At 45.8% G+C, this 144179-nt stretch overlaps 4 protein-coding genes and 2 pseudogenes across 4 annotated transcripts; 5 read left to right on the top strand and 1 right to left on the bottom strand.

Moving 5' to 3' along the window:
• Positions 1 to 22438: 22438 nt before the first annotated feature.
• Positions 22439 to 34753, top strand: LOC123485252 (E3 ubiquitin-protein ligase TRIM47-like). Its single transcript, XM_045216184.1, has 4 exons — positions 22439 to 23035; positions 23446 to 23541; positions 33732 to 33965; positions 34679 to 34753. The coding sequence occupies exons 1-4, from the start codon at positions 22439 to 22441 to the stop codon at positions 34751 to 34753; spliced, it is 1002 nt and encodes a 333-aa protein (XP_045072119.1).
• Positions 34754 to 43730: 8977 nt separating this feature from the next.
• Positions 43731 to 54208, top strand: LOC123485254 (tripartite motif-containing protein 16-like). The gene is made up of 6 exons (XM_045216185.1): positions 43731 to 44327; positions 44749 to 44844; positions 52766 to 52999; positions 53116 to 53275; positions 53401 to 53460; positions 53697 to 54208. The coding sequence occupies exons 1-6, from the start codon at positions 43731 to 43733 to the stop codon at positions 54206 to 54208; spliced, it is 1659 nt and encodes a 552-aa protein (XP_045072120.1).
• A 10401-nt stretch (positions 54209 to 64609) lies between these two features.
• Positions 64610 to 78449, top strand: LOC121547112 (tripartite motif-containing protein 16-like). Its single transcript, XM_041858225.1, has 6 exons — positions 64610 to 65206; positions 65612 to 65707; positions 77008 to 77241; positions 77354 to 77513; positions 77639 to 77698; positions 77935 to 78449. Exons 1-6 carry the CDS (start codon positions 64610 to 64612, stop codon positions 78447 to 78449), a joined length of 1662 nt encoding a protein of 553 aa, XP_041714159.1.
• A 10924-nt stretch (positions 78450 to 89373) lies between these two features.
• On the bottom strand, positions 89374 to 91339 carry LOC121548094 (annotated as a pseudogene).
• Positions 91340 to 92392: 1053 nt separating this feature from the next.
• On the top strand, positions 92393 to 114974 carry LOC121547127 (tripartite motif-containing protein 16-like). Its single transcript, XM_045216189.1, has 6 exons — positions 92393 to 93114; positions 93528 to 93623; positions 113564 to 113797; positions 113882 to 114041; positions 114167 to 114226; positions 114463 to 114974. Exons 1-6 carry the CDS (start codon positions 92533 to 92535, stop codon positions 114972 to 114974), a joined length of 1644 nt encoding a protein of 547 aa, XP_045072124.1. The 5' UTR covers positions 92393 to 92532.
• Positions 114975 to 133943: 18969 nt separating this feature from the next.
• LOC121547118 lies at positions 133944 to 135515 on the top strand (annotated as a pseudogene).
• The last annotated feature ends 8664 nt before the right edge of the window (positions 135516 to 144179 follow it).

Below are 144179 nucleotides of genomic sequence, written 5' to 3' on the forward strand. Positions count from 1 at the left end.
TTTGTTCAGCACTTTTGAAATGTACAGCGACAGAATTCAGAACATGGGCCGTTCTTACAGTGTTCTCCCTGTACACCAAGTCAGAACCGTAGGATAAATAAAGGGGGCATATAAGCAGACAATGAAAGCTCTTACAATATTCGATGATGACATTTCTCTAAAACAGGTTATAGGCTATATGTGCACCACCAAGTCAGAACAGTAGGCGAAATTAAGAGGTGAAAATATACCAAATTATTAGGGTGAGGCACATGGGCTACTAACAGCTTACTACACAACATACATCTCCCTGGCATATTAAATCATTTATGCAGCAGCATACAAGACATTTCTGGACTCCCCTTGTTGTGCTGTGTTCACTTGAACAGGAAGGTGGCGTGGCGGTCCTTCGTGGGCAAATGTTGTCATCAAACTTTGTCATCAAAGTCTGGCATTCTCTGGATTTATGGTGCTTTCAAGACAACTGGGAACTCAAAGAAAAAAAAGGTTGAATCATGATGACGTCAGTTATCTTCAGGTCGTAGCTCTAGAAAGATGCCAGAGTTCCCGATTTACAATTCCGAGTTTGATGAAAGTTCAAAACGTACAGTGGGGAAATAAAGTATTTAGTCAGCCACCAATTGTGCAAGTTCTCCCACTTAAAAATATGAGAGAGGCCTGTAATTTTCATCATAGGTACACGTCAACTATGACAGACAAAATGAGATTTTTTTTTTCAGAAAATCACATTGTAGGATTTGTAATGAATTTATTTGCAAATTATGGTGGAAAATAAGTATTTGGTCAATAACAAAAGTTTCTCAATACTTTGTTATATACCCTTTGTTGGCAATGACACAGGTCAAACGTTTTCTGTAAGTCTTCACAAGGTTTTCACACACTGTTGCTGGTATTTTGGCCCATTCCTCCATGCAGATCTCCTCTAGAGCAGGGATGTTTTGGGGCTGTCGCTGGGCAACACAGACTTTCAACTCCCTCCAAAGATTTTCTATGGGGTTGAGATCTGGAGACTGGCTAGGCCACACCAGGACCTTGAAATGCTTCTTACGAAGCCACTCCTTCATTGCCCGGGCAGTGTGTTTGGGATCATTGTCATGTTGAAAGACCCAGCCACGTTTCATATTCAATGCCCTTGCTGATGGAAGGAGGTTTTCACTCAAAATCTCACAAAACATGGCCCCATTCATTCTTTCCTTTATCCGGATCAGTCGTCCTGGTCCCTTTGCAGAAAAACAGCCCCAAAGCATGATGTTTCCGCCCCCAAGCTTCACAGTAGGTATGGTGTTCTTTGGATGCAACTCAGCATTCTTTGTCCTCCAAACACGACGAGTTGAGTTTTTACCAAAAAGTTATATTTTGGTTTCATCTGACCATATGACATTCTCCCAATCCTCTTCTGGATCATCCAAATGCACTCTAGCAAACTTCAGACGGGCCTGGACATGTACTGGCTTAAGCAGGGGGACACGTCTGGCACTGCAGGATTTGAGTCCCTGGCGGCGTAGTGTGTTACTGATGGTAGGCTTTGTTACTTTGGTCCCAGCTCTCTGCAGGTCATTCACTAGGTCCCCCGTGTGGTTCTGGGATTTTTGCTCACCGTTCTTGTGATCATTTTGACCCCACGGGGTGAGATCTTGCATGGAGCCCCCAGATCGAGGGAGATTATCAGTGGTCTTGTATGTCTTCCATTTCCTAATAATTGCTCCCACAGTTGATTTCTTCAAACCAAGCTGCTTACCTATTGCAGATTCAGTCTTCCCAGCCTGGTGCAGGTCTACAATTTTGTTTCTGGTGTCCTTTGACAGCTCTTTGGTCTTGGCCATAGTGGAGTTTGGAGTGTGACTGTTTGAGGTTGTGGACAGGTGTCTTTTATACTGATAACAAGTTCAAACAGGTGCCATTAATACAGGTAACGAGTGGAGGACAGAGGAGCCTCTTAAAGAAGAAGTTACCTGTGAGAGCCAGAAATCTTGCTTGTTTGTAGGTGACCAAATACAAATTTTCCACCATAATTTGCAAATAAATTCATAAAAAATCCTACAATGTGATTTTCTGGATTTTTTTTCTCAATTTGTCTGTCATAGTTGACGTGTACCTATGATGAAAATTACAGGCCTCTCTCATCTTTTTAAGTGGGAGAACTTGCACAATTGGTGGCTGACTAAATACTTTTTTTCCCCACTGTATATATAGATGGTTGTCATTATCACCCCCTTAACATAAACACAGACAATGGATACAGACACTGAAAATTAGCTTTCTATATAAAACTGGTAGCTCTCAAAAGAGCCTTTGCTTTGCTGAGCAGTTCGTTTTCAGGAGTGTGCTGCCTGCCTGCCTTCAGAGGAGTCAGTCTGTTAATAATGAAAAGTTAATAAGTTATTGCCACGCTTTCACAGAGGCCTAGTTTACATGTGAGTCATTTAGCTGATGCTCGTATCCAGAGAGACTAGGGTTAAGTGCCAAAATATGTCGATGTACGATGGTACATCCATAGATTTTTCACCTAGTCGGCTCGGGGATTCGAACCAGCCACCTTTCGGTTACTGCCCAACGCTCTTAACCGCTAGATTACAAATCACAAAATGTTAAACACAAAAAGGCAAATGGTCGTAGATAAATGGTAAGCTGGTTAAATAAAAGACTGATCTTAGAACTTTCAGACTGCCATTGTTTTGGGGAAATAGGGACATGTCTGTTTATTTCACCAATTATGTCAAATATATGTATTTATTTTAATGGTTTAAAGTTCTACACCATTTGAATCAGGATAATCTCCTTTTTGTAATGATGTAAGGCTGGGCAGCGTACTCCGTTGTCATCAAACGCTAGCCCCCAAATACTTTTTGCCCTTGGAACTCTGAGCTCCCCCCATTGTTTTCCTATGGAGAGGCATGCTGGTATATTTCGGAAAATATCTCACAATGTGTATATTTAGTTTTTTTCATGTCGGACACCATTTTAATCAGTATAATCTCCTCTTTCTAATGACATCAGGTTGGGCAGCGTACTCTGCTGTCATCGATCGCTAGACCAGAAATAGTCAGAAGTTAACATTTTTTCCCTACTTCCTGGTAATGCAGACATAAGCACACTTGGCACCATCGAGGTGTGGATGTTTACTTTCTACACCAGTTGTTATTTATTAATGATTTTTGAAATAACATTTTTTTGTGCCATTTAGGGAAAATTGAATTCTAAGGATCATTCCAGTCAGAAGAGGCTCAGTGATGGTTCGCTTCAATTCATTTGCTATGGCTTCGTGAGCAGAGGCAGGTTGCTGAAGACTCCGGTCGACAAAGGCTTGGTGGGCTCATCCCAGGAAATATTGCCTGTCATTGTGGAAGAGGCTCTGATCAGGGGGGAAGTGCAGGGGGGCAGACTGGGGAGGAGGAGGACGATGGTACCGTGCCAATATAGGAGGAAGAGGGGGGAGGTGAGTCTGCGGGAGCGGAGGACAAGGCGTCTCGTTTTCAGACGGCTCATTGGATCCAGAGCTGACAGCCAGTCAGGCTGAGGGCCCAGTATATACGGTGAGAGAACTTTCTAGGTTCCTGATGGAGACTAAAGGGGAAAAAGAAGGTTCTGCTGGAGTCTTATTTTATTGATCCTGGAAGTGTGTAAGGTCAGTACAACACGTGATGAAGAATGAGGGGTTTAGTGTCCTCTCACCCAGGAAGTGGTATAGGCTGAGAAAATGGGTCATGGGTTCTTAAGGGCATGTCTTCAGAATCTGCTTAAATGGATGGTTTTTTCTGGCATGGCGGCATTATGGGCTTCTCTACTGGTTTCTGATTGTGGTGATTTCCCTCCCACCTCTTATGGAGATTTCACGGTTAGACGTCCTTAACATGAACCGCGGCAGAGACTGGGGGAATATGTCAAACCAAAACATTTAAATGTGATTATTGTAGCAAGAGACACACAGTGATGTGATTAATGAAGTGTATTGGGGGTCTGGTGGAAGGGGGCGCAGGTGCTGAGCCATGGCACAAATCTTAGTGCTGGGGTAGCAAAAGAGGTGTGTAAGGGTAGGTTGTTAGTGGTTAGAGCCAAAATCAATGACCTTGTCTTTGCTTTCATAAATGTGTCTGCACCTAGTACAGGGCTCAGTTCTCTGTTTCACCAGGGCCCAGGCAGGTGTCCTATTGGAAATTACATGTAAAGCTCTTCCAAGATGTCACTTTTTGCTCAAACTTCCAAGGCTTTTGGGAGAGGTGGGGACAGCAGAAGGGGGAGTTTGAGTCTCTCAGTCAGTGGTGGGATGTAGGGAAAGCCCAGATTCAGGTTTTCTGTCAGCAGTATACATATTTTTCCTCTTCAGAGGCCAGGAGAGTACTGGGGGAGCTTGAGCGGTTCATTAGTGAGGTGGAGGCTGAGCTGGTGGGGCAAGGTAGGGTGGGGCTACAAGATAATCTATCTGAACTACTCAGGGACCTAGGGGCTTTCTTTTCAGAGAAAGCAAAAGGATCACTTGTAAGAGCTAGTTTTTCCATGTTGAGGGAGATGGATGCTCCCAGCTCTTTTGGGTTGGAGAAACAGAGTGGGGAAACCAAGAAAATCCATTGTTTACGTTGGTCTGATGGGTGGGTAACTTCTGTTGTGGGGAGATGAGGGAACCTGCTGGGCGGGTAAGGAGGGACAGTCCCACACAAGGGGGGTTGCAGTGGGGCTGTGAGTGGCTCAAGATGCTTGGGGTGTATCTGGGCTCGGAGGGGTGGGTTAGGAAGAACTGGGAAGGAGTGTCACAAGCTGTGGTGTCGAGGCTGACAAAGTGGAGGTGGCTCATCTTCCAGGTGTCATACAGAGGGAGGGTGCTGATCATCAACAACTTGGTGGCATCCTCTCTATGGCTTAAATTGGCCATTCTCAACGCCCCCGGTGGTCTGATTGTGGACCTGCAGCGCAAGTTAGTAAACATTTTCTGGTCAGGGTGGCAGCGTTCTGACTCAGCAGCACAGAGGCTACTGTACCGTACGGAGGTGGGCTGGAGGGAACCAGCATGTGCTCTGTTGTGGAGGGCTGGCGGTTTGGGGCTGGATCAGCGGCTCCTCATCATGCGGCAGGAGAGACTCAATACAGCAGTAGTCTCTGATTTCTATGCTGCAGTACTGAGGGCCTGGCAGCTGCTGAGGCCCACATGAGAGAGGGGGGTGTGGTGCCTGGGCCATGGGTATGGGAGGAGCCCATCTTCCACAACCCACTGATCCTGTAGAGGTCCACTCATTCAGCCATCCTGTAGGGACCTTTAATGGCAGCAGGCATCAGGAGACTAGCAGACCTGCGGCTGCCGGGGGGTGGAAAACCCCCCAAGAGTCGGCACAGCAGGCGGGACTAACGTCTCTTAGGCTGCTGGAGAGAGTCTTGGGGGAGGTCCAGGAGGCTCTGCCTGACCCAGTGAGGAGGGGGCTGGAGCAGCCTGAGGAGGGGCCACCACCGTTTCCACCACTGCAAGTGACAGCAGAGACTGGGGACTGGCAGGAGAGTCCGGAGGACTTACTGACTTTTAACACTCTGAGCCTGGGGGAGTTTGAGGAGGTGGGGGTAAGGTGCTGTACACCCTCAGTGTCAAGGTTAGACACATCAGGAGCTTAGCATGAGTGAAGGGGCATCAGTGGCAGGGGGTTGTGGGGGCTGAGAGCATGGCAGGGTATAGGTGGAGGGTGCTATATAAGCTCCCAGTGCTGGAAAGGTCAGGGGTCCTCCAGTGGAGGGTATTACATGGAGCCCTGGACACCAATAGCTGGTTGGCTCGGGTTGACCTGGGAGTTGGGGAGGGGTGTTCGTTTTCTGCAATGACAGACTGTTCATCGTGTTTTTTTCTGTGTTGCCAGGGTAATGCCATTACTGTTGATGCCTTAGGGTTGAGTTTGAGTTGTACAAAATGATCAACAGTGTGGAGATGTTTCAGGAGGTATGGGGGCTCAGGGGGGCTGTCTGTACGGCTGGAGAGGAGGGGTTGGATGGACGGTTGGAATGTGGTGCTGGATGGTATATTGTACTGTGGTGTTTGGTACTGTATAATGTGATTGTGTGGAGGTTGTGGTGGCACGCAATGTGTTTTTAGGAGGGGGGGTGTTAGTGTAATGAGGATGGCTCATTAAAGTAAGACAAGTCAGTCTCTCTCTCTCTCTCTCTCTCTCTCTCTCTCTCTTAACAGCGCTCTGCACAGGCAGCAGTGGTGGACAGTGATAAGATCTTTACTGAGCTGATCCGCTCCATTGAGAGAAGGCGCTCTGAGGTGAAGGAGCTGATCAGAGCCCAAGAGAAGGCTCAAGTGAGTCAAGCTGAAGGACTCCTGGAGCAACTGGAGAAGGAGATAGCTGAGCTGAGGAAGAGAAGCTCTGAGCTGGAGCAGCTCTCACACACAGAGGATCACATGCATTTCCTCCAGGTAACTAAACTGCCTTGATACATGTGATATGAAACTGAAACTCAATGTGAAACTCTCAATCATTTGGTTCTGTTCTCTCTCTCTCTCCAGAGTTATCAGTCTCTCTCCGGTACCAGTGTATCTTCAGACTTATCCAGCATCGTTGTCCGTCCTCTTCAGTACTTTGGAGATGTGAGTAAGACTGTGTCTGAACTGAGAGAGAAACTAGAAGACGTCCTTAAAGGAGAATGGACCAAGATCTCCACTACAGGTGTGTTGAAAATAATAAGAACATCAACTTTAGACCATTGAAAGTTCCCTACTAGTCATATACATGTGGAATATGGTGTGATGATAACATTCCCTCTCTCTGTGAATGTGTTTGTGTGTCTGTAGTGAATATAGTGGATGTTGTACTGCCTCCAGAGCCCAAGACCAGAGAACAGTTCTTACAATGTGAGTCTCTTTATTCTGAAGTAACTAACAGTCTCTTTTTACTGACACTCCTAACAATCCCTCTAGAAATATATAGCAATAGTAGATCTAATCAAAGACTGGGTATCTATCTGACTCCTCATATTTCTCTGATTTGATCTCTGCTGTGCTCTAATCAAAGACAGGGTAGATACAGTATCTGACTTAACTTATTGTTCTAACTCCCCTCATTGGTCACTGCTCTGCTCTTCTCCCAGATTCCTGTCAGCTCACACTGTACCCAAACACAGCAGGCACACTCCTCTCTCTGTCTGAAGGAAACAGAAAGGTGACCTATACAGGCCAAGAACAATCATATCCTGATCATCCAGACAGATTCACAAACGCCTTGATGGTTCTGTGTAGAGAGGGTCTGTCTGGACGCTGTTACTGGGAGGTGGAGTGGAGTGGGGACTGGGTTTTTACAGCAGTCTCATATAAAGACATCAGCAGAACAGAGACAGATGGTGGATTTGGAGAGAATGACAAGTCCTGGTGTTTAGTGTGCTCTAGTGGTGGTTATTGTTTCATACACAATAATGTTAAGACTAAAGTATCAGGCCCTCAGTCCTCCAGAGTAGGAGTGTACCTGGATCACAAGGCAGGTACTCTGTCCTTCTACAGCGTCTCTGATACAATGACCCTCCTCCACAGAGTCCAGACCACATTCACTCAGCCCCTCTATCCTGGGGTTTGGCTCTCTGGTACTGCTGAGCTGATTAAACTGTAGTAGGGTCCACATAGATACTAGTCATGCTGGTGTAGTCTATAGCTGAGCTGGTTAAACTGTAGTAGGGTCCACATAGATACTAGTCATGCTGGTGGTGATGGTCCCCAGATGTGATGATTCATTCTGCTCTGTTTTTATGTACAATGATTTGATTGATTTGATCTTCAGAAGATGTTATGAATTACATTTCAATGCATTCATATTTTTTTAAAGTGCAATGTTTTAATCTTATATATTCACATTAATCATGATGTTTGCTGTTAATGTATGTTGGTTGTCATTCAGAACCATTGATATGTTTTCTCAATTGGTTCTCTGTCTCGATGTCATTTTCCTCAGTATCATGGAACAGGTAGTGTTACTTACTTGCTAATTGAACTATATGGGCCGGTTTCCCAGACACAGATGAAGCCTAGTCCTAGACTAAAAAGCATGTTCAAGTGAGATGTCCGGGAAACCGGCCCTAAATTTGGCATCTTTTATTCTCCCATACTGCTCAGTCAAGCAACATTAAACCTGTCCAGCTGGTGGTGCTATTAACCAAACAATAAAAACAGCAGATATCTTGACTTGCCACTCAGTATATCAGTAATGTTCAGAATTGTACATTAATATCATTGGATATTTATGGTCTTTTTAGTCCACTACCCAGAGTCAGGAACAGATGAAGTTAGGTCTGCTACTGTTCAGTTATTAAATATGATTCATGGTGATGGGAAATAAAAAATACATCTAGTAGTAGTTTTCCTTTGCTATTTATTCCAAGGTGTGTCTTTAACTTGTAAATGGATTGTGTTGAAGCTGGCATGTGGTGTGGATGATAGAATAGAGTGAATAGAGGAGAGAAGAGAGGAGGAGAGGAGAACATAATATAGAAGACAGATAAGATAGAGAGAGAATTCATACCCAGGGGAGTTACTGACTCTGGCCCAAATGACACCCTGTTCCCTACGTAGTGCACTAGGCTACTTTTGACCAGATCTAAAGTAGTGCACTACATAGGGAATAGGGTGCCGATTGGAGATTTGCTCACTGTCATTAGAATGAAGATTTCCATCCAGGAGTTACTGTCTCTGTCCCAAATCTCACCCTGTTCCCTGCATAGTGCACTAGGCTTCTTTTGACCAGATCTAAAGTAGTCTTCTAGATTTTACATGTTTTCTCCCTGGCATTAGAAAATGACAATATGGTAATGACTTTAGTGGTTTCCTCCTCCTTTGTTTTTATTGGTTGTGTGTTATTGTGTGGTGTTGTGTTAGGTTTTTCCCCTGTGTTCCTAATTGAAAATCCATGAACAATGAATCACAGATAAATTATGTTCCAGTTGTGTTTAGACAACTTCATGGCTGACATCCCCTAGTTCTGTTAAGACCCTTTGAACTGGGTCACATTCTAAATGGTCACTTGTATTGATAGTCCATACTGGGCCTAACTGTGGTTAACCATACTGGAGGGTTTCTTTCTGCACACATATTCCCTCATCTCCAGAACTTTACCTGATGTCCCGTCTCTCTCTCTCTCTCTCTCTCTCTCTCTCTCTCTCTCTCTCTCTCTCTCTCTCTCTCTCTCTCTCTCTCTCTCCACACCTTTCAGTGCCTGTATTGATAGTCCATACTGGGCTTTACTATGGTTCTACATACAGTACCTGTATTGATAGTCCATACTGGGCTTTACTATAGTTCTACATACAGTACCTGTATTGATAGTCCATACTGGGCTTTACTATGGTTCTACATACAGTACCTGTATTGATAGTCCATACTGGGCTTTACTATGGTTCTACATACAGTACCTGTATTGATAGTCCATACTGGGCTTTACTATGGTTCTACATACAGTACCTGTATTGATAGTCCATACTGGGCTTTACTATGGCTCTACATACAGTACCTGTATTGATAGTCCATACTGGGCTTTACTATGGTTCTACATACAGTACCTGTATTGATAGTCCATACTGGGCTTTACTATGGTTCTACATACAGTACCTGTATTGATAGTCCATACTGGGCTTTACTATGGTTCTACATACAGTACCTGTATTGATAGTCCATTCTGGGCTTTACTATGGTTCTACATACAGTACCTGTATTGATAGTCCATACTGGGCTTTACTATGGTTCTACATACAGTACCTGTATTGATAGTCCATACTTGGCTTTACTATGGCCCTACATTTTTGTTAGTTTTTCTTTCTCTATAAACTCCAACGCGAAAGGTACTGTTTACTTTAATTTTCATAATGTCAGTACGATGTACAGTATCTCTATTTTTGTAAATATTTGAGTACATCTTTTCATGTGACAACACTGAAGAAATGACACTTTGCTACAATGTAAAGTATTGAGTGTACAGCTTGTACAACAGTGTAAATTTGCTGCTCCTTCAAAATAACACAAACACACAGCCATTAATGTCTAAACCGCTGGCAACAAAAGTGAGTACACCGCTAAGTGAAAATGTCCAAATTGGGCCCAAAGTGTCAATATTTTGTGTGGCCACCATCATTTCCCAGCACTGCCTTAACCCTCTTGGGCATGGAGTTCACCAGAGCTTCACAAGTTGCCACTGGAGTCCTCTTCCACTCCTCCATGACGACATCACGGAGCTGGTGGATGTTAGAGAACTTGCACTCCTCCACCTTCCGTTTGAGGATGCCCCACAGATGCTCAATAGGGTTTAGGTCTGGAGACATGCTTGGCCAGTCCATCACCTTTACCCTCAGCTTCTTTAGCAAGGCAGTGGTCGTCTTGGAGGTGTGTTTGGGGTAGTTCTCATGTTGGAATACTGCCCTGCAGCCCAGTCTCCGAAGGGAGGGGATCATGCTCTGCTTCAGTATGTCACAGTACATGTTGGCATTCATGGTTCCCTCAATGAACTGTAGCTGCCCAGTGCCGGCAGCACTCATGCAGCCCCAGACCATGACACTCCCACCACCATGCTTGACTGTAGGCAAGACACACTTGTCTTTGTACTCCTCACCTGGTTGCCGCCACACATGCTTGACACCATCTGAACCAAATAAGTTTATCTTGGTCTCATCAGACCACAGGACATGGTTCCAGTAATCCATGTCCTTAGTCTGCTTGTCAGCAAACTGTTTGCGAGCTTTCTTGTGCATCATCTTTAGAAGAGGCTTCCTTCTGGGACGACAGCCATGCAGAACAATTTGATGCAGTGTGCGGCGTATGGTCTGAGCATTGACAGGCTGACCCCCCACCCCTTCAACCTCTGCAGCAATGCTGGCAGCACTCATATGTCTATTTCCCAAAGACAACCTCTGGATATGACGCTGAGCACGTGCACTCAACTTCTTTGGTCGACCATGGCGAGGCCTGTTCTGAGTGGAACCTGTCCTGTTAAACCGCTGTATGGTCTTGGCCACCGTGCTGCAGCTCAGTTTCAGGGTCTTGGCAATCTTCTTATAGCCCAGGCCAGCTTCATGTAGAGCAACAATTCTTTTTTTCAGATCCTCAGAGAGTTCTTTGCCATGAGGTGCCATGTTGAACTTCCAGTGACCAGTATGAGGGAGTGTGAGAGCGATGACACCAAATGTAACACACCTGCTCCCCATTCACACCTGAGACCTTGTAACACTAACGAGTCACATGACACCGGGGAGGGAAAATGGCTAATTGGGCCCAATTTGGACATTTTCACATAGGGGTGTACTCACTTTTGTTGCCAGCGGTTTAGACATTAATGGCTGTGTGTTGTGTTATTTTGAGGGGACAGCAAATGTACACTGTTATACAAGCTGTACACTCACTACTTTACATTGTAGCAAAGTGTCGTTTCTTCAGTGTTGTCATATGAAAAGATATACTCAAAAATTTACAAAAATGTGATGGGTGTACTCACTTTTGTGAGATACTGTAACAGCATTTGTTGTTAGTTTTTCATCCTCTCCCCCCAGTCCACTTTAACTTTTCTTATTTTATTCCCCGTGTGCTGCCACCTAGTGTCTGGAATACAACTGTATTAAGCCCCTTACAGATGCGCTCATAAATGTACTGCTATTCACAACATATTTCAGAGATATCAAGATATTATAATGCGTGCATTTAATCAAATGCGCACAGTCAAACAACCAATAATACTGTATGCTTGGATCTTTTCCTGTGTTTGGTCCGGACTGCGTTGACACCTGCAGCAAATCGCACCACGGTACTACAGCACCAAGGGGTATGAATGGAAACGGAACGAGACCACTCCTTTTGAGCCAACCTAGGTGCATTGTTTGGTGTGCTCCCGAGTGCGTATAGTGTTCACACCAGTCCAAACAAGTTCGAAAAACCCCAGCTCCAAACCAATTTAGTGTGAAAGCCCCCTTAGTGAGTCATTATTTAAGATGCAAGGGGATTTGTAGATGAGTGAGTCTGTGCAGTTGACTGCAATGGATTTGATCTAAAACATGCACAATGTCATGAAGACCACTGCTACTCCATAGAATGAAACCATCCCCTATGAGGACTAATGACCAACTCTGAAACTCACCACACTATGCTGTACTGACAGCATCATCATCACACTAGCATTAATGTTCACACTCTGGGGCTCATTTGTCCACATTTAAACTGGTCTAGGTCTCCTTACAGGTGAGACACATTTAAACTGGTCTAGGTCTCCTTACAGGTTGGACACATAGGTCTAGAGGTCTCTAGTGGTTGAGTCTTAGTCTGGGTCTCACTAGTTCTGTTCCAATCAGTCTTGTCTCCATCTATGGTATATTCAGTAAGAGAGACACACAGGGCAGTCACCAGGGAAGTGATGGTGTTATTACTGCATACAGGGCAGTCACCAGGGAAGTGATGGTGTTATTACTGCATACAGGGCAGTCACCAGGGAAGTGAGGGTGTTATTACTGCATACAGGGCAGTCACCAGGGAAGTGAGGGTGTTATTACTGCATACAGGGCAGTCACCAGGGAAGTGAGGGTGTTATTACTGCATACAGGGCAGTCACCAGGGAAGTGAGGGTGTTATTACTGCACACAGGGCAGTCACCAGGGAAGTGAGGGTGTTATTACTGCACACAGGGCAGTCACCAGGGAAGTGAGGGTGTTATTACTGCATACAGGGCAGTCACCAGGGAAGTGAGGGTGTTATTACTGCACACAGGGCAGTCACCAGGGAAGTGAGGGTGTTATTACTGCACACAGGGCAGTCACCAGGGAAGTGAGGGTGTTATTACTGCACACGGGGCAGTCAACAGGGAAGTGAGGGTGTTCAGTGCCATGGCCGAGCAGCCAGGCCGACACACAATTCAGCCAGAGAGCGATTCAGGAGAACTCTTTCCAAGGAGTCAAACTGAATGGTGGAAGACCCAGCGACAGAGTCCTTAATCAGAGGGAGTTTTTCTAGAGCTTGGCGAGGAACATGGAGGCTAGAAGGTTCTCTCAAGGAGGACGGGCGGTGGACAATAGAGGATACAGCCAGTTCATAGAGGATCTGAAGGTGCTTTATGCTCAATACTGGCCAGAGGATGCAGGAGCACTGTATGGAGAAACAGTGATAGAATCTCTCTGCCAGAGGTTTGGCATTGACAGTCCACGTACGGTCATACGGGCCTACAGGCAGTACAGGGACACTGATGGTAATGATAAAGGAGACTTTCCAGATGGACTTAAAGAGATGTTGATGGAGGTCAGCACCATCCCCATCTCCAGATGGACTTAAAGATATGTTGATGGTGGTCAGCACCATCCCCATCTCCAGATGGACTTAAAGAGATGTTGATGGAGGTCAGCACCATCCCCATCTCCAGATGGACTTAAAGAGATGTTGATGGTGGTCAGCACCATCCTCATCTCCAGTGCAGAAGGCCAGCTGGGATTTTCTCAAATTAATCTGATTTGCACCTCAACCCGCGCCTCTCTGCATACCTCCACCATATCAGGGCTACTCTTTCTGAACCTTGTTGGCCCACCCCTGACCAAATTCAACCCAGTCCCCTATGTGAGGTCATGGATTGCTAAAGGACCCAGATGTGTCACAGACACCAGGAGCAAAACAAGAGATAGGGAGGAGAAGACGCACCAGGAAATGGCCGTGTTGTGGGAGGTTCTGGAAAACTTTACAAACTTGTTCTGTACTGTGAAGTTAATCTGAATATGCGCTTCATATTATCAGATAGGCAGGAGGCCTATATACTATAATATGTGTTCTGCTGTAGCATACATTGATTTATTTTATTTGAAGTATATTCTGATATCAAATCAAATATTTGTCCTACAGTGATGTCTTGAAAGGTATATGAAATGTGAATATTGTAAGCCCCACCTCTGAGTATATGAAATGTGAGTCTTGTAAGCCCCACCGCTGAGTATATGAAATGTGAGTCTTGTAAGCCCCACCTCTGAGTATATGAAATGTGAGTCTTGTAATCCCCACCTCTGATTATGTGTTCATATGCATATGGAGGGTGTTCTGCAGTGACACCTAAAAATGTTGCTGTACATTGATGTCTTGAAAATTAGGCTGTAAGAAATTCAGACTTGTAAGCCCCACAGCTACACTAGAGTATGTGGGCATAGTATATGTTGGAGACAAACACGTGGCCGACGCGTGACGGTGGCTGTGTGAGAAGCACGCCTGTATCTCTCACATAACTAGAATGACTGTGATGAGTGTGGTGGAAGGAGTCAGGCGCAGGAGGGTAATCACAGAATACAGAGTTTATTCCTTTGTTGACACACAAATGCGCTCCAATAGCGATCAACGAAACAGGCACAGGGCAAACTAACATCCCTGGCAAATACACTGTAATGGAATCCAATAATACATAGGCACAGGGGGGAAATCTACCCTGGCAACACAATGTTATGAGTAGCTCCACCGAGCTACACTACTCTCACAATTAACAATCCCCCACAAGGACAAGGGGGTAGAGGGAACACTATTACACTGACTAATTAGGGGATAGGAACCAGGTGTGTGTGATTGACAAGACAAGACAATTGTGATGATGATTGGGGCAGCAGTGGTTAGTAAGCCGGTGACGACGAACGCCGAAGCCTGCCCGAACAAGGAGGAGAGGCAGCATCGGCCGAAGTCGTGACAATGACATTCACTTTCTACGATCTCTCTCCCTCTCTGCTCTGATAAACTGAGTTTAAATGTATATGGCTAAGGTGTATGTAAACTTCCGACTTCAAATGTAACTAGAATGAGATTCACTTTCTGTGATCTCTCTCCCTCTCTGCTCTGATAAACTGAGTTTAAATGTATTTGGCTAAGGTGTATGTAAACTTCCGACTTCAAATGTAACTAGAATGAGATTCACTTTCTATGATCTCTCTCCCTCTCTGCTCTGATAGACAGGAGCCTGAACTCTCATCTCTCAAGCGTTGCACTTCATCATTTATTTAGACTCTATGCTGGAGGCCACCAAAATATTTCATCAACTTCCAAATATTGTTTTACAAAAGAGAGAGAGAGAGGTAGGCTTTTGGCACGAGTGCATCGGCCATCAACAGTGAGGGAGCTGTGCATCATTGGGTGAGTCAGTGAAACTGGAAAGCATTTTTAGGACTATAATTTCCTCCTCATATTGTAGCCTACAATATGTGTCTCCACACACCCAGGCCTAGGCTATTGATGGATTCAAGACAAGGTCGTTTTTATTGATCTCGGATTCTCAGTTTGTCAGTGTAGCCTGCCATTTCGATCATTTGTGTGGTATTAACCAATACTCTACCAAAGTCTCGTCATGTAAAATGACATAGAATTGCATGAAATGCGTTTATAAAAGGCCAACATTTTCTCGGCCATTATGCTACTAAAAATGTCCCCCATGTGTACAACTTCTGGAAGTGCCTCTACTCTACTGCTCTATGCCACTACGCAAATGTGATGATATGAATGCAATGCTTTATTATAAAGGATATATATATTTTATGCATTCCAGTACCTCAGATCCCCCAGGTCACCACCCTCTCGTGCTCACTGTTTGTAAAATAAGGTGCAGGACGGCAGATTAATTCCCTTCAGTGATATTACTTGCTGACACGTTTTGGAGAAAGCTTCTTCGTCAAAGCACTATTGTAAACAGGGTTAGAATGTTACAAATACACATTGACATTGAAAGGGAAGCATGATTATAGATTAATATTTTAAAGACATAGACATATCATTACATACAGTATAGAACACCATCTAGAAGACATATACATATCATTACATAGAGTATAGAACACCATATAGAAGACATAGACATATCAATACATACAGTATAGAACACCATATAGAAGACATAGACATATCATTACATACAGTATAGAACACCATCTAGAAGACATAGACATATCATTACATACAGTATAGAACACCATCTAGAAGACATAGACATATCATTACATACAGTATAGAACACCATATAGATGACATATACATATCATTACATATCATTACATACAGTATAGAACACCATCTAGAAGACATAGACATATCATTACATAGATTATAGAACACCATATAGAAGACATAGACATATCATTACATAGAGTATAGAACACCATATAGAAGACATAGACATATCATTACATACAGTATAGAACACCATATAGAAGACATAGACATATCATTACATACAGTATAGATGTAACGATCCCGGCTGTCTGAGTCGGGTCCTGTCTGGTGACTAGTTTTTCCTGTTCGTAATCTCCAGTTTCCCGAGGGTTCGGGAACGCTCCGGGGAGCGCTCTGGTTTTCCGCACCTGCATCCCATCAGCAATCTGCACACCTGGTCCTGATCATCACCCTTCTTAGGCTCTGGCCGAACATCCAGTTCCTGCCGGATCGTTAGCTATGAACAGTATGTTTGTCAGCGTGTCAGCCTCTGAGCCCTTAGTTAGTTTTGTTGTTTTGCACCTTGTTACTTGCTGTGTACTGACCTCCGTTTTTGTTCTGTCTGCAGTCTCTCACCCGGAACCTTCACCCAACCTCTGCCTGATGGTCGGCGGCTGCCGAGCCAGTACCGGACCAACCACTGCACCCTCAACAACCCATCCACGCCACCCGCTCTGTTCCCTGGATTATTCAGCCTCACTCGGAATCTACTAAATAAACACTCACCTTTCTCTCAACGTACCTTGTCCTTGTCTGCTTCTGGGTTCTGGCATAGTAAACCGTGACAGAACGATCCGGCCAGTAATGAACCCAGCGGACCTGGACTCCGTTCGCCATGCTATTACCCAGCAGGAGAAGATGTTGGGCCATCATAGCACGGTACTACAGGAGATCGCGTTGTCAGTTCGGAACCTTTCTACCGGTCTGGCGGAGGTCCAGAACCAACGTAAGTGTCCGGTGGAGGATCCACTACCGGTTTCACCCATCTCGCCTGCCGCTTCTGAAGCTGTGTCCATCCGTGAGCCCAAGGTTCCGGCGCCGGATAAATATGAGGGGGAGCTGGGAAGATGCCGTTCCTTCCTTATGCAGTGTGGATTAGTGTTCGATCTACAGCCCTACTCTTATGCCACAGACAAGGCTAGGATAGCCTTTGTGATTGAGTTGCTGCGTGGTCGAGCGCTGGAGTGGGCTTCAGCCGTTTGGGAACGACAGGATCCCTGCATGGCTTCATACCAGGGGTTCACGGCCGAGATGAGGAAGCTCTTCGACCATTCCGTCCGAGGGAGGGACGCAGCTAGGCGCCTGTTTTCGCTTCGCCAAGGAACTCGCAGCGTGGCCGACTTCGTGATCGAGTTCAAGACGTTGGCTGTGGAGAGTGGGTGGAACGAGGAGTCGCTGCAAGCGGCCTTTTACCAGGGTCTGTCGGAGCAGCTCAAGGATGAGTTGATCTCCTATCCGGAGCCTAGTGACCTGGACAGCTTGGTAGCCTTGTCTATTCGGGTGGATAATCGAGTCCGAGAGCGAAGGAGGGAGAAGCAATGGGGTCCGTCCAATCGATCAGCTTCTCAGTTCCCAGTCGGGTCGGGTGGTGGACCAGAACACGTCGATCATTCTCCACCACAATGGATTAGTGGAGAGGTCCTCTCTCCCGATTCTGAACCCATGCAAGTGGGGCGGCACGGGTTAACCAAGGAGGAGCGTCAACATAGACGTAAGACCAACTGCTGCCTCTACTGTGGTAGCTCGGGACATTACATCTCCACTTGTTCCCGGCGGTCGTCAAACTGCCCGGCTCGCTAAAGTTGGGAGGACTTTTAGCGAGCCAGTTTCAACCTCTCAGTACCTCTGTCAGACCCCGTTTCCCGGCTACCCTTGTGAACAGGAATCAGAGCTTAGCGCTTAACGCTTTTATCGATTCAGGTGCCGATGGAAGCTTTCTTGATGCCGAGTTGGTGGAACAGCTGGGGCTTTCCAAGGAGCAATTGCCGGAAGCCATTGAAGCGACCACTCTGAACGGCAGTAGTCTGGCACGTATCACGATGAGGACTGAACCGGTTAAGATGCGGTTGTCGGGGAATCATTCTGAGATGATTTCATTCTTCATTCTGCCGTCTTCCCATGTTCCTCTGGTCCTTGGATACCCCTGGCTGAAGGAACACAATCCCACGTTCGATTGGGTGACGGGCAAGGTAACGAGTTGGAGCCTTGATTGTCATGCTAACTGTCTCAAGACTGCCTGCCCCCATTCGGTTCCCAGTCAGGTGATTGAGGCTAAACCCCCAGATTTGTCCCTGGTTCCCGAGACATATCACGATTTGGGGGAAGTTTTCAGTAAGCAGAAGGCTCTGTCACTCCCTCCCCCACCGACCATATGATTGTGCCATCAACCTGGTCCCTGGAGCTGTCTACCCCAAGGGAAGGTTATACAGTATCTCCCGACCTGAACGTGAGGCGTTGGAGACCTACATCAAGGAGTCCCTAGCTGCTGGTCTCGTTCGTCCCTCGTCATCACCCCCTGGGGGCAGGATTCTTCTTTGTGGGTAAGAAGGATGGCTCTCTTCGACCGTGTATTGATTATCGGGGGTTGAATGACATCACGGTCAAGAACAAGTATCCCCTGCCCTTGATGAGTTCTGCCTTCGACTCCTTACAGGGTGCTACGGTGTTCACCAAGCTAGACCTACGCAATGCGTATCACCTGGTCCGGATCAGAGAGGGGGACGAGTGGTTGACGGGTTTCAATACACCGATGGGTCACTTCGAGTATCAGGTGATGCCGTTTGGACTGACCAATGCTCCAGCGGTATTCCAGAGTATGGTGAACGACGTCCTGAGAGATATGATCGGTCTCTTTGTGTTTGTTTACCTGGATGACATTCTGATCTTCTCGAAGGAACCTTCCGACCACGTCCAGCATGTCCGGCAGGTTCTGCAGCGATTGTTGGAGAATCGCCTGTTCGTGAAGGCCGAGAAGTGCGAGTTTCACGCCCACACGACATCCTTTCTCGGGTACATCATCTCCAGGGGAGAGATTAGGATGGACCAGGAGAAGGTTAGAGCGGTTCTGGAGTGGGCCCAGCCCGGTACGAGATTGCAGCTCCAGAGATTTTTGGGGTTTGCGAATTTCTACCGCAGATTCATCCGGGATTACAGCCGTGTGGCCGCTCCGTTAACTGCCTTGACTTCCAGTATCAGGACCTTCAAGTGGAATCCGGAGGCGGATCGAGCGTTTCTGGATTTGAAGAGGCGATTCACCAACGCACCGATTCTCTCTCAACCGGACACGGCCCGTCAGTTCGTCGTTGAAGTGGACGCGTCTGATGTGGGAGTTGGCGCCATCCTGTCGCAGCGATGCTCCACGGACAGTAAACTCCATCCCTGCGCCTACTACTCTCGTCGCCTTTCGCCTGCGGAGAGGAATTACGATGTGGGTAACCGGGAGCTTCTCGCGGTGAAACTTGCCTTGGAGGAGTGGCGCCACTGGTTGGAGGGGGCGGAGCAACCGTTTATTGTCTGGACTGACCACAAGAATCTTGCTTACGTGCAATCGGCTAAACGTCTCAACTCCCGTCAGGCCAGGTGGGCGTTGTTTTTCGGACGATTCAAGTTTGCCCTGACGTTCCGACCTGGATCTAAGAACGGCAAGGCGGACGCCTTGTCCCGGATGTTCTCCAAGACGGAGGAGAGTGGGTCCAAGACCGAGACAATTCTCCCCGGAACTGCGTCGTGGGAGCAGTTATGTGGAAGATTGAGGAGGAGGTGCTGGCGGCCCTTCGGACTCAGCCCGGTCCCGGTAACGGTCCACCCGGTCGGTTGTTTGTGCCTGAGTCGGTTCGTCCGGCTGTCCTCAAATGGTCCCACGCCAGCAAGATGGCTTGTCACCCTGGCGTGGCTCGGACAATGGCGTTTCTTCGCAGACGTTTTTGGTGGCCTGCCATGGCCGAGGATACTCGGGGGTTTGTTGCTGCCTGTCCAGTGTGTGCGCAGAATAAGAGTACCAATCGGCCCAGCTCTGGACTACTTCACCCCCTTCCTATTCCCCGGCGACCATGGTCGCATCTGGCCCTGGACTTCGTCACTGGGTTGCCCGCTTCTGAGGGGAACACGGTCGTTCTGACTATCGTGGACAGATTCAGCAAGTTCGCCCACTTTGTGCCAATTGCCAAGCTTCCCTCTGCCTCGGAGACGTCCGAGATCCTGGTTAGGGGAGGTTTTCAGGGTCCACGGTTTGCCCAGTGATATCGTTTCCGACCGTGGCCCTCAGTTTACCTCTGCTGTCTGGAAGTCCTTCTGTTTGGCCATTGGAGCTACAGTCAGTCTCACATCTGGTTTTCACCCCCAATCCAATGGTCAGGCGGAGAGAGCCAACCAGAAGATGGAATCCACGCTACGCTGTCTGGTCTCTTCCAACCCCACCTCCTGGGTCTCTCAGTTGCCTTGGGTTGAGTATGCCCACAATACTCTTCCTACATCTGCCACTGGGATGTCTCCCTTCCAGTGCCTGTATGGCTACCAACCTCCCCTGTTTCCTTCTCAGGAGAAGGAGCTCTCAGTGCCTTCTGTTCAGGCCCATATTCGTCGTTGCCACCGGACCTGGCATCGGGCCAGAAGGGCACTCCTTAGAGTTTCGGACCGGTATCAGCTCCAGGCGAATCGTCGCCGGATCCCCGCTCCCACCTATACCATCGGAGATAGGGTTTGGTTGGCCACACGGGATCTTCCGTTACGGACTGAGTCTAGGAAGTTGTTACCGAAGTTCATTGGTCCGTTTGTGGTGGAGAAGGTGATCAATCCAGTGGCAGTTCGACTCAAACTACCGAGGACGCTCAGAGTCCATCCCACCTTTCATGTCTCCTGCCTCAAGCCTGTCTTCCTCAGTCCTCTGTTGCCTCCTCCGCCTCCTCCTCCTCCTCCTCGGATGATCGGAGGTGGTCCTGCCTACACGGTGCGTCGCATCATGGATTCCAGACGGCGGGGCCGGGGTTTCCAGTATCTCGTGGACTGGGAGGGGTATGGCCCTGAGGAGAGGAGTTGGATTCCGCGGCGACAGGTCCTTGATGCGGACCTCATCAGTGACTTCTACCGCCTCCATCCTGGCGCTCCGGGGAGTCCGCCCGGTGGCGTTCGTCGGAGGGGGGGTACTGTAACGATCCCGGCTGTCTGAGTCGGGTCCTGTCTGGTGACTAGTTTTTCCTGTTCGTAATCTCCAGTTTCCCGAGGGTTCGGGAACGCTCCGGGGAGCGCTCTGGTTTTCCGCACCTGCATCCCATCAGCAATCTGCACACCTGGTCCTGATCATCACCCTTCTTAGGCTCTGGCCGAACATCCAGTTCCTGCCGGATCGGTAGCTATGAACAGTATGTTTGTCAGCGTGTCAGCCTCTGAGCCCTTAGTTAGTTTTGTTGTTTTGCACCTTGTTACTTGCTGTGTACTGACCTCCGTTTTGTTCTGTCTGCAGTCTCTCACCCGGAACCTTCACCCAACCTCTGCCTGATGGTCGGCGGCTGCCGAGCCAGTACCGGACCAACCACTGCACCCTCAACAACCCATCCACGCCACCCGCTCTGTTCCCTGGATTATTCAGCCTCACTCGGAATCTACTAAATAAACACTCACCTTTCTCTCAACGTACCTTGTCCTTGTCTGCTTCTGGGTTCTGGCATAGTAAACCGTGACAATAGAACACCATCTAGAAGACATAGACATATCATTACATACAGTATAGAACACCATATAGAAGACATAGACATATCATTACATACAGTATATCATAGATGACATGTATAAATCCTTCCTTTATATTTCCTGTAACACTTTCCATTACAGTAGCCTTATTACTGGCTAGGGTTACTGCTGCTAGTACAGTGTAAGAATGAGGCATCACAGTACTTTTACACCACTGTACTAACAGGAATAATTACACACCAATAAACACACTGTAATGTAAAGTGTTACATCATTCTCAATGATCAGTCAATACATACGGTATTCATTTCAGCTACAGTACATTGTAACCATTTCAAGTCCCCCCTCCCCCATTGTAGCTAATTATCTATAACACATTGTACAGTTTTACAGCCACGTATTAGTTATTATGGATGGTTATAGTTAGTGTCATAGCACATAAGTTTAAGGCATTACACAATTCATTAAAAGCATTATACATATGTACTTCATAGAAACTGTTACCCTTTATATATTCTAACCACTCTATTTAATGTATTCCATATTAAGGGCCATTGTATTAAGGGACATTGTGTACAGTTCTCTCTCTCTCTCTCTCTCTCTCTCTCTCTCTCTCTCTCTCTCTCTCTCTCTCTCTCTCTCTCTCTCTCTCTCTCTCTCTCTCTCTCTCTCTCTCTCTCTCTCTCCCTCTAACCCCTCCCTACCTCTAACCCCACCCCTCTGGCAGAACCAGGAAGTCCCTCCCTCTCCCACAACTTCTCTTCTGTGGAAACGAAACTGATCTGAGTCTCTGTGGTGTCTGTCTGTGTGAGAGTGAAAACCGTCCAAATGGCTCAGCAGGGAGTTCTGCTGGACCAGGACCAGTTCTGTTGTTCTGTCTGTCTGGATCTACTGAAGGAGCCGGTCACTACTGCCTGTGGACACAGTTACTGTAGGAGCTGTATTGAGGACTGCTGGGATCAGGATGTTCTGAAAGGGGTCTATAGCTGTCCTCAGTGCAGAGAGACCTTCACTCCAAGGCCTACTCTGAGGAAAAATAACATGTTGGCTGAAGTGGTGGAGAAACTGAAGAAGACAGGACTCCAGGCTGCTCCCCCTCCTGCTCTGTGCTATGCTGGACCTGGAGATGTGGCGTGTGATGTCTGCACTGGGACCAGAAAGCAGAAAGCCCTCATGTCCTGTCTGGCATGTCTGGCCTCTTACTGTGAGATTCACCTCCAATCTCACTATGAATCTCCTGCTTTGAAGAAGCACAAGCTGGTCAAAGCCACCGCACAACTACAGGAGAAGATCTGCTCTGATCATGACAAACTGCTGGAGGTTTACTGTCGTACCGATCAGCAGTGTATCTGTCTGCTGTGTGTGATGGATGAACATAAAGGCCATGATACAGTGTCAGCTGCAGCAGAGAGGACTGAGAAACAGGTAAGACCAGAACTACTTGTTGGTGACTGTCTGATAAACAAATAATAATTACAGTAGGAACTAAGGCTGTTTGAATATGAGATCATTCAAATGAATTCAATCCTCAGCAGAACAAATATGAACACAAACCTTGATTATATAGATGTGTTAACCCAGAGTCTCCAAATGTATCACCATTTTCTAAAGTCAAACACCATTGTAATTTGTTATCAAACACCCAATCAGCTCCCCTGTTTTGTGCACTGTTAAAACTATAATCATTCACATAACAATATAATAATATAATTTCACACAAACACTTCCTCAACATTTTAATCCCTATCTTCTATGGGCCCTATGTCCCATTACTATACTATTGATCTACTGGACAAATAAAGCTTGATAGCTCATTGAAGAGTGATTCTCCACAGAAGCAGCTGGGGATGAGTCAGCCGAAGGTCCAGCAGAGATTCCAGGAGAGAGAGAAGGAGCTGAAGGAGCTCAAACAGGCTGTAAAGTCTCTCAAGGTGAGTATTGTTGACCAGAAGAGAGGCATCATTTCACATCTCTCCTCCAGTCAGAGAGAGAGAGAGAGGGAGAGAGGCCCCTATCCAATCCCACTGACCCCACTGTTGGGAACAGGCTGTCTGGACCCCTTTCAGAGAATAGACTGCTTTATGTAACCGGCGGGATATGAACCCGGGTCTACTGAGGGAGAAAACAACATCTTGACCGTTAAACCAAGAGGACATTCACTATTGGGCTGAGGGCCGACACTGATTTTGAAGTCGAAGGCGGGGCTACCTCATCACATAACCATGAGTAACCATGACCGACTCATGTCCCCTATACATTAACATGGAGCTCTCTCTCTCTCTCTCAATTCAATTGAATTCTAAGGGCTTTATTGGCATGGGAAACATATGTTTACATTGCCACAGCAAGTGAAATAGATAATAAACAAAAGTGAAATAAACCACCAGAAATTAACAGTAGACATTACACTCACAAAATGTTCAAAGGAATAGAGACTTTCAAATGTTATACAGTGGGGAAAAAAAGTATTTAGTCAGCCACCAATTGTGAAAGTTCTCCCACTTAAAAAGATGAGAGAGGCCTGTAATTTTCATCATAGGTACACATCAACTATGACAGACAAAATGAGATTTTTTTTCTCCAGAAAATCACATTGTAGGATTTTTAATGAATTTATTTTCAAATTATGGTGGAAAATATGTATTTGGTCAATAACAAAAGTTTCTCAATACTTTGTTATATACCCTTTGTTGGCAATGACACAGGTCAAACGTTTTCTGTAAGTCTTCACAAGGTTTTCACACACTGTTGCTGGTATTTTGGCCCATTCCTCCATGCAGATCTCCTCTAGAGCAGTGATGTTTTGGGGCTGTCGCTGGGCATCACGGACTTTCAACTCCCTCCAAAGATTTTCTATGGGGTTGAGATCTGGAGACTGGCTAGGCCACTCCAGGACCTTGAAATGCTTCTTACGAAGCCACTCCTTCGTTGCCCGGGCGGTGTGTTTGGGATCATTGTCATGCTGAAAGACCCAGCCACGTTTCATCTTCAATGCCTTTGCTGATGGAAGGAGGTTTTCACTCAAAATCTCATGATACATGGCCCCATTCATTCTTTCCTTTACACGGATCAGTCGTCCTGGTCCCTTTGCAGAAAAACAGCCCCAAAACATGATGTTTCCACCCCCATGCTTCACAGTAGGTATGGTGTTCTTTGGATGCAACTCAGCATTCTTTGTCCTCCAAACACGACGAGTTGAGTTTTTACCAAAAAGTTCTATTTTGGTTTCATCTGACCATATGACATTCTCCCAATCCTCTTCTGGATCATCCAAATGCACTCTAGCAAACTTCAGACGGGCCTGGACATGTACTGGCTTAAGCAGGGGGACACGTCTGTCACTGCAGGATTTGAGTCCCTGGCGGCGTAGTGTTTTAATGATGGTAGGCTTTGTTACTTTGGTCCCAGCTCTCTGCAGGTCATTCACTAGGTCCCCCCGTGTGGTTCTGGGATTTTTGCTCACCGTTCTTGTGATCATTTTGACCCCACGAGGTGAGATCTTGCGTGGAGTCCCAGATCGAGGGAGATTATCAGTGGTCTTGTATGTCTTCCATTTCCTAATAATTGCTCCCACAGTTGATTTCTTCAAACCAAGCTGCTTACCTATTGCAGATTCAGTCTTCCCAGCCTGGTGCAGGTCTAGAATTTTGTTTCTGGTGTCCTTTGACAGCTCTTTGGTCTTGGCCATAGTGGAGTTTGGAGTGTGACTGTTTGAGGTTGTGGAGAGGTGTCTTTTATACTGATAACAAGTTCAAACAGGTGTCTTTTATACTGATAACGAGTGGAGGACAAAGGAGCCTCTTAAAGAACAAGTTACAGGTCTGTGAGAGACAGAAATCTTGCTTGTTTGTAGGTGACCAAATACTTATTTTCCACCATAATTTGCAAATAAATAAATTAAAAATCCTACAATGTGATTTTCTGGATTTTTTCCCCTCAATTTCTCTGTCATAGTTGACGTGTACCTATGATGAAAATTACAGGCCTCTCTCATCTTTTTAAGTGGGAGAACTTGCACAATTGGTGGCTGACTAAATACCTTTTTCCCCCACTGTAACTCAAGTGCAAACAGAGTGAGCCGTGCGCCAGACCGAGTTCTGGAGGTGAAATGGAAATGAATGAGGGAGAGTTAAGTGAGGTAGAAGGTGTGGTGATGAGCTCAGAACCAGAGCCTGGCATCAATGGACATGATAAAGAAGAATCTGGTGCAGTAGGATATACATTGTTGGAGAAAGTGGATCCATACCTTTTGGCAGATCCATTTGTGGTTTCAGTGTGGGTGGGAAAGGAGTTGGGTGCAGTTGAATCAGTGAAGGTAACCTGTAGTGGACTTGTGATATTTGTTTGTGTTTCTTCTGACCAGAGGGAGTGGGCGCTCCGTGTCACGCAACTTGGGTCAAGATCTGTTTCTTGCTTTGCTCTTAGGAACAGGGCACCATTGAAAGGAGTGATTTCTGGGGTAGCGTTAAGTGTGGAGGTGGAGTAATTAAGGTTGAAGATTCCTGGTGTTTGTGATTCCCACCGTTTGGTGCAACGCAGACCCGGTGGTGAGCGTGGTGAAACAGAGGAGTCACTGTCAGTCCTTTTGAGTTTTGAGTCTTTACCCGATAAAGTCATGTTAGGATATATCAGTTATTCTGTTAGAGCTTTTGTGGCGAATCCACTGTGCTGATTCAGGTGCAACATTTATGGTCATGTTGCAGCAGTTTGTAGGAGGGAGATCCAAGATGTGGGAAGTGTGCAGGAGGGCATGGGATAGAGGATTGTGTAGTTTCGGTGGATAAAGTTGTGTGTGTCAACTGTTGGGATGCCCATGTTGCTGGGGATCGGAAGTGTCCGGTGCGAGAGAGGCAGGTTGAGGTGGCTAGAGTCAGAGTAGTGCAGAAGGTGTCGTATGCTGAGACAGTGAAGAAAGTAGAGGAGGATGGGTCAAGGGTGAGAGATCCTGAGAGGATCCCTGTGAGTAGTAGATCTGTGCCAGCACAGAGGGATAGGCCAACGAGTGATATATGCTTTAGTAAAGATAGCTTCTTAGCGTTCATAGCAATGGTTATCAATTGTACAGTAGAAATGGAACGTAAATCACAGAAAATAGATGTTGTGGTGGCAGCTGCAGAGAAGTATTTGGGCATACAAGATTAGACTTCAGAAGATTTGTTGTTTTGTTGTTTTTATTTTTTTATTTTTCCATGCCAACCGCCGTTAAACTCCAAAGAAGAAGAAGAAATGCTAAATTATGGCTATGTACAGTGTTGTAACGATGTCTCTGGCTCTCTCATTCCATCACTTTTACGGTAGTTGGTTGTGTGGGTCTCTGATTATGAATGGGTTGCTGATATACAGTCGTTGATGGATATTTATAGAGCTCTGATCAGGACGCCAATTGATTACGGGTGTACAGTTTATTGAACAGAGGTAAAGACTTGGCTTCAGAAGCTGGACAGAATCCAGTATATAGCTTTAAGGATATGTATTGGTGCATTTAAATCAACGTCTGTATGTGCCTTACTGGTGGAGGCAGGTGAGATGCCTTTGGATATACAGCGTAAAAAATGGTCATTATCTTATTGGGTTAGGTTGAAAGGCTGTGAGGTTGAGCATCCCACTGCTACTGTTCTAGATGACTGTTGGGAATATACTAGTAGACAAGGCAGTGGTTTTGGTTGGACAGTTGGAAAGCTTGCTGATGAGAGTGGTTTGAGGGAGTTGGAGGTTGGCCCTTCTGTGGTGATAGGGGATGTTCCTCCATGGTTACTCCCAGACCCTGTTGTTGATCTAACCTTGGTAGAGAAAAGGAAAGATTGGTCAGAAGTCAGTGATATTGAGAAACTGGTTGACAATTACATTGGTAGAAGTTTTTATGCTTTTTTAATGCTTTTCACAGATGGATCCAAGGACCCAGATAGTGGGCTCACAGGAGCAGGCGTTTACGTTCCTGAATTTGATGTGCAGATATGTAGAAGACTAACAGATGAACTGTCAGTATACTCAGTTGAACTGTTGGTGATAATAGTTTATCATCTGGTAAATCTAATAGGAGTGACCTGCTATTGGAGGTATTAATGTTATTATGGAGAATTGAGAGAATGGGTTTAGTAGTGAGATTCTGCTGGGTCCCAGCACATTCGGGTGTGGAAGGGAATGAAATTGTAGACCAGTTAGCTAAAAGAGCTTTGAAACTAGATATAATTGATATTAATGTTCCACTGGGTAGAGGTGAGGCCAAATGTAAGGTCAGAGCCATTTTGATAGATGTGTGGCAGAAGAGATGGTAATCTGAGCACAAGGGCCGGCATTTATATGAATAGTTTACAGTTTTACAGAAAGGTCGATAGACCAAGATTCAAAGGTCAGATTAGGAAGGAAGAGGTGGTGTTTACTCGATTGCGCTTAGGACATTGTACATTGATCTTTTCATTACATTTGGTTGGCAAGCATGTGAATGGTTTGTGTCTGGAGGGTGCGGTCCATGAAACGGTGGAGCATGTGTTGTTATATTGTTGTTAGTATGTTGAAGAGAGGTAAAGATTGAAGTGTAGGGTCATTGAGGTTGGGGGGGTTTGGAAGGGATTTTGGGGATGAGGGAGGGTCTATTAGAAGTTAGTAGGGCTCTTCTTTATTTTCTCAGAAGTACTGAGTTAGGTAGGAGGATTTAGAAATGTTGGAAACCGTGATTGACCACACACTCCAGCACAGTAGGTGGTGGCATGCACCTTTAACGTTGGTTTGTGGACCGCCATTATATCATAGAAGAAGAAGTTGGTTGTGTGAGAGATTTGTGGTTCGTGAGGAGGGCTACTATTATTTTTTCTTTTGGTTCTTGCGTATTTTCTGAATGTATTTTCTGATGGTGGAGGGTTTGTTTATTGGTTTCCACTGTTTATCGTTTAGAGTTGAGGGGGGAGTAGGGGTAGTTTGTTAGGGCGGCGTGATGGCCTCAACCGAGTGGAGAAGAAACGCTGTCGCTTCGGGTACGTTCCGGAGAAAGGTGTGGAGGAAGTTTTGCTCATGGTCGGCGAACAGGTTGGAGCAGAACATCTGCACTCTGCATCCAGAATGAACAAGGCGGTGGTTGTGTTAATGAAAAAGGTTTGTCTTGTTGTGAGTGGGATTTTTGTGAGGGGTGTGTTGGTGCAGATGTCGCCTCTTTCGATAAGAGTTGTGGTGGCTAATCTGCCTCCGTTTATTGCTTACGAACAGACCGCAAGTAGTTGGTTAGTTTTGGTAAATTTGCAAGTGGTTTTCGTGTGCTCTCGGCTGGGTGCCAAGCGGAATCCGTTAAACATGTCTGTTTTCATAGACAAGTGTTTGTTTCTTAACAAACTTCAAGGTTACACAGGGGAGGGGTGGAACACAGGTTTTGCTAGCACAGATAGTTTTCGGTGTTTCTAGTGTGGGGATCATCAGTTATAGGCTACAAGCAGCAATATGATTGATAGGTAGGACAGGTATTGAACCCAAATAATCCCTACTCAGATGCGCTAACCTCAACCCTAGTAAACATGCATTATAAAAACCTTCTATATAAAATTATCTCATATTGGGAGTAAATAGCCTCTGAATAGAAAAAGAAAAAAACACTGCATCTTCCAGCCCACCAATAAATTACATAATGCAACCGTCGCGGTTAGCATATTTACCTCAACATGCCCCTCGCTTGCGTGAGAAGGCAGAGTGCTCGATGCTGGTTGATGAATTTGACAATTAATGTACTAGGAAAATACGTTTTTGTCGACCAGAGGTGACTGAATTAATGTTCAGGCGTATTGATAATCATTATAGTAATGAAGTATAATTTCAAAACATGACCATAAAAACAGGCAATAATAAACATGAATCATCATTATATTACTTCACAGTAATGTGTTAAATGCTTTTTCAGTCCTTCCTCTTGCGTTAGCAGTGTGGAAAGGGACAGTAAAAAGCTCAGGCAGGAGGAGTTTTCCTGTGAGGTGGAGTGGTGGTGTATCCAGGGAGAGAACTAAACTAATCTTCTGAAATGTCATTCATGGTCTTATGCTGCCATCTATTGGAATTATTAAGCAACTGCAGTAGTACTGAATAAAGTGTTTTTCCTTACTAATCCCTACTAAAATAGTGATTACTCAGAATTGCAAAATAAATGGCAGGGGTACCAGGAGGGAGGAGAGTAAATTTTTTACATTTTAGTCATTTAGCAGATGCTCTTATCCAGAGCGACTTACAGTTAGTGAGTGCATACATTTTCATACTGTCCCCCCATGGGAAACGAACCCACAACCCTGGTGTTGCAAGAGCCATGCTCTACCAACTGAGCTACACGGTAGTAGTGCATGGCCAAGTGGTGGTGCGCAGGCCGTGGAGAAAGCGGTGGTGGGGAGGGTTGCAGCTGGGCTACATGAGCTGAGGCAGGTTTCTGTAGTAACAGAGACTCCGGTGGGCGAATGCTTGGTGGGCTCATCCCAGGAAATATTGCCTGTCATTGGGGAAGAGGCTCTGATCAGGGGGGAAGTGCAGGGGGGCAGAGACTGGGGAGGAGGAGGACGGTACCGTGCCAATGGAGGAGGAGGAAGAGGGGGAGGTGAGTCTGCAGGAGCGGAGGACAAGGCGTCTCGTTTTCAGACGGCTCATTGGATCCAGAGCTGACAGCCAGTCAGGCTGAGGGCCCAGTATATACGGTGAGAGAACTTTCTAGGTTCCTGATGGAGACTAAAGGGGAAAAAGAAGGTTCTGCTGGAGTCTTATTTGATTGATCCTGGAAGGTTTGTAAGGTCAGTACAACACGTGATGAAGAATGAGGGGTTTAGTGTCCTCTCACCCAGGAAGCGGTATATACTGAGAAAATGGGTCATGGGTTCTTAAGGGCATGTCTTCAGAATCTGCTTAAATTGATGTTTTTTTTTGGCATGGCGGCTTTATGGGCTTCTCTACTGGTTTCTGATTGTGGTGATTTCCCTCCCACCTCTTATGGAGATTTCACGGTTAGACTTCCTTAACATGAACGGCGGCAAAGACTGGGGGAATATGTAAACCAAAAACATTTAAATGCCATGGCAGAAATCTTAGTGGAGGGGTAGCAAAAGAGGTGTGTAAGGGTAGGTTGTTAGTGTTTGGAGCCCAAATAATGACCTTGTCTTTGCTTTCATAAATGTGTCTGCACCTGGTCCTCTGTAGCTCAGCTGGTAGAGCACGGCGCTTGTAACGCCAGGGTAGTGGGTTCGATCCCCGGGACCACCCATACACAAAAAATATATATATATATATGCACGCATGACTGTAAGTCGCTTTGGATAAAAGCGTCTGCAAAATGGCACTTTATATTATATTATAGTACAGGGCTCAGTTCTCTGTTTCACCAGAGGGGTTGGAAAAACAGAGTGGGGAAACCAAGAAAATCCCTTGTTTTACGTTTGTCTGATGGGCGGGTAACTTCTGTTGTGGGGAGATGAGGGAGCCTGATGGGTGGGTAACTTCTGTTGTGGGGGAGATGAGGGAGTCTGATGGGTGGGTAACTTCTGTTGTGGGGGAGATGAGGGAGCCTGATGGGTGGGTAACTTCTGTTGTGGGGGAGATGAGGGAGTCTGATGGGTGCGTAACTTCTGTTGTGGGGGGAGATGAGGGAGCCTGATGGGTGGGTAACTTCTGTTGTGGGGGGAGATGAGGGGAGCCTGATGGGTGGGTAACTTCTGTTGTGGGGGAGATGAGGGAGCCTGATGGGTGTGTAACTTCTGTTGTGGGGGAGATGAGGGAGCCTGATGGGTGGGTAACTTCTGTTGTGGGGGAGATGAGGGAGCCTGATGGGTGGGTAACTTCTGTTGTGGGGGAGATGAGGGAGCCTGATGGGTGGGTAACTTCTGTTGTGAGGAGATGAGGCTGTGGAGTTGTACTCTGATTTATAGAGGGCAGAACTCTGTGGTCCTCTGTAGCTCAATTGGTAGAGCATGGCGCTTGTAATGCCAGGGTAGTGTGTTCGATCCCCGGGACCACCCATATGTAAAAATGTATGCACATGACTGTAAGTCGCTTTGGATAAAAGTGTCTGCTAAATGGCATATTATTATTATTATTATTATCCTGGGTTTTCTCAGGTTCTGCTCACAGACCTTTCCAAACTCTCTCTGTCAAAGATAAATCAAATAGACATTTCCCTGGCCTTTCACAAACTCTCAGCTGCTGTCTCTCAGACAGTCTGCCTGTGGATTTTTATAAAAAGTTCTGGGGAATTATTTTACAGGACGTGTGTTGTGTGAGTGCGTCGGGGTGGGGGAGCTGTCGCTAAGCTATAGACGGGAGGCTTTGACTCTCCTGCCCAAACAAGTAGATGTGAGCGACTTAAAGAACTGGAGGCCTGTGGCATTGCTCTGTTTGGACTATAAGGTCTTTACCAAGGTCCTCGTTAAAAGACTGAAGTCCCACCTGGACTCTATTGTACACAAGGACCAAACGTACTGTGTACCAGGACGCTCAAACACAGACAATCTGTTCATAATCAGGAGAAAGCCTTTGATAGGGTGGACCATGAATATCTGTTCAATGTGTTGTTTTGGTTGTGGGGAGAATTTTGTGGCCTGTGTTCAAATGCTGTACGCTGGGGCTTCATGTATGGTCAAGGTGTGGGGAGGGCTCAGTAGGCCAGTCTGGGTAGGGAGGGGCATTCACCAGGGATGCCCTCTGTCAGGGCAGCTATACACTCTTGTTATTGAGCCCTTTCTGGGCCTGCTACGCAGGAGGCTACAGGGAGTGTGGGAGCCAGGCATAGGGTTGGGGACAGGCATAGCAGTGTCAGCATACGCTGATGACGTCTGTGTTGGTAAGGGATGAGCAGAACCTACAGGCCCTGGAGAATAGTTTGAGGGTGTACGAGGGGGCGTCTTCTGCTTAGGTAAACTGGGGCAAGAGTGAGGCTCTGTTATGTGGGGCATGGAGGGACAGGGCACCTCCGCAGCTTCCAGGGGGTTGCAGTGGGGCTGTGAGTGGCTCAAGATGCTTGGGGTGTATCTGGGCTCGGAGGGTTGGGATAGGAAGAACTGGGAAGGAGTGTCACAAGCGGTGGTGTCGAGGCTGACGAAGTGGAGGTGGCTCATCTCCCAAGTGGCATACAGAGGGACGGTGCTGATCATCAACAACTTGGTGGCATCCTCTCTATGGCTTAAATTGGCCATTCTCAACGCCCCCGGTGGTCTGCTTGTGGACCTGCAGCGCAAGTTAGTGAATTTTTTCTGGTCAGGGTGGCAGCGTTCTGACTCAGCAGCACAGAGGCTACTGTACCGTACGGAGGTGGGCTGGAGGGAACCAGCATGTGCTCTGTTGAGGAGGGCTGGTGGTTTGGGGCTGGATCAGCAGCTCTTCATCATGCGGCAGGAGAGACTCAATACAGCAGGGGTCTCTGATTTCTATGCTGCAGTACTTAGGGCTGGAGCAGCCTGAGGAGGGGCCACCACCGTTTCCACCACTGCAAGTGACAGCAGAGACTGGGGACTGGCAGGAGAGTCCGGAGGACTTATTGACTTCTAACACTCTGAGCCTGGGGGAGTTTGAGGAGGTGGGGGGTAAGGTGCTGTACACCCTCAGTGTCAAGGTTAGACACATCAGGAGCTTAGCGGGAGTGAAGGGGCATCAGTGGCAGGGGGTTGTGGGGGCTGAGAGCATGGCAGGGTATAGGTGGAGGGTGCTCTATAAGCTCCCAGTGCTGGAAAGGTCAGGGGTCCTCCAGTGGAGGGTATTACATGGAGCCCTGGACACCAATAGCTGGTTGGCTCGGGTTGACCTGGGAGTTGGGGAGGGGTTTCCGTTTTCTGCAATGACAGACTGTTCATCATGTTTTTTCTGTGTTGCCAGGGTAATGCCATTACTGTTGACGCCTTAGGGTTGAGTTTGAGTTGTACAAAATGATCAACAGTGTGGAGATGTTTCAGGAGGTATGGGGGCTCATGGGGGCTGTCTGTACGGCTGGAGAGGAGGGGTTGGATGGACGGCTGGAATGTGGTGCTGGATGGTGTATTGTACTGTGGTGTTGGGTACTGGATAATGTGATTGTGTGGAGTTTGTGGTGGCACGCTATGTGTTTTTAGGAGGGGGGGTGTTAGTGTAATGAGGATGGCTCATTAAAGTAAGACAAGTCTCTCTCTCTCTCTCTTAACAGAGCTCTGCACAGGCAGCAGTGGTGGACAGTGATAAGATCTTTACTGAGCTGATCCGCTCCATTGAGAGAAGGCGCTCTGAGGTGAAGGAGCTGATCAGAGCCCAAGAGAAGGCTCAAGTGAGTCAAGCTGAAGGACTCCTGGAGCAACTGGAGCAGGAGATAGCTGAGCTGAGGAAGAGAAGCACTGAGCTGGAGCAGCTCTCACACACAGAGGATCACATCCATTTCCTCCAGGTAACTCAACTGCCTTGTTACATGTGATATGAAATTAAAACTCTCAATCATTTGGTTCTGCTCCCTCTCACTCTCTCTCTCTCTCTCTCTCTCCCTCTCTCTCTCTCTCTCTCTCTCTCTCTCTCTCTCCAGAGTTATCAGTCTCTCTCCAGTACCAGTGTATCTTCAGGCTTACCCAGTATCGTTGTCCGTCCTCTTCAGTACTTTGGAGATGTGAGTAAGACTGTGTCTGAACTGAGAGAGAAACTAGAAGACGTCCTTAAAGGAGAATGGACCAAGATCTCCACTACAGGTGTGTTGAAAATAATAAGAACATCAACTTTAGACCATTGAAAGTTCCCTACTAGTCATATACATGTGGAATATGGTGTGATGATAACATTCCCTCTCTCTGTGAATGTGTTTATGTGTCTGTAGTGAATATAGTGGATGTTGTACTGCCTCCAGAGCCCAAGACCAGAGAACAGTTCTTACAATGTGAGTCTCTTCATTCTGAAGTAACTAACAGTCTCTTTTTACTGACACTCCTAACAATCCCTCTAGAAATATATAGCAATAGTAGATCTAATCAAAGACTGGGTATCTATCTGACTCCTCATATTTCTCTGATTTGATCTCTGCTGTGCTCTAATCAAAGACAGGGTAGATACAGTATCTGACTTAACTTATTGTTCTAACTCCCCTCATTGGTCTCTGCTCTGCTCTTCTCCCAGATTCCTGTCAGCTCACACTGGACCCAAACACAGCACACACACTCCTCTCTCTGTCTGAAGGGAACAGAAAGGTGACCTATACAGGCCAGGTCCAACGATATCCTGTTCATCCAGACAGATTCACAAACTACCAGGTTCTGTGTAGAGAGGGTCTGTCTGGACGCTGTTACTGGGAGGTGGAGTGGAGTGGGGGGGGGTTTGTTTATACAGCAGTCTCATATAAAGACATCAGCAGAACAGAGACAGATGGTGCATTTGGAGAGAATGACAAGTCCTGGAGTTTACACTACTATAGTGGTGGTTATTTGTTCAGACACAATAATGTTGAGACTAAAGTATCAGGCCCTCAGTCCTCCAGAGTAGGAGTGGACCTGGATCACAAGGCAGGTACTCTGTCCTTCTACAGTGTCTCTGACACAATGACCCTCCTCCACAGAGTCCAGACCACATTCACTCAGCCCCTCTATCCTGGGTTTCGTTTAGATCGTTTTTTCTCTGGTGCTGCTGGGTTATGGCTCTCTGGGACTGCTGAGCTGGTTAAACTGTAGTAGGGTCCACATAGATACTAGTCATGCTGGTGTAGTCTATAGCTGAGCTGGTTAAACTGTAGTAGGGTCCACCTAGATACTAGTCATGCTGGTGTAGTCTATAGCTGAGCTGGTTAAACTGTAGTAGGGTCCACATAGATACTAGTCATGCTGGTGTAGTCTATAGCTGAGCTGGTTAAACTGTAGTAGGGTCCACATAGATACTAGTCATGCTGGTGGTGATGGTCACCAGATATAATACTCTGTTTTTCTGTACAATTATTTTTGTCTGACTGATTTAATCTTCAGAGTTTAATTAAAACTTAATGTATTTTTATCAAATGCAATGTTTTAATTGGCTACATTTACATTAATCATGATGTTTGCTGTTAATGTATGTTGGTTGGCATTCAGAACCATTGATATGTTTTCTCAATTGGTTCTCTGTCTCAATGTCATTTTCCTCAGTATCATGGAACAGGTAGTGTTACTTACTCGCTAATTGAACTATATGGGCCAGTTTCCCGGACACAGATTAAGCCTAGTCCTAGACTAAAAAGCATGTTCAATGGAGATGTCCAGGAAACCGACCCTAAGTTTGGCATCTTTCATTCTCCCATACTGCTCAGTCAAGCAACATTAAACCTGTCCAGCAGGTGGTGCTATTAACCAAACAATAAAAACAGCAGATATCTTGATTTGATGCTCAGTATATCAGTAATGTTCAGAATTGTACTTTAATATCATTGGAGATTGATGGTCTTTTTAATCCACTACCCAGAATTCAGGAACAGATGAAGTTAGGTCTGCTACTGTTCAGTTATTAAATATGATTCATGGTGATGGGAAATAAAAAATACATCTAGTAGTAGTTTTCCTTTGCTATTTATTCCAAGGTGTGTCTTTAACTTGTAAATGGATTGTGTTGAAGCTGGCATGTGGTGTGGATGATAGAATAGAGTGAATAGAGGAGAGAAGAGAGGAGGAGAGGAGAACATAATATAGAAGACAGATAAGATAGAGAGAGAATTCATACCCAGGGGAGTTACTGACTCTGGCCCAAATGACACCCTGTTCCCTACGTAGTGCACTAGGCTACTTCTGACCAGATCTAAAGTAGTGCACTACATAGGGAATAGGGTGGAGATTGGAGATGTGTGTGTCTTTAACTTGTAAATGTGTGGAAGCTGGCTAGTGGTGTGTCTTTAACTTGTAAATGTGTGGAAGCTGGCTAGTGGTGTGTCTTTTAACTTGTAAATGTGTGGAAGCTGGCTAGTGGTGTGTCTTTAACTTGTAAATGTGTGGAAGCTGGCTAGTGGTGTGTCTTTAACTTGTAAATGTGTGGAAGCTGGCTAGTGGTGTGGGTGATAGAATAGAATGAATAGGGAGGATGGGAGGGGAAATGGGCAGATATATAAGACAGATGAGGGAGAGAGAGATTTCCATCCAGGAGTTACTGTCTCTGTCCCAAATCTCTCCCTGTTCCCTACGTAGTGCACTAGGCTTCTTTTGACCAGATCTAAAGTAGTCTTCTAGATTTTACATGTTTTCTCCCTGTCATTAGAAAATGACAATATGGTAATGACTTTAGTGGTTTCCTCCCCCTTTGTTTTTATTGGTTGTGTGTTATGTGTGTTGTTTTGTTAGGTTTTCCCCCTGTGTTCCTAATTGAAAATCCATTAACAATGAATCAGAAACAAATTATGTTCCAGTTGTGTTTAGACAACTTCATGGCTGACATCCCCCAGAACTTTACCTGATGTTTTCTCTCTCTCTCAAACCATACACATTTACGTCATTTAGCAGACACTCTTATCCAGAGCAACTTACCGTTAGTGCATATATATATATATATATACATGACTGTATGTCGCTTTGGATAAAAGCATCCGCTAAATGGCATATTATTATTATATATATTTTTCATACTGGCCCCCATGGGAATCGAAACCACAACCCTGGCATTGCAAACACCATGCTCTACCAACTGAGCTACATCCCTGCCGGCCATTCCCTCCCCTACCCTGGACCAATTGTGCGCCGCCCGGTCGCTGACGGCTACGACAGAGCCTGGATTTGAACCAAGATCTCTAGTGGCACAGCTATCACTGTGATGCAGTGCCTTAGACAACTGCGCCACTCGGGAGACTATAGAAGCAGACAACCTCAATATGGTTTCATTCCTGTAGTTATCAGGACACATGGGGTGTGGAACTATTATCTCCTTTCTAAGTGTGAACTTGTCCACTTCCCTTCATGGATTTAAAAGGAAATGACTGGTATATGTAAACTCCCTCTACCCCATGCCAACACCAATCCAATGCTGTACAATTAATTCCATAGCTTAACATGGGAAATGCTCATTGCCTCCCATAAGAGTCATTGAAGCGTTGGATGAGATAGGCCCCTGCCTTCACCAGGGGATATTTGTTGGACCCGTCACAACAGGTGAGGAGGGCCTCATCCTCCAGCTGCACAAAGAAAGCCAGGGACTGCCTTGTGCTCCAGTCTCCAGCAGGGGGCAGCAAAACCCTATGGACCTGAAAGGGAAAGTGAGGAGTAAAAATCTAAGGTGAATTTACATTGATGTTTCCATAAAGACCTGAGTCGTATTCACTAGGCACCAAACTGAAGATAATTAGCTGAAACAGGGAGGGACTAACTGAACAAGAAAAGTTTTGATGTTTGTACTTTTAGGGCTTTTCTATTGGTTCCATTACAACAGGCAAACTCAATCAAGCACTGCTTATTAAGTATTCAAAATTATTTTAAATAGTAATTGAATGCAGGTCTGTTTCCACATGCAATAAGCCTGTAACATCTTGTATGATCTTATGAGTTAACAGTGTATCAAATGGAAGGGCAAGTCTCACCACTGAGAGGAAAACATCACTGGTCCACCTCTGCATCTGGTCAGCTATGTTGATCAGTACTGTCCCAGGGATGGCCTTAAAGAGATGTTGATGGTGGTCAGCACCATCCCCATCTCCAGATGGACTTAAAGAGATGTTGATGGAGGTCAGCACCATCCCCATCTCCAGATGGACTTAAAGAGATGTTGATGGTGGTCAGCACCATCCTCATCTCCAGTGCAGAAGGCCAGCAGGGATTTTCTCAAATGAATCTGATTTGCACCTCAACCCGCGCCTCTCTGCATACCTCCACCATATCAGGGCTACTCTTTCTGAACCTTGTTGGCCCACCCCTGACCAAATTCAACCCAGTCCCCTATGTGAGGTCATGGATTGCTAAAGGACACAGATGTGTCACAGACACCAGGAGCAAAACAAGAAATAGGGAGGAGAAGACTCACCAGGAAATGGCAGTGTTGTGGGAGGCTCTGGAAAACTTTACAAACTTGTTCTGTACTGTGAAGTTAATCTGAATATGCTCTTCATATTATCAGATAGGCAGGAGGCCTATATACTATAATATGTGTTCTGCTGTAGCATACATTGATTTATTTTATTTGAAGTATATTCTGATATCAAATCAAATGATTGTGATATGTTTGTCCTACAGTGATGTCTTAAAGTATATGAAATTTGAGTCTTGTAAGCCCCACCTCTGAGTATATGAAATGTGAGTGTTAATTGTGGTGTCGTGTGACTCCCAATCGGAGGTAACGAGTGTCAGCTGTCGGCTCGTTATCTCTGATTGGGAGCCATATTTATTCTGTCTGTGTTCTCATGTGGGTTGTGGGTTTTTGTTCCAGTTAGTCATTGTTACGTTGGACTTTACGATTCGTCTTTTGTTTTGGTACTTTATGTGAATAAAGTCAAGCATGTTCGCTCAACGCGCTGCGTATTGGTCTGCTCATTTTCAAGACGATCGTGACAGAAAAACCCACCCCAAGAGGACCAAGCAGCGTAACAAGCGACAACAGGACCTGCCTACACAGGATTTATGGACGCCTCCAAAGGATTCATGGACATGGGAGGAGATACGGGCTGGAAAGGGTCCTTGGGCACAACCGGAGGAATATCACCGCCCTCGTGAAGAGCTGGAGGCAGCTAAAGCAGAGAGGAGGTGGTATGAGGAGGCAGCACGGAGGCGAGGCTGGAAGCCCGAGAGTACTACCCAAAAATTTCTTGGGGGGCTAAAAGGGAGTGTGGCGAAGTCAGGTAGGAGACCTGCGCCTACTCCCTGGACTGACCGTGGAGAGCGAGAGTACGGGCAGACACCGTGTTACGCAGTAGAGCGCATGGTGTCTCCTGTACGCAGGCATAGCCCGGTAAGGTACATTCCAGCTCCACGTATCGGCCGGGCTAGGTTGAGCATTGAGCCGGAGGTCATGAAGCCGGTCCTACGCATCAAGCCACCAGTGCGTCTCCTCGGGCCGGCTTACATGGCACCTGCCTTACGCATGGTGTCCCCGGTTCGCCCACATAGCCCGGTGCGGGTTATTCCTCCTTCCCGTACTGGTCGGGCGACGGGGAGTATACAACCAGGTAAGGTTGGGCAGGCTCAGTGCTCAAGGGAGCCAGTACGCCTGCACGGTCCGGTATTTCCGGCGCCACCTCCCCGCTCCAGCCCAGTACCACCAGTGCCTACACCACGCACCAAGCCTCCTGTGTGTCCCCAGAGTCCTGTGCGTCCTGTTGCTGCTTCCCGCACTAGCCCTGCGATGCGTGTCCTCAGGCCGGTACCTCCAGTTCCGGCACCACGCATCAGGCCTACGGTGCGTCCCCAGGGCCAAGCATGCCCTGTTGCTGCTTCCCGCACTAGCCCTGAGATGCGTGTCCTCAGCCCGGTACCTCCTGTTCCGGCACCACGCACCAGGCCTACGATGCGCCTCAGACGGCCAGAGTCTGCCGTCTGCCCAACGGGGCCTGAACTGTCCGTCTGCCCAACGCCGTCTGAACTGCCCGTCTGCCCAACGGCGCCTGAACTGCCCGTCTGCCCAACGCCGTCTGAACTGTCCGTCTGCCAAGCGCCGCAGGAACTGCCCGTCTGTACCGAGCCTGCAAAGCCGCCCGTCTGCCATGAGCCTTCAGAGCCGTCCGCCAGACCCGGAGCCGCTAGAGCTCTCCGCCAGACAGGAGCAGCCAGAGCCTTCCGCCAGACAGGATCAGCCAGAGCCTTCCGCCAGACAGGAGCAGCCAGAGCCTTCCGCCAGACAGGATCAGCCAGAGCCTTCCGCCAGACAGGATCAGCCAGAGCCTTCCGCCAGACAGGATCAGCCAGAGCCTTCCGCCAGACAGGATCAGCCAGAGCCTTCCGCCAGACAGGATCAGCCAGAGCCTTCTGCCAGACAGGATCAGCCAGAGCCTTCCGCCAGCCAGGATCAGCCAGAGCCTTCCGCCAGCCAGGATCCGCCAGAGCCGTCCAGCCAGGATCCGCCTGAGCCAGCCAGCCAGGATCTGCCCCTCAGTCCGGTGCTGCCCCTTAGTCAGGTACTGTCCCTTAGCCCGGTGCTGCCCCTTAGTCCGGTGCTGCCCCTTAGTCAGGTGCTGCCCCGTAGCCCGGTGCTGCCCCTTAGTCCGGTGCTGCCACTTAGTCCGGTGCTGCCCCTTAGTCAGGTGCTGTCCCTTAGTCCGGTGCTGCCTATTAAGCAGTTTGTGACTGTGGTGGGGTGGGGATCACGACCGGGGCCAGAGCCGCCACCGTGGACAGACGCCCACCCAGACCCTCCCTAGTCTTTATGTTGGTGCGTCCGGGGTTCGCACCTTTAGGGGGGTACTGTCACGCTCTGGTTCCGGGGACGTTGTGAATGAACCAGGGTGTGTTTGTTTTGTTGGGTATTTGTTGTGGGGTTGGTTGTAAGGGTGTATTCGGTTGGTTGTGTTTTGGGTGTGTTAATTGTGGTGTCGTGTGACTCCCAATCGGAGGTAACGAGTGTCAGCTGTCGGCTCGTTATCTCTGATTGGGAGACATATTTATTCTGTCTGTGTTCTCATGTGGGTTGTGGGTTTTTGTTCCAGTTAGTCATTGTTACGTTGGACTTTACGATTCGTCTTTTGTTTTGGTACTTTATGTGAATAAAGTCAAGCATGTTCGCTCAACGCGCTGCGTATTGGTCTGCTCATTTTCAAGACGATCGTGACAGTGAGTCTTGTAAGCCCCACCTCTGAGTATATGAAATGTGAGTCTTGTAAGCCCCACCTCTGAGTATATGAAATGTGAGTCTTGTAAGCCCCACCTCTGAGTATGTGTTCATATGCATATGGAGGGTGTTCTGCAGTGACACCTAAAAATGTTGCTGTACATTGATGTCTTGAAAATTAGGCTGTAAGAAATTCAGACTTGTAAGCCCCACAGCTACACTAGAGTATGTGGGCATAGTATATGTTGGAGACAAACGCGTGACGGTGGCTGTGTGAGAAGCACGCCTGTATCTCTCACATAACTAAAATGACTGTGATGAGTGTGGTGGAAGGAGTCAGGCGCAGGAGGGTAATCACCGAATACAGAGTTTATTCCTTTGTTGACACACAAATGCGCTCCAACAGCGATCAACGAAACAGGCACAGGGCAAACAAACATCCCTGGCAAATACACTGTAACGGAATCCAATAATACATAGGCACAGGGGGGAAATCTACCCTGGCAACACAATGTTATGAGTAGCTCCACCGAGCTACACTACTCTCACAATTAACAATCCCCCACAAGGACAAGGGGGTAGAGGGAACACTTATACACTGACTAATTAGGGGATAGGAACCAGGTGTGTGTGATTGACAAGACAAGACAATTGTGATGATGATTGGGGCAGCAGTGGTTAGTAAGCCGGTGACGACGAACGCCGAAGCCTGCCCGCACAAGGAGGAGAGGCAGCATCGGCCGAAGTCGTGACAATGAGATTCACTCTCTATGATCTCTCTCCCTCTCTGCTCTGATAGACAGGAGCCTGAACTCTCATCTCTCAAGCGTTGCACTTCATCATTTAATTAGACTCTATGCTGTAGGCCACCAAAATATTTGATCAACTTCCAAATATTGTTTTACAAAAGAGAGAGAGAGAGGTAGGCTTTTGGCACGAGTGCATCGGCCATCACCAGTGAGGGAGCTGTGCATCATTGGGTGAGTCAGTGAAACTGGAAAGCATTTTTAGGACTATAATTTCCTCCTCATATTGTAGCCTACAATATGTGTCTCCACACACCTAGGCCTCGGCTATTGATGGATTCAAGACAAGGTCGTTTTTATTGATCTGTGATTCTCAGTTTGTCAGTGTAGCCTGCCATTTCCATCATTTGTGTGGTATTAACAAATACTCTACCAAAGTCTCGTCATGTAAAATGACATAGAATTGCATGAAATGCGTTTATAAAAGGCAAACATTTTCTCGGCCATTATGCTACTAAAAATGTCCCCCATGTGTACAACTTCTGTAAGTGCCTGTACTCTACTGCTCTATGCCACTACGCAAATGTGATGATATGAATGCAATGCTTTATTATATAGGATATATATATTTTTATGCATTCCAGTACCACAGATCCCCCAGGTCACCACCCTCTCGTGCTCACTGTTTGTAAAATAAGGTGCAGAACGGCAGATTAATTCCCTTCAGTGATATTACTTGCTGACACGTTTTGGAGAAAGCTTCTTCGTCAAAGCACTATTGTAAACAGGGTTAGAATGTTACAAATACACATTGACATTGAAAGGGAAGCATGATTATAGATTCATATTTTAAATCCTCAGAATTCATACAGTATAGAACACCATATAGAAGACATAGACATATCATTACATACAGTATAGAACACCATCTAGAAGACATAGACATATCATTACATACAGTATATCATAGATGACATGTATAAATCCTTCCTTTATATTTCCTGTAACACTTTCCATTACAGTAGCCTTATTACTGGCTAGGGTTACTGCTGCTAGTACAGTGTAAGAATGAGGCATCACAGTACTTTTACACCACTGTACTAACAGGAATAATTACACACCAATAAACACACTGTAATGTAAAGTGTTACATCATTCTCAATGATCAGTCAATACATACGGTATTCATTTCAGCTACAGTACATTGTATCCATTTCAAGTCCCCCTCCCCCATTGTAGCTAATTATCTATAACACATTGTACAGTTTTACAACCACGTATTAGTTATTATGGATGGTTATAGTTAGTGTCATAGCACATTAGTTTAAGGCATTACACAATTCATTAAAAGCATTATACATATGTACTTCATAGAAACTGTTACCCTTTACATATTCTAACCACTCTATTTAATTAATTCCATATTAAGGGCCCAAACCTAGGAACACAAATCTTAGTCTCTATTAACATTGTGGACAGTTCTCTCTCTCTCTCTCTCTCTCTCTCTCTCTCTCTCTCTCTCTCTCTCTCTCTCTCTCTCTCTCTCTCTCTCTCTCTCTCTCTCTCTCTCTCTCTCTCTCTCTCTCTCTCCCTCTAAACCCTCCCTCCCTCCAAATCCAACCCTCTGGCAGAACCAGGAAGTCCCTCCCCCTCCCACAAACTCTCTTCTGTGGAAACGAAACTGATCTGAGTCTCTGTGTCATCTGTCTGTGTAAGAGTGAACAACCGTCCAAATGGCTCAGCAGGGAGTTCTGCTGGACCAGGACCAGTTCTGTTGTTCTGTCTGTCTGGATCTACTGAAGGAGCCAGTGGCTATTCCCTGTGGACACAGTTACTGTAGGAGCTGTATTGAGGGCTGCTGGGATCAGGATGTTCTGAAAGGGGTCTATAGCTGTCCTCAGTGCAGAGAGACCTTCACTCCAAGGCCTAATCTGAGGAAAAATAACATGTTGGCTGAGTTGGTGGAGAAACTGAAGAAGACAGGACTCCAGGCTGCTCCCCCTCCTGCTCTGTGCTATGCTGGACCTGGATATGTGGTGTGTGATTTCTGCACTGGGACCAGAAAGCAGAAAGCCCTCATGTCCTGTCTGGTGTGTCTGGCCTCTTACTGTGAGACTCACCTCCAACCTCACTATGAATCTCCTGCTTTCAAGAAGCACAAGCTGGTCAAAGCCACTGCACAACTACAGGAGAAGTTCTGCTCTGATCATGACAAACTACTGGATGTTTACTGTCGTACCGATCAGCAGTGTATCTGTTATCTGTGTACAATGGATGAACATAAAGGCCATGATACAGTGTCAGCTGCAGCAGAGAGGACTGAGAAACAGGTAAGACCAGAACTACTTGTTGGTGACTGTCTGATAAACAAATAATAATTACAGTAGGAACTAAGGCTGTTTGAATATGAGATCATTAAAATTAAATCAATCCTCAGCAGAACAAATATGAACACAAATCTGGAGTATATTGGGTTTGCTCCCAATGTATCACCATTTTCTGAACTCAAACACTATTATCATTCCGAATGTCCTTTCAGGAGTTCAAAGTTCAGTCTCAACCCCTTGATATATGTACGTCTACCATAAAAACTATAATTATTAACATAGCAACATATAAAATATCTTATGGTAAAGGGACTTCCTCAAGATGTTAGACCTTCCTCTCTATGGACCCTATGTCACATTACTATACTATTGATCTACTGGACAAATAAAGCTTGATAGCTCATTGAAGAGTGATCATCCACAGAGGCAGCTGGGGATGATTCAGCAGAAGGTCCAGCAGAGATTCCAGGAGAGAGAGAAGGAGCTGAAGGAGCTCAAACAGGCTGTGGAGTCTCTCAAGGTGAGTATTATTGACCAGAGGAGACACACCATTTATCTTCTCTCCTCCAGTCAGAGAGAGAGAGAGAGAGAGAGAGAGAGGGGACTCTCTCCAATCCCTCTGACCCCACTGTTGGGAACATGCTGTCTGGACTCTGTTCAGAGAATAGACTGCTTAATGTAACCGACGGGATATGAACCAGGTCTACGGCGGGAGAAAGCAACAGCTTGACCGTTACACCAAGAGGACATTCCCTATTGGGCTGAGGGCCGACACTGATTTTGAAATCGCAGGCGGGGCTACTTCATCACATAACCATGAGTAACCATGACTGACTCATGTCCCCAATACATTAACATGGAGCTCTCTCTCTCTCTCTCTCTCTCTCTCTCTGTCTCTCTCTCTCTCTCTCTCTCTCTCTCTCTCTCTCTCTCTCTCTCTCTCTCTCTCTCTCTCTCTCTCTCTCTCTCTCTCTCTCTCTCTCTCTCTCTTTCTCTCTCTCTCTCTCAATTCAAATCAATTCAAAGGGCTTCGTCGGCATGGGAAACATATGTTTACGTTGCCAAAGCATGTGAAATAGATAATAAACAAAAGTGAAATAAACATTCAGAAATGAACAGTAAACATTACACTCACATAAGTTTCAAAGGAATAGAGACATTTCAAATGTTATAATTCAAGAGAAAACCGAGTGAGCCGTGCGCCAGACCGAGTTCAGGAGGTGAAATGGAAATGAATGAGGGAGAGTTAAGTGAGGTAGAAGGTGTGGTGAAGAGCTCGGAACCAGAGCCTGGCATCAATGGACATGATAAAGCAGAATCTGGTGCAGTAGGAGTTACATTGTAGGACAAAGTGGATCCATACCTTTTGGCAGATCCATTTGTAGTTTCAGGGTGGGTGGGAAAGGAGTTGGGTGCAGTTGAATCAGTGAAGGTAACCTGTAGTGGACTTGTTTGTGTTTCTTCTGACCAGAGGGAGTGGCCGCTCCGTGTCACGCAACTTGGTTCAAGATCTGTTTCTTGCTTTGCTCTTAGGAACAGGGCACCATTGAAAGGAGTGATTTCTGGGGTAGCGTTAAGTGTAGAAGTGGAGCAATTAAGGTTGAAGACTGCTGGTGTTTGTGATTCCCGCCGTTTGGTGGAACGCAGACCCGGTGGTGAGCGTGGTGAAACAGAGGAGTCACTGTCAGTCCTTTTGAGTTTTGAGTCTTTACCCGACAAAGTCATGTTAGGATATATCAGTTATCCTGTTAGAGCTTTTGTGGTGAATCCACTGCTCTGTTTCAGGTGCAACGTTTATGGTCATGTTGCAGCAGTTTGTAGGAGGGAGATTCCAAGATGTGGGAAGTGTGCAGGAGGGCATGGGATAGAGGATTGTGTAGTTTCGGTGGATAAAGTTGTGTATGTCAACTGTTGGGATGCCCATGTTGCTGGGGATTGGAAGTGTCCGGTGCGAGAGAGGCAGGATGAGGTGGCTAGAGTCAGAGTAGTGCAGAAGGTGTCGTATGCTGAGGCAGTGAAGGAAGTAGAGGAGGATGGGTCAAGGGTGAGAGATCCTGAGAGGATCCCTGTGAGTAGTAGATCTGTTCCAGCACAGAGGGATAGGCCAACGAGTGATATATGCTTCAGTAAAGTTAGCTTCTTAGCGTTCATAGCAATGGTTATCAACTGTACCGCAGAAATGGAACGTAAATCACAGAAAATAGATGTTGTGGTGGCAGCTGCAGAGAAGTATTTGGGCATACAAGATTAGACTTCAGAAGAGTTCCAGGGTGTGTTGAGTGGTGGTGTCCCGTCCTCCCAGGCCGTTGGCATGGTGCAGGAGCAGATAGGGTCAAAGTAGTGGAATGGGGTAGTGGGTATTTAATGAGTGTAGGGTTAGTTGGAAGGGTGTTTTTTGTATTATTATAATTTCCCCTTTTCCCATTTTGTGTCACAAAGTATAATGGATTTATATTATAGTCCAGTTGGAGGCGGTAATGCAACATATTGGATGCCAACCGCCGTTAAACTCCAAAGAAGAAGAACCGTTACATTATGTCTATGTACAGTATTGTAACGATGTTCATGTCTCTCTCATTCATTAACTTTCACGGTAGTTGGTTGTGTGGGTCTCTGATTATGAATGGGTTGCTGATATACAGTCGTTGATGGATCTTTATAGAGCTCTGATCAGGACGCCAATTGATAACGGGTGTACAGTTTATGGAACAGAGGTAAAGACTTGGCTTCAGAAGCTGGACAGAATCCAGTATATAGCTTTAAGGATATGTATTGGTGCATTTAAATCAACATCTGTATGTGCCTTACTGGTGGAGGCAGGAGAGATGCCTTGGATATACAGTGTAAAAATTGTCATTATCTTATTGGGTTGAAAGGCTGTGAGGTTGAGCATCCCACTGCTACTGTTCTAGATGACTGTTGGGAATATACTAGTAGACAAGGCAGTGGTTTTGGTTGGACAGTTGGAAAGCTTGCTGATGAGAGTGGTTTGAGGGAGTTGGAGGTTGGCCCTTCTGTGGTGATAGGGGATGTTCCTCCATGGTTACTCCCAGACCCTGTTGTTGATCTAACCTTGGTAGAGAAAAGGAAAGATTGGTCAGAAGTCAGTGATATAGTGAAACTGGTTGACAATTACATTGGTAGAAGTTTTTATGCTTTTCTACCACTTTTCACAGATGGATCCAAGGACCCAGATAGTGGGCGCACAGGAGCAGGCGTTTACGTTCCTGAATTTTATGTGCAGATATGTAGAAGACAAACAAATGAACTGTCAGTATACTCAGTTGAACTGTTGGCAATAATAGTTGCCCTCCAGTGGGTGGAGGACGTACAACCATACACCTGTACATTTATATGAATAGTTTACAGTTTTACAGAAATTCGATGGACCAAGATTTAAAGGTCAGATTAGGAAGGAAGAGGTGGTGTTTACTCAATTGCGCTTAGGACATTGTACATTGATCTCGTCATTACATCTGGTTGGCAAGCATGTGAATGGTTTGTGTCTGGAAGGTATGGTCGATGAAACGGTGGAGCATGTGTTGTTATATTGTTGTAAGTATATTGAAGAGAGGGAAAGATTGAAGTGTAGGGTCATTGAGGTTGGGGGGGGTTGGGGGGGGTTGGAAGGGATTTGGGGGATGGGGGAGGGTCTATTAGAAGATAGTAGGGCTCTTCTTTATTTTCTCAGAAATACTGAGTTAGGTAGGAGGATTTAGAAATGTTGAAAACCGTGATTGACCACACACTCCAGCACAGTAGGTGGCGGCATGCACCTTTAACGTTGGTTTGTGGACCGCCATTATATCATAGAAGAAGAAGTTGGTTGTGTGAGAGATTTGTGGTTCGTGAGGAGGGCTACTATTCTTTTTTCTTTTGGTTCTTGCGTATTTTCTGATTTTAATTTCTCATGGTGGAGGGTTTGTTTATTGGTTTCCACTGTGTATCGTTTAGAGTTGAGAGGGGAGTAGGGGTAGTTTGTTAGGGCGGCGTGATGGCCTCAACCGAGTGGAGAAGAAACGCTGTCGCTTCGGGTGCGTTCCGGAGAAAGGTGTGGAGGAAGTTTTGCTCATGGTCGGCGAACAGGTTGGAGCGGAACATCTGCACTCTGCATCCAGAATTAACAAGGCGGTGGTTGTGTTAATGAAAAAGGTTTGTCTTGTTGCGAGTGGGATTTTTGTGAGGGGTGTGTTGGTGCAGATGTCGCCTCTTTCGATAAGAGTTGTGGTGGCTAATCTGCCTCCGTTTATTACTTACGAACAGACCGCAAGTAGTTGGTTAGTTTTGGTAAATTTGCAAGTGGTTTTCGTGTGCTCTCGGCTTGGGTGCCAAGCGGAATCCGTTAAACATGTCTATTTTCATAGACAAGTGTTTGTTTCTTAACAAACTTCAAGGTTACACAGGGGAGGGGTGGAACACAGGTTTTGCTAGCACAGATAGTTTTCGGTGTTTCTAGTGTGGGGATCATCAGTTATAGGCTATAAGCAGCAATATGATTGATAGGTAGGACAGGTATTGAACCCCGGCTAAATAATCCCTACTCAGATGCGCTAACCTCAACCCTCGTAAACATGCATTATAAAAACCTTCTATATAAAATTATCTCATATTGGGAGTAAATAGCCTCTGAATAGAAAAGAAAAAACACTGCATCTTCCAGCCCACCAATAAATTACATAATGCAACCGTCGCGGTTAGCATATTTACCTCAACATGCCCCTCGCTTGCGTGAGAAGGCAGAGTGCTCGATGCTGGTTGATGAATTTGACAATTAATGTACTAGGAAAATACGTTTTTGTCGACCAGAGGTGACTGAATTAATGTTCAGGCTTATTGATAATCATTATAGTAATGAAGTATAACTTCAATACATGACCATAAAAACAGGTAATAATAAACATGAATCATCATTATATTACTTCAGAGTAATGTGTTTTCAGTCCTTCCTCTTGCGTTAGCAGTGTGGAAAGGGACAGTAAAAAGCTCAGGCAGGAGTTTTCCTGTGAGGTGGAGTGGTGGTTTATCCAGGGAGAGAACTAAACTAATCTTCTGAAATGTCATTCATGGTCTTATGCTGCAATCTATTGGAATTATAAAGCAACTGCAGTAGTACTGAATAAAGTGTTTTTCCTTACTAATCCTTACTAAAATAGTGATTACTCAGAATTGCAAAATAAATGGCAGGGGTACCAGGAGGGAAGAGAGTACATTTTTTACATTTTAGTCATTTAGCAGATGCTCTTATCCAGAGCGACTTACAGTTAGTGAGTGCATACATTTTCATACTGTCCCCCCATGGGAAACGAACCCACAACCCTGGCGTTGCAAGCGCCATGCTCTACCAACTGAGCTACACGGTAGTAGTGCATGGCCAAGTGGTGGTGCGCAGGCCGTGGAGAAAGCGGTGGTGGGGAGGGTTGCAGCTGGGCTACATGAGCTGAGGCAGGTTTCTGTAGTAACGGAGACTCCGGTAGGCAAAGGCTTGGTGGGCTCATCCCAGGAAATATTGCCTGTCATTGGGGAAGAGGCACTGATCAGGGGGGAAGTGCAGGGGGGCAGAGACTGGGGAGGAGGAGGACAGTACCTTGCCAATGGATGAGGAGGAAGAGGGGGGAGGTGAGTCTGCGGGAGCAGAGGACAAGGCGGTCACGTTTTCATACTGCTCATTGGATCCAGAGCTGACAGCCAGTCAGGCTGAGGGCCCAGTATATACGGTGAGAGAACTTTCTAGGTTCCTGATGGAGACTAAAGGGGAAAAATAAGGTTCTGCTGGAGTCTTATTTGATTGATCCTGGAAGGTTTGTAAGGTCAGTACAACACGTGATGAAGAATGAGGGGTTTAGTGTCCTCTCACCCAGGAAGCGGTATAGGCTGAGAAAATGGGTCATGGGTTCTTAAGGGCATGTCTTCAGAATCTGCTTAAATGGATGTTTTTTTCTGGCATGGTGGCTTTTATGGGCTTCTCTACTGGTTTCTGATTGTGGTGATTTCCCTCCCACCTCTTATGGAGATTTCACGGTTAGACTTCCTTAACATGAACGGCGGCAGAGACTGGGGGAATATGTAAAACAAAAACATTAAAATGTCAAAAGAGGTGTGTAAGGGTAGGTTGTTAGTGGTTAGCGCCAAAATCAATGACCTTGTCTTTGCTTTCCAAAATGTGTCTGCACCTAGTACAGGGCTCAGTTCTCTGTTTCACCAGTGCCCAGGCAGGTGTCATATTGGAAATTCCATGTAAAGCTCTTCCAAGATGTCACTTTTTGCTCAAGCTTCCAAGGCTTTTGGGAGAGGTGGGGACAGCAGAAGGGGGAGTTTGAGTCTCTCAGTCAGTGGTGGGATGTAGGGAAAGCCCAGAGATTTAAGATGTTGAGAGAGATGGATGCTCCCAGCTCTTTCTTTTTGGGGTTGGAAAAACAGAGTGGGGAAACCAAGAAAATCCCTTGTTTTACGTTTGTCTGATGGGCGTGTAACTTCTGTTGTGGGGAGATGAGGGAGCCTGATGGGTGGGTAACTTCTGTTGTGAGGAGATGAGGAAGCCTGATGGGTGGGTAACTTCTGTTGTGGGGAGATGAGGGAGCCTGGTGGGTGGGTAACTTCTGTTGTGGGGAGATGAGGGAGCCTGATGGGTGGGTAACTTAAGTTGTGGGGGGAGATGAGGGAGCCTGATGGGTGGGTAACTTCTGTTGTGGGGGAGATGAGGGAGCCTGATGGATGGGTAACTTCTGTTGTGGGGAGATGTGGGAGCCTGATGGGTGGGTAACTTATGTTGTGGGGGAGATGAGGGAGCCTGATGGGTGGGTAACTTCTGTTGTGGGGAGATGAGGGAGCCTGATGGGTGGGTAACTTCTGTTGTGGGGGAGATGAGGGAGCCTGATGGGTGGGTAACTTCTGTTGTGGGGGGAGATGGGGGAGCCTGATGGGTGGGTAACTTCTGTTGTGGGGAGATGAGGGAGCCTGATGGGTGGGTAACTTCTGTTGTGGGGAGATGAGGGAGCCTGATGGGTGGGTAACTTCTGTTGTGGGGAGATGAGGGAGCCTGATGGGTGGGTAACTTCTGTTGTGGTGGAGATGAGGGAGCCTGCTGGGCGGGTAACTTCTGTTGTGGGGGAGATGAGGGAACCTGATGGGTGGGTAACTTTTGTTGTGGGGGAGATGAGGGAGCCTGATGGGTGGGTAACTTCTGTTGTGGGGGAGATGAGGGAGCCTGCTGGGCGGGTAACTTCTGTTGTGGGGGAGATGAGGGAACCTGATGGGTGGGTAACTTTTGTTATGAGGGAGCCTGATGGGTGGGTAACTTCTGTTGTGAGGAGATGAGGGAGCCTGATGGGTGGGTAACTTCTTTTGTGGGGAGATGAGGGAGCCTGATGGGTGGGTAACTTCTGTTGTGGGGAGATGAGGGAGCCTGATGGGTGGGTAACTTCTGTTGTGAGGAGATGAGGGAGCCTGGTGGGTGGGTAACTTCTGTTGTGGGGAGATGAGGGAGCCTGATGGGTGGGTAACTTCTGTTGTGGGGGAGATGAGGGAGCCTGATGGGTGGGTAACTTCTGTTGTGGGGGAGATGAGGGAGCCTGATGGGTGGGTAACTTCTGTTGTGGGGAGATGAGGGAGCCTGATGGGTGGGTAAGGAGGGTTGGGATAGGAAGAACTGGGAAGGAGTGTCACAAGCGGTGGTGTCGAGGCTGACGAAGTGGAGGTGGCTCATCTCCCAAGTGGCATACAGAGGGACGGTGCTGATCATCAACAACTTGGTGGCATCCTCTCTATGGCTTAAATTGGCCATTCTCAACGCCCCCGGTGGTCTGCTTGTGGACCTGCAGTGCAAGTTAGTAAACATTTTCTGGTCAGGGTGGCAGTGTTCTGACTCCCTCAGTGTCAAGGTTAGACACATCAGGAGCTTAGCGGGAGTGAAGGGGCATCAGTGGCAGGGGGTTGTGAGGGCTGCGAGCATGGCAGGGTATAGGTGGAGGGTGCTCTATAAGCTCCCAGTGCTGTAAAGGTCAGGGGTCCTCCAGTGGAGGGTATTACATGGAGCCCTGGACACCAATAGCTGGTTGGCTCGGGTTGACCTGGGAGTTGGGGAGGGGTGTCCGTTTTCTGCAATGACAGACTGTTCATCATGTTTTTTCTGTGTTGCCAGGGTAATGCCATTACTGTTGACGCCTTAGGGTTGAGTTTGAGTTGTACAAAATGATCAACAGTGTGGAGATGTTTCAGGAGGTATGGGGACTCACGGGGGCTGTCTGTACGGCTGGAGAGGAGGGGTTGGATGGACGGTTGGAATGTGGTGCTGGATGGTGTATTGTACTGTGGTGTTGGGTACTGTATAATGTGATTGTGTGGAGGTTGTGGTGTCACGCAATGTGTTTTTAGGAGGGGGGGTGTTAGTGTAATGAGGATGGCTCATTAAAGTAAGACAAGTCTCTCTCTCTCTCTCTTAACAGAGCTCTGCACAGGCAGCAGTGGTTGACAGTGATAAGATCTTTACTGAGCTGATCCGCTCCATTGAGAGAAGGCGCTCTGAGGTGAAGGAGCTGATCAGAGCCCAAGAGAAGGCTCAAGTGAGTCAAGCTGAAGGACTCCTGGAGCAACTGGAGCAGGAGATAGCTGAGCTGAGGAAGAGAAGCACTGAGCTGGAGCAGCTCTCACACACAGAGGATCACATCCATTTCCTCCAGGTAACTCAACTGCCTTGATACATGTGATATGAAATTAAAACTCTCAATCATTTGGTTCTGCTCCCTCTCACCCTCTCTCTCTCTCTCTCTCTCCCTCTCTCTCTCTCTCTCTCCAGAGTTATCAGTCTCTCTCCAGTACCAGTGTATCTTCAGACTTACCCAGCATCGTTGTCCGTCCTCTTCAGTACTTTGGAGATGTGAGTAAGACTGTGTCTGAACTGAGAGAGAAACTAGAAGACGTCCTTAAAGGAGAATGGACCAAGATCTCCACTACAGGTGTGTTGAAAATAATAAGAACATCAACTTTAGACCATTGAAAGTTCCCTACTAGTCATATACATGTGGAATATGGTATGATGATAACATTCCCTCTCTCTGTGAATGTGTTTGTGTGTCTGTAGTGAATATAGTGGATGTTGTACTGCCTCCAGAGCCCAAGACCAGAGAACAGTTGTTACAATGTGAGTCTCTTTATTCTGAAGTAACTAACAGTCTCTTTTTACTGACACTCCTAACAATCCCTCTAGAAATATATAGCAATAGTAGATCTAATCAAAGACTGGGTATCTATCTGACTCCTCATATTTCTCTGATTTGATCTCTGCTGTGCTCTAATCAAAGACAGGGTAGATACAGTATCTGACTTCACTTATTGTTCTAACTCCCCTCATTGGTCTCTGCTCTGCTCTTCTCCCAGATTCCTGTCAGCTCACACTGGACCCAAACACTGCACACAAACGCCTTTCTCTGTCTGAAGGGAACAGAAAGGTGACCTATACAGACCAATTCCAACCATATCCTGACCATCCAGACAGATTCACAAACATGTACCAGGTTCTGTGTAGAGAGGGTCTGTCTGGACGCTGTTACTGGGAGGTGGAGTGGAGTGGGGAGTTGGTTTATACAGCAGTCTCATATAAAGACATCAGCAGAACAGGGGCAGGTAGTGCATTTGGATACAATAACAAGTCCTGGAGGTTAGAGTGTTATAGAGGTGGTTATTTGTTCAGACACAATAATGTTGTGACGACAGTATCAGGCCCTCAGTCCTCCAGAGTAGGAGTGTACCTGGATCACAAGGCAGGTACTCTGTCCTTCTACAGTGTCTCTGATACAATGACCCTCCTCCACAGAGTCCAGACCACATTCACTCAGCCCCTCTATCCTGGGTTTTGGCTCTCTGGTACTGCTGAGCTGGTTAAACTGTAGTAGGGTCCACATAGATACTAGTCATGCTGGTGAAGTCTATAGCTGAGCTGGTTAAACTGTAGTAGGGTCCACATAGATACTAGTCATGCTGGTGTAGTCTATAGCTGAGCTGGTTAAACTGTAGTAGGGTCCACATAGATACTAGTCATGCTCGTGTAGTCTATAGCTGAGCTGGTTAAACTGTAGTAGGGTGCACATACAGTCATGGCCAAAATTGTTGGCACCCCTGAAATTTTTCCAGAAAATGAAGTATTTCTCACAGAAAAGTATTGAAATTACACATGTTTTGCTATGCACATGTTTATTTCCTTTGTGTGTATTGGAATAACACAAAAAAAACAGGAAAAAAGCAAATTTGACATAATTTCACACAAAACTCAAAAAATGGGCCGGACAAAATGATTGGCACCCTTAACTTAATATTTAGTTGCACACCCTTTGGAAAAAATAACTGAAATCAGTCGCTTCCTATAACCATCAATAAGCTTCTTACACCTCTCACCCGGAATTTTGGACCACTCTTCTTTTGCAAACTGCTCCAGGTCTCTCATATTGGATGGGTGCCTTTTCCCAACAGCAATTTTAAGATCTCTCCACAGGTGTTCAATGGGATTAAGATCTGGACTCATTGCTGGCCACTTCAGAACTCTCCAGCGCTTTGTTGCCATCCATTTCTGGGTGCTTTTTGAAGTATGTTTGGGGTCATTGTCCTGCTGGAAGACCCATGATCTCGGACGCAAACCCAGCTTTCTGACACTGGGCCCTACATTGCGACCCAAAATCCTTTGGTAATCCTCAGATTTCATGATGCCTTGCACACAGTCAAGGCACCCAGTGCCAGAGGCAGCAAAACAACCCCAAAACATCTTTGAACCTCCACCATATTTGACTGTAGGTACTGTGTTCTTTTCTTTGAAGGCTTCATTACATTTTCGGGTAAACAGTAGAACGATGTGCTTTACCAAAAAGCTCTATCTTGGTCTCATCTGTCCATAAGACGTTCTCCCAGAAGGAATTTGGCTTACTCATGTACATTTTGGCAAACTGTAGTCTTGCTTTTTTATGTCTCTGTGTCAGCAGTGGGGTCCTCCTGGGTCTCCTGCCATAGCGTTTCATTTCATTCAAATTTCGACGTATAGTTCGCGCTGACACTGATGCACCCTGAGCCTGCAGGACAGCTTGAATGTCTTTGGAACTTGTTTGGGGCTGCTTATCCACCATCCGGACTATCCTGCGTTGCAACCTTTCATCAATTTTTCTCTTCCGTCCACGTCCAGGGAGATTAGCTACAGTGCCATGGGTTGCAAACTTCTTGATCATGTTGCGCACTGTGGACAAAGGAACATCTAGATCTCTGGAGATGGACTTGTAACCTTGAGATTGTTGATATTTTTCCACAATTTTGGTTCTCAAGTCCTCAGACAGTTCTCTTTTCCTCTTTCTGTTCTCCATGCTTAGTGTGGCACACACAGAAACACAATGCAAAGACTGAGTCAACTTCTCTCCTTTTTATCTGCTTTCAGGTGTGATTTTTAGATTGCCCACACCTGTTACTTGCCCCAGGTGAGTTTAAAGGAGCATCACATGCTTGGAACAAACTTATTTATCCACAATTTTGAAAGGGTGCCAATAACTTTGTCCGGCCCATTTTTTTAGTTTTGTGTGAAATTATGTCAAATTTGCTTTTTTCCTGTTTTTTTTTGTGTTATTCCAATACACACAAAGGAAATAAACATGTGCATAGCAAAACATGTGTAATTTCAATACTTTTCTGTGAGAAATACTTCATTTTCTGGAAAAATTTCAGGGGTGCCAACAATTTTGGCCATGACTGTAGATACTAGTCATGCTGGTGGTGATGGTCCCCAGATGTGATGATTCATTCTGCTCTGTTTTTATGTACAATGATTTGATTGATTCGATCTTCAGAAGATGTTATGAATTACAATTCAATGCATTCATATTATTTGTAAGTGCAACGTTTTAATCTTATATATTCACATTAATCATGATGTATGCTGTTAATGTATGTTGGTTTGACAATATGGTAATGACTTTAGTGGTTTCCTCCCCCTTTGTTTTTATTGGTTGTGTGTTGTTGTGTTAGGTTTTCCCCCTGTGTTCCTAATTGAAAATCCATTAACAATGAATCACAAACAAATAATATTCCAGTTGTGTTTAGACAACTTCATGGCTGACATCCCCCAGTTTTGTTAAGACCCATTGAACTGGGTCACATTCTAAATGGTCACTTGTATTGATAGTCCATACTGGGCCTAACTGGGGTTAACCATACTGGAGGGTTTCTTTCTGCACACATATTCCCTCATCTCCAGAACTTTACCTGATGTCCTCTCTCTCTCTCTCTCTCTCTCTCTCTCTCTCTCTCTCTCTCTCTCTCTCTCTCTCTCTCTCTCTCTCTCTCTCTCTCTCTCTCTCTCTCTCTCTCTCTCTCTCTCTCTCTCTCTCTCTCTCTCTCTCGTATCTCGATAGTCCATACTGGGCTTTACTATGGTTCTACATACAGTACCTGTATTGATAGTCCATACTGGGCTTTACTATGGTTCTACATACAGTACCTGTATTGATAGTCCATATTGGGCTTTACTATGGTTCTACATACAGTACCTGTATTGATAGTCCATACTGGGCTTTACTATGGTTCTACATACAGTACCTGTATTGATAGTCCATACTGGGCTTTACTATGGTTCTACATACAGTACCTGTATTGATAGTCCATACTGGGCTTTACTATGGCTCTACATTTTTGTTAGTTTTTCTTCCTCTATAAACTCCAATGCGAAAGGTACTGTTTACTTTAATTTTCATAATGTCATTACGATTTACAGTATCTCACAAAAGTGAGTACACCCCTCATATTTTTGTAAATATTTGAGTACATCTTTTCATGTGACAACACTGAAGAAATGACACTTTGCTACAATGTAAAGTAGTGACTGTACAGCTTGTATAACAGTGTAAATTTGCTGTTCCTTCAAAATAACACAACACACAGCCATTCATGTCTAAACCGCTGGCAACAAAAGTGAGTACACCCCTAAGTGAAAATGTCCAAATTGGGCCCAAAGTTTCAATATTTTGTGTGGCCACCATCATTTTCCAGCACTGCCTTAACCCTCTTGGGCATGGAGTTCACCAGAACTTTGCAGATTGCCACTGGAGTCCTCTTCCACTCCTCCATGACGACATCACGGAGCTGGTGGATGTTAGAGAACTTGCAATCCTCCACCTTCCGTTTGAGGATGCCCCACAGATGCTAAATAGGGTTTAGGTCTGGAGACATGCTTGGCCAGTCCATCACGTTTACCCTCAGCTTTTTTAGCAAGGCAGTGGTCCTCTTAGAGGTGTGTTTGGGGTAGTTATCATGTTGGAATACTGCCCTGCAGCCCAGTCGCCGAAGGGAGGGGATCATGCTCTGCTTCAGTATGTCATAGTACATGTTGGCATTCATGGTTCCCTCAATGAACTGTAGCTGCCCAGTGCCGGCAGCACTCATGCAGCCCCAGACCATGACACTCCCACCACCATGCTTGACTGTAGGCAAGACACACTTGTCTTTGTACTCCTCACCTGGTTGCCGCCACACATGCTTGACACCATCTGAACCAAATAAGTTTATCTTGGTCTCATCAGACCACAGGACATGGTTCCAGTAATCCATGTCCTTAGTCTGCTTGTCTTCAGCAAACTGTTTGCGGGCTTTCTTGTGCATCATCTTTAGAAGAGGCTTCCTTCTTGGACGACAGCCATGCAGACCAATTTGATGCAGTGTGCGGCGTATGGTCTGAGCATTGACAGGCTGACCCCCCACCCCTTCAACCTCTGCAGCAATGCTGGCAGCACTCATACGTCTATTTCCCAAAGACAACCTCTGGATATGACGCTGAGCACGTGCACTCAACTTCTTTGGTCGACCATGGCGAGGCCTGTTCTGAGTGGAACCTGTCCTGTTAAACCGCTGTATGGTCTTGGCCACCGTGCTGCAGCTCAGTTTCAGGGTCTTGGCAATCTTCTTATAGCCCAGGCCATCTTTATGTAGAGCAACAATTCTTTTTTTCAGATCCTCAGAGAGTTCTTTGCCATGAGGTGCCATGTTGAACTTCCAGTGACCAGTATGAGGGAGTGTGAGAGTGATGACACCAAATGTAACACACCTGCTCCCCATTCACACCTGAGACCTTGTAACACTAACGAGTCACATGACACTGGGGAGGGAAAATGGCTAATTGGGCCCAATTTGGACATTTTCACTTAGGGGTGTACTCACTTTTGTTGCCAGCGGTTTAGACATTAATGGCTGTGTGTTTTGTTATTTTGAGGGGACAGGAAATGTACATTGTTATACAAGCTGTACACTCACTACTTTACATTGTAGCAAAGTGTCGTTTCTTCAGTGTTGTCACATGAAAAGATATACTCAAATATTTACAAAAATGTGAGGGGTGTACTCACTTTTGTGAGATACTGTAACAGCATTTGTTGTTAGTTTTTCTTCCTCTCCCCCAGTCCACTTTAACTTTTCTTCTTTATTCCCCGTGGGCTGCCACCTAGTGTCTGGAATACAACTGTATTAAGCCCCTTACAGATGCGCTCATAAATGTACTGCTATTCACAACATGTTTCAGAGATATCAAGATATTATAATGCGTGCATTTGATCAAATGCTCACAGTCAAACAATCAATAATACTGTATGCTTGGATCTTTTCCTGTGTTTGGTCCGGACTGCGTTGACACCTGCAGCAAATCACACCACGGTACTACAGCACCAAGGGGTATGAATGGAAACGGAACGAGACCACTCCTTTTGAGCCAACCTAGGTGCATTGTTTGGTGTGCTCCCGAGTGCGTAGTGTTCACACCAGTCCAAACAAGTTCGAAAACCCCCCCAGCTCCAAACCAATTTAGTGTGAAAGCCCCCTTAGTGAGTCATTATTTAAGATGCAAGGGGATTTGTAGATGAGTGAGTCTGTGCAGTTTGACTGCAATGGATTTGATCTAAAACATGCACAATGTCATGAAGACCACTGCTACTCCATAGAATGAAACCATCCCCTATGAGGACTAATGACCAACTCTGAAACTCACCACACTATGCTGTACTGACAGCATCATCATCACACTAGCATTAATGTTCACGCTCATTTGTCCACATTTAAACTGGTCTAGGTCTCCTTACAGGTTGGACACATGGGTCTAGAGGTCTCTAGTGGTTGAGTCTTGGTCTGGGTCTCACTGGTTCTGTTCCAATCAGTCTTGTCTCCATCTCTGGTATATTCAGAACCAATACACCAACGTCATACACTCCAGACCTGGGTTCCAGTGCTTAAATTGAGCCGGATCTGGCACCTCTCAGATTTGACCTCATTTGTTCCAGCACCTATTTGCCCGGCTCCAGTACCTCACGCGGCATTATTTATACAATTTGTTCACTGTTTGCACTGTAAACATTTAAAAAAGCAATCAGAGTTAAATCAAGTTGCCTCCTGGTTATTTCTCCCACCTCCTAGAAAAACCATAATGTAAAAGTGCGGGGATCCTTCTGTGCAATCATCCTAATGTCACGATCGTCGGGAACAGAGGAGGACCAAGGCGCAGCGTTGAAGACGAACATACTCTTTATTTAGTGATTACACGACCAAAACAACAAAACGATAACGTGACAGTCCACGGTCTAACACAAACCAACTAGAACAAGATCCCACTACTGTGGGAAAACAGCCTGTTTAAATGTGGTTCCCAATCAGAGACAACCAGCCACAGCTGACACTCGTTGCCTCTGATTGAGAACCACACTGGCCAACATAGAAATTAAACAACTAGAACTACAACACAGAAATCTACACACCCTGGCTCAACATAACAGTGTCCCCAGAGCTGACAGTACCCCCCCCTAAAGGCGCGGACTCCGACCGCGCCAACCAAATACCACAGGGGAGGGACCGGGTGGGCAATCCGCCTAGGCGGCGGATCCGGCTCCGGGCCTGATCCCCGCTCCCTCTCCAACCCCCCAAAGTACCCCTGGTCCGGTCTGGCCCCGCTGGCCGGAGCTGGACTGCACACTGGTGGAGCGGATTGCTCTAGCTCCGGCGTGAAGCATCTGACCGGTGCCGGACCAGGCACCTGTGGAACAGGCACGGGACGTGCCGGACTGACGACGCACACCACTGGCTTGGTGTGGGGAACAGGCACGGGCCGTGCCGGACTGACGACGCACACCACTGGCTTGGTGTGGGGAGCAGGAGCGGGCCGGACCGGGCTGGCGACGCGCACCATTGGCTTGGTGCGGGGAGCAGGAACAGGCCGGGCCGAGCTGGCGACGCGCACCATTGGCTTGGTGCGGGGAGCAGGAACAGAATGGGCCGGGCTGGCGACGCGCACCATTGGCCTGGTGCGGGGAGCAGGAACAGGACGGGCCGGGCTGGCGACGCGCACCATTGGCTTGGTGCGGGGTGCAGGAGCAGGCCGGGCCGGGCTGGCGATGCGCACCATAGGCTTGGTGCGGGGAGCAGGAGCGGGCCGGACCGGGCTGGAGACTCGCACCATTGGCCTGGTGCGGGGAGCAGGAACAGGCCGGACCGTACTGGGGACACACACCACTGGCCCTACGCAGGGATCTGGAACGGGCCGGACCGGACTGGTAACACACCCCAGTACCTCTCGCCGTGCCTCTACACCTTCCTTCCCCTCTTCGACCAGTGGCCCCCGTAACCTGGCGGCCTCCTCTGCCAACCCGCTGGGCCGCTCTGTCGCGGTCTCCTGCTGCCCCGTCGTCCACGGCGTTAGCCCCCCCCCTAAAAATGTTATGGGCTTCACTCCTACCCGTGGACCAGGTCTCCATACTTCTCGCCATCCTTTCGCCCTTCTGCTTCCACGTCAAGCCCCTCTCTTCCTCACCCGGCTTGACCCAGTCGAGGAGGCGCTGGATATCCGCTAGGGATTTCACTGGCGATGGCTCCTGGACCCGCTGCTTGGTCCAGTTCTGGTGGGATCTTCTGTCACGATCGTTAGAGTGAGTGGACCAAGGCGCAGCGTTGAAGACGAACATACTCTTTATTTAGTGATTACACGACCAAAACAACAAAACGATAACGTGACAGTCCACGGTCTAACACAAACCAACTAGAACAAGATCCCACTACTGTGGGAAAATAGCCTGTTTAAATGTGGTTCCCAATCAGAGACAACCAGCCACAGCTGACACTCATTGCCTCTGATTGAGAACCACACTGGCCAACATAGAAATGAAACAACTAGAACTACAACACAGAAATCTACACACCCTGGCTCAACATAACAGTGTCCCCAGAGCCAGGGCGTGACACCTAATCCTTCCCCACTGATTTCAGACCTCCTCTCTTATTTCTACATATGTCCATCCACCGACGAAGTGCACGGGGGGGCAGTGCCCGGAGCAGGTGCAATTTGGACGGAGGCTCAGTTCAAGACCAAGCAAACTTATGCAAAATTCAAAGCTGGGCTGTACAACATGCAAAAAGGTAGGGAGCTTGGGCCCGGAAAAGACTGGAGGGTTGAAACTAGCAAAGGAGTGGGTGGAATGTACAGTAACATGTTCTGCCTCCGACGTAAAAAAGCAACAAAGAGCCCTCAGAATAAAGGGTTTTGAACATGCCCAAACAATGGCCCAAAAAATGAGAAATTACCCGGCTCTTCACAAGCACTTCACCACAGCAGCTGAGGATGCCTCCCACGACGGCGTGACCATCACAGCTGTAGTGGCCTTGCCATGGGGATATCCTCGCATGCGTTTGTTAACAATCTAGGTCTTATGTGTCATGAACTTCAACAACTATCTGAATTGTCACTCGAGCTCCAAAAGAGAGACTACACAATTATTAATGCACACATGGCAGTCACCAGGGAAGTGATGGTGTTATTACTGCACACAGGGCAGTCACCAGGGAAGTGAGGGTGTTATTACTGCACACAGGGCAGTCACCAGGGAAGTGATGGTGTTATTACTGCACACAGGGCAGTCACCAGGGAAGTGAGGGTGTTATTACTGCACACAGGGCAGTCACCAGGGAAGTGAGGGTGTTATTACTGCACAAAGGGCAGTCACCAGGGAAGTGAGGGTGTAATTACTGCACACAGGGCAGTCACCAGGGAAGTGAGGGTGTTATTACTGCACACAGGGCAGTAACCAGTGGACAATACAGGATACAGCCAGTTCATAGAGGAGCTGAAGGTGCTTTATGCTCAATACTGGCCAGAGGATGCAGGAGCACTGTATGGAGAAACAGTGATAGAATCTCTCTGCCAGAGGTTTGGCATTGACAGTCCACGTACGGTCATACGGGCCTACAGGCAGTACAGGGACACTGATGGTAATGATAAAGGAGACTTTCCAGATGGACTTAAAGAGATGTTGATGGAGGTCAGCACCATCCCCATCTGCAGATGGACTTAAAGAGATGTTGATGGTGGTCAGCACCATCCCCATCTCCAGATGGACTTAAAGAGATGTTGATGCTGGTCAGCATCATCCCCATCTCCAGATGGACTTAAAGAGATGTTGATGGAGGTCAGCACCATCCTCATCTCCAGTGCAGAAGGCCAGCAGGGATTTTCTCAAATGAATCTGATTTGCACCTTAACCCGCGCCTCTCTGCATACCTCCACCATATCAGGACTACTCTTTCTGAACCTTGTTGGCCCACCCCTGACCAAATTCAACCCAGTCCCCTATGTGAGGTCATGGATTGCTAAAGGACACTGATGTGTCACAGACACCAGGAGCAAAACAAGAAATAGGGAGGAGAAGACGCACCAGGAAATGGCCGTGTTGTGGAAGGTTCTGGAAAACTTTACAAACTTGTTCTGTACTGTGAAGTTAATCTGAATATGCGCTTCATATTATCAGATAGGCAGGAGGCCTATATACTATAATATGTATTCTGCTGTAGCATACATTGATTTATTTTATTTGAAGTATATTCTGATATCAAATCAAATGATTGTGATATGTTTGTCCTACAGTGATGTCTTAAAGTATATGAAATGTGAGTCTTGTAAGCCCCACCGCTGAGTATATGAAATGTGAGTCTTGTAAGCCCCACCTCTGAGTATGTGTTCATATGCATATGGATGGTGTTCTGCAGTGACACCTAAAAATGTTGCTGTACATTGATGTCTTGAAAATTAGGCTGTAAGAAATTCAGACTTGTAAGCCCCACAGCTACACTAGAGTATGTGGGTATAGTATATGTTGGTGACGGTGGCTGTGTGAGAAGCACGCCTGTATCTCTCACATAACTAGAATGAGATTAACTTTCTATGATCTCTCTCCCTCTCTGCTCTGATAGACAGGAGCCTGAACTCTCATCTCTCAAGCGTTGCACTTCATCATTTATTTAGACTCTATGCTGTAGGCCACCAAAATATTTGATCATCTTCCAAATATTGTTTTACAAAGGAGAGAGAGAGAGGTAGGCTTTTGGTACGAGTGCATCGGCCATCACCAGTGAGGGAGCTGTGCATCATTGGGTGAGTCAGTGAAACTGGAAAGCATTTTTAGGACTATAATTTCCTCCTCATATTGTAGCCTACAATATGTGTCTCCACACACCTAGGCCTCGGCTATTGATGGATTCAAGACAAGGTCGTTTTTATTGATCTCTGATTCTCAGTTTGTCAGTGTCAAAGTAGCATTTCGATCCCAGGGTTAGAGTTAGTTAGGGTTAGAGTTAGGGTTAGGGTTACTGCTGCTAGTTTAGTGTAAGAATGAGGCATCACAGTACTTTTACACCACTGTACTAACAGGAATAATTACACACCAATAAACACACTGTAATGTAAAGTGTTACATCATTCTCAATGATCAGTCAATACATACGGTATTCATTTCAGCTACAGTACATTGTATCCATTTCCAAGTCCCCCTCCCCCATTGTAGCTAATTATCTATAACACATTGTACAGTTTTACAACCACGTATTAGTTATTATGGATGGTTATAGTTAGTGTCATAGCACATAAGTTTAAGGCATTACAAAATTCATTAAAAGCATTATACATATGTACTTCATAGAAACTGTTACCCTTTATATATTCTAACCACTCTATTTAATGTATTCCATATTGAGGGCCCTAACCTAAGAACACAAATCTTTGTCTCTATTAACATTGCGTACAGTTCTCTCTCTCTCTCTCTCTCTCTCTCTCTCTCTCTCTCTCTCTCTCTCTCTCTCTCTCTCTCTCTCTCTCTCTCTCTCCCTCTAACCCCTCCCTACCTCTAACCCCACCCCTCTGGCAGAACCAGGAAGTCCCTCCCCCTCCCACAAACTCTCTTCTGTGGAAACGAAACTGATCTGAGTCTCTGTGTCGTCTGTCTGTGTGAGAGTGAACAACCGTCCAAATGGCTCAGCAGGGAGTTCTGCTGGACCAGGACCTGTTCTGTTGTTCTGTCTGTCTGGATCTACTGAAGGAGCCGGTCACTACTGCCTGTGGACACAGTTACTGTAGGAGCTGTATTGAGGGCTGCTGGGATCAGGATGTTCTGAAAGGGGTCTATAGCTGTCCTCAATGCAGAGAGACTTTCACTCCAAGGCCTAATCTGAGGAAAAATAACATGTTGGCTGATTTGGTGGAGAAACTGAAGAAGACAGGACTCCAGGCTGCTCCCCCTCCTGCTCTGTGCTATGCTGGACCTGGAGATGTGGCGTGTGATGTCTGCACTGGGACCAGAAAGCAGAAAGCCCTCATGTCCTGTCTGGTGTGTCTGGCCTCTTACTGTGAGACTCACCTCCAATCTCACTATGAATCTTCTGCTTTGAAGAAGCACAAGCTGGTCAAAGCCACTGCACAACTACAGGAGAAGATCTGCTCTCATCATGACAAACTGCTGGAGGTTTTCTGTCGTACCGATCAACAGTGTATCTGTCTGCTGTGTGTGATGGATGAACATAAAGGCCATGATACAGTGTCAGCTGCAGCAGGGAGGACTGAGAAACAGGTAAGACCAGAACTACTTGTTGGTGACTGTCTGATAAACAAATAATTAAAGATACAGTAGGAACTAAGGCTGTTTGAATATGAGATCATTCAAATGAAATCGATCCACGGCAGAACAAATATGAACACAAACCTTGATTATATAGATATGTTAACCCAGATTCTCCAAATGAATCACAATTTTCTAAAGTCAAACACCATTATCATTCTTTATCAAACACCCAATCAGCTCCCCTGTTTTGTGCACTGTTAAAACTATAATCATTCACATAATAATATAATTTCACACAGACTCTTCCTCAACATTTTAATCCCTATCTTCTATGGGCCCTATGTCACATTACTATACTATTGATCTACTGGACAAATAAAGCTTGATAGCTCATTGAAGAGTGATTCTCCACAGAGGCAGCTGGGGATGAGTCAGCAGAAGGTCCAGCAGAGATTCCAGGAGAGAGAGAAGGAGCTGAAGGAGCTCCAACAGGCTGTGGAGTCTCTCAAGGTGAGTATTGTTGACCAGAGGAGACACACCATTTCACATCTCTCCTCCAGTCAGAGAGAGAGAGGGGGGCCCCTATCCAATCCCACTGACCCCACTGTTGGGAACAGGCTGTCTGGACCCCTTTCAGAGAATATACTGCTTAATGTAACTGACTGGTTATGAACCCGGGTCTACTGAGGGAGAAAACAACATCTTGACCGTTACACCAAGAGGACATTCCCTATTGGGCTGAGGGCCGACACTGATTTTGAAGTCGAAGACTGACTCATGTCCCCTATACATTAACATGGAGCTCTCTCTCTCTCAATTCAAATCATTTCAAATGGCTTTATTGGAATGGGAAACATGTTTACATTGCCACAGCAAGTGAAATAGATAATAAACAAAAGTGAAATAAACCTCCAGAAATTAACAGTAAACATTACACTCACAAAAGTTTCAAAGGAATAGAGACTTTCAAATGTTATAATTCAAGTGCAAACAGAGTGAGCCATTCGCCAGACTGAGTTCTGGAGGTGAAATGGAAATGAATGAGGGAGAGTTAAGTGAGGTAGAAGGTGTGGTGAAGAGCTCAGAACCAGAGCCTGGCATCAATGGACATGATAAAGAAGAATATGGTGCAGTAGGAGTTACATTTTTGGAGAAAGTGGATCCATACCTATTGGCAGATCCATTTGTGGTTTCAGGGTGGGTGGGAAAGGAGTTGGGTGCAGTTGAATTAGTGAAGGTAACCTGTAGTGGACTTGTGATATTTGTTTGTGTTTCTTCTGACCAGAGGGAGTGGGCGCTCCGTGTCACGCAACTTTGGTCAAGATCTGTTTCTTGCTTTGCTCTTAGGAACAGGGCACCATTGAAAGGAGTGATTTCTGGGGTAGCGTTAAGTGTAGAAGTGGAGCAATTAAGGTTGAAGACTGCTGGTGTTTGTGATTCCCGCCGTTTGGTGCAACGCAGACCCGGTGGTGAGCGTGGTCAGTCCTTTTGAGTTTTGAGTCTTTACCCAACAAAGTCATGTTAGGATATATCAGTTATCCTGTTAGAGCTTTTGTGGCGAATCCACTGCGCTGATTCAGGTGCAACGTTTATGATCATGTTGCAGCAGTTTGTAGGAGGGAGATTCCAAGATGTGGGAAGTGTGCAGGAGGGCATGGGATAGAGGATTGTGTAGTTTCGGTGGATAAAGTTGTGTGTGTCAACTGTTGGGATGCCCATGTTGCTGGGGATCGGAAGTGTCCGGTGCGAGAGAGGCAGGTTGAGGTGGCTAGAGTCAGAGTAGTGCAGAAGGTGTCGTATGCTGAGGCAGTGAAGAAAGTAGAGGAGGATGGGTCAAGGGTGAGAGATCCTGAGAGGATCCCTGTGAGTAGTAGATCTGTGCCAGCACAGAGGGATAGGCCAACGAGTGATATATGCTTCAGTAAAGTTAGCTTCTTAGCGTTCATAGCAATGGTTATCAACTGTACCGCAGAAATTGAACGTAAATCACTGAAAATAGATGTTGTGGTGGCAGCTGCAGAGAAGTATTTGGGCATACAAGATTAGACTTCAGAAGAGTTACAGGGTGTGTTGAGTGGTGGTGTTCCGTCCTCCCAGGCCGTTGGCATGGTGCAGGAGCAGATAGGGTCAAAGTAGTGGAATGGGGTAGTGGGTATTTAATGAGTGTAGGGTTAGTTGGAAGAGTGTTTTTTTGTATTATTATAATTTCCCCTTTTCCCATTTTGTATCACAAAGTATAATGGATTTATATTATAGTCCAGTTGGGGGCGGTAATGCAACATATTGGATGCCAACCACCGTTAAACTACAAAGAAGAAGAACCGTTATATTAAGGCTATGTACAGTGTTGTAACGATGTCTCTGTCTCTCTCATTCATTAACTTTCATGGTAGTTGGTTGTGTGGGTCTCTGGTTATGAATAGGGTGCTGACAGACAATTGTTGATGGATATTTATAGAGCTCTGATCAGGACGCCAACTGATTACTGGTGTACAGTTTATGGAACAGAGGTAAAGACTTGGCTTCAGAAGCTGGAGAGAATCCAGTATATAGCTTTAAGGATATGTATTGGTGCATTTAAATCAACGTCTGTATGTGCCTTACTAGTGGAGGCAGGAGAGATGCCTTTGGATATACAGCGTAAAAAATTGTCATTATCTTATTGGGTTAGGTTGAAAGGCTGTGAGGTTGAGCATCCCACTGCTACTGTTCTAGATGACTGTTGGGAATATACTAGTAGACAAGGCAGTGGTTTTGGTTGGACAGTTGGAAAGCTTGCTGATGAGAGTGGTTTGAGGGAGTTGGAGGTTGGCCCTTCTGTGGTGATAGGGGATGTTCCTCCATGGTTACTCCCAGACCCTGTTGTTGATCTAACCTTGGTAGAGAAAAGGAAAGATTGGTCAGAAGTCAGTGAAATAGTGAAACTGGTTGACAATTACATTGGTATAAGTTTTTATACTTTTCTACCGCTTTTCACAGATGGATCCAAGGACCCAGATAGTGGGCTCACAGGAGCAGGCGTTTACGTTCCTGAATTTGATGTGCAGATATGTAGAAGACTAACAGATGAACTGTCAGTATACTCAGTTGAATTGTTGGTGATAATAGTTGCCCTCCAGTGGGTGGAGGACGTACAACCTGTTAGAATTATAATATGCTCAGATTCTCTGTCTGTATTGAATAGTTTATCATCTGGTAAATCTAATAGGAGTGACCTGCTATAGGAGGTATTAATGTTATTATGGAGAATTGAGAGAATGGGTTTAGTAGTGAGATTCTGCTGGGTCCCAGCACATTCGGGTGTGGAAGGGAATGAAATTGTAGACCAGTTAGCTAAAAGAGCTTTGAAACGAGATATAATTGATATTAATGTTCCACTGGGTAGAGGTGAGGCCAAATGTAAGATCAGAGCCATTTTGATAGATGTGTGGCAGAAGAGATGGTACTCTGAGCACAAGGGCCGGCATTTATATGAATAGTTCACAGTTTTACAGAAACGTCGATGGACCAAGATTCAAAAGTCAGATTAGGAAGGAAGAGGTGGTGTTTACTCAATTGCGCTTAGGACATTGTACATTGAACTCGTCATTACATCTGGTTGGCAAGCATGTGAATGGTTTGTGTCTGGAAGGTATGGTCGATGAAACGGTGGAGCATGTGTTGTTATATTGTTGTAAGTATGTTGAAGAGAGGGAAAGATTGAAGTGTAGGGTCATTGAGGTTGGGGGGTTTGTAAGGGATTTTGGGGATGGGGGGAGGGTATATTAGAAGTTAGTAGGGCTCTTCTTTCTTTTTTCAGAAGTACTGAGTTAGGTAGGATGATTTAGAAATGTTGGAAACCGTGATCGACCACACACTCCAGCACAGTAGGTGGCGGTATGCACCTTTAACGTTGGTTTGTGGACCGCCATTATATCATAGAAGAAGAAGTTGTTTGTGTGAGAGTTTTGTGGTTCGTGAGGATGGCTACTATTCTTTTTTATTTTGGTTCTTGCCTATTTTCTTAATTTATTTTCTCATGGTGGAGGGTTTGTTTATTGGTTTCCACTGTTTATTGTTTAGAGTTGAGGGGGGAGTAGGGGTAGTTTGTTAGGGCGGCGTGATGGCCTCAACCGAGTGGAGAAGAAACGCTGTCGCTTCGGGTGCGTTCCGGAGAAAGGTGTGGAGGAAGTTTTGCTCATGGTCGGCGAACAGGTTGGAGCGGAACATCTGCACTCTGCATCCAGAATGAACAATGCGGTGGTTGTGTTAATGAAAAAGGTTTGTCTTGTTGTGAGTGGGATTTTTGTGAGGGGTGTGTTCGAGCAGATTTCGCCTCTTTCGACAAGAGTTGTGGTGGCTAATCTGCCTCCGTTTATTACTTACGAACAGACCGGAAGTAGTTGGTTCGTTTTGGTATATTTGAAAGTGGTTTTCGTGTGCTCTCGGCTGGGTGCCAAGCGGAAGCCGTTAAACATGTCTCTTTTCGTAGACAAGTGTTTGTTTCTTAACAAACTTCAAGGTTACGCAGGGGAGGGGTGGAACGCAGGGTTTGCTAGCACAGATAGTTTTGGGTGTTTCTAGTGTGGGGATGTAGGGCATAATGCTAGTGCAGACAAGCGCGACCAGCCGGCAGCGGGGGCTAGGACTAGGCTGGACACAATACATTTTTAACGCCTTTTTTCTGATAAACTACTTAATTACATCCGCCATGGAGCCCAGTTTCATAATATTACCATATGTCCCAGATGCTTGCCGTAGTTTAGAAATAATAGGGCATGTTTCACCCTGCCAGCTCCTATTAGTTGTATTGAGCTCTGTGGCACCAACTCGCCTAATGAAAGTTATATTCCCAGCCCATTGTTCTGCGTCACAATGCCAGCTTCACTATTGTTGGTAATGAGACCAGCCCCTATTAACATTGTAGCTTTACCTCAGGTAACTTATTATTAACAAGGTTATGACTACTTGGTGAGCAAACTCACTGTTCACCTGGGTACACCTGGTGGTGACCCACAGTGCTACGTATGGTTGGCGCAGAGGCAATCAAACAATAAACATTTTCTGGTCACGGTTAATCATTTTCTTTCAGAAAAAGGTGTATAACCTAAACAAAACGCATGTCTGTCTTCTTTTTCAAGATGTGGCTGATTTTAAACAGCCAGAATACATTTTTTCAATTAAGAAATAACTTTTTATTTTTTTAAAAACATTTATTGTTTCTATATTACTGCTGGGTAATTTGATATGCGTCGAAATCTGTAAGTTCGTAGGCATTGAATTGAGCGAATGCTGCGCAGGTTCACTGAGTTGTAAACTAAATGGATAGGTGTAGCTCATTGATTTATAGATCTGACACAGTTACTACCTCAGATAATGAGCCTAGCAAGTGTCGTGAATGAGGTATGTAGTACCCACAGAAGGCCACAGGGAGCAGCAAGAGGGCTATAAACCTGTTAATTTTTTTTTGCTTTAAATACCCTAAACCTAACAATCAATCAATCAAATGTGTTTATAAAGTCCTTTTTACATCAGCAGATGTCACAAAGTGCTATACAGAAACTCTAACCCTACTTATAACCTATTTTAGCCTTAACTCTAACCCCTAACCCTAATTCTAGGGTAGGGTAGCCTAGAACACGTTTTATAAACTATTTTAGTAATAATTTTATGTTAGTAAATTCCATTATAGTACTAAAAAGCATTTATTGTTATTTTTTAAATAAAACCTATGTAACCTTTATTAGTCATTTTATTATATGTATTATTGCAAGGCAGAACACTTGATAAACAACACATTTGTTTTATTTTTTTAATGTGGTTTGAACTGGGTGTGACCTAGTAACCTCTATGTGAAAGTCCAGCAATTGGCATGTCATAGGTGGGGCAGGTTTGAGACTGATCTACATAATTAATTAGAAAAATACACTTTATTTCTCAGCTGCCTCACCAATGTCTTTACGTGAATTAATAACTTTTAATTGCTAAATATTTCCAATAGATGTCTGCATAAGACCACAAAGCATCAGTTATAGGCTACAAGCATAAAATAGCATTCAACCACAGACTATGTCCTATGATTTTCTAAAAAGGTCACTCATTACTTTACAGTTAGCTATATATCTCGTATTAGGCCTGTGTTGCTTTTGAGAGCAACAAAATATTAACTCTAGCAGGTGTTGAACACCGGCCAAATAATCACTAGTCAGATGCGCTAACCTCAACCCTAGTAAACATGCATTATGACATCATCTTAATATCTCATATATTCCAGCCCACCAATAAATCATGCAACCATCGCGGTTAGAAAATGTACCTCAACATGCCCCTTGCTTGTGCTAGAAGGCAGAGTGCTCGCTGCCGCTGACGGCACAAGCTTTTTGCGGGGCTTGTTGAGTTGGCTACTTGTTCGAGAAGGCAGAGTGTCTCTGTGCTGGTTGATGAATTTGACAATGAATGTAGTAGAAAGATATAATTTTTGTCGACCAGAGGTGACTGAATTAATGTTCGCGCTTTTTGATAATCGTTATAGTAATGAGGTATAATTTTTAAACATGAGCATAAAAACAGGTAATAATAAACATGAATCATCAATATATTACTTCACAGTAATGTGTTTTCAGTCCTTCCTCTTGCGTTAGCAGTGTGGAAAGGGACAGTAAAAAGCTCAGGCAGGAGTTTTCCTGTGAGGGTCTTATGCTGTCATTCGTGGTCTTATGCTGCCATCTATTGGAATTGTTAAGCAACTGCAGTAGTACTGAAAAAAGTGTATATCCTTACTAAGTGTATCCTTACTAAAGTAGTAATTACTCAAAATTGCTAAATATAAAATGTTCTAGTTCATTTGATCACTTACAACCATAAAATAACAATTCATAGCATAACAAACAATGAAACTGACATAAACTAAAAACACCATATATTTAGTTAATTATCTAAAAAATAATATATATATTTAGATGGGTGACATTATCTGCCAAATTAACACCCCCTTAACATATAAACAGACACTGGACACAGACACTGAAAATGAGCTTTTTTTATATAAATCTGGTAGCTCTCAAAAGAGCCTTTGCTTTGCTGAGCAGTTCGTTTTCAGGAGTGTGCTGCCTGCCTGCCTTCAGAGGAGTCAGTCTGTGAATAATGTAAAGTTAATAAGTTATTGCCACGCTTTCACAGAGGCCTAGTTTACATTTACATGTGAGTCATTTAGCAGACGCTCTTATCCAGAACGACTAGGGTTAAGTGCCTAAATCTGTACAAGGGTACATCGACAGTTTTCTCACCTACTCGGCTCAGGGATTTGAACCAGCCACCTTTCGATTACTGCCCAACGCTCTTAACCGCTAGATTAAGAGCGTCTGCTAAATGACTCACATGTAAATGTAAACTAAATGTAAACAATCCACAAAAAGGCAAATGGTCGTAGATAAATGGTAAACTGGTTAAATAAAAGACTGCTCTTAGAACTTTCAGACTGCCATTGTTTTGGGGAAATAGGGACATGTCTGTATATTTCACCAATTATGTCAAATATATGTATTAATTTTAATGGTTTGAAGTTCTACATCATTTTAATCAAGATAACCTATTATTTCTAATGATGTAAGTTTGGGCAGCGTATTGCTGGTAGTTAAAACGTCGCAAAACAACATGTACTCCTGGAACTCTGAGGTCGTCCCATTGTTTCCTTTAGGGGAAATATAGGTATTTCTCTTTATTTCACAAAATATCTCACAATGGTATATTTCAAGTCAGACTCCATTTTAATCAGGATAATCTCCTCTTTCTAATTACATCAGGTTGGGCAGTGTACTTTGCTGTCATCGATCGCTAGACCAGAAATAGTCAGAAGTTTAAAAAAAATCCTACTTCCTGGTAATGCAGACATAAGCAAACTTGGCACCATCGAGGTGTGGATGTTTACTTTCTACACCAGTTGTTATTTATTACTTATTTTGTTCTGTTTCGTCCTAGGAACAGATTGTAGTGGTGAAATAAAAAGGTAGACATTTTTTGGGGCCATTTAGGGAAAATTGAATTCTAAGGATCATTCCAGTCAGAAGAGGCTCAGTGATGGTTCGCTTCAATTCATTTGCTTTGGCCTCAGGCTAGTGTTCCAGCTCAGCCAATGTTCTTTGGCCGTTTTACAGCCTTCAGTGAATTTTGACTTGTTCTGTTGTCCAGCCTACTAGGACTCAGGGGGCAGAGGCTGGGAGGAGAGTAGAGCAGGGTCAAGTGGTGGTGGTACCAGGAGGGAGGAGAGTAGAGCAGGGTCAAGTGGTGGTGCGCAGGCCGTGGAGAAAGCGGTGGTGGGGAGGGTTGCAGCTGGGCTACATGAGCTGAGGCAGGTTTCTGTAGTAACAGAGACTCCGGTGGGCGAAGGCTTGGTGGGCTCATCCCAGGAAATATTGCCTGTCATTGGGGAAGAGACACTGATCAGGGGGGAAGTGCAGGGGGGCAGAGACTGGGGAGGAGGAGGACGGTACCGTGCCAATGGAGGAGGAGGAAGAGGGGGGAGGTGAGTCTGCGGGAGCGGAGGACAAGGCGTCTCGTTTTCAGACGGCTCATTGGATCCAGAGCTGACAGCCAGTCAGGCTGAGGGCCCAGTATATACGGTGAGAGAACTTTCTAGGTTCCTGATGGAGACTAAAGGGGAAAAAGAAGGTTCTGCTGGAGTCTTATTTGATTGATCCTGGAAGGTTTGTAAGGTCAGTACAACACATTTACATTTACATTTTAGTCATTTAGCAGACGCTCTTATCCAGAGCGACTTACACGTGATGAAGAATGAGGGGTTTAGTGTCCTCTCACCCAGGAAGTGGTATAGGCTGAGAAAATGGGTCATGGGTTCTTAAGGGCATGTCTTCAGAATCTGCTTAAATGGATGGTTGGCGGCATGGCGGCTTTATGGGCTTCTCTACTGGTTTCTGATTGTGGTGATTTCCCTCCCACCTCTTATGGAGATTTCACGGTTAGACTTCCTTAACATGAACATCGGCAGAGACTGGGGGAATATGTCAAACAAAAACATTTCAATGTCAAAAGAGGTGTGTAAGGGTAGGTTGTTAGTGGTTAGAGCCAAAATCAATGACCTTGTCTTTGCTTTCATAAATGTGTCTGCACCTAGTACAGGGCTCAGTTCTCTGTTTCACCAGGGCCCAGGCAGGTGTCCTATTGGAAATTCAATGTAAAGCTCTTACAAGATGCCACTTTTTGCTAAAACTTCCAAGGCTTTTGGGAGAGGTGGGGACAGCAGAAGGGGGAGTTTGAGTCTCTCAGTCAGTGGTGGGATGTAGGGAAAGCACAGATTCAGGTTTTCTGTCAGCACTAAACAGATTTTTCCTCTTCAGAGGCCAGGAGAGTACTGGGGGAGCTTGAGCAGTTCATAATTGAGGTGGAGGCTGAGTTGGTGAGGCAAGGTAGGGTGGGGCTACAAGATAATCTATCTGAACTACACAGGGACCTAGGGGCTTTCGTTTCAGAGAAAGCAAAAAGGATCACTTGTAAGAGCTAGTTTTTCCATGTTGAGGGAGATGGATGCTCCCAGCTCTTTTGGGTTGGAGAAACAGAGTGGGGAAACCAAGAAAATCCATTGTTTACGTTGGTCTGATGGGCGTGTAACTTCTGTTGTGGGGAGATGAGGGAGCCTGATGGGCGTGTAACTTCTGTTGTGGGGAGATGAGGCTGTGGAGTTGTACTCTGATTTATAGAGGGCAGAACTCTGTGATCCTGGGTGTTCTCAGGTTCTGCTCTCAGACCTTTCCAAACTCTCTTTGTCACAGAGAAATCAAATAGACATTTCCCAGGCCTTTCACAAACTCTCAGCTGCTGTCTCTCAGACGGTCTGCCTGTGGATTTTTATAAAAAGTTCTGGGGAATTATTTTACAGGACGTGTGTTGTGTCAGTGCGTCGGGGTGGGGGAGCTGTCGCTAAGCTGTAGACGGGAGGATTTGACTCTCCTGCCCAAACAAGTAGATTTGAGCGACTTAAAGAACTGGAGGCCTGTGGCATTGCTCTGTTTGGACTATAAGGTCTTTACCAAGGTCCTCGTTAACAGACTGAAGTCCCACCTGGACTCTATTGTACACAAGGACCAAACATACTGTGTACCAGGACGCTCAAACACAGACAATCTGTTCATAATCAGGAGAAAGCCTTTGATAGGGTGGACCATGAATATCTGTTCAATGTGTTGTTTTGCTTGTGGGGAGAATTTTGTGGCCTGTGTTCAAATGTTGTACGCTGGGGCTTCATGTATGGTCAAGGTGTGGGGAGGGCTCAGTAGGCCAGTCTGGGTAGGGAGGGGCATTCACCAGGGACAGTTCCATCGTTCTGACTCAAAGCGGCGCAGAGGCCACTGTACCCTACGGAGGTGGGCTGGAGGGAACCAGCATGTGCTCTGTTGAGGAGGGCTGGTGGTTTGGGGCTGGATCAGCAGCTCTTCATTAACATTTAAGTCATTTAGCAGACGCTCTTATCCACAGCGACTTACTAATTGGTGCATTCAACTTAGGATAGCCAGTGGTACAACTACATCTCGATCACAATAAGTACATTTCTTTAAACAAGTCAGTGCTAGCAGGTGAAATAAGTCAGGTGTTAGTTTAGACAAAAGACAGTGGTTGTAAAGGGGGGGTAGAAGGATTACTATTATACTATTGCAGGTATTCCTTAAAGAGGTGGGGTTTCAAGTGTCTCCGGAAGGTGGTCAGTGACTCCGCTGTCCTGGCGTCGTGGGGGAGCTTGTTCCACCATTGGGGTGCCAGAGCAGCGAATAGCTTTGACTGGGCTGAGCGGGAACTGTGCTTCCGTAGAGGTAGGGGGGCTAGCAGGCCAGAGGTGGATGAACGTAGTGCCCTCGTTTGGGTGTAGGGTCTGATCAGAGCCTGAAGGTAAGGAGGTGCCGTTCCCCTCACAGCTCCGTTGGCAAGCACCATGGTTTTGTAGTAGATGCGAGCTTCAACTGGAAGCCTGTGGAGTGTGCGGAGGAGCGGGGTGACATGAGAGAACTTGGGAAGGTTGAACACCAGACGGGCTGCAGCGTTCTGGATAAGTTGTAGGGGTTTAATGGCACAGGCAGGGAGCCCAGCCAACAGCGAGTTGCAGTAATCCATACGGGAGATGACAAGTGCCTGGATTAGGACCTGTGCCGCTTTCTGTGCAAGCTACGGTTGTACTCTGCGAATGTTGTAGAGCATGAACCTGCAGGATCGGGTCACCGCTTTGATGTTAGCAGAGAATGACAGGGTGTTGTCCAGGGTCACGCCAATGTTCTTTGCACTCTGGGAGGAGGACACAATGGAGTTGTCAACCGTGATGGCGAGATCATGGAGCGGGCAGTCCTTCCCCGGGAGGAAGAGCAGCTCCGTCTTGCCGAGGTTCAGCTTGAGGTGGGGATCCGACATCCACACTGATATGTCTGCCAGACATGCAGAGATGCGATTCGCCACCTGGTTCGGGTTGTCCTGGGAGTTGGGGAGGGGTGTCCGTTTTCTGCAATGACAGACTGTTCATCATGTTTTTTCTGTGTTGCCAGGGTAATGCCATTACTGTTGACGCCTTAGGGAGATGTTTCAGTGTGGAGATGTTTCAGGAGGTATGGGGGCTCAGGGGGGCTGTCTGTACGGCTGGAGAGGAGGTGTTGGATGGACGGTTGGAATGTGGTGCTGGTTGGTGTATTGTACTGTGGTGTTGGGTACTGGATAATGTGATTGTGTGGAGGTTGTGGTGGCACGCAATGTGTTTTTAGGAGGGGGGGATGTTAGTGTAATGAGGATGGCTCATTAAAGTAAGACAAGTCAGTCTCTCTCTCTCTCTCTCTTAACAGCGCTCTGCACAGGCAGCAGTGGAGGACAGTGATAAGATCTTTACTGAGCTGATCCGCTCCATTGAGAGAAGGCGTTCTGAGGTGAAGGAGCTGATCAGAGGCCAAGAGAAGGCTCAAGTGAGTCAAGCTGAAGGACTCCTGGAGCAACTGGAGCAGGAGATAGCTGAGCTGAGGAAGAGAAGCACTGAGCTGGAGCAGCTCTCACACACAGAGGATCACATCCATTTCCTCCAGGTAAATAAACTGCCTTGATACATGTGATATGAAATTAAAACTCTCAATCATTTGGTTCTGCTCCCTCTCACACTCTCTCTCTCTCCCTCTCTCTCTCTCTCTCTCTCTCCAGAGTTATCAGTCTCTCTCCAGTACCATTGTATCTTCAGACTTACCCAGCATCGTTGTCCGTCCTCTTCAGTACTTTGGAGATGTGAGTAAGACTGTGTCTGAACTGAGAGAGAAACTAGAAGACGTCCTTAAAGGAGAATGGACAAAGATCTCCACTACAGGTGTGTTGAAAATAATAAGAACATCAACTTTAGACCATTGAAAGTTCCCTACTAGTCATATACATGTGGAATATGGTGTGATGATAACATTCCCTCTCTCTGTGAATGTGTTTGTGTGTCTGTAGTGAATATAGTGGATGTTCTACTGCCTCCAGAGCCCAAGACCAGAGAACAGTTCTTACAATGTGAGTCTCTTTATTCTGAAGTAACTAACAGTCTCTTTTTACTGACACTCCTAACAATCCCTCTAGAAATATATAGCAATAGTAGATCTAATCAAAGACTGGGTATCTATCTGACTCCTCATATTTCTCTGATTTGATCTCTGCTGTGCTCTTATCAAAGACAGGGTAGATTAAGTATCTGACTTAACTTATTGTTCTAACTCCCCTCATTGGTCTCTGCTCTGCTCTTCTCCCAGATTCCTGTCAGCTCACACTGGACCCAAACACAGCACACACACGCCTCTCTCTGTCTGAAGGGAACAGAAAGGTGACCTATACAGGCCAAGTCCAACCATATCCTGTTCATCCAGACAGATTCACCAACTGGTGGCAGGTTCTGTGTAGAGAGGGTCTGTCTGGACGCTGTTACTGGGAGGTGGAGTGGAGTGGGGAGGATGTTTATACAGCTGTCTCATATAAAGACATCAGCAGAACAGGGAGAGATGGTGGATTTGGATACAATGACAAGTCCTGGTGTTTACTGTGTTATAGTGGTGGTTATAGGTTTAGACACAATCATGTTATGACTACAGTATCAGGCCCTCAGTCCTCCAGAGTAGGAGTGTACCTGGATCACAAGGCAGGTACTCTGTCCTTCTACAGTGTCTCTGATACAATGACCCTCCTCCACAGAGTCCAGACCACATTCACTCAGCCCCTCTATCCTGGGTTTTGGCTCTATAATGGGACTGCTGAGCTGGTTAAACTGTAGTAAGGTCCACATAGATACTAGTCATGCTGGTGTAGTCTATAGCTGAGCTGGTTAAACTGTAGTAGGGTCCATATAGATACTAGTCATGCTGCTGTAGTCTATAGCTGAGCTGGTTAAACTGTAGTAGGGTCCACATAGATACTAGTCATGCTGGTGTAGTCTATAGCTGAGCTGGTTAAACTGTAGTAGGGTCCACATAGATACTAATCATGCTGGTGTAGTCTATAGCTGAGCTGGTTAAACTGTAGTAGGGTCCACATAGATACTAGTCATGCTGATGTAGTCTATAGCTGAGCTGGTTAAACTGTAGTAGGGTCCACATAGATACTAGTCATGCTGGTGGTGATGGTCCCCAGATGTGATGATTCATTCTACTCTGTTTTTATGTACAATTATTTGATTGATTTGATCTTCAGAAGATGTTATGAATTACAATTCAATGCATTCATATTTTTTTAAGTGCAATGTTTTAATCTTATATATTCACATTAATCATGATGTATGCTGTTAATGTATGTTGGTTGTCATTCAGAACCATTGAAATGTTTTCTCAATTGGTTCTCTGTCTCAATGTAATTTTCCTCAGTATCATGGAACAGGTAGTGTTACTTACTTGCTAATTGAACTATATGGGCCGGTTTCCCGGACACAGATGAAGCCTAGTCCTAGACTAAAAAGCATGTTCAATGGAGATGTCCGGGAAACTGACCCTACATTTGGCATCTTTTATTCTCCCGTACTGCTCAGTCAAGCAACATTAAACCTGTCCAGCAGGTGGTGCTATTAACCAAACAATAAAAACATCAGCTATCTTGACTTGTCACTCAGTATATCAGTAATGTTCAGAATTGTACTTTAATATCATTGGAGATTGATGGTCTTTTTAATCCACTACCCAGAGTCAGGAACAGATGAAGTTAGGTCTGCTACTGTTCAGTTATTAAATATGATTCATGGTGATGGGAAATAAAAAATACATCTAGTAGTAGTTTTCCTTTGCTATTTATTCCAAGGTGTGTCTTTAACTTGTAAATGGATTGTGTTGAAGCTGGCATGTGGTGTGGATGATAGAATAGAGTGAATAGAGGAGAGAAGAGAGGAGGAGAGGAGAACATAATATAGAAGACAGATGAGATAGAGAGAGAATTCATACCCAGGGGAGTTACTGACTCTGGCCCAAATGACACCCTGTTCCCTACGTAGTGCACTAGGCTACTTCTGACCAGATCAAAAGTAGTGCACTACATAGGGAATAGGGTGGAGATTTGCTCACTGGCATTAGAATATTAGACTATCATACTGTAATGTTAGATGTTGCCTCGTTAGAATATTAGAAAATCATACTGTAATGTTAGTGGTTGCCTCGTTAGAATATCATAATGTAATGTTAGTGGTTGCCTCATTAGAATATCATATTGTAATGTTAGATGTTGCCTCATTCCAATATTAGAATATCATACTGTAATGTTAGTGGTTGCCTCATTAGAATATCATAATGTAATGTTAGTGGTTGCCTCATTAGAATATTAGAAAATCATACTGTAATGTTAGTGGTTGCCGCATTAGAATATCATATTGTAATGGTAGTGGTTGCCTCATTAGAACATTAGAATATCATAATGTAATGTTAGTGGTTGCCTCATTAGAATATTAGAATATCATACTGTAATGTTATTGGTTGCCTCATTAGAATATCATAATGTAATGTTAGTGGTTGCCTCGTTAGAATATTAGAAAATCATACTGTAATGTTAGTGGTTGACTCATTAGAATATTAGAATATCATACTGTAATGTTAGTGGTTGCCTCATTAGAATATCATACTGTAATGTTAGGGGTTGCCTCATTAGAATATTATACTGTAATGTTAGTGGTTGCCTCATTAGAATATCATACTGTAATGTTAGTGGTTGCCTCATTAGAATATCATACTGTAATGTTAGTGGTTGCCTCATTAGAATATCATACTGTAATGTTAGTGGTTGCCTCATTAGAATATCGTAATGTAATGTTAGTGGTTGCCTCGTTAGAATATTATACGGTAATGTTAGTGGTTGCCTCATTCGAATATCATACTGTAATGTTAGTGGTTGCCTCATTCGAATATCATACTGTAATGTTAGTGGTTGCCTCATTACAATATCATACTGTAATGTTAGTGGTTGCCTCATTAGAATATCATACTGTAATGTTAGTGGTTGCCTCATTAGAATATCATACTGTAATGTTAGTGGTTGCCTCATTAGAATATCATACTGTAATGTTAGTGGTTGCCTCATTAGAATATCATACTGTAATGTTAGTGGTTGCCTCATTAGAATATCATAGTGTAATGTTACAGTGAGGGAAAAAAGTATTTGATCCCCTGCTGATTTTGTACGTTTGCAAACTGACAAAGAAATAATCAGTCTATAATATTAATGGTAGGTTTATTTGAACAGTGAGAGACAGAATAACCAAAAAAAAATCCAGAAAACCGCATTTCAAAAATTTTAGAAATTGATTTGCATTTTAATGAGGGAAATAAGTATTTGACCCCTCTGCAAAACATGACTTAGTACTTGGTGGCAAAACCCTTGTTGGCAATCACAGAGGTCAGACGTTTCTTGTAGTTGGCTTCCAGGTTTGCACACATCTCAGGAGGGATTTTGTCCCACTCCTCTTTACAGATCTTCTCCAAGTCATTAAGGTTTCGAGGCTGACGTTTGGCAACTCGAACCTTCAGCTCCCTCCACAGATTTTCTATGGGATTAAGGTCTGGAGACTGGCTAGGCCACTCCAGGACCTTAATGTGGTTCTTCTTGAGCCACTCCTTTGTTGCCTTGGCCGTGTGTTTTGGGTCATTGTCATGCTGGAATACCCATCCACGACCCATTTTCAATGCCCTGGTTGAGGGAAGGAGGTTCTCACCCAAGATTTGACGGTACATGGCCCCGTCCATCGTCCCTTTGATGCGGTGAAGTTGTCCTGTCCCCTTAGCAGAAAAACACCCCCAAAGCATAATGTTTCCACCTCCATGTTTGACGGTGGGGATGGTGTTCTTGGGGTCCTAGGCAGCATTCCTCCTCCAAACACGGCGAGTTGAGTTGATGCCAAAGAGCTCCATTTTGGTCTCATATGACCACAACACTTTCACCCAGTTCTCCTCTGAATCATTCAGATGTTCATTGGCAAACTTCAGACGGGCATGTATATGTGCTTTCTTGAGCAGGGGGACCTTGCAGGCGCTGCAGGATTTCAATCCTTCACGGCGTAGTGTGTTAACAATAGTTTTCTTGGTGACTATGGTCCCAGCTGCCTTGAGATCATTGACAAGATCCTCCCGTGTAGTTCTGGGCTGATTCCTCACCGTTTTCATGATCATTGCAACTCCACGAGGTGAGATCTTGCATGGAGCCCCAGGCCGAGGGAGATTGACAGTTCTTTTGTGTTTCTTCCATTTGCGAATATTCGCACCAACTGTTGTCACCTTCTCACCAAGCTGCTTGGCGATGGTCTTGTAGCCCATTCCAGCCTTGTGTAGGTCTACAATCTTGTCCCTGACATCCTTGGAGAGCTCTTTGGTCTTGGCCATGGTGGAGAGTTTGGAATCTGATTGATCGTTTGCTTCTGTGGACAGGTGTCTTTTATACAGGTAAAAAGCTGAGATTAGGAGCACTCCCTTTAAGAGTGTGCTCCTAATCTCAGCTCGTTACCTGTATAAAAGACACCTGGGAGCCAGAAATCCTTCTGATTTGAGAGGGGATCAAATACTTTTTTCCCTCACTGTAGTGGTTGCGTCCCCCCTTTTTCTTCTGTTGTTTTCCCTCAGTGTTCCTTATTGAAAATCAATTAACAATTCATCCCCGCCCAAAAAATCCTATTACGGTTTTGTTTTAATCACTTTGGTACTATTTTCACAAGCAGGTGGTACATTTTCACAACTCTTAGTATAAAACTCCAAGCTGGTCACGCTTGTAAGGCAGCCAGTCTTTCATTCAAAACCTGTCATTGTGCATTCATTTGGATTGGAAACATCTCTCACCACACAACCATTGATTCAAAATATAAATGTAATGAGAGCATTGGTTTAATCACCAAAACAACTTAAAACTACTCAATTGAAAATATATCATTAACTACCAATAGAAATCACTGCAAGATAAGTGTTTCAAATAACCCTTAGAAGTGCTGAAAGTAATATGCTACAGTACTGTAGATTACAGTTTACATTAGGCAATACACTTACATTACCCAACAACATTGACAATCTATCATTTCCATTATATCTATCCAATGTGTAATCAAAGGTGTGATCAATGATGACATCCTCTACAATCATTCATGGGGATTTATTTTTATTTTTCTGATGTAATTGCAACATACAGTACTGTCTGTAATTAGATGTGAGACATTAAATGAAACATTAAATGAATGAAAATAAAATAATGTTTAGCACGCATTAATTAGCATCAAGCCTATCTTGAGCATTTGGCCATAAATTCTCATCCACATCAGTAAATGTCCTCATTGTTCATGCACCGCTGGAGAAACCTTTCGGCATGTTGAATCAAAGCTTGACATTGGTCTGCATTGATGTCATCACATTCCTCATCCATGGCCAGAAGGAGGGTGGCACGCTCATGGGGATGGCGATCGTACACCTTCCACCTCCATGATGAATAAAATAAATTAATAAGGTTGAGGAAGGAGAGTATGGGGGCTGGTATAGGGTCACGAATCAGGGAGGGACCTGAAACCATACCTGAACCACCTCTGAATGGTGGAACCTGACATTGTCCCACACAATGACATAGGTGACCCCTTCACCTTGACAGGCCTGCTCAATTTCATTGAGAAACACAATGAGGTGTGCAGCGTGGTAGGATCCAAGTAATGGTCTACATCCTACCACACCATCTTCAGAGATAGCTGCTGCTCTTGGAAATGTTTCCCCCGCGTTGTCCAGGCACTTGGACGGACGCCCGTTGGCAGATGAGGTTCCGCCCACGGCGCCAAGTTTTGGCCAGGTTGAAGCCCGCTTCATCAACAAAGATATACTAGTGATGGTTCACAGCAGCATCAAGCACCATCACCCTCTAAAAATATATTTTGGTTAGTTCTTTTTACAGTATAGTTCCAATATGATATTGTGAAGTAGCATGTGCATTAATAGTAACAGTAATACAGTATATAGTGCTGTACCTGAACATACTCGGCCCACAGTTGTTTCTCTCAGAAGGCTCCAGGTAAATGTGTTTCATAGATACCTGGTGCCTCTTCAAAAGGCGGGTGATTGTTGGTAGGCTGATGGATGCCACATTGGCAAAGGTGTCATCATTCTCCTCAATGGCCTGCTTTATTTCAGACAGACGTATGTCATTCCTGGCCCTCACCATTTCCACCACTGCCCACTCCTGCTGGTCGGTCAGCACACGACCACCACCATGGGGTCTTCTGTCAATTCTGAGGGTAGAACAGAGTATGAAAATGTATGCACTAACTGTAAGTCGCTCTGGATAAGAGCTATATGACTAAAATGTAAAAATGTATACTGTCAATAGATCATATTGTAATAATACTGGAACATGTTTTGTGAATTTACCTCTCTGACCTCTTTAATGGGGCCCATCCCTCCTCTCTGACGGACCCTTGTCCACAAGCTCTTTGATTTCTTCCTCTCTCTTGCTGTCTATCTTGCTCCATGTTGAAAGAAATGTTCATAAACATCCTTTTATATGGTGACCAATTGTGGTTCCCACTATGTGGAATCAATTAGCAATAATGAGCAGTCTTTATGTATGGTTATCATGTATCATACATGTTATCTAGATGTTTATACTTTACAAACACATTTTATTTATGTAGTTCTCAAAATCCTTATATAGTAGACAAACCAGTTTAAAATCTATAGTTTTACCAAACGGTTAAGTGATTAACCATTAAGCGCAGTTAGATTAAGTGATGGTCAAATGTATTTAAACAAATGAGAAGAGAATCATATGAAAAGTATTGTGAGCATTGCATTGTGAAAGGCATTTACTTAATATGAAAGGTATTTCTAGATGAAACACTGATTAGGTTTGGTGAAAATGTTTCTGTGTGGTTTTGTGTTTTGTACTTAGTCAATTGAAAATGTGCTTCAAGTTTTGAAGAAAAAAGTAACAGCCTTTTTGACGATCTGTGATGAGTTTTGTTCTAAGAGTTGTGAAATTTTACCACACACTTGTGAAAATAGTACCAAGACAACACTGGGGAACAGGTTGTCTGGAATCCAGTAACAGTGGAAATTGACCCCCTCCTCTCTCTCTGTTAGTTATCAGTGCTCTGTACAGGCAGAAGTTTGTAAGTATGAGACAGGGGGGCGGCAGGTAGCTTAGTGGTTAAGAGCGTTGTGCTAGTAACCATAAAAGTTGCTGGTTCTAATCCCAGAGCCGACAAGGTGAAAAATCTGTCGATGTGCCCTTGAGCAAGGCACTTAACCCTAATTGCTCATGTAAGTCGCTCAGGATAAGAGCGTCTGCTAAATGATAAAAAAAAAAAAAACATTAAAAAAATAACACTACATTCTTTACTGTACTGATCGGGTCCATTGAGAGAATACTCACTGAGGTGAATAGGTTGATTAGAGGCCAGGAGAAGACTGCAGTGAGACGGATTAAAGGACTCCTGGAGCAGAAGATAGCTAAGCTAAAGAAGAGAAGCACTGAGCTGGAGCAGCTCTCACACACAGAGGATCACATCCATTTCCTCCAGGTAACTAAACTGCCTTGTTACATGTGATATGAAGTTGCATTTTTTAATAGTGACAGAATTCGAAATGTCTCCTGAGCTGAAGACCAAAGAAGAGTTGTCCCTCTGTCAGTGATATTCAAACACCCTCTCAAAGACAACATACATGTTCTTTCTTTTACTTATTGGGTTTTGTTGTTCATCAGTCAGACGTCCTCCAGCTGACATTGGATCTGAATACAGCTTATCCAGAACTCAGCCTGTCTGAGGGAAACTGGAAGGTGACAGCCACTGATAAAGCTCAGCCCTATCCTGACTACTGGAGACAGGTGCTGTGTAGAGAGGGCCTGTCTGGAGTCTGCTACTGGGAGGTAGAGTGGAGCGGTGGATGGGTTGAAATAGCAGTGTCATATAAAGGGATCATCAGGAAAGGAAAGGTCCCAGAGTCTACATTTCTAGGTAACAGTCAGTCCTGGACTTTGGAGTGCTATCCCCCCATTGTAGGGTTTGGCCCAATGCTAATAAAACAGAAATATCTGTCCCCTGCTCCTCCAGAGTAGGAGTGGACCAGGACCACAGGGCAGGAACTCTGTCCTTCTACAGCGTCTCTGACACAATGACCCTCCTCCACAGAGTCCAGACCACATTCACTCAGCCCCTTTATCCTGGGTTTGGGATTGGTACAAAATCATATCTCAATAATTACCAGTAGGTACAGATGATTTCAACCATTTCAGACATATTGATGGAGAGCTTCTGGGTTATTAACAGTCTTCCAGTAGGCCTATGATCTGGTTCAATTCCCCTTTTTTAACGTTATTGTAAAAAAAATAAAAAAAATAATTAGACATAGCACATTCTTTGTAGCCTGGTCCCAGATCTGTTAGTGCTCTTGCTAAACAGATGGCATGATAGCACATACAGACTGACACTCAGGCTTCAGACTTTTACTGTCTACCTGATCACCTCTTGGCTGTTGCAATCCTCTGTAAATGTGTCTCTTTTTCTCTTGATGTAAACTGTAGTACTGGCAAACCAGTCAAATCAGAAACTGGGATCATTGTTGATCCATTTATGATCAGATGAGAATAGTTAAATCACCCATGTACATGTATGAATCCAAACAATTCAGTTGTCTGAATCAATGTGGTCTTTCAAAATATAAGTCATCATCATGACATTGGAATTGCTCTACTATTGAATTGATTGACACAATGAATCAGCTATTTACAGTAATCTATGTACCAATATATATTTAGACAAATAGATGATACATAAAACACTCCCACATCACATCCATTTAGACAAATAGACGACACATAATACACCCACACATTATATTGGAGTAGGAAGGAACACAAAGATTGAAGTCTATGACCGTCTAAACCAGTGGTATTCAAAGTCGGGGTCGCGACTCCTAGTGGGGTCACGGGGGAAATAAAAAATGAAGAGTACAGATTATTGTATGGGACAATATACAAAAGTTTTTGAGAAAGATTATTATTGAGTAAATTTATTTATTCTGATGAATACCGCTGATCTAAACTGACTGTCTAAAACTGACTGTTGAATACCACTGATCTAAACTGACTGTTTAAAACTGACTGTTGAATACCGCTGATCTAAACTGACCGTCTAAAACTGACTGTTGAATACCGCTGATCTAAACTGACTGTTTAAAACTGACTGTTGAATACCGCTGATCTAAACTGACTGTTTTAAACTGACTGTTGAATACCGCTGATCTAAACTGACTGTCTAAAACTGACTGTTGAATACCGCTGATCTAAACTGACTGTCTAAAACTGACTGTCAATTAAATGAATACACAGTACATACAATATATATATACAAAAGTATGTGGACACCCCTTCAAATTAGTGGATTTGGCTATTTCAGCCACACCCGTTGATGACAGGTGTATAAAATCGAGCACACAGCCATGCAATCCCCATAGACTTGATTTGATTTATTAGGATCCCCATTAGCCGACGCCAATGGCAACAGCTAGTCTTACTGGGGTCCGACATATAACAAAAAATACATTACAGACAAAATACTTTACAATTTACATACATTAACATGTAGTGTGTGTATGTGCATCTATCAGTTACACATACATGTCAGTACATACACACAACAAGTAGGTCACATGGGGGAGAGGCGTTGTGCCGTGAGGTGTTGCTTTATTTGTTTTTTATATAATATAATATGCCATTTAGCAGACGCTTTTATCCAAAGCGACTTACAGTCATGTATGGATACATTTTTACGTATGGGTGGTCCCGGGGATCGAACCCACTACCCTGGCGTTACAAGCGCCATGCTCTACCAATTGAGCTACAGAGGACCACAGTTTGCTGTTCACTTGCACTATATAAGATGGAAGGGAGTTCCATGCTATCATGGGTGGCTCTGTATCCTGTAATACTGTACGTTTCCTTGAATTTGTCATGGACCTGGGGACTGTGAAAAGACCCCCTGGTGGCATGTCTGGTGGGATAAGTGTGTGTGTCAGTGAAGTGTGTGTGTCACTGAATTTCCAACACAAAACAAGGTGACATAGTCAGTCTTTACTCAACTCTTAGCCAAGAGAGACTGGGATGGATACTATTAATATCAGCTCTCTGATTTACAATGAAGAGCAAGACGTGCTGCTCTGTTCTGGGCCAGCTGCAGCTTAACAAGTCTTTCTTTGCAGCACTTGACCATTATGACTGGACAATAATCAAGATAAGACAAAACTAGAGCCTGCAGGACTTGCTTTGTGGAGTGTGGTGTCAAAAAAGCAGAGCATCTCTTTCTTACGGACAGACCTGTCCCAATCTTTACAACCATTGAATCTATATGTTTTGACCATGACAGTTTACAATCTAAGGTAACGCCAAGTAATTTAGTCTCCTCAACCTGTTGAACAGCCACACAATTCATTATCAGATTCAGCTCAGGTCTAGAATGTAGGGAATGATTTGTACCAAATACAATGTTCTTAGTTTTAGAGATGTTCAGGACCAGTTTATTACTGGCCACCCATTCCAAAACAGACTGCAACTCTTTGTTAAGGGTTTCAGTGACTTCATTAGCTGTGGTTTCTGATGCGTATATGGTTGAATCATCAGCATACATGGACACACATGCTTTGTGTAATGCCAGTGGAAGGTCACTGGTAAAAATCGAAAAGAGTACAGGGCCATGAGACAAACATTGGCAGTAGAATGGCCTTACTAAAATGCTCAATGACTTTCAACGTGGCACCGTCATAGGATGCCACCTTTCTAACAAGTCAGTTTGTCAAATTTCTGCCCTGCTAGAGCTGCCCCGGTCAACTGTAAGTGCTGTTATTCTGAAGTGGAAACGTCTAGGAGCAACAACGGCTCAGCCGCAAAGTGGTAGGCCACACAAGCTCACACAACGGGACCACTGAGTGCTGAAGCGCGTAGCACTTAAAAATCGTCTGTCCTCGGTTGCAACACTCACTACTGAGTTCCAAACTCCCTCTGGAAGCAGTGTCAGCACAAGAACTGTTCGTCAAGAGCTTCATGAAATGGGATCCGTGGACGAGCAGCCGCACACAAGCCTAAGATCACCATGCGCAATGCCAAGCTTCGGCTGGTAGTGTAAAGCTCGCCGCTATTGGTCTCTGGAGCAGTGGAAACGTGTGATGAATCACACTTCACCATCTGGCAGGCCGACTGACGAATCTGGATTTGGCGGATGCAAGGAAAACCTACTTGCTCCAATGCATAGTGCTAACTATTACGTTTTGTGGAGGAGGAATAATGGTCTGGGGCTGTTTTTCATGGTTTGGGCTAGACTCCTTAGTTCCAGTGAAGGGAAATCTTAACGCTACAGCATACAATGACATTCTAGATGATTCTGTGCTTCCAACTTTGTGGCAACAGTTTGAGGAAGGCCTTATTTGTTTCAACATGACAATGCCCCCATGCACAAAGCGAGGTCCATAGAGAAATGGTTTGCCGAGATCGGTGTGGAAGAACTTGACTGGCCTGCACAGAGCCCTGACCTCAACCCCATCGAACACCTTTGTGATGAATAAGAACGCCAACTGCGAGCCAGGCCTAATCGCCCAACATCAGTGCCCGACCTCACTAATGCTCTTGTGGCTGAATGGAAGCAAGTCCCCGCAGCAATGTTCCAACATCTAGTGGAAAGCCTTCCTAGAAGAGTGGAGGCTGTTATAGCAGCAAAGGGGGGACAAACTCCATATTAATGCCCATGATTTTGGAATGAGATGTTCGATGATTAGGTGTCCACATGCATTTGTCCAGCGCTACAGGGGACTAAGGTAGTGTAGAGGTCACAACACTGTTTCTATGGAGACTGTTGTGGAGGAGTGTTCCATGGTGTCGTAGAATCACAGGCAGGTCTTGTACTGCAGGAGTTTCTCTGCCAGAAGGCTGCTTCCTACTCCTCTACTCTGCACCACACTCAGGTCTAGGTTCCTGGGACACAGGGGAGGAGAGACTGCTAGGGTGGATCTGTCTCAATACTGTCACCTGCCTCAATACTGTCACCTGTCTCAATACTGTCACCTGTCTCAAAACTGTCACCTGTCTCAATACTGTCAGCTGTCTCAAAACTGTCACCTGTCTCAATACTGTCAGCTGTCTCAAATACTGTCACCTGTCTCAATACTGTCACCTGCCTCAATACTGTCACCTGTCTCAATACTGTCACCTGTCTCAAAACTGTCACCTGTCTCAATACTGTCAGCTGTCTCAAATACTGTCACCTGTCTCAATACTGTCACCTGTCTCAATACTGTCACCTGTCTCAATACTGTCACCTGTCTCATCTGCACAGACTATATTAATACTTTGTTCAGGTCACCTCAAGGGGTCAAGGAAATTCTCAAATTTGTATCACTGAAAATCCTCATGTCCTTTGCCTCATCTACAGCGACTATATTGATACATGAGAGGTTCTCATACTGTACCTGGAAGATATCCACCAGAACACCAGAGTGTTTATGGTCATCAACATGGCTAAGAAGAACAAGAAATGCTCCAGATTCCCTTCATGCAGTGTGTTTGGGTAGAAGTTACCTGTAGTTGGACAGGAGAACAGTGCTATCAGTGGCCATAGGACTGAATCACCATAATGCAGACAGAACCCCATCAACCATTCCAACATGAATGTATGTTCCTCTTCAGTTTCTATGGTTACGATGATGCATCTGTTAGTGAAGCCTTTACCTCCAGAGAGTAGGTAGACCAGCTGGATGATGAGGGCTCCCAGGAAACAGCCCCCTCTGTAGGACAGGGGGAGGAAGTGCAGAGAGATGCCTCTGATATGACTGGGTGTCAGGTGGAAGGAGATCACAGAGCCTGGAACAGAGAAGAGAGGAAGGCTGGGAAGAGAAAGAAGCATTCATTTGGTTCAAACGTCTCTTGTCTGTCTCTAATACACCAGTAGGGGGCATCCTAACCCTAGCTTCCAGAGTTCAGAATACTATCCTCCATGTTGGCAGTTGGTTCCAAAACTCCACATTCTAACTTCATCCTAACTACATATGGTGTCCATTGACATTGTAAATCTCCAACCCAGTTTGTCTCTGTGTACGAACAGTGTAGCAGCAATAGGTGTGTCAGAAATACACGTTGGCTCTCTGTAACTCACAGTCTGTCTCTCTGTGTGTGTGTGTGTGTGTGTGTGTGTATGTGTGTGTGTGTGTGTGTGTGTGTATGTGCTTACTGATGACTCTGGCGGGGGAGAAGGGTGTTTTCTCCATGGACAGGTAGCAGGAGGTGACACACTCCATGAGAGGGGCCAGCAGCAGCAGAGGTAGGATGCTGATGACGTTCATGGCACCGATGGGCAGGAGGAAGCTGTTCAGGTGCAGGTTAGAGTTCATGGTCTGAATGTCGTAACCTGATGGAATCTGTGGGAGAGGTCAGGGTAACAACAGATTCTAGGACAACTTTATGGAGCATAAATAAACATTATAGATTTGTCAGTTTTACCCCCAACATCTGAAAAATAATGTATTTTCACTTTCCACTGAAATTAAACAACGACCTGAAAATGTTCTAAAAATCAATGAATGAATGGATACCATTTTTATGTCTCTGCGTGCAGTATGAAGGACGTTTCTAACTAGCGTTAGCGCAATTACTAACTAGCGTTAGCGCCATGAAGTCTATAGTACCTGCTAGCATGCCATAGACTTCCAGTCATTGCTCTAACGCTAGTTGACATTGGCTCCCAAAACAACCTCTAACTTCCTTCATACAGGATGCAGAGACATTAAAATGGTGTCCATGAGCTCATCTGACTCTGGGGAAGTAGATAAAGGGCTTCACTGCCTAAATCCTGAAGAATCCCTTTAAATTGAGTTTTTAAGTGATTGCCCAGTGATTATGCTCTGAGGAGAGCTAGGTATTTTATTTTGACTTTTCAATGCCTTTTGAAAGTGATTAGTGAAACATTAATTTTTTATAGAAACTCCAGGACATTTTCCTGTTTAAACCGGTCCTTTGCCTCCAGTGTCCTGGTCATGCCCTGAAAACACCCTGCAGACAGAGTATTCTACTACCAGGGAAGGGATAAAACTACAAAATACAGATACAAAATACCATAAAGACCAATGTATCAAAATAAACTACTAAATACTTGTATTTTGTAATGTAGTTAATTAAATGTAACGTATTTAATTTTAAATACAAAAATACATTTCCAAGTAGCCGGCCCTGGGTATTATTATTGGCCTTGTTTCGGGGCGGAGCTCATTAGAATAATACTTAGCATGCTTTGCAATGATACATTTTTACATTTACATTTTTGTCATTTAACAGATGCTCTTATCCAGAGCGACTTTCAATTAGTACATCTTAAGATAGCTAGGTGAGACAACAATATATTACAATCGTATCAAGTACATTTTCCCTCAACAAAGTATTTATCAACATTTTCACATATACATTTATATTTAGTTCATTTAGCAGACGTTCTTATCACACCATAGTGCTATCAGACTTCTGATACCAATGCAGGGTGAAAGGGGGGCCACAACATGTGAATCGCTATTTAAAAAATGGTATAGAAAAGTATTTAGTATTTTGAAAATAAAAAATAAAAAATGCATTGGAGTGTAGTTCAGCCCATTGTAATTCAAATGTCAAAATACTCAGAAGTAATTAAAATATGAATTTCAAGTAACATAAATACTAACCATCTCTGCCTACTACCCAACACTCTGTCACACTTCCTTATCAAAGAAACCACACCCCCTCTTCATACAGAGTACACAGTCAAGTAGGAAGCCCCTCCCTGTCCTCTGGTGTAGAGTTCCATGAAACCGAAAGTAATCTTTGACACTGCCATTGCTTAACCTACGGGAGAGAGCACCAAAATGGCAGCTAATCAGGAACTGTTCTGTTGCTCCATCTGTCTGGATCTACTGAAGGATCCGGTGACTACTGCCTGTGGACACAGCTACTGTATGGGCTGTATTAAAGAAAGCTGGGATCAGGATCATCTGAAAGGTTTCTACAGCTGTCCCCAGTGCAGACAGACCTTTACCCCAAGGCCTGTTCTGAAGAGAAACATCGTGCTGGCTGAGGTGGTGGAGAAACTGAAGAAGACAGGACTCCAGGCTGCTCCCCCTCCTGCTCTGTGCTATGCTGGACCTGGAGATGTGGCGTGTGATTTCTGCACTGGGACCAGAAAGCAGAAAGCCCTCATGTCCTGTCTGGTGTGTCTGGCCTCTTACTGTGAGACTCACCTCCAACCTCACTATGAATCTCCTGCTTTCAAGAAGCACAAGCTGGTCAAAGCCACCGCACAACTACAGGAGAAGATCTGCTCTGATCATGACAAACTGCTGGAGGTTTTCTGTCGTACCGATCAACAGTCTATCTGTCTGCTGTGTACAATGGATGAACATAAAGGCCATTATACAGTGTCAGCAGCAGCAGAGAGGACTGAGAAACAGGTAAGACCAGAACTACTTGTTGGTGACTGTCTGATAATCAAATAATTAAAGATAGAGTAGGAACTAAGGCTGTTTGAATATGAGATCATTCAAATGATATCGATCCACGGCAGAACAAATATGAACACAAACCTTGATTATATAGATATGTTAACCCAGAGTCTCCAAATGTATCACCATTTTATAAAGTCAAACACCATTGTAATTTGTTATCAAACACCCAATCAGCTCCCCTGTTTTGTGCACTGTTAAAACTATAATCATTCACATAACAATATAATAATATAATTTCACACAGACACTTCCTCAACATTTTAATCTCTATATTCTATGGGCCCTATGTCCCATTACTATACTATTGATCTACTGGACAAATAAAGCTTGATAGCTCATTGAAGAGTGATTCTCCACAGATGCAGCTGGGGATGAGTCAGCAGAAGGTCCAGCAGAGATTGGAGTCTCTCAAGGTGAGTATTGTTGACCAGAGGAGAGGCATCATTTCACTTCTTGTCACGAGTTGCTAAGCCAGAACCCAGAAGCAGACCAGGACAAGGTAAGTTGAAACGAAGGTGAGTGTTTATTTACAAATTCAAGAGTGATGCTGAATAATCCAGGGAACAGAGCGGGCGGTGTTGATTAGTTGTTGGGGGTGCAGTGGTTGATCCCATCCTGGGTCGGCAGCCGCCGACCACCAGGCAGAGGTTGGATGAAGGTTCCGGACGGGTGACTGCAGATGGAACAAAACGGGGGTAAGTAAGCAACAAACCAACAAGGTGCAAAAACAACAAAACTAACGCTAGGCTCTAAGACTGATACTCTGGTAAACCTACTGTTCATGGCTAACGATCCGGCAGGGAATGGATGTTAGGCCAGAGCCTAAGAAGGGTGATGATCCGGACCAGGTGTGCAGATTGCTGATGGGATGCAGGTGCGGAAATCAAGAGAGCTCCCCGGAGCGTTCCCGAACCCTCGGGAAACTGGAGATCACGAACAGAAAAACTAGTCACCAGACAGGACCCGACTCAGACTGCCGGGATCGTTACAGTACCCCCCCTCTGACGAACGCCACCGGGCGGACTCCCCGGAGCGCCAGGATGGAGGCGGTAGAAGTCACTGATGAGGTCAGCATCTAGGACCTGTCGCCGCGGAATCCAACTCCTCTCTTCAGGACCATACCCCTCCCAGTCCACGAGATACTGGAAACCCCGGCCCCGCCGTCTGGAATCCATGATGCGACGCACCGTGTAGGCAGGACCATCTCCGATCATCCGAGGAGGAGGAGGAGGAGGCGGAGGAGGCAACAGAGGACTGAGGAAAACAGGCTTGAGGCAGGAGACATGAAAGGTGGGATGGACTCTGAGCGTCCTCGGGAGTTTGAGTCGAACTGCCACCGGATTGATCACCTTCTCCACCACAAACGGACCAATGAACTTCGGTAACAACTTCCTAGACTCAGTCCGTAACGGAAGATCCCGTGTGGCCAACCAGACCCTATCTCCGATGGAATAGGTGGGAGCGGGGATCCGGCGACAATTCGCCTGGAGCTGATACCGGTCCGAAACTCTAAGGAGTGCCTTTCTGGCCCGATGCCAGGTCCGGTGGCAACGACGAATATGGGCCTGAACAGAAGGCACTGAGAGCTCCTTCTCCTGAGAAGGGAACAGGGGGAGGTTGGTAGCCATACAGGCACTGGAAGGGAGACATCCCAGTGGCAGATGTAGGGGAGAGTATTGTGGGCATACTCAACCCAAGGCAACTGAGAGACCCAGGAGGTGGGGTTGGAAGAGACCAGGCAGCGTAGCGTGGATTCCATCTTCTGGTTGGCTCTCTCCGCCTGACCATTGGATTGGGGGTGAAAACCAGATGTGAGACTGACTGTAGCTCCAATGGCCAAACAGAAGGACTTCCAGACAGCAGAGGTAAACTGAGGGCCACGGTCGGAAACGATATCACTGGGCAAACCGTGGACCCTGAAAACCTCCCTAACCAGGATCTCGGACGTCTCCGAGGCAGAGGGAAGCTTGGCAATTGGCACAAAGTGGGCGAACTTGCTGAATCTGTCCACGATAGTCAGAACGACCGTGTTCCCCTCAGAAGCGGGCAACCCAGTGACGAAGTCCAGGGCCAGATGCGACCATGGTCGCCGGGGAATAGGAAGGGGGTGAAGTAGTCCAGAGCTGGGCCGATTGGTACTCTTATTCTGCGCACACACTGGACAGGCAGCAACAAAACCCCGAGTATCCTCGGCCATGGCAGGCCACCAAAAACGTCTGCGAAGAAAACGCCATTGTCCGAGCCACGCCAGGGTGACAAGCCATCTTGCTGGCGTGGGACCATTTGAGGACAGCCGGACGAACCGACTCAGGCACAAACAACCGACCGGGTGGACCGTTACCGGGACCGGGCTGAGTCCGAAGGGCCGCCAGCACCTCCTCCTCAATCTTCCACATAACTGCTCCCACGACGCAGTTCCGGGGGAGAATTGTCTCGGTCTTGGACCCACTCTCCTCCGTCTTGGAGAACATCCGGGACAAGGCGTCCGCCTTGCCGTTCTTAGATCCAGGTCGGAACGTCAGGGAAAACTTGAATCGTCCGAAAAACAACGCCCACCTGGCCTGACGGGAGTTGAGACGTTTAGCCGATTGCACGTAAGCAAGATTCTTGTGGTCAGTCCAGACAATAAACGGTTGCTCCGCCCCCTCCAACCAGTGGCGCCACTCCTCCAAGGCAAGTTTCACCGCGAGAAGCTCCCGGTTACCCACATCGTAATTCCTCTCCGCAGGCGAAAGGCGACGAGAGTAGTAGGCGCAGGGATGGAGTTTACTGTCCGTGGAGCATCGCTGCGACAGGATGGCGCCAACTCCCACATCAGACGCGTCCACTTCAACGACGAACTGACGGGCCGTGTCCGGTTGAGAGAGAATCGGTGCGTTGGTGAATCGCCTCTTCAAATCCAGAAACGCTCGATCCGCCTCCGGATTCCACTTGAAGGTCCTGATACTGGAAGTCAAGGCAGTTAACGGAGCGGCCACACGGCTGTAATCCCGGATGAATCTGCGGTAGAAATTCGCAAACCCCCAAAAAATCTCTGGAGCTGCAATCTCGTGACCGGGCTGGGCCCATTCCAGAACCGCTCTAACCTTCTCCTGGTCCATCCTAATCTCTCCCCTGGAGATGATGTACCCGAGAAAGGATGTCGTGTGGGCGTGAAACTCGCACTTCTCGGCCTTCACGAACAGGCGATTCTCCAACAATCGCTGCAGAACCTGCCGGACATGCTGGACGTGGTCGGAAGGTTCCTTCGAGAAGATCAGAATGTCATCCAGGTAAACAAACACAAAGAGACCGATCATATCTCTCAGGGACGTCGTTCACCATACTCTGGAATACCGCTGGAGCATTGGTCAGTCCAAACGGCATCACCTGATACTCGAAGTGACCCATCGGTGTATTGAAACCCGTCAACCACTCGTCCCCCTCTCTGATCCGGACCATGTGATACGCATTGCGTAGGTCTAGCTTGGTGAACACCGTAGCACCCTGTAAGGAGTCGAAGGCAGAACTCATCAAGGGCAGGGGATACTTGTTCTTGACCGTGATGTCATTCAACCCCCGATAATCAATACACGGTCGAAGAGAGCCATCCTTTTTACCCACAAAGAAGAATCCTGCCCCCAGGGGTGATGACGAGGGACGAACGAGACCAGCAGCTAGGGACTCCTTGATGTAGGTCTCCAAAGCCTCACGTTCAGGTCGGGAGATACTGTATAACCTTCCCTTGGGGTAGACAGCTCCAGGGAACAGGTTGATGGCACAATCATATGGTCGGTGGGGAGGGGAGTGACAGAGCCTTCTGCTTACTGAACACTTCCCCCAAATCGTGATATGTCTCGGGAACCAGGGACAAATCTGGGGGTTTAGCCTCAATCACCTGACTGGGAACCGAATGGGGGCAGGCAGTCTTGAGACAGTTAGCATGACAATCAAGGCTCCAACTCGTTACCTTGCCCGTCACCCAATCGAACGTGGGATTGTGTTCCTTCAGCCAGGGGTATCCAAGGACCAGAGGAACATGGGAAGACGGCAGAATGAAGAATGAAATCATCTCAGAATGATTCCCCGACAACCGCATCTTAACCGGTTCAGTCCTCATCGTGATACGTGCCAGACTACTGCCGTCCAGAGTGGTAGCTTCAATGGCTTCCGGCAATTGCTCCTTGGAAAGCCCCAGCTGTTCCACCAACTCGGCATCTAGAAAGCTTCCATCGGCACCTGAATCGATAAAAGCGTTAATCGCTAAGCTCTGATTCCTGTTCATAAGGGTAGCCGGGAAACGGGGTCTGACAGAGGTATTGAGAGGTCGAAACTGGCTCGCTAAAAGTCCTCCCAACTTTAGCGAGCCGCGCAGTTTGACGACCCGACTGGAACCTGAGAAGCTGATCGGTTGGACGGAACCCATTGCTTCTCCCTCCTTCGCTCTCGGACTCGATTATCCACCCGAATAGACAAGGCTACCAAGCTGTCCAGGTCACTAGGCTCCGGATAGGAGATCAACTCATCCTTGAGCTGCTCCGACAGACCCTGGTAAAAGGCCGCTTGCAGAGCCTCCTCATTCCACCCACTCTCCACAGCCAACGTCTTGAACTCGATCACGAAGTCGGCCACGCTGCGGAAGTTCCTTGGCGAAGCGAAAACAGGCGCCTAGCTGCGTCCCTCCCTCGGACGGAATGGTCGAAGAGCTTCCTCATCTCGGCCGTGAACCCCTGGTATGAAGCCATGCAGGGATCCTGTCGTTCCCAAACGGCTGAAGCCCACTCCAGCGCTCGACCACGCAGCAACTCAATCACAAAGGCTATCCTAGCCTTGTCTGTGGCATAAGAGTAGGGCTGTAGATCGAACACTAATCCACACTGCATAAGGAAGGAACGGCATCTTCCCAGCTCCCCCTCATATTTATCCGGCGTCGGAACCTTGGGCTCACGGAAGGACACAGCTTCAGAAGCGGCAGGCGAGATGGGTGAAACCGGTAGTGGATCCTCCACCGGACACTTGCGTTGGTTCTGGACCTCCGTCAGACCGGTAGAAAGGTTCCGAACTGACAACGCGATCTCCTGTAGTACCGTGCTATGATGGCCCAACATCTTCTCCTGCTGGGTAATGGCATGGCGAACAGAGTCCAGGTCCGCTGGGTTCATTACTGGCCGGATCGTTCTGTCACGAGTTGCTAAGCCAGAACCCAGAAGCAGACCAGGACAAGGTAAGTTGAAACGAAGGTGAGTGTTTATTTACAAATTCAAGAGTGATGCTGAATAATCCAGGGAACAGAGCGGGCGGTGTTGATTAGTTGTTGGGGGTGCAGTGGTTGATCCCATCCTGGGTCGGCAGCCGCCGACCACCAGGCAGAGGTTGGATGAAGGTTCCGGACGGGTGACTGCAGATGGAACAAAACGGGGGTAAGTAAGCAACAAACCAACAAGGTGCAAAAACAACAAAACTAACGCTAGGCTCTAAGACTGATACTCTGGTAAACCTACTGTTCATGGCTAACGATCCGGCAGGGAATGGATGTTAGGCCAGAGCCTAAGAAGGGTGATGATCCGGACCAGGTGTGCAGATTGCTGATGGGATGCAGGTGCGGAAATCAAGAGAGCTCCCCGGAGCGTTCCCGAACCCTCGGGAAACTGGAGATCACGAACAGAAAAACTAGTCACCAGACAGGACCCGACTCAGACTGCCGGGATCGTTACACTTCTCTCCTCCAGTCAGAGAGAGAGGGAGAGGGGCCCCTCTCCAATCCCACTGTTGGGAACAGGCTGTCTGGACCCCTTTCAGAGAATAGACGGCTTAATGTAACTGACTGGTTATGAACCAGGTCTACCGCGGGAGAAAGCAACAGCTTGACCGTTACACCAAGAGGACATTCCGTATTGGGCTGAGGGCCGACACTGATTTTGAAATCGCAGGCGGGGCTACTTCATCACATAACCATGAGTAACCATGACTGACTCATGTCCCCTATACATTAACATGGAGCTCTCTCTCTCTCTCTCTCTCTCTCTCTCTCTCTCTCTCTCTCTCTCTCTGTCTCTCTATCTCTCTCTCTCTCTCTCTCTCTCTCTCTCTCTCAATTCAAATCAATTCAAATGGCTTTATTGGCATGGGAAACATATGTTTACATTGCCAAAGCAAGTGAAATAGATAATAAACAAAAGTGAAATAAACAATCAGAAATGAACAGTAAACATTGCACTAACAAAATGTTCAAAGGAATAGAGACATTTCAAATGTTATAACTCAAGTGCAAACAGAGTGAGCCATTCGCCAGACTGAGTTCTGGAGGTGAAATGGAAATGAATGAGGGAGAGTTAAGTGAGGTAGACATTGTTGGAGAAAGTGGATCCATACCTTTTGGCAGATCCATTTGTGGTTTCAGGGTGGGTGGGAAAGGAGTTGGGTGCAGTTGAATCAGTGAAGGTAACCTGTAGTGGACTTGTGATATTTGTTTGTGTTTCTTCTGACCAGAGGGAGTGGGCGCTCCGTGTCACGCAACTTGGGTCAAGATCTGTTTCTTGCTTTGCTCTTAGGAAAAGGGCACCATTGAAAGGAGTGATTTCTGGGGTAGCGTTAACTGTAGAAGTGGAGCAATTAAGGTTGAAGACTGCTGGTGTTTGTGATTCCCGCCATTTGGTGCAACGCAGACCCGGTGGTCTGCGTGGTGAAACATAGGAGTCACTGTCAGTCCTTTTGAGTTTTGAGTCTTTACCCGATAAAGTCATGGTAGGATATATCAGTTATCCTTAGAACTTTGCTGATTCAGGTGCAACGTTTATGGTCATGTTGCAGCAGTTTGTAGGAGGGAGATTCCAAGATGTGGGAAGTGTGCAGGAGGGCATGGGATAGAGGTTTGTGTAGTTTCGGTGGATAAAGTTGTGTGTGTCAACTGTTGGGATGCCCATGTTGCTGGGGATCTGAAGTGTCCGGTGCGAGAGAGGCAGGTTGAGGTGGCTAGAGTCAGAGTAGTGCAGAAGGTGTCGTATGCTGAGGCAGTGAAGAAAGTAGAGGAGGATGGGTCAAGGGTGAGAGATCCTGAGAGGATCCCTGTGAGTAGTAGATCTGTGCCAGCACAGAGGGATAGGCCAACGAGTGATATATGCTTCAGTAAAGATAGCTTCTTAGCATTCATAGCAATGGTTATCAACTGTACCGCAGAAATGGAACGTAAATCACAGAAAATAGATATTGTGGTGGCAGCTGCAGAGAAGTATTTGGGCATACAAGATTTGACTTCAGAAGATTTGTTGTTTTTATTTTTCCATGCCAACCGCCGTTAAACTCCAAAGAAGAAGAAGAAACGCTAAATTATGGCTATGTACAGTGTTGTAACGATGTCTCTGTCTCTCTCATTCCATCACTTTTACGGTAGTTGGTTGTGTGGGTCTCTGATTATGAATGGGTTGCTGATATACAGTCGTTGATGGATATTTATAGAGCTCTGATCAGGACGCCAATTGATTACTGGTGTACAGTTTATGGAACAGATGTAAAGACTTGGCTTCAGAAGCTGGACAGAATCCAGTATATAGCTTTAAGGATATGTATTGGTGCATTTAAATCAACAGCTGTATGTGCCTTACTAGTGGAGGCAGGAGAGATGCCTTTGGATATATGGCGTAAAAAATTGTCATTCGCTTATTGGGTTAGGTTGAAAGGCTGTGAGGTTGAGCATCCCACTGCTACTGTTCTAGATGACTGTTGGGAATATACTAGTAGACAAGGCAGTGGTTTTACATTTTACATTTTAGTCATTTAGCGGACGCTCTTATCCAGAGCGACTTACAGTTAGTGAGTGCATACATTTTTTTTTTTTTTTTTTTTTTTCATACTGGCCCCCTGTGGGAATCGAACCCACAACCCTGGCGTTGTAAACACCATGCTCTACCAACTGAGCTACATCCCAAACAATGCTGTTGAGTGTCTAGGAGAGGTGAACAGTCCCTAGTGGTGTGTGTGTGTGTGTGTGTGTGCTGAACAGTCCCTAGTCCAGACTCCACTGTTCTGTCCTTAGGGCTGGGTTGGAGCAAATACGTGCCCCACTGTTGAGAGGAACGGAACCTGAACGCACCAGATATACTGTAACTCATTCTGGCTCAGGGGTGTGTGTGTCTCTTCACTGAGGAGGATAGGGGCCAGTGGGCGGTGGGGGAGGAGGGGGGAGGTGAGAGAAGGGGAGGGTGTGGTAGGGGTTAGGGGGGGGAGGGGGCCAGGGGAAGGACATGTGGGAGGGAGGAGGGGGAGGGTAGAGGGGGAAGGACTGGGGCTGGTAAGGGGGAGGGTAGGGGTAGTGGGGCTGGTGGGGGTAGAATGGAGCCCCTTCGTATCGGGGTGGGGGACCCCAGTTGTCACGGCGGGGTGGACGACCCTGTTGCAAAGGCCTCTGGGACATCTGTGGTCTGGTGACGGAATCTCCGTCTGGTTGTTGCTGGGCTCTCTGTCCTCTTTCTCTCTCACTCTTCTGAACATTCCCCTTCTTCTTCTTCCTTTTCATCATCTGTTCTGCCTCATCATCACTGAAGTCCAACGCCTCTGGTGGCGGCTCCTGGTCATTCTTCCAGGACGCGTCGGAGCCTTTCAACCGTCGTAGCTGCTCAGTGAGGATGTACAGGGTGTAGTCAGTGAGAGACGGGGCGTAGAACATGGAATCCTTCAGCTTCACTCCTCTCTCTGTGATGTCACTTTCTGAGTTAAACCTCAACACATAGAAGGGACTGGAGACCGGCCCAAACACCTCAAATACCTTGCCCACGGCCAGCCTATCAGAGTTGAAGATGACGCTGTCGTCCTTCAGAGGGGGCGTGTCCTTCAATGACTGTATGATCACCAGCTGTTGAATGATACTGGTGACTGATCCTAGGGGCAGTATCTCCGCCTCCTCTGGTAGAATCACCGTCAACTCCTCTACAGCAGGCAACTCCTCAGGCAGGTTCTCGCCCAGTGTTCTGATGGAGCAGGGTTTCCTTGCCCGACTGAAGCCTTCATCATCATCTTCCTCTTCATCTGCCTGACCTGACACAACAGCCAGCGTCACACAGGAGGAAGAGGAGTCTGAGTCACTGTCTGAGGAGGAGCTGCTGCCGTCAAGCTTGCTGGTGAGAGTTGGAAAGCTTGCTGGTGAGAGTTGTTTGAGGGAGTTGGAGGTTGGCCCTTCTGTGGTGATAGGGGATGTTCCTCCGTGGTTACTCCCAGACCCTGTTGTTGATCTAACCTTGGTAGAGAAAAGGAAAGATTGGTCAGGAGTCAGTGATATAGTGAAACTGGTTGACAATTACATTGGTAGAAGTTTTTATGCTTTTTTACCGCTTTTCACAGATGGATCCAAGGACCCAGATAGTGGGCGCACAGGAGCAGGCGTTTACGTTCCTGAATTTGATGTGCAGATATGTAGAAGACTAACAGATGAACTGTCAGTATACTCAGTTGAACTGTTGGTGATAATAGTTGCCCTGCAGTGGGTGGAGGACGTAAAACCTGGTAGAATTATAGTATTCTCAGATTCTCTGTCTGTATTGAATAGTTTATCATCTGGTATATCTAATAGGAGTGACCTACTATTGTGTGGAAAGGAATGAAATTGTAGACCAGTTAGCTAAAAGAGCTTTGAAACGAGATATAATTGATATTAATGTTCCACTGGGTAGAGGTGAGGCCAAATGTAAGATCAGAGCCATTTTGATAGATGTGTGGCATAAGACATGGTACTCTGAGCACAAGGGCCGGCATTTATTTGTCCTCCAAAGAAAGGTCGGTGGACCAAGATTCAAAAGTCAGATTAGGAAGGAAGATGTGGTGTTTACTTGATTGCGCTTAGGACACTGTACATTGAACTCGTCATTACATCTGGTTGGCAAGCATGGGAATGATTTGTGTCTGGAGGGTATGGTAGATGAAACGGTGGAGCATGTGTTGTTATATTGTTGTAAGTATGTTGAAGAGAGGGAAAGATTGAAGTGTAGGGTCATTGAGGTTGGACGGGGTTGGGGGGGTTTGGAAGGGATTTTGGGGATGGGGGAGGGTCTATTAGAAGTTAGTAGGGCTCTTCTTTATTTTCTCAGAAGTACTGAGTTAGGAAGGAGGATTTAGAAATGTTGGAAACCGTGATTGACCACACACTCCAGCACAGTAGGTGGCGGCATGCACCTTTAACGTTGGTTTGTGGACCGCCATTATATCATAGAAGAAGAAGTTGTAGGTGTTTTTGTAAGGGGTGTGTTGGTGCAGATTTCGCCTCTTTCGACAAGAGTTGTGGTGGCTAATCTGCCTCCGTTTATTACGTACGAACAGACCGCAAGTAGTTGGTTAGTTTTGGTAAATTTGCAAGTGGTTTTCTTGTGCTCTCGGTTGGGTGCCAAGCGGAATCCGTTAAACATGTTGTCTCTTTTCGTAGACAATTGTTTGTTTCTTAACAAACTTCAAGGTTACACAGGGGAGGGGTGGAACACAGGGTTTGCTAGCACGGATAGTTTTCAGTGTTTCTAGTGTGGGGATCATCAGTTATAGGCTACAAGCAGCAATATGATTGATAGGTAGGACAGGTATTGAACCCCGGCCAAATAATCCCTACTCAGATGCGCTAACCTCAACCCTAGTAAACATGCATTATACAAACCTTGTATATAAAATTATCTCATATTGAGAGTAAATAGCCTCTGAATAGAAAAGAAAAAACACTGCATCTTCCAGCCCACCAATAAATGACATAATGCAACCGTCGCGGTTAGCATATTTACCTCAACATGCCCCTCGCTTGCGTGAGAAGGCAGAGTGCTCGATGCTGCTTGAGGAATTTGACAATTAATGTTCTAGGAAAATACGTTTTTGTCGACCAGAGGTGACTGAATTAATGTTTAGGCTTATTGATAATCATTATAGTAATGAAGTATAATTTCAAAACATGACCATAAAAACAGGTAATAATAAACATGACTCATCATTATATTACTTCACAGTAATGTGTTAAATGCTTTTTCAGTCCTTCCTCTTGCGTTAGCAGTGTGGAAAGGGACAGTAAAAAGCTCAGGCAGGAGTTTTCCTGTGAGGTGGAGTGGTGGTGTATCCAGGGAGAGAACTAAATTAATCTTCTGAAATGTCATTCATGGTCTTATGCTGCCAGCTATTGGAATTATTAAGCAACTGCAGTAGTACTGAATAAAGTGTTTTTCCTTACTAATCCTTACTAAAGTAGTGATTACTCAGAATTGCAAAATAAATGGCGGGGGTACCAGGAGGGAGGAGAGTACATTTTTTACATTTTAGTCATTTAGCAGATGCTCTTATCCAGAGCGACTTACAGTTAGTGAGTGCATACATTTTCATACTGTCCCCCCATGGGAAACGAACCCACAACCCTGGCGTTGCAAGCGCCATGCTCTACCAACTGAGCTACACGGTAGTAGTGCATGGCCAAGTGGTGGTGCGCAGGCCATGGAGAAAGCGGTGGTGGGGAGGGTTGCAGCTGGGCTACATGAGCTGAGGCAGGTTTCTGTAGTAACAGAGACTCCGGTGGGCAAAGGCTTGGTGGGCTCATCCCAGGAAATATTGCCTGTCATTGGGGAAGAGGCACTGATCAGGGGGGAAGTGCAGGGGGGCAGAGACTGGGGAGGAGGAGGACGGTACCGTGCCAATGGAGGAGGAGGAAGAGGGGGGAGGTGAGTCTGCGGGAGCGGAGGACAAAGCGTCTCGTTTTCAGACAGCTCATTGGATCCAGAGCTGACAGACAGTCAGGCTGAGGTCCCAGTATATACGGTGAGAGAACTTTCTAGGTTCCTGATGGAGACTAAAGGGGAAAAAGAAGGTTCTGCTGGAGTCTTATTTGATTGATCCTGGAAGGTTTGTAAGGTCAGTACAACACGTGATGGGTTCTTAAGGGCATGTCTTCAGATTCTGCTTAAATGGATGGTTTTTTCTGGCATGGTGGCTTTATGGGCTTCTCTACTGGTTTCTGATTGTGGTGATTTCCCTCCCACCTCTTATGGAGATTTCACGGTTAGACTTCCTTAACATGAACGGCGGCAAAGACTGGGAGAATATGTAAACCAAAAACATTTAAATGCCATGGCAGAACACTTAGTGCAGGTGTAGCAACAGAGGTGTGTAAGGGTAGGTTGTTAGTGTTTAGAGCCCAAATAATGACCTTGTCTTTGCTTTCATAAATGTGTCTGCACCTGGTCCTCTGTAGCTCAGCTGGTAGAGCACGGTGCTTGTAACGCCAGGGTAGTGGGTTCGATCCCCGGGACCACCCATACACAAAAAAAATATATATATATATATATATTGTAATGACCCAGCTGGGTCATAAAGTAAAAGAGAGACGGGCACCAGGTGTACAGGCAGAACACAGGTTTATTCCTAAATGGGCTATTGTTCAGGCCACAACCCACGCCGCTAAACCTCGAACATACACAAATAGAACATGTCAAAATCAAGAGTCCCGAACCGAAGAGAGAGATATGAGACCGTAACCCCTATTTTAATCATTCCCAAAATCCCGCAGGATTACCCATCATACCCCCCAACCTTTCCATCTGTCCTGGCATATTTAACCCCTGCTAGTACCCATGAGAACGATAACACATCCATGAACACAGAACACAATACAGGGTCGTTACATAGCCCCCTCCTTTCTAAACCCTAGCCCCTAGGGTTACAAAACAAAATCCTTAAAACGACCCGGAGGTCGCATCAGTCTCTTGTGCCTCCCCTTGACTCCCACTGGTGGACCCCCAGAACACTCATCTGCCCCAATGTCATTTCCAGCACCCCCGAAGAGGCAGCCCCCGTCCCAGGCTCAGCTTGCATTAGAGTCTCCTCGCTAGACTGTCCCCGTGTGCTCACATCAGAGTCCTCACTTCCATTCCCTACCGTTTTCCTCCCTCTGTAGGGGCGCCAATCGGTCCCGGTGGACCACCACCTTCCTGCCCCGTGGGGAACCTCCACCCGGTACGTCACCTCCCCCACTCTCTCTATCACCAGGCACGGCCCCACCCAGGCACTGTCCAACTTTGGACACCGCCCCTTCTTGCGCGTGGGGTTGTGAAGCCACACTCGTTCTCCCGCTCCAAAGTGCCTCCCCCTAGCGCGTGAGTCATAGTGGCGCTTTTGGCGCATTCCTGCGTTCTCGAGTTGCTCTCTTGCGAAGGTGTGAGCCGCTTCTAACCGGTTCTGCAGTCGACGAACATAGTTCGGGCCAGGCAAAACCCCGTCGTCGTTATCAGGAGGGTGGCCAAACGTCAGTTCGGCTGGGGTGCGCAACTCACGACCTAACATTAGTAGCGCTGGGGAGCACGCAGTCGATTCCTGAACAGCCGACCTACATGCCATGAGAATAAACGGTAAGTGGGTGTCCCAATCTCTCTGGTGTTTTGAGGTAACGATAGCCAGCTGTTGTGCTAATGTTCTGTTAAATCTTTCCACCAGCCCATCACTCTGGGGATGAAGCGGAGTAGTGCGCGTCTTCTCCGCGCCTAACCGTCTACACAACTCTGAGAACACCCGTGACTCAAAGTTTCTCCCCTGGTCGCTGTGTATAGACTGTGGCACCCCGAACCGACTGATTATTCCCCCTACCAATGCATCAGCTACTGTTTCTGCCTCCTGGTCTGGGAGAGCGTAAGCCTCTGGCCACTTGGTGAAGTAGTCCATAGCAGTTAGAATCCACCTGTTACCGCTGTCTGTGATTGGAAACGGTCCAACTATGTCTACCCCCAGTCTCTCCATGGGCTCCCCTACTGGGAATTGTTGTAGGAGGGCGTGTGACTGACCTGGAGGTCCTTTCTTAGCAGCACACTCATCGCACTGCCTGCAAAAGTCCTCCACATCCCTCCTGTGCCTGGCCCAATAGAAGCCTTTACGTACGCGCTTTAACGCTTTTGGAGACCCCAAAATGCCCTGCGCCTACTCCCCGTGAAGCTGCTGTAACACGCTCCCTTGCAGCCTTTTGGGAACCACTACCTGCCACGTCATTTCTCCAGTAGCTGGCTTTTTCCACCCCCTCTGGAGCACTCCCTCAGCCACTCTAAGGACTGAGAATTTAGCCCAGAGTCCTTTGGTGACTGGTGATAGAGGGGCTACTTCCCCCCATGGCGGTCGTCTTCTCTCTTCCACCCACCCCAGCACAGGACGCAGCTCTGCGTCCTCCTCCTGGCGACGCCTCCACTCCCCGACGTCCACAGCCTCAAGCTCCCGGCACTCTGTCACCCTCAGCTGACTCACCGTGGCGGTGACTCCCTCCTCCATGCACAGTTCCCTCTCTCGCTCCACCCGTTTGGCGCAGTACCCACAGCCGTCCTCAGCACACGGGCGGCGGGACAAGGCGTCTGCATTGCTGTGGCGAAGGCCGGCCCTGTGCTCCACCTGGAAGTCGTAGGGTTGCAGCTCCTCCAACCAGCGGGCGATCTGACCCTCTGGCTCCTTGAAGGAGAGAAGCCACTGCAGGGCGGAGTGATCCGTCCGCACCACAAACGGCAGGCCCCCAGGTAGTACTTGAAATGGCGTACTGCTGCCACGACAGCCAAAAGCTCCCTCCTTGTCACGCAGTAGCGTTTTTCAGCCTTATCAAAAGTTCTGCTGTAATAAGCTACTACGTGCTCCCCGTCAGAACCACGCTGAGCCAGCACGGCCCCCAAGCCCTCATTGCTTGCATCGGTGTCCAGAATAAACGGACGGTTTGGGTCTGGTGAGGACAGGACAGGGGGCCTCCACCAGGGCACGTTTGAGGGCCTCAAACGCCCGCTGGTGCTCTTCGGTCCACTGAAAGACAGTGTCCTTCTTGAGAAGGTGGTTCAAAGGAGCTGCTATCCCCGCAAACCCTTTCACAAACCTACGATAGTAGGATGCCAGACCCAGGAAGCTCTTAACCTCTTTTTTTTCCCTTTGGAATTGGCCACCCCCTCACAGCCTCCACTTTGTCTGGCAACGTGCTGATACCCTCACCACCCAGCTGATGACCCAGGAACGCCAACTCCCTTTGCATGAAATGGCACTTTTCCGGGTGTAATTTTAGCCCCGCCCCCGAGATCCTCTCCAGCACTCGCCTAAGTGCCCCCAGTGCCCCCTCAAACGACGTGCCGTGTACCAATATGTCGTCTAGGTACACGACACACTCGTCTCTCGGAACCCCCGCCAGCACTCTGTCCATGAGCCTCTCAAAGGTGGCAGGAGCATTACAAAGCCCGAAGCACAGCACCTTGAACTGCCAATGGCCCCTATCCGTGGAGAAGGCCGTTTTTTCACGTGCCCCAGGCGAGAGGGGCACCTGCCAGTAGCCACTGCGCAGATCAAGGGAAGAGAACCACGAGGACCCTCTGACGTGGTCTAGCGACTCATCGATCCTCGGTATGGGGTAAGAGTCTTTAATGGTGACAGAATTTAGGCCCCTGTAGTCCGCACAAAACCTAAGTTTACCCCCTTTCTTAGGCACCATGACGACCGAGCGCGGACCACGGGCTGTCTGATGGCTCAATGAAATCAGCCCGCAACATGTCAGCAATAGCTGTGGCTGCTGCTTCCCTCTTGGCAAGGGGAATGCGACGGGGCCGAATTTTAATGGGTTGGTTGTCCCCAGTGTCGATGTCGTGCTGAACCAGGTGCGTTTGCCCTACCTCATCTTCCCCCCAAGCGAAGCTATCTTTAAAGTCAAACAGCAGCTGCTTTAATTGTCTCTGTTGTCCCTCGTCCAGACCTTGACAGTTTTTCAGCCACACAGCCTCAACGGCGTCGATAACTTCCTCCTTCCCCCGTCGGGCTGATGGGGTGAAGGAGCCAGTGTGTTTTGGGCTACTGGGATGCCTGTGCTTGCACCATTATGGGGAGTGAAGGTCGTTGCCGCCGGAGACAGCTGCTGGGATGGAACAACGACCAAGGGAGCAGCCGGGACGACCAGTGGAGTTTCGGCAAGCTTGGAGGAAGACGGAGGGACAGCCCTGCCCCCTGCTGGCCCTCCCGTGGGCGACATTCCCACTGTGGGCCCCCCCGACAGCCTCAAAGTGCCCGAAGCTAAGTCCAACTGAGCCCCACAGTTTTTCAAAAAGTCCATTCCTAGTATACAGGGGTCCTGTACCGCTGCTACCCACACCGGACACCCCACAGTTCTCCCCCCCACAGTCACAGACACCCGACACTTCCCTAACATGGGGGCTAGCTCCCCCGTGACAGTCCGTAGCTGGACAAAGGTCGGCTCCACCCGCACCCCAACAGGTAGTATGTCTGGTCTCACCAGGGTTACTGTAGAGCCCGTGTCGACCAGGGCCAAACATTCCACCCCCTCTACCTTGACGATGACATTGCAGAAGTCCCCAATGGTGGTACGTCCCACCACAACTACCGGACTAGGAAACACGGTGGCCGCTACACCCTGGGGAAGCAGGTCCCCACCCTCTTGCCTGCACTGCTGGGTACATCTTCTGCTTACTGTGGGTTCGGGGCGGAGGAATGGGCCCGCGCTGCCCCCTGCGCGAGAACCCGCTGTCGTTTCCCTGTTGACTGGAGAATCTGCCACACTCCCGCTGAATGTGGCCAGTCTGGCCACAACCCCAGCAGACAATGGAAGTTGAGCTGACACTGCGATGTTGTCTGGAGCCCTTCTCAATGACAAGCGAAGCGGTCTTGACTAACCCTCCCAACTCGTCGACCCACTCTGGTTTGGTGACCCCCAGCACCCCGGCCGCCGCTGCTCTCACCTCTGGTTGACTGGCAACCTCCACTCTCACTCCCTCACCCCAGATCAGCTCCCTCTTCCTGGCTATCTCCACTGCAGCCCGCAGAGATGCTGGGTCCGACATCTGCACATGCTTACCCAGTTCGGTGGAGGAGAGCGCTCTAATGAAACTGTCCCGTGCCAGCTCGTCTTGCACCCCAATCGTCATATTTGCATAAGCCCGCCTGGTCAGGCTCAGAATATCACTTGCCAACGCCTTTAATGATTCCCCCTGAAGTCTCTTTTTGTTATTCAGTTCAATCCGCAGCATGTTGGGCTGTGCATCGCTGCCGAAACGGCCCCCAATGCCTCCACTAGCGCACCGTAGTCGCCCCTCTCGTCGGGGCTAGCGTTAGCAGGCATTCCGACGCCTCCTCTGACAGGCTCAGGGCAAGCTGTAACCCTTTCGTCTCGTCAGACCACCTCCCGGCTCTAGCCAACAACTCGAATTGAGTGAAAAAACTTCCCATTTACCTTGTCCATTGAACTTTGGAAGTTTAGCCGCTACCGTGGCTAATGGCAATAGGGGCGCTGCCATCTCTGTTTACATAAGGAGGTCCAGCCATTTCCGCACGCGGTGACGTCGATATCTCCGTCGCCGTGACGTCTGTTCTGGTCGAGCGGTTTGAAGGAAAACCCGCCCGTTCTGCCATCTTGCTGACTGACAATTTAACTCCCGCCATGTGGCTCTCCAGCTCTTCTACAGCCGTCCTCGCCTGACCCTCCCGACCCGGGTACACCCGAGCCCCCAACGGCCACTTTGTCCGACTCTTCCTTAACTTTCCGCCTCGCCCGATCATCCTGACCGTAGATGCGAGTCACGCTAAAAGCTAACCACGGCCTATACTGAAACAGCTAACTCGCCTAATCTCGATCTATCCCGTCGTTCGAAAGCACTTCTGACACCAATGTAATGACCCAGCTGGGTCATAAAGTAAAAGAGAGACGGGCACCAGGTGTACAGGCAGAACACAGGTTTATTCCTAAATGGGCTATTGTTCAGGCCACAACCCACGCCGCTAAACCTCGAACATACACAAATAGAACATGTCAAAATCAAGAGTCCCGAACCGAAGAGAGAGATATGAGACCGTAACCCCTATTTTAATCATTCCCAAAATCCCGCGGGATTACCCATCATACCCCCCAACCTTTCCATCTGTCCTGGCATATTTAACCCCTGCTAGTACCCATGAGAACGATAACACATCCATGAACACAGAACACAATACAGGGTCGTTACAATATATATATATATATGCACACATGACATTATATAGTACAGGGCTCAGTTCTCTGTTTCACCAGAAGGGTTGGAAAAACAGAGTGGGGAAACCAAGAAAATCCCTTGTTTTACGTTTGTCTGATGGGCTTATAACTTTTGTTGTGGGGAGATGAGGGAGCCTGATGGGTGGGTAACTTCTGTTGTGGGGGAGATGAGGGAGCCTGATGGGTGGGTAACTTCTGTTGTGGGGAGATGAGGGAGCCTGATGGGTGGGTAACTTCTGTTGTGGGGAGATGAGGGAGCCTGATGGGTGGGTAACTTCTGTTGTGGGGAGATGAGGGAGCCTGATGGGTGGGTAACTTCTGTTGTGGGGAGATGAGGGAGCCTGATGGGTGGGTAACTTCTGTTGTGGGGAGATGAGGGAGTCTGATGGGTGGGTAACTTCTGTTGTGGGGAGATGAGGGAGCCTGATGGGTGGGTTACTTCTGTTGTGGGGAGATGAGGGAGCCTGATGGGTGGGTAACTTCTGTTGTGGGGAGATGAGGGAGCCTGATGGGTGGGTAACTTCTGTTGTGGGGAGATGAGGGAGCCTGATGGGTGGGTAACTTCTGTTGTGAGGAGATGAGGCTGTGGAGTTGTACTCTGATTTATAAAGGGCAGAACTCTGTGATCCTGGGTGTTCTCAGGTTCTGCTCACAGACCTTTCCAAACTCTCTCTGTCACAGAGAAATCAAATAGACATTTCCCAGGCCTTTCACAAACTCTCAGCTGCTGTCTCTCAGACGGTCTGCCTGTGGATTTTTATAAAAAGTTCTGGGGAATTATTTTACAGGACGTGTGTTGTGTGTCGGGGTGGGGGAGCTGTCGCTAAGTTGTAGACGGGAGGCTTTGACTCTTCTGCCCAAACAAGTAGATTTGAGCGACTTAAAGAACTGGAGGCCTGTGGCATTGCTCTCTTTGGACTATAAGGTCTTTACCAAGGTCCTCGTTAACAGACTAAAGTCCCACCTGGACTCTATTGTACACAAGGACCAAACGTACTGTGTACCAGGATGCTCAAACACAGACAATCTGTTCATAATCAGGAGAAAGCCTTTGATAGGGTGGACCATGAATATCTGTTCAATGTGTTGTTTTGGTTGTGGGGAGAATTTTGTGGCCTGTGTTCAAATGCTGTACGCTGGGTCTTCATGTATGGTCAAGGTGTGGGGAGGGCTCAGTAGGCCAGTCTGGTTAGGGAGGGGCATTCACCAGGGATGCCCTCTGTCAGGGCAGCTATACACTCTTGTTATTAAGCCCTTTCTGGGCCTGCTACGAAGGAGGCTACAGGGAGTGTGGGAGCCAGGCATAGGGTTGGGGACAGGCATAGCAGTGTCAGCATACACTGATGACGTCTGTGTTGGTTAGGGATGAGCAGAACCTACAGGCCCTGGAGAATAGTTTGAGGGTGTACGAGGGGGCGTCTTCTGCTTAGGTAAACTGGGGCAAGAGTGAGGCTCTGTTATGTGGGGCATGGAGGGACAGGGCACCTCCGCAGCTTCCAGGGGGGTTGCAGTGGGGCTGTGAGTGGCTCAAGATGCTTGGGGTGTATCTGGGCTCGGAGTGTTGGGATAGGAAGAACTGGGAAGGAGTGTCACAAGCGGTGGTGTCGAGCCTGACGAAGTGGAGGTGGCTCATCTCCCAAGTGGCATACAGAGGGACGGTGCTGATCATCAACAACTTGGTGGCATCCTCTCTATGGCTTAAATTGGCCATTCTCAACGCCCCCGGTGGTCTGCTTGTGGACCTGCAGCGCAAGTTAGTGAATTTTTTCTGGTCAGGGTGGCAGCGTTCTGACTCAGCAGCACAGAGGCTACTGTACCGTACGGAGGTGGGCTGGAGGGAACCAGCATGTGCTCTGTTGAGGAGGGCTGGTGGTTTGGGGCTGGATCAGCAGCTCTTCATCATGCGGCAGGAGAGACTCAATACAGCAGGGGTCTCTGATTTCTATGCTGCAGTACTTAGGGCTGGAGCAGCCTGAGGAGGGGCCACCACCGTTTCCACCACTGCAAGTGACAGCAGAGACTGGGGACTGGCAGGAGAGTCCGGAGGACTTACTGACTTTTCACACTCTGAGCCTGGGGGAGTTTGAGGAGGTGGGGGGTAAGGTGCTTAGCGGGAGTGAAGGGGCATCAGTGGCAGGGGGTTGTGGGGGCTGAGAGCATGGCAGGGTATAGGTGGAGGGTGCTCTATAAGCTCCCAGTGCTGGAAAGGTCAGGGGTCCTCCAGTGGAGGGTATTACATGGAGCCCTGGACACCAATAGCTGGTTGGCTCGGGTTGACCTGGGAGTTGGGGAGGGGTGTCCGTTTTCTGCAATGACAGACTGTTCATTGTGGAGGTTGTGGTGGCACGCAATGTGCTTTTAGGAGGGTGTGTTAGTGTAATGAGGATTGCTCATTAAAGTACGACAAGTCAGTCTCTCTCTCTCTCTCAACAGCGCTCTGCAAAGGCAGCAGTGGAGGATAGTGATAAGATCTTTACTGAGCTGATCCGCTCCATTGAGAGAAGGCGCTCTGAGGTGAAGGAGCTGATCAGAGCCCAAGAGAAGGCTCAAGTGAGTCAAGCTGAAGGACTCCTGGAGCAACTGGAGCAGGAGATAGCTGAGCTGAGGAAGAGAAGCACTGAGCTGGAGCAGCTCTCACACACAGAGGATCACATCCATTTCCTCCAGGTAACTAAATTGCCTTGTTACATGTGATATGAAATTAAAACTCTCAATCATTTGGTTCTGCTCCCTCTCACTCTCTCTCTCCAGAGTTATCAGTCTCTCTCCGGTACCAGTGTATCTTCAGACTTACCCAGCATCGTTGTCCGTCCTCTTCAGTACTTTGGAGATGTGAGTAAGACTGTGTCTGAACTGAGAGAGAAACTAGAAGACGTCCTTAAAGGAGAATGGACCAAGATCTCCACTACAGGTGTGTTGAAAATAATAAGAACATCAACTTTAGACCATTGAAAGTTCCCTACTTGTCATATACATGTGGAATATGGTGTGATGATAACATTCCCTCTCTCTGTGAATGTGTTTGTGTGTCTGTAGTGAATATAGTGGATTTTGTACTGCCTCCAGAGCCCAAGACCAGAGAACAGTTCTTACAATGTGAGTCTCTTTATTCTGAAGTAACTAACAGTCTCTTTTTACTGACACTCCTAACAATCCCTCTAGAAATATATAGCAATAGTAGATCTAATCAAAGACTGGGTATCTATCTGACTCCTCATATTTCTCTGATTTGATCTCTGCTGTGCTCTAATCAAAGACAGGGTAGATACAGTATCTGACTTAACTTATTGTTCTAACTCCCCTCATTGGTCTCTGCTCTGCTCTTCTCCCAGATTCCTGTCAGCTCACACTGGACCCAAACACAGCACACACACTCCTCTCTCTGTCTGAAGGGAACAGAAAGGTGACACGTACAGGCCAAGACCAACCATATCCTGATCATCCAGACAGATTCACCAACAACTACCAGGTTTTGTGCAGAGATGGTCTGTCTGGACGCTGTTACTGGGAGGTGGAGTGGAGTGGGGAATGTGTTGATACAGCAGTCTCATATATAGACATCAGCAGAACAGAGACATATGGTGCATTTGGATACAATGACAAGTCCTGGAGTTTACGGTGTTATAGTGGTGGTTGTTGGTTCAGACACAATAATGTTAGGACTAAAGTATCAGGCCCTCAGTCCTCCAGAGTAGGAGTGTACCTGGATCACAAGGCAGGTACTCTGTCCTTCTACAGTGTCTCTGACACAATGACCCTCCTCCACAGAGTCCAGACCACATTCACTCAGCCCCTCTATCCTGGGTTTTGGCTCTGTGGTACTGCTGAGCTGGTTAAACTGTAGTAGGGTCCACATAGATACTAGTCATGCTGGTGTAGTCTATAGCTGAGCTGGTTCAAGTGTAGTAGGGTCCACATATATACTAGTCATGCTGGTGTAGTCTATAGCTGAGCTGGTTAAACTGTAGTAGGGTCCACATAGATACTAGTCATGTTGGTGTAGTCTATAGCTGAGCTGGTTAAACTGTAGTAGGGTCCACATAGATACTAGTCATGCTGGTGTAGTCCTTTTAATCCACTATCTAGAGTCAGGAACAGATGAAGTTAGGTCTGCTACTTTTCAGTTATTAAATATGATTCATGGTGATGGGAAATAAAAAATACATCTAGTAGTAGTTTTCCTTTGCTATTTATTCCAAGGTGTGTCTTTAACTTGTAAATGGATTGTGTTGAAGCTGGCATGTGGTGTGGATGATAGAATGGAGTGAATAGAGGAGAGAAGAGAGGAGGAGAGGAGAACATAATATAGAAGACAGATAAGATAGAGAGAGAATTCATACCCAGGGGAGTTACTGACTCTGGCCCAAATGACACCCTGTTCCCTACGTAGTGCACTAGGCTACTTCTGACCAGATCAAAAGTAGTGCACTATATAGGGAATAGGGTGGAGATTGGAGATTTGCTCACTGGCATTAGAATATTAGACTATCATACTGTAATGTTAGATGTTGCCTCATTCCAATATTCCAATATCATACTGTAATGTTAGTGGTTGCCTCATTCGAATATTAGAATATCATACTGTAATGTTAGTGGTTGCCTCATTAGAATATCATACTGTAATGTTAGTGGTTGCACCATTAGAATATTAGAACATCATACTGTAATGTTAGTGGTTGACTCATTAGAATATTAGAATATCATACTGTAATGTTAGTGGTTGCCTCATTAGAATATTAGAATATCATACTGTAATGTTAGTGGTTGCCTCATTCCAATATTATAATATCATACTGTAATGTTAGTGGTTGCCTCATTAGAATATTATACTGTAATGTTAGTGGTTGACTCATTAGAATATCATAATGTAATGTTAGTGGTTGCCTCATTAGAATATTATACTGTAATGTTAGTGGTTGCCTCATTAGAATATCAAACTGTAATGTTAGTGGTTGCCTCATTAGAATATTAGAATATGTATGTAAAAATGTATGCATTCACTAACTGTAAGTCGCTCTGGATAAGAGCGTCTGCTAAATGACTTAAAATGTAAAATGTAAATATCAAACTGTAATGTTAGTGGTTGACTCATTAGAATATTAGAAAATAAAGTAGTGCACTACAGTGTCTTGTGAAAGTATTCACCCCCTTGGCATTTTTCCTATTTTGTTGCCTTACAACCTGGAATTAAAATTGATTTTTGGGGGGGTTTGTATCATTTGATTTACACAACATGCCTACCACTTTGAAGATGCAAAATATTTTTTATTTTGAAACAAACAAGAAATAAGACAAAAAAAACAGAAAACTTGAGCGTGCATAACTATTCACCCACCCCCCCTCCACAACTTTGTCCCTGACCTGTGTGGAGAGCTTGGTCTTCATGGTGCCGCTTGCTTAGTGGTGTTGCAGACCCCTGGGGCCTTTCAGAACAGGTGTATATATACTGAGATCATGTGACAGATCATGTGACACTTAGATTGCACACAAGTGAACTTTATTTAACTAATTATGTGACTTCTGAAGGTAATTGGTTGCACCAGATGTTATTTAGGGGCTTCATAGCAAAGGGGGTGAATACATATGCACGCATCACTTTTCCGTTTTTATTTTTTAGAATTTTTTGAAATAAGTAATTTTTTTCATTTCACTTCACCAATTTGGACTATTTTGTGTATGTCCATTATGTCCAAATAAAAATCAATTTAGATTACAGGTTGCAATGCAACAAAATAGGAAAAACGCCAAAGGGGATGAATACTTGCCAAGGCACTGTATCTGACTAACCTAACCTCTACTCTAAATCAGCCGACAAGGTGAAAAATCTGCTCCTGTAAGTCACTCTGGATAAGAGCGTCTGCTAAATGACTAAAATGTAAATGTAAATCCCAGTCAGGATGGGAAGGAAGAAGATATGACCGTCTTATGGTAGTTGCAGACTGATAGTCAACTTCTAATGTTCTCAACAGGGACTCGGATCAAATAGGCCTACACATTTAATTTCCTATGGAGCCTTGCCTAAATAAGTAAAGTGTGTATGTGTTTTTGGGGAGGGGATGTTAAGCCTGCTTGTTGTAGTAGAGTACACCTCAACACCCACAGCCACTCCTCCACTGCAGCTTCCTCCTGCCTCTGCCTCTCCACCTAGACCAGCACCCAGAGATCAGCACCACCTCACAGCCAGGACACTGGGGAAATAAGAACAGAAGACAACATGGTCAATACAACAATAACAACAACAGGCCACTACAGAGACGGACAGAGAAGAAGTCAATAAAGGACAGGGTAATGTTTAGAAGGCACAACACAGAAGAAAACCCAGTGAAACAGGAGGTAGAATACTATCTGAACTTGTGCAATATCAAATGCGTATTTCCCCTGTTTAACACCTTAAATATGGGCCATTACCCGTCTATCGAGCTATCTGTAGCTAGCTAAACGTAGCTAGCTAATGTTAGCTAACCAAGCTAGCTAGCTGATCATTTTGTGAACAGAACTCGTGAGCATCGCATTCAGAATTGCTTTTTTATTTTATTTTATTTATAAAATATATAATTTGTTGCAAACTGACTAAGTCGATATCTATTCAGCTATCTGTCTATACCCATTTCTGATGATCCATTGATCTCATCCATGATGTCTTGAGGGCTGTGTCGCAAGCTAAATGCAAATATATTTAAACAAATCCTTAGGACCAATGAGAGTAGAGCTACTGAGTTTGGATGTAACACCCACATGTCCATATATGGCATTGTGTTGGCAGCCATATTGGGATTTTCTATCCAGTGATGTCCCTGGAACTGGGATCAGAATGAGAATGAATGCAACATCTGCGACCTGGCCAAGATAAAGCAAAGCAGTGTGATAAAAATAACAACAACACAGAGTTACATATGGGATAAACAAAACGTACAGTCAATAACACAATAGAAAATCTATAAACAGTGGGGGCAAATGTAGTAAGTTATGGAGTTAAGGCAATAAATAGGCCATAGTGCAAAATAATTACAATTTAGTATTAACACTGGAGAGATAGATGTGGAAAAGATGATGTGCAAATAGAGATACTGGGGTGCAAATGAGTAAAATAAATAACAATATGGGGATGAGGTAGTTGGGTGGGCTGTGTACAGATGCAGTGATCGGTAAGCTGCTCTGACAACTGATGCTTAAAGTTAGTGAGGGAGATAAGAGTCTCCAGCATCAGAGATTTTTGCAGTTCGTTCCAGTCATTGGCAGCAGAGAACTGGAAGGAATGGCGGCCAAAGGAGGTGTTGGCTTTGGGGATGACCAGTGAGATATACCTGCTGGAGCGCATACTACGGGTGGGTGTTGCTATGGTGACCAATGAGCTAAGATAAGGCGGGGATTTGCCTAGCAGTGATTTATAGATGACCTGGAGCCAGTGGGTTTGGCGACGAATATGTAGTGAGGGCCAGCCAACGAGAGCGTACAGGTCACAATGGTGGGTAGTATATGGGGCTTTGGTGACAAAACGGATGGCACTGTGATAGACTACATCCAATTTGCTGAGTAGAGTGTTGGAGGCTATTTTGTAAATGACATCGCCGAAGTCAAGGATCGGTAGGATAGTCAGTTTTACGAGGGCATGTTTGGCAGCATGAGTGAAGGAGGCTTTGTTGCGAAATAGGAAGCCGATTCTAGATTTAACTTTGGATTGGAGATGCTTAATGGGAGTCTGGAAGGAGAGTTTACGGTCTAACCAGACACCTAGGTATTTGTAGTTGTCCACATATTCTAAGTCAGACCCGCCGAGAGTAATGATTCTAGTCGGGCGGGCGGTTGCAAGCAGCGTTCGATTGAAGAGCATGCATTTAGTTTTACTAGTTTACGGTCTAACCAGACACCTAGGTATTTGTAGTTGTCCACATATTCTAAGTCAGACCCGCCGAGAGTAATGATTCTAGTCGGGCGGGCGGTTGCAAGCAGCGTTCGATTGAAGAGCATGCATTTAGTTTTACTAGCGTTGAAATCAACGCACCGGCTAGTCGAGGTAATTGAGGTCATATGTACATGTGGGTAGAGTTAAAGTGACAATGTATAAATAGTAAACAGAGTAGCAGCAGCGTAAAAGAGGGGGATGGGGTGGGGTGGGGGGGCAGTGCAAATAGTCCGGGTAGCCATGATTAGCTGTTCAGGAGTCTTATAATAATAATATAATATAATAATAATATCCAATTTAGCAGACGCTTTTATCCAAAGCGACTTACAGTCATGTGCGCATACATTTTTACGTATGGGTGGTCCCGGGGATCGAACCCACTACCCTGGCGTTACAAGCGCCATGCTCTACCAATTGAGCTACAGTGGCTTGGGGGTAGAAGCTGTTGAGAAGCCTTTTGGACCTAGACTTGGAGCTCCGGTACCGCTAGGGTGGCTTGAGTCTTTCTAGGGCCTTCCTCAGACACTCCCTGGTATAAAGGTCCTGGATGGCAGGAAGCTTGGCCCCAGTGATATACTGGGCCGTACACACTACCCTCTGTAGTGCCTTGCGGTCGGAGGCCGAGTAGTTGCCATACCAGGCGGTGATGCAACCAGTCAGGATGCTCTCGATGGTGCAGCTGTAGAACTTTTTGAGGATCTGAGGACCCATGCCAAATCTTTTCAGTCTCCTGACAGGGAATAGGAATAGGTTTTGTCGTGCCCTCTTCACGACTGTCTTTGTGTGTTTGGACCATGATAGTTCTGTCTTTGTGTGTTTGGACCACACTACAGCCCCGTCGATGAGAATGGGAGCGTGCTCAGTCCTCTTTTTTTTCCTGTAGTCCACAATCATCTCCTTTGTTTACTCACAGCTGAGACATCAGTGACGCTGCAGTGAAAGCTAGCTACCTCATTGCTAATGAAATCGCAGTGGCTTCAAAACCATTTAGTGAGGGTGAATTTGTAAAAACATGTATGATGAAGGCAGCGGAGATTGTGTGCCCTGAAAAGCGTCAGGCTTTTGTAAATATCAGCCTGACAAGAAACACAGGTGCAGACAGGATTTCCGATCTTTCAGTGGATTTGGACAGCCAGTTGAAGCAAAAAGTAAAGTCATTTATTGCGTTTTCGGTTGCAATTGATGAAAGCACGGACATTACAGATGTTGCACAACTGGCCATTTTCATCCGCGGAGTTGATGACACATTGACCGTCACCGAGGAGTTCGTGGAGTTGGTGCTGATGACAGATACAACGACAGCAGCTGATATTTTCACCGCACTCGTCGGGCGCGCTGGACAGGGTCGGAGTAGACTGGTCCCGCGCTGTCAGCCTGGCTACAGATGGTGCGCCCTCAATGATCGGGGAAAAAAGCAGGCGTTGTGACAAAGTTCAGAGAGAGAGTGCAATCTGCAAATGGAGGACGTGATTTTTTGACTTTTCACTGTATTTTGCACCAGGAGGCTTTGTGTTGCAAGTCATTAAAGATGGATAACGTCATGAAGGTGGTCATCCAAACTGTTCATTTCATCCGATCCAGAAGCCTGAATCACCGTCAGTTTGACAGCCTTCTCAGAGAGAAAGACCACATCTATGGCCTGCCATACCACACTGAGGTAAGATGGTTAAGCCGAGGTGCTTTGCTGAGGCGTTTCTTTGATTTACGAGAAGAAATTGAACAGTTCATGGAAGAAAAGGGCAAACCAGTGTTAGAATTTCATTCCGCAGAATGGATGCAGGACCTTGCATTTATGGTGGATGTTACAGAGCACCTGAATAACTTGAACAAACAGCTGCAAGGGCGCAACAAAGTTGTCACTCAGTATTATGACAGCATACGTTCTTTCAAGTTGAAGCTGTCATTGTGGGAGACGCAACTCGCCGGTGGTGATGCAGCTCACTTCCCCTGTCTGAAAAAATGTGTGCGCGACCCAACATGTGGCAGACATGAAGCGGTTCAAAGATAAAATAACGGGACTGTTACGGGAGTTTGAGCAACGCTTTCAGATTTTTGGTGAACTGGAGAAAGACTTCAAAGTTTTTTGCTCGCCATTCACCGTGAATCCCTCTGATCTGCCCGTCAGCATCCAACTTGAAATAATAGACTTGCAGTGTGACTCGGATTTGAAGGGCAAATTTGCCGCAGCTGGCTTGGACACATTTCATCAGAATCTCTTGCCAGGTTACCCCAACTTGACAGCCCTCGCTGCAAAACTGTTGTGCATGTTTGGAACCACATATCTTTGTGAGTAACTTTTCTCTGTAATGAGCATAAATAAAACAAAGCTGTGCTCAAGGCTCACGCACACGCACTTGAATCACATCCTGAAGTTGGCTGCCACTCAGGATGTGACGCCTGATATTGATGCGCTGGTGAAAGCTAAAAGATGCCAGGTATCAGGAGTCAAATAAACTATGCAACCCCACTTAAAGTGCTGCATGAGACACCCTGATATAGTTCTGTGATCTGTGATATACTTCTGTGAATCACTGAGGCATTGTGTGTTTGTGTGTTCTTTGTCCTCAGAACTTTCAAATAACTTGAGGTGTTTTATGATTAGTAGTGATGTTGTGCTTTTGGACACACTGTCCTCAGGCTCCAGCTTTTTGTTTATATGTTTTTATGTTGATGTGCTATTGTTTTTAATTGATTTTATTTTATTTGTATATTTAACCTATTCTTGACTCTGTGGTTCTTGCACTTGTTTGGGGAACAGGATTTCATTATTTGTATCTACATTTCTGCCTGAGAAATGACACCCTGATATAGTTCTGTGATCTGTGAAACAGTTCTGTTAATCACTGAGGCATTGTGTGTTTGTGTGTTCTTTTTCTTTAGAATTTTCAAATAAACTTGATGTGTTTTATGATTAATAGTGATGTTGTGCTTGTACTATTTTGGACACACTGTCCTCAGGCTCCAGCTTTATGTTTTATGTTGATCGTATTAAAACAAAGAAAACAATCTGAAGTTGTTGTTTTTAAGTTATATATACCATGATTTTACCGGTCCGGCCCACTTGGGAATAGATTTTCCTCCATGTGGCCTCTGAGCTAAAATGAGTTTGACACCCCTGACTTAGGGGACGAGCAGCCTGCGCAGAGGAGTGGGAGAGCGGGAGATCTCATCTCAATACACGATACTTGTACGGCGCCGGTTAACTTCAATAAAGAAGGACTTATGTATTAAAGAACAGTTCTTTTCTTTAGTATTTCTTAGACAAGAAGATACAAGATGGTACAAGGAGTGAAATAACTCGCCTTTGACTCATCCATCATCGAGTTTTGGTGGAAAATGCTGAACGGCGCATACACATCTATCAACTAGCAAACTTGACTAACGTTAGCTAACTAGCCACTGGGCTAATGAGACTGAGGTAAAAAAATAACCACGCCGGAGCTAACGGAGCGTGCAGTGCATGTAGCTAGTCGTTTTGCAGTGCTAGCTGGCTAACGACATGGAGCAGCTAAAGCCTCCAACAGAACTGAAACTGAACGGCAACGTTGAAGAGCAATGGAAGCGGTTCAAGCAGCGTTTCACCCTCTATCTGACGGCGATAGGAGCGGCTGGAAAAGACGACGCACAGAAGGTCGCACTGTTTCTCACAGTCTAGGACACCATTGATGTCTACAACAGCTTTCAGCTAATGGATGAAGAGCAAGCAGATTATCAACTGGTGTTAGCCAAATGTCTGTCTTTTTGTACTCCCAGAAGAAACGAGGTATGTTTTCAACAGTAGATGTCAGAATGAAACAGAGACTTGAGGAATTTATTATGGACTTCAAACTGAAATGTCAGTTGTGTAATTTCGGTCAAATTGCAGACTCGCTGATACGAGAGAGAATTGTCATGGGGGTGAGAGACAAGCTAGAGGGGTGACTCAGAGTAGCATACGGTCAATGGACAGTGGTGGTCTTAGTGAAACAGTATGCAAAGTGGAGTATTTTAGCAAAGGAAGAGCTACGGCTAACTTCAAAGGACAGCAGCACACTTCAGGGAACCAGCGCTCCTGCAGCAGCTGTGGAGGAGAGCACAGACCTTGCCAGTGCCCAGCATATAGAAAAGAGTGTTACAACTGTGGCATGAAGAACCCCTTCTCACTCAAATGCAGGCAGCGGAGACAACAAAATACTGTACACTGTGTCAACGAGGACCAGGACAACAGTGGTGACAATGAGTACAGTGAGGGGTCTTTGGGTGACCTCTTTGTGGGAACAGTCGCACTTGCAGGACCAGACGAGGACTGCTACCTACAAGACTAATGGAACTGATATTGTGTTCAAACTTGACACTGGAGCACAGGTCAACATCATTCCAGAGACTAAATTGTTACGGTTACAGGTAAAACCAGTGGTCTTCAGGGACATGCAGGTTGGTGCTGGAGGTAGATGATGAATCTCACAAGGTTCCGTTTGTCATAGTAAAGGGAGAAACAACACCCATCATTGGGTTAAAGTCATGTAACTTACTGGGTCTAGTGAAATGGGTTCATATGGTGAAATGACTAATGTTGAGGATGCATATGCTGATGTTTTTCAGGGAATAGGAAAACTCAAGGTGCAGTACAAAATGGAGTTAGATCAGCCAAATAGACCAGTGATCAATGCACCTAGAACGGTACCATTATCACTAAGAGACTAGCTAAAAGCAGAGCTGCTGAGGCTAGAGTCCTTAGATATCCTAGACAAAGTAGAAGAGCCTACTGAATGGGTCCACTCACTAGTAATAGTTGAGAAGGAAGACGGCTCGCTCAGACTGTGTATGGATCCAAAAGAGCTAAACAAGCATGTAAAAAGGGAACACTTTCAGCTGCCTACCAGAGGGGAGATATTCTGGGACATAGCAGGGGCTAAATACCACTCAAAGCTAGACGCCTCATCAGGGTTTTGGCAGATCAGTCTAGACAAGGAGAGTACAAGGCTTTATACTTTCAATCCTCCTTTTGGTAGGTAGTCATTTAAAAGGCTCCCGTTTGGTCTCACTTCAGCACCAGAAGTCTTTCATAGGACAGTCCAACAGATATCTGAGAGTGTGTCAGGCACCACAGTGTCCATTGATGATGTGCTAATATGGGCTCAGACTCTTGAAGAGCACCAGGTTGAAAGCAGCACTTGATCTAGCCAGAGATAATGGGCTAAAGCTAAACGCAGAAAAATGGGAATTCAGAAAGACAGAAATAACCTTCATGGGTGAAAAACTAACATGTGAAGGTGTTCAGACAGACCAGAGCAAAGTGACCGCCATCAAGAACATGCCACTGCCTACAGATCAAGAGGACATACAAAGGTTCTAAGGGATGGTTAACTATGTGGGCTAATTTGAACCTAATCTGGCAACTCACACTAGTCAGATGAGAAGTCTACTGTGTAAAACTACAGATTGGTGTTGGAACAGTAATCATCAGAAAGAGTTTTGAGGAGCTCAAGGCATTGATCATGCATGCTCCAGTACTTTGGTTCTATGGTAAATTGCTCAAAACCTAAATCTCAACAGATGCCTCCAAAGTAGGTTAAGGTGCAGTGTTGTTACAGCAGTATGGCACTAGATGGCGCCCAGTTGCATATGCCTCCAGGGCTCTGACAACTTCTGAGTGTAACTATGCTCAGATTGAGAAAGAGGCATTGGCACTGTCATATGCATGTGAGACATTCAGTGTGTTTATCTGTGGTAAAACAGTGTGGGATGAAACAGATCATCAACCTTAAGTTACTATTGTAAAGAAGGGTCTAACACACACACCACCAAGGGAACAGACTGTTTCTAAAACTTCAGAAATATGACTTGCATCTCGAGTACAGGCCAGGGAAAGAATTGTTAGTGGCAGACACATTGTCCAGAGCTTTTGACAGCTCAGAACCAAACCAGATATACGAGCAGGACGAGACCATACATGTAAACCTTATCAGAAAGAGTTGCCCAGTCTCAGATGAAATGTGGACAGTTATTTCACGTGCTACTGCAGAAGATGAGTGTTTGCAAAAGGTGATTCAAGCCATAACATGCAGGTAGTCTGTATAAGCTATACCATACCCATATGGTCATGTCACGAACCGGCTCAAGTTCGTAACAAAAGGGAGACACGTGGAGACAAGGAGTACTCAAAGTATATATTTATTAATTAAAGTAAACTAAATCAAATAACAATGGTGTGTGTAATCAGTAATCAGTAGTGTACGTGAGTGTTTGCATGCATAAATGTAATATGGAAAAGTGTTGAAAAGTGCCAAAACAAACAACCCAAAAAAGCCTCAAAAATATCACAACCAAGATCAAAGTAACTGCCTGGAGAGAGTCTCTCTAATGAATGTGGAAGAGGTCCATTTATCCTGGGACACACCCGGCCCAGGTGTTTCCCATGTAGCTGACGACCCTCCCAACTCCGCCCACCGGCATCCTAACAAGGAAACAAGAACAAAGAGAGAATACGGCAGACAGAGTGGGAGGGTCGTCACACCCCCCCCCATAAGACCGGGGACCAACAAGGACCCCGGACCAACGTACCAGCCCCTGCGTCCCAAACCGACAAATTGTACATGTTCACACCTCCACTTGCCCCACCCATCATCCTCCTCTCCAGACCTCAGCAACCTTTACACAGGAAGCAACCTTTAAGAGGAAAGAAGAACACAAGACTAGGAGGGGACAAACAGGAAGGATAGAACATGACAAAATCAAACAATGGTCGGTCACATCAATATTCATGAACAGGGCGCACGTCACCCTGCCCAACCACCTTTCCAAGGTATACAACAGTCGCCTGAGCAAACTCACATTCAGCCAAATTCATCGTGAGGCGACCCGCAGCCAGACGTCCGAACAAGGCCTGAATACGGGACAGATGCTCCTCCCAAGCATCTGCATATATCACTACATCGTCCAGATAAACAGCGCAACCGGCCAGACCAGAGACAACCCTGTTCATAAATCGCTGAAAAGTGGCAGGCGCATTACGCAGTCCGAAACTCATAACCGAATACGAGTACAGACCAAAAGGTGTAATAAAGGCAGAGATTTCACGTGCCCTACTCATCAGTGGCACCTGCCAATACCCCCTTTAACAGGTCAAATTTGCTCACAAATGTAGCTGCGCCGACTTGACCAACGCAGTCCTCCATCCGAGGAAGAGGAAATGAATCCGGCCCAGTGACATCGTTTACCTTACGGTAGTCCGTACAAAATCTATTTGTTCCATCCGATTTACTGCCCAAGATACAGGGAGAAGCCCAACTGGAGAAAGAAGGATCTGCTATTTTACTCTCCAGCATGTACCTGACCTCAGCATCCAGACAACGCAGTTTCTCTGAAGAAACTCTATAGAACCGTTGACGAATGGGGTCAGCATCTCCACTGTCAATATCATGTTCTATTAAGTTTGTACGTGTAGGTGTATCCGAAAACAACCCTGGAAATCTCTGAATCAAACCAACCCTCTCTTTCCGCTCATCAACAGGTAGATGAGTAAGAAGGCTATCTACAATCTCCAGTGTCTCTGAATTTTTCAATCTACCCTGCAGTATGCAATCGTCAGGACCAGAAACATCTTCCTGCTCCTGCACAGACCTAGCATGACCAGAACTCAGGGAATAAACAATATCAGCCAAAAGAACAGCCTTACCGTCCTCTGTAGACTCCCCCTGTTCAGTCTCAGAGGAACGTGCATAATAGGGTTTTAACAAATTTACATGGCACAGTTGGTGTGCTTTCCTCCGTTCTGGAGTGGCAACTAGATAATTTTGCTCAGTGTACTGGCGCACCACTGTATATGAACCTTGAAACTTGGCTTGAAAAGGAGAACCAACAATTGGCAGCAGAGCCAGAACCTGATCACCTGGACTAAAGTGATGAGGCTCAGCTCGGCGATCATATATGCTCTTCATCCTGTCCTGTGAAGATGATAGCTCCTCTTTAGCCATTTCACCAGCGGCATACAAGCGTCGCCGAAAATCACCCACATATGATAACAGGGACTGAGGAGGCTCGGGAGACTTCCAGTCATCCTGGAGAACAGATAAAAGCCCACGCACCCGATGTCCAAACACTAGGTCATTTGGGCTAAAACCCGTGCTCTCCTGTGAAACCTCCCTAGCAGCTAACAGTAACCAAGGCAACCCCTCCTCCCAATCCTTATCCATCTCAGTACAATAAGCTCTCAACAAAGACTTAAGTGTTTGATGGAAACGTTCCAGTGCTCCTTGACTTTGGGCATGATAAGCGCTAGACAAGTTGTGTTTAATATGGAGTTGTTGGAGAACCTGTCCAAAGAGATTAGAGGTGAAATTAGATCCTTGATCACTTTGAATGACCTTAGGGATTCCAAACAGTGAGAGAAACTGAGTCAAAGCTTTTAACACAGCCTTAGTCGTGATAAACCGGAGAGGGTAGGCAACAGGAAACCTAGTGGTCTGACACATCACAGTCAACAAATAATTACTACCCTTTCTAGAACGAGGCAGAGGACCAACACAGTCAATAATCAAATACTCAAAAGGTTTACTGAGTACAGGAATAGGGAACAGTGGTACCGGCTTAATAGCTTGATTAGGTTTACCAGTTAATTGACAGGTGTGACAAGTTTTGATGAAATCAGAAACATCCCTCTTTAATCTTGGCCAAAAAAAATGTCGTAATATGCGATTGTAGGTTTTTCTCACACCCATATGCCCAGCAACGTCGTTGTGAGAAGTTGTCAGCACCAACTCACGAAGCCTAACTGGTACCACAACCTGACTAATCGCCTCCCCCAGAAAACAACTACCATGAGACATCCACTTCCTCATCAGGACCTCCTCTTGGAGAAAATAGCCCTGTGCGACATCTCCCAACTGTTCTACAGGCACAATTTGGTCCCGCAACTCTTCTAATGTAGGGTCAGCCCGTTGCGCCTCGATTAAATCGGAGCGGGATACGGATAACGGGATAACAGGGAAAACAGTAACAGACTTCTTTATGGTATTCTCGTTAGCCAGTTCCGTGACCAAGTCATCAGGGATCATAGAACGCGTCACTGCACACGCAGAAAACACCTCTGGGAAATTCTGCGCACTCTCATCAGGAATCCCTACAATTGAAGGCTTAGTAGAAACCGCTAAAGATGGAAACACGATAGGCCACACACGCTCCCCAGCCAAGTTATTTCCAAGGATCACGTCAACACCCTCAATAGGCAATGAAGGACGCACCCCCACAACAACCTCACCTTTCACCAGTCCACAATCCAACATCAGTTTATGCAATGGAACTGACAGAGTGTTCAAACCTATTCCCCTAATTAGAACACTATTCCCCGAATCAGTCTCCGCAGAGAAGGGTAACACAGATTCCAACACAAATGATTCAGAGGCACCTGTATCTCTTAGGATCTTTACTGGCACTAGGTTCTTACTTCCTACCATAGACACAAAACCCTCCGTAACAAAAGGTAAATACTCGGGATCAATATAGCCCTTCACATGGCTCTGGGCATGAGACAATGCGTCAGGAGTGAACTGATGTGGAACAGGCGCTGCTAACGCTATAGGCCTCGATTTACCATAAGCACCTGTACTGAATTTACCCCTAGACCTAAGAATCGGACATTCATTTTTCCAATGACCTAATTCTCGACAGTAGTGACACTCTTGACCAAAGTCAGTTTTACCACGGGTATCAGGCTCAACCCCAGTTGAATGAAACTCTGCCCGGGAACCGAAGTATCTCGGCGAGCGAGGCCCAAATCTCTGCAAACACCCCCACTCACTCCGAATACGGGGTTCTGCAAAAAAAATGTGTGTGAGTCAACACATATTCATCTGCCAAAACCGCAGCTTCAGCGACAGTCTTTATTTTTCGTTCGTTAATGTACGTCGCTATACGATCAGGGATTGTGTCCTTAAATTGTTCTAACATAATCAGATCACACAGCCCTTGGAAAGTCATAACTGCAGAGGCGGAACACCAGCGATTGAACTGTGAAGATAATATTCGGCGCAAACTCAACATGAGTCTGCTGATCATCCCTTTTTAAAGTTCTAAATCGTTGGCGGTAAGCCTCAGGGACCAATTCATAACTCTGTAACACAGCCGTTTTAACCTTCTCATAACTAACACTGTCTGCTACGCTAAGAGCTGAATATGCTTCTTGCGCTTTACCAGTCAGCACACACTGCAACATCAAAGTGCGATCAGAATCAGGCCAACTCCTAGCGTCAGCAACACGCTCAAACAATGAAAAGAATGTCTCCGGGTCCTTTTCATTAAACTGGGGCAACAACCGTAAATTCCCTACAACATCAAATGTCTCTGGATTACGACCAAAAGAGGAACGACCCCTAGGTAACTCTGGGTCACCTTCCCAGAGCAAACTCTCCCCTGAGAGCTTTCCTTCCCTAACCAACTCTAGTCGCTCTTGTTGCAGCTTGATTTTAGCACGCTCCATATCCTGTTTAAATTCCAATTCCCTTTCATATTTTACACGATCATGCTCCATTTTAGCTCTTTGTCCATTTTGTTCATGCTCTAGCTGTAACAGAAGCAGTTCTTTCTGCTGTTCAAAAAGAAGACCACTATGACTAACCGATGGAGCGGTCATTGTAACATATCGGGGAGACAACGTGTCCTCAGCAGAGGCTGCCCCAGTGGTAACATCCAGAATACCACTCTCCATCAAATTGGCCTTCAATATTAACCTAATAGAATTTTTTAGACGTTTATCACTAATTTCAACCTTGTAGTGTTCAGCAACCTTCAACAGCTGTTCTTTAGTACATAATTCTAACAGTTCTTCTGATGGAAAGCGAATGAACTCGTCTACATTAGACGCCATAATCAGGGAAAAAAAAATTAAATATATATATATCATAATAATCTTTCTCAACCCCTCTGCTGAGCACACCAGACACAAGAGAAATACAATCACACCGAGCACCACAGAAAAGAGCTGGGATATGGAGCTTCCCCAAAACCTACAATAACTCAACCCTAGTCTTCGTGCAGATTTGCGGTGGGTAATTACGCACTGTAGCCCGCTGGCAAGGAATTAAACCCCCAGCACGCTGGTAGATTTCCCCAAGCCACGGATGTGCCCCCGAGACAACTGCTCAGTCCACTGACACCACACAAAAATAACAAACATTTAACCATGCCCACGTATCCCAAAACAAAACACGTCACTAAGCCTATCAGGGGGAAAAAGCTATAGCTCCGGGTAGCAAATGTCACTACCCTACCCAATCTCCCACTGAGGTACACAGCCGATTGTACTCACCTCAGACCGATGTCCCAACAGCGAGTAGAGCAAGAGTTTCCAGGCTGGGCAGGGACTGGAAACTAACCAATGTACTCTCTCCAACGCAGTACAAAACCCAAAGGCAACCAATACTGGCCTATCAAACTCAAACAAACTAACAAAATTTACAAAGAAAAACCCTACAGAATTGGACATTAACTCCACGTTCTCCCAAACACAACCAGTTCAAGATCCCAGACGAGCCCCCACTTGTCACGAACCGGCTCAAGTTCGTAACAAAAGGGAGACACGTGGAGACAAGGAGTACTCAAAGTATATATTTATTAATTAAAGTAAACTAAATCAAATAACAATGGTGTGTGTAATCAGTAATCAGTAGTGTACGTGAGTGTTTGCATGCATAAATGTAATATGGAAAAGTGTTGAAAAGTGCCAAAACAAACAACCCAAAAAAGCCTCAAAAATATCACAACCAAGATCAAAGTAACTGCCTGGAGAGAGTCTCTCTAATGAATGTGGAAGAGGTCCATTTATCCTGGGACACACCCGGCCCAGGTGTTTCCCATGTAGCTGACGACCCTCCCAACTCCGCCCACCGGCATCCTAACAAGGAAACAAGAACAAAGAGAGAATACGGCAGACAGAGTGGGAGGGTCGTCACAGTCAATACAGGGATGAGCTATCTGGACTTGATGGAATTCTGTTTAAGGGTTCAAGAATTGTGATACCAAGTGTGTTACAGAAAAACACACTGATCAATATATATATATATATATATATATATATATATATATATATATACACTGCTCAAAAAAATAAAGGGAACACTTAAACAACACAATGTAACTCCAAGTCAATCACACTTCTGTGAAATCAAACTGTCCACTTAGGAAGCAACACTGATTGACAATACATTTCACATGCTGTTGTGCAAATGGAATAGACAACAGGTGGAAATTATAGGCAATTAGCAAGACACCCCCAATAAAGGACTGGTTTTGCAGGTGGTGACCACAGACCACTTCTCAGTTCCTATGCTTCCTGGCTGATGTTTTGGTCACTTTTGAATGCTGGCGGTGCTTTCACTCTAGTGGTAGCATGAGACGGAGTCTACAACCCACACAAGTGGCTCAGGTAGTGCAGCTCATCCAGGATGGCACATCAATGCGAGCTGTGGCAAGAAGGTTTGCTGTGTCTGTCAGCGTAGTGTCCAGAGCATGGAGGCGCTACCAGGAGACAGGCCAGTACATCAGGAGACGTGGAGGAGGCCGTAGGAGGGCAACAACCCAGCAGCAGGACTGCTACCTCCGCCTTTGTGCAAGGAGGAGCACTGCCAGAGCCCTGCAAAATGACCTCCAGCAGGCCACAAATGTGCATGTGTCTGCTCAAACGGTCAGAAACAGACTCCATGAGGGCGGTATGAGGGCACGACGTCCACAGGTGGGGGTTGTGCTTACAGCCCAACACCGTGCAGGACGTTTGGCATTTGCCAGAGAACACCAAGATTGGCAAATTCGCCACTGGCGCCCTGTGCTCTTCACAGATGAAAGCAGGTTCACACTGAGCATATGTGACAGACGTGACAGAGTCTGGAGACGCCGTGGAGAACGTTCTGCTGCCTGCAACATCCTCCAGCATGACCGGTTTGGCGGTGGGTCAGTCATGGTGTGGGGTGGCATTTCTTTGGGGGGCCGCACAGCCCTCCATGTGCTCGCCAGAGGTAGCCTGACTGCCATTAGGTACCGAGATGAGATCCTCAGACCCCTTGTGAGACCATATGCTGGTGCGGTTGTCCCTGGGTTCCTCCTAATGCAAGACAATGCTAGACCTCATGTGGCTGGAGTGTGTCAGCAGTTCCTGCAAGAGGAAGGCATTGATGCTATGGACTGGCCCGCCCGTTCCCCAGACCTGAATCCAATTGAGCACATCTGGGACATCATATCTCGCTCCATCCACCAACGCCACGTTGCACCACAGACTGTCCAGGAGACCATCCGCCACCTCATCAGGAGCATGCCCAGGCATTGTAGGGAGGTCATACAGGCACGTGGAGGCCACACACACTACTGAGCCTCATTTTGACTTGTTTTAAGGACATTACATCAAAGTTGGATCAGCCTGTAGTGAGGTTTTCCACTTTAATTTTGAGGGTGACTCCAAATCCAGACCTCCATGGGTTGATACATTTGATTTCCATTGATCATTTTTGTGTGATTTTGTTGTCAGCACATTCAACTATGTAAAGAAAAAAGTATTTAATAAGATTATTTCATTCATTCAGATCTAGGATGTGTTATTTTAGAGTTCCCTTTATTTTTTTGAGCAGTGTATATATACACCACACACTCCGGACTCTAACATTGCTCGTCCCAATATTTTTTAATTTCTTAATTCCTGTCCTTTTCTTTTTAGATTAGTGTGTATTGTTGTGTATTGTAAGTTATTACTGCACTGTTGGAGCCAGGAACACAAGCATTTCGCCACACCCGCAATAACATCTGCTAAATATGGGTATGCGACCAATAAAATGTGATTTGATTTTTGAAAGTGTTCCATAATTCTCAATCCACGTTGCGTTGTGCCTAAGAACAGCTCTTAGCTGTGGTACTGTATATTGGCTATATACAACACCTCCTCAGGCCTTATTGCTTAATTTAAACAAGTAAGTGTATTATAAGGCATTATAAAGGTCATTAAAATAATTACACATATGTAGTTCATAGAAACTGTTATCCTTTATATATTCTAACAACTCACATTTTATGATTCATTATTTCATTTGTTCCAGCTGGTAGAGCACGGCGCTTGTAACGCCAAGATAGTGGGTTCGATCCCATACACAAAAATGTATGCACGCACGACTGTAAGTCGCTTTGGATAAAAGCGTCTGCTAAATGGTATATTATTATATTATTATTATATTATTATATTATTATTATATATTATTATATTATAAAACTATTTGTCTCCCTCTTCCTGTTGCATGCAGTTCCTCTCTCTCTTCCTCCCTTCTTCTAACCCCACCCCTCTGGCTGAAGGAATGTTGTAGAAAATAACCACTATACTTTATTACAAATAATAATAATTTTATTGCTCCGCCCACTTCCTTTGTCTCTGAGAGCGGCTAAACTCAACTTTCATTAAATCCAGAGTACTACAATCAATCAATCCTTATCTTACAAAAACACTCATGTTTATTTAAACTCTGTTCAACCCTGGCTCTTTTCACTGTGTTTGAAGACTAAAACAAATGGCCCCAAGCTAGTTTCAGTCTCTCATCAGATAAGACAGCCATGGATTTAAGTAAGAGCAAGCACTCTGACCCTAGGGCAGATTCCCGCTCTACTCACCCACACAGTGAAATTAAATGACCCAATACAATTCCTGGCCCAGTAACAAAGAATTCTAACTTTATGCTCTTGATTAACCCAGTTCTACCTCATTGTCCATTAAACTTTACAATTTATTAATAATAATTCACCACAGGAACAAAACTATTTGTCTCTCTCTTGCTGTTGCATGCCGTCCCTCTCTCTCTTCTTCCATTCCTCAAACCCCTCCCTCCCTCCCTCCCTCCCTCCCTCCCTCCCTCCCTCCCTCCTTCTAACCCCACCCCTCTGGCACAACCAGGAAGTCCATCCCTCTCCACAAACTCTCTTCTGTGGAAACAAAACTGATCTGAGTCTCTGTGTCGTCTGTCTGTGTGAGAGTGAACAACCGTCCAAATGGCTCATCAGGGTGTTCTGCTGGACCAGGACCAGTTCTGTTGTTCTGTCTGTCTGGATCTACTGAAGGAGCCGGTCACTACTGCCTGTGGACACAGTTACTGTAGGCGCTGTATTGAGGGCTGCTGGGATCAGGATGTTCTGAAAGGGGTCTATAGCTGTCCTCAGTGCAGACAGACCTTCACTCCAAGGCCTACTCTGAGGAAAAATAACATGTTGGCTGAAGTGGTGGAGAAACTGAAGAAGACAGGACTCCAGGCTGCTCCGCCTCCTGCTCTGTGCTATGCTGGACCTGGAGATGTGGCGTGTGATTTCTGCACTGGGACCAGAAAGCAGAAAGCCCTCATGTCTTGTCTGGCATGTCTGGCCTCTTACTGTGAGACTCACCTCCAACCTCACTATGAATTTCCTGCTTTCAAGAAGCACAAGCTGGTCAAAGCCACCACACAACTACAGGAGAAGGTCTGCTCTGATCATGACAAACTGCTGGAGGTTTACTGTCGTACCGATCAACAGTGTATCTGTATGCTGTGTACAATGGATAAACATAAAGGCCATGATACAGTGTCAGCTGCAGCAGAGAGGACTGAGAAACAGGTAAGACCAGAACTACTTGTTGGTGACTTTCTGATAAACAAAGACTTAAAGATACAGTAGGAACTAAGGCTGTTTGAATATGAGAGAATTCAAATCAAATTGATCCTCAGCAGAACAAATATGAACACAAACCTTGAGTATATTGAGTTTGCTCTAAATCTATCACCATTATCTAAAATCAAACACTATTATCATTCTGAATGCCATTTTATGAGTGCAAAGTTCAGCCTCAACCCCTTGATACATGTACGTCTACCATAACTATAATCATTCACATAGCAACATAAAAATATATAATATTGGAAAGGGACTTCCTCAAGATTTTAGACCTTCCTCTCTATGTGCCCTATGTCACATTACTATACTATTGATCTACTGGACAAATAAAGCTTGATAGCTCATTGAAGAGTGATTCTCCACAGAGGCAGCTGGGGATGAGTCAGCAGAAGGTCCAGCAGAGATTCCAGGAGAGAGAGAAGGAGCTGAAGGAGCTCCAACAGGCTGTGGAGTCTCTCAAGGTGAGTATTGTTGACCAGAGGAGACACACCATTTCACTTCTCTCCTCCAGTCAGAGAGAGAGAGAGAGAGAGAGAGGGAGAGGGACCCGTCTCCAATCCCACTGAGCCCACTGTTGGGAACAGGCTGTCTCGACCCCTTTCAGAGAATAGACTACTTAATGTAACCAGCGGAATATGAACCCAGGTCTACCATGGGAGAAACCAACATCTTGACCATTCCCTATTGGGCCGTGGGCCAACACTAATATTTTGAAGTCGCAGGCGGGGCTACATCGTCACATAACCTTGAGTAACCATGACCGACTCATGTCCCCTATACATTAATTTTTTTTACATTTTAGTCATTTATCAGACACTCTTATCCAGAGCGACTTACAGTTAGTGAGTGCATACATTATTTTTTTTTCATACATGGAGCTCTAAATTCAATTAAATTCAAAAGGGCTTTATTGGCATGGGAAACATATGTTTACATTGCCAAAGCAAGAGAAGTAGATAATAAACAAAAGTGAAATAAACAGTCAGAAATGAACAGTAAACATTACACTCACAATGTCACGAGTTGCTAAGCCAGAACCCAGAAGCAGACCAGGACAAGGTAAGTTGAAACGAAGGTGAGTGTTTATTACAAATTCAAGAGTGATGCTGAATAATCCAGGGAACAGAGCGGGCGGCGTTGATTAGTTGTTGGGGGTGCAGTGGTTGATCCCATCCTGGGTCGGCAGCCGCCGACCACCAGGCAGAGGTTGGATGAAGGTTCCGGACGGGTGACTGCAGATGGAACAAAACGGGGGTAAGTAAGCAACAAACCAACAAGGTGCAAAAACAACAAAACTAACGCTAGGCTCTAAGACTGATACTCTGGTAAACCTACTGTTCATGGCTAACGATCCGGCAGGGACTGGATGTTAGGCCAGAGCCTAAGAAGGGTGATGATCAGGACCAGGTGTGCAGATTGCTGATGGGATGCAGGTGCGGAAATCAAGAGAGCTCCCCGGAGCGTTCCCGAACCCTCGGGAAACTGGAGATCACGAACAGAAAAACTAGTCACCAGACAGGACCCGACTCAGACTGCCGGGATCGTTACACACAAAATGTTCAAAGGAATAGAGACATTTCACATGTTATAATTCAAGTGAAAGCAGAGTGAGCCATTCGCCAGACTGAGTTCTGGAGGTGAAATGGAAATTAATGAGGGAGAATTAAGTGAGTTAGAAGGTGTGGTGATGAGCTCAGAACCAGAGCCTGCCATCAATGGACATGATAAAGAAGAATCTGGTGCAGTAGGAGTTACATTTTTGGAGAAAGTGGATCCATACCTTTTGGTAGATCCATTTGTGGTTTAAGGTTGGTGGGAAAGGAGTTGCGTGCAGTTGAATCAGTGAAGGTAACCTGTAGTGGACTTGTGATATTTGTTTGTGTTTCTTCTGACCAGAGGGAGTGTGCGCTCCGTGTCACGCAACTTTGGTCAAGATCTGTTTCTTGCTTTGCTCTTAGGAACAGGGCACCATTGAAAGGAGTGATTTCTGGGGTAGCGTTAAGTGTGGAGGTGGAGCAATTCAAGTTGAAGATTCCTGGTGTTTGTGATGCCCGCCGTTTGGTGTGACGCAGACCTGGTGGTGAGCGTGGTGAAACAGAGGAGTCACTGTCAGCTCTTTTGAGTTTTCAGTCTTTACCCGATAAAGTCATGTTAGGATAAATCAGTTATCCTGTTAGAGCTTTTGTGCCGAATCCACTGCACTGATTCAGGTGCAACGTTTATGGTAATGTTGCAGCAGTTTGTAGGAGGGAGATTCCAAGATGTGGGAAGTGTGCTGGAGGGCATGGGATAGAGGATTGTGTAGTTTCGGTGGATAAAGTTGTGTGTCAACTGTTCGGATGCCCATGTTGCTGGGGATCTGAAGTGTCCAGTGCGAGAGAGGTAGGTTGAGGTGGCTAGAGTCAGAGTAGTGCAGAAGGTGTCGTATGCTGAGACAGTGAAGAAAGTAGAGGAGGATGGGTCAAGGGTGAGAGATCCTGAGAGGATCCCTGTGAGTAGTAGATCTGTGCCAGCACAGAGGGATAGGCCAACAAGTGATATATGCTTCAGTAAAGTTAGCTTCTTACCATTCATAGCAATGTTTATTAACTGTACTGAAGAAATTGAATGTATATCACAGAAAATAGATGTTGTGGTGGCAGCTGCAGAGAAGTATTTGGGCATACGAGATTTGACTTCAGAAGAGTTACAGGGTGTGTTGAGGGGTGGTGTCCCGTCCTCCCAGGCCGTTGGCATGGTGCAGGAGCAGATAGGGTCAAAGTAGTGGAATGGGGTAGTGGGTATTTAATGAGTGTAGGGTTAGTTGGAAGGGTGTTTTTTGTATTATTACAAAGTATAATGGATTGATATTATAGTCCAGTTGGGGGCGGTAATGCAACATATTGGATACCAACCACCGTTAAACTCCAAAGAAGAAGAACCGTTATATTATGGCTGTGTACAGAGTTGTAACGATGTCTCTGTCTCTCTCATTCCATCACTTTTACGGTAGTTGGTTTTGTGAGTCTCTGGTTATGAATGGGGTGCTGACAGACAATCGTTGATGGATATTTATAGAGCTCTGATCAGGACGACAATTAATTTTGGGTGTATAGTTTATGGAACAGCGGCAAAGACAGAATCAAGTATAAAGCTTTAAGGATATGTATTGGTGCATTTAAATCAACATCTGTATGTGTCTTACTGGTGGAGGCAGGTGAGATGCCTTTGTATGTACGGATAGTAGGCGCACAGGAGCAGGCGTTTACGTTCCTGAATTTGATGTGCAGGTATGTAGAAGACTAACAGATGAACTGTCAGTATACTCAGTTGAACTGTTGCCGATAATAGTTGCCCTCCAGTGGGTGGAGGACGTACAACCTGTTAGAATTATAGTATACTCTGATTCTTTGTCTATATTGAATAGTTTATCATCTGGTAAATCTAATAGGAGTTACCTGCTATTGGAGGTATTACTGTTATTATGGATAATTGAGAGAATGGGTGTAGTAGTGAGATTCTGCTGGGTCCCAGCACATTCGGGTGTGGAAGGGAATGAAATTGAAGACCAGTAAGCTAAAAGAGCTTTGAAACGAGATATAATTGATATTAATGTTCCACTGGGTAGAGGTGAGGCCAAGATCAGAGCCATTTTGATAGATGTGTGGCAGAAGAGATGGTACTCTGAGCACAAGGGCCGGCATTTATATGAATAGTTTACAGTTTTACAGAAAGGTCGATGGACCAAGATTCAAAAGTCAGATTAGGAAGGAAGAGGTGGTGTTTACTCGATTGCGCTTAGGACATTGTACATTGAACTCGTCATTACATCTGGTTGGCAAGCATGGGAATGGTTTGTGTCTGGGGGGTACGGTCGATGAAACGGTGGAGCATGTGTTGTTATATTGTTGTAAGTATGTTGAAGAGAGGGAAAGATTGAAGTGTAGGGTCATTGAGGTTGGACGGGGTTGGGGGGGGTTGGAAGGGATTTTGGGGATGGGGGAGGGTCTATTAGAAGTTAGTAGGGCTCTTCTTTATTTTCTCAGAAGTACTGAGTTAGGTAGGAGGATTTAGAAATGTTGGAAACCGTGATTGACCACACACTCCAGCACAGTAGGTGGCGGCATGCACCTTTAACGTTGGTTTGTGGACCGCCATTATATCATAGAAGAAGAAGTTGGTTGTGTGAGAGTTTTGTGGTTCGTGAGGAGGGCTACTAGTCTTTTTTCTTTTGGTTCTTGCATATTTTCTGAATTTATTTTCTCATGGTGGAGGGTTTGTTAATTGGTTTCCACTGTTTATCGTTTAGAGTTGAGGGGGGAGTAGGGGTAGTTTGTTAGTGCGGCGTGATGGCCTCAACCGAGTGGAGAAGAAATGCTGTCACTTCGGGTGCGTTCCGGAGAAAGGTGTGGAGGAAGTTTTGCTCATGGTCGGCGAACAGGTTGGAGCAGAACATCTGCACTCTGCATCCAGAATGAACAAGGCGGTGGTTGTGTTAATGATAAAAGGTTTGTCTTGTTGCGAGTGGGATTTTTGTGAGGGGTGTGTCGCCTCTTTCGACAAGAGTTGTGGCTAATCTGCCTCCGTTTATTACTTACGAACAGACTGTAAGTAGTTGGTTAGTTTTGGTAAATTTGCAAGTGGTTTTCGTGTGCTCTCGGCTGGGTGCCAAGCGGAATCCGATAAACATGTTGTCTCTTTTCGTAGACAAGTGTTTGTTTCTTAACAAACTTCAAGGTTATACAGGGGAGGGGTGGAACACAGGGTTTGCTAGCACAGATAGTTTTGGGTGTTTCTAGTGTGGGGATGTAGGGCATAATGTTAGTGCAGGCAGCGGGGGCTAGGACTAGGCTGGACACAATACATTTTTAACACCTTTTTCTGATAAAACTACTTAATTGCATCCGCCATGGAGCCCAGTTTCATAATATTACCATATGTCCCAGATGCTTGCCGTAGGTTAGAAATAATAGGGCATGTTTCACCCTGCCAGCTCCTATTAGTTGTATTGAGCTCTGTGGCACCAACTCGCCTAATGAAAGTTATATTCCCAGCCCATTGTTCTGCGTCACAATGCCAGCTTCACTAGTGTTGGTAATGAGACCAGCCCGTATTAACATTGTAGCTTTACCTCAGGTAACTTATTATTAACAAGGTTATGACTACTTGGTGAGCAAACTCACTGTTCACCTGGGTACACGTTGTGGTGACCCACAGTGCTACATATGGTTGGCGCATAGCAATCAAACAATTAACATTTTCTGGTCACAGTTAATCATATTTTCTTTCAGAAAAAGGTGTATAACCTAAACAAAACGCATGTCCGTCCTCTTTTTCAAGATGTAGCCGATTTTAAACAGCCAGAATACATTTTTTCAATTAAGAAATAACCTTTAAAAAAAGTGTTTTACATTTATTGTTTTTATATTACTGCTGGGTAATTTGATATGCGTCGAAATCTGTAAGTTCGTAGGCATTGAATTGAGCGAATGCTGCGCAGGTTCACTGAGTTGTAAACTAAATGGATAGGTGTAGCTCATTGATTTATAGATCTGACACAGTTGCTACCTCAGATAAGGAGCCTAGTAAGTGTCGTGAATGAGGTATGTAGTACCCACAGAAGGCCACAGGGAGGAGCAAGAGGGCTATAAACCTATTCATTTATTTTGCTTTAAATAACCTAAACCTAACAATCAATCAATCAAATGTTTATAAAGTCCTTTTTACATCAGCAGATGTCACAAAGTGCTATACAGAAACTCTAACCCTACTTATAACCTATTTTAGCCTTAACTTTAACCCCTAACCCTAATTCTAGGGTAGGGTAGCCTAGAACACGTTTAGAAACTATTTTAGTAATAATTTTATGTTAGTAAATACCATTATAGTACTAAATAGCATTTATTGTTATTTTTTAAATAAAACCTATGTAACCTTTATTAGTAATTTTATTATATGTATTATTGCAAGGCAGAACACTTGATAAACAACACATTTGTTTTATTTTTTAAATGTGGTTTGAACTGGGTGTGACCTAGTAACCTCTATGTGAAAGTCCAGCAATTGGCATGTCATAGGTGGGGCAGGTTTGAGACTGATCTACAGAATTAATACGAAAAATACACTTTATTTCTCAGCTGCCTCACCAATGTCTTTACGTGAATTAATAACTTTTAATTGCTAAATATTTCCAATAGATGGCTGCATAAGACCACAAAGCATCAGTTATAGGCTACAAGCATAAAATAGCATGCAACCAAAGACTATGTCCTATGATTTTCTAAAAAGGTCACTCATTACTTTACAGTTAGCTATATATCTCGTATTAGGCCTGTGTTGCTTTTGGGAGAGCAACAAAATATTAACTCTAGCAGGTATTGAACCCCGGCCAAATAATCACTAGTCAGATGCGCTAACCTCAACCCTAGTAAACATGCATTATGACATCATCTTAATATCTGATATATTCCAGCCCACCAATAAATCATGCAACCATCGCAGTTAGAAAATTTACCTCAACATGCCCCTCGCTTGTGTTAGAAGGCAGAGTGCTCGCTGCCGCTGACGGCACAAGCTTTTTGCGGGGCTTGTTGAGTTGGCTACTTGTTCGAGAAGGCAGAGTGGCTCTGTGCTGGTTGATGAATTTGACAATGAATGTACTAGAAAAATACATTTTTGTCGACCAAAGGTGACTGAATTAATGTTCGCGCTTTTTGATAATCGTTATAGTCCCAGACCTGCTGTTTTCGACTCTTAATGATCGGATATAAATTGCCAACTGAGAGACCTGAGCCCTAGGACCATACGTCGGGACTGCTGGCCGTGGTGACTCCTTGCTGTCCCCAGTCCGCCTGGCCTTGCTGCTATTCCAGTTTCAACTGTTCTGCCTGCGGTTATGGAACCCCTACCTGTCCCAGAACTGCTGTTTTTAAACTCTTAATGATCGGCTATGAAAAGCCAACTGAGATTTATTCCTGATTATTATTTGACCATGCTTGTCACTTATGAACATTTTTGAACATCTTGGCATGGTTCTGTTATAATCTCCACCCGGCACAGCCAGAAGAGGACTGGCCACCCCTCATAGCCTGGTTCCTCTCTAGGTTTCTTCCTAGGTTTTGGCCTTTCTAGGGAGTTTTTCCTAGCCACCGTGCTTCTACACCTGCATCACTAGCTGTTTGGGGTTTTAGGCTGGGTTTCTGTACAGCACTTCGAGATATCAGCTGATGTATGAAGGGCTATATAAAATAAAATTGATTGATTGAAAATTGATTATAGTAATGAGGTATAATTTTTAAACATGAGCATAAAAACAGGTTTTAATAAACATGAATCATCATTATATTACTTCACAGTAATGTGTTTTCAGTCCTTCCTCTTGCGTTAGCAGTGTGGAAAGGGACAGTAAAAAGCTCAGGCAGGAGTTTTCCTGTGAGGGGGAGTGGTGGTGTATCCAGGGAGAGAACTAAACTAATCTTCTGAAATGTCATTCGTGGTCTTATGCTGCCTTCTATTGGAATTATTTAGCAGCTGCAGTAGTACGGAATAAAGTGTATATCCTTACTAAGTGTATCCTTACTAAAGTGGTAATTACTCAAAATTGCTAAATATAAAATGTTCTAGTTCATTTGATCACTTACAACCATAAAATAACAATTCATAGCATAACAAACAATGAAACTGACATTAACCAAAAACACCATACATTTAGTTAATTATCTAAAAAATAATATATATATTTAGATGGGTGACGTTTTCTGCTAAAGTAACACTCCCTTAACATATAAACAGACACTGGACACACACTGAAAATGAGCTTTTTTATATATAAATCTGGTAGCTCTCAAAAGAGCCTTTGCTTTGCTGAGCAGTTAGTTTTCAGGAGTGTGCTGCCTGCCTGCCTTCAGAGGAGTCTGTCTGTGAATAATGTAAAGTTAATAAGTTATTGCCACGCTTTCACAGAGGCCTAGTTTACATTTACATGTGAGTCATTTAGCAGACGCTCTTATTCAGAACGACTAGGGTTAAGTGCCTAAATCTGTCGATGTACAAGGGTGCAGATTTCTCACCTAGTCGGCTCGCGGATTCGAACCAGCCACCTTTCGATTACTGCCCAACGCTCTTAAGCGCTAGATTAAGAGCGTCTGCTAATGACTCACATGTAAATGTAAACTAAATGTAAACAATCCACAAAAAGGCAAATAATAATAATAATAATAATAATATGCCATTTAGCAGACGCTTTTATCCAAAGCGACTTACAGTCATGCGTGCATACATTTTTGTGTATGGGTGGTCCCGGGGATCGAACCCACTACCTTGGCGTTACAAGCGCCGTGCTCTACCAGCTGAGCTACAGAGGACCACAATGGTCGTAGATAAATGGTAAACTGGTTAAATAAAAGACTGCTCTTAGAACTTTCAGACTGCCATTGTTTTGGGGAAATAGGGACATGTCTGTCTATTTCACCAATTATGTCAAATATATGTATTAATTTTAATGGTTAATTTTAACATCATTTCAGTCAAGATAACCTATTATTTCTAATTTTGTAAGTTTTGGCAGCGAATTGCTGGTAGTTAAAACGTCCCAAAACAACATGTACTCCTGGAACTCTGAGGTCGTCCCATTGTTTCCTTTAGGGGAAATATAGGTATGTCTCTTTATTTCACAAAATATCTCACAATGGTATATTTCAAGTCAGACTCCATTTTAATCAGGATAATCTCCTCTTTCTAATGACATCAGGTTGGGCAGTGTACTCTGCTGTCATCGATCGCTAGACCAGAAATAGTCAGAAGTTTAAAAAAAATCCTACTTCCTGGTAATGCAGACATAAGCACACTTGGCACCATCGAGGTGTGGATGTTAACTTTCTACACCAGTTGTTATTTATTACTTATGTTTTTCTTTTTCGTCCTAAGAACAGATTGTAGTGGTGAAATAAAAAGGTAGAAATGTTTTGGTGCCATTTAGGGAAAATTGAATTCTAAGGATCATTCCAGTCAGAAGAGGCTCAGTGATGGTTCGGTTCAATTCATTTGCTTTGGCCGCAGGCTAGTGTTCCAGCTCAGCCAATGTTCTTTGGCCATTTTACAGCCTTCAGTGAATTTTGACTTGTTCTATTGTCCAGCCTACTAGGACTCAGGGGGCAGAGGCTGGGAGGAGAGTAGAGCAGGGTCAAGTGGTGGTGGTACCAGGAGGGAGGAGAGTAGAGCAGGGTCAAGTGGTGGTGGTACCAGGAAGGAGGAGAGTAGAGCAGGGTCAAGTGGTGGTGGTACCAGGAAGGAGGAGAGTAGAGCAGGGTCAAGTGGTGGTGGTACCAGGAAGGAGGAGAGTAGAGCAGGGTCAAGTGGTGGTGGTACCAGGAGGGAGGAGAGTAGAGCAGGGTCAAGTGGTGGTGGTACCAGGAAGGAGGAGAGTAGAGCAGGGTCAAGTGGTGGTGCGCAGGCCGTGGAGAAAGCGGTGGTGGGGGAGGGTTGCAGCTGGGCTACATGAGCTGAGGCAGGTTTCTGTAGTAA

The sequence above is a fragment of the Coregonus clupeaformis genome, unplaced genomic scaffold (genome assembly GCF_020615455.1).
Source record: "Coregonus clupeaformis isolate EN_2021a unplaced genomic scaffold, ASM2061545v1 scaf0632, whole genome shotgun sequence".
Lineage (NCBI taxonomy): Eukaryota > Metazoa > Chordata > Actinopteri > Salmoniformes > Salmonidae > Coregonus > Coregonus clupeaformis.

Bases quoted from the DNA above. Each gene is read 5' to 3' on its own strand.
- LOC123485252 (XM_045216184.1), top strand. From the start codon at position 22,439: ATGGCTCAGCAGGGAGTTCTGCTGGACCAGGACCAGTTCTGTTGTTCT. The intron at 23,036-23,445 runs GTAAGACCAGAA...GATTCTCCACAG, and splicing joins CAGAGAGGACTGAGAAACAG to AAGCAGCTGGGGATGAGTCA. The intron at 23,542-33,731 runs GTGAGTATTGTT...CTCTCTTAACAG, and splicing joins AGGCTGTAAAGTCTCTCAAG to AGCTCTGCACAGGCAGCAGT.
- LOC123485254 (XM_045216185.1), top strand. From the start codon at position 43,731: ATGGCTCAGCAGGGAGTTCTGCTGGACCAGGACCAGTTCTGTTGTTCT. The intron at 44,845-52,765 runs GTGAGTATTATT...CTCTCTTAACAG, and splicing joins AGGCTGTGGAGTCTCTCAAG to AGCTCTGCACAGGCAGCAGT. The intron at 53,461-53,696 runs GTGAGTCTCTTT...CTCTTCTCCCAG, and splicing joins CAGAGAACAGTTGTTACAAT to ATTCCTGTCAGCTCACACTG.
- LOC121547112 (XM_041858225.1), top strand. From the start codon at position 64,610: ATGGCTCAGCAGGGAGTTCTGCTGGACCAGGACCTGTTCTGTTGTTCT. The intron at 77,242-77,353 runs GTAAATAAACTG...CTCTCTCTCCAG, and splicing joins ATCACATCCATTTCCTCCAG to AGTTATCAGTCTCTCTCCAG. The intron at 77,514-77,638 runs GTGTGTTGAAAA...GTGTGTCTGTAG, and splicing joins GACAAAGATCTCCACTACAG to TGAATATAGTGGATGTTCTA.
- LOC121547127 (XM_045216189.1), top strand. From the start codon at position 92,533: ATGGCAGCTAATCAGGAACTGTTCTGTTGCTCCATCTGTCTGGATCTA. The intron at 93,115-93,527 runs GTAAGACCAGAA...GATTCTCCACAG, and splicing joins CAGAGAGGACTGAGAAACAG to ATGCAGCTGGGGATGAGTCA. The intron at 114,042-114,166 runs GTGTGTTGAAAA...GTGTGTCTGTAG, and splicing joins GACCAAGATCTCCACTACAG to TGAATATAGTGGATTTTGTA.